The sequence below is a fragment of the Peromyscus maniculatus genome, chromosome 10 (assembly GCF_049852395.1).
Source record: "Peromyscus maniculatus bairdii isolate BWxNUB_F1_BW_parent chromosome 10, HU_Pman_BW_mat_3.1, whole genome shotgun sequence".
Taxonomy (NCBI): Eukaryota; Metazoa; Chordata; class Mammalia; order Rodentia; family Cricetidae; genus Peromyscus; species Peromyscus maniculatus.
Genome location: NC_134861.1, coordinates 97,610,746 through 97,725,621, shown reverse-complemented (window position 1 = coordinate 97,725,621; position 114,876 = coordinate 97,610,746). Strand labels below are relative to the sequence as shown.

Genomic DNA, 114,876 nt, shown 5'->3' with positions numbered 1-114,876 from the left:
ACAAACAAACTGAGAAAGAAATCAAGGAGACAATATCAACCGAGCAGCCTCAAAAGAAATAAATACCTTGTAGGAAACCTAATCAAGGAAATAAATGATCCCCACAATAAAAACTTTAAAATACTAAGAAAGGAATGGAGGAAGATCCCAGAATAAAGACCTCCCATGCACACTGAATGGAAAAATTGCTATTGTGAAAATGCCTGTTCAACAAACACACAAAAAAGCAAAACCAAAAAAACTTATCAATGTAATCTTCATTAAAATTCCATCATTTTTCACAGAAATTAAAAAAAAAACATGGTAAAATTAGTATATTGAAGCATAAAGACCCAGGGACTCCAGAGCCAACTGTGAATAAGGAAAAACTAATTCTGGAGACATCATCATGCTATATTTCAAGATACACAACAGAGCCACAGTACTAAAAACAGTACAGCAGTGGCACAGATAGAGAGTGTAAACCAATGGAATGGAACTGGGGACCTGTAACACGAATCTTAAAAGGTCTTACTAATGAAAATAAACCTGGAGCTAGGTATTGGGGTGAACGCTGAAAGATCAGAGAAACAGAACCAACCACAGCCACCTCACCTTATCAATTCCTCAGCTGATCTCCTTTCCTCAAACTGGAAGCCTCTGAGTCCTTGTCCAAATGGATCTCAGCTGAACTGCTGCTCCAAAGCCTAAAATCTTAACCAGCTCTAGTTTCTGATCTTCTGATCTTCATGCCTTATTTCTGCTTCTTGCCATCACTTCTTGGGATTAAAGGTGTGTGTCACCATGCCTGGCTGTTTCCAGTGTGGCTTTGAATTCACAGAGATCCAGGTGGATTTCTGCCTCCAGAATGCTGGGATTAAAGGTGTATGTGTGCCACCATTTTCTGGCCTCTATGTCTGTCTAGTGGCTGTTCCATTCTCTGACCCCAGATAAGTTTATTAAAGTGCACAATATATTGGGGGATACAATATCTCCACAGGGACCAGGATATACTAAATTATAAGGTGGTTCTATTTTGGTCCCTGAGGAATTTCTACACTGATTTCAACAGCATCCATATTGGTTTATACTCCTACCACCAGAGAAAAAGGGCTTCCCCTCCCCTACACCCGCACCATAGTTTGTTGCCATGTGTTTTTTCAATGATATCTATTTTTATTGGGGTAAAATAGACCTCAAATCATTTAATTTACAAGTACCCACTGAGTAAGAATTTGAGTAGGTTTGAAAATATTTATTATCCATGTTTTTTCTTTGTGTGTGTGTGTATGTGTATGTCTATGTGTCTGTGTCTGTGAGCATTTCTTCTGTTGAGAACTCTGTTTATTTCCATGGCCAATTTTTTTTTATTGTGTTATCTGGTTTCTTGATCTTTTCAGGTTTTTCTATATTCTGGCTATTATTCCTCTGTCAAGGGTGTAACTGATGAGGATTTGCTCCCCCAACATATATCCAAAGGACTCTGTCTCCTATAACAGAGATTCTTGCACATCTGTGTCCATTGCTTCTCTAGTCATAATAGAGGAAATGAAAATTGCTAGATGTTCAGTGCTAAGATGGCACTGGTGATGAACTTAATGGAAATGTGGCACTATGGTAATCTATGCTAGGGAGATATTGACCACCACACTAATGTAGACCATTTAGCGTACATTAGTTTTGGCCATTGACTAAGAGCAGGTTCATACTTCAAAGTCTCCTGTGCAGAAGAACAGAGGTACAGCATTTTAAAGTCAAAACCTACAATTTTATTGATGTTGGATGAGAGGCAAACTTACCTTGCATCATTTGTTTTGACAGAGCATTGTTATTTCAACACAACATGACAATTAATTTTGACTTATACCTTCTTCAGTTATTTTAGTTTAGGTTCACGTATCACTAATTATTTTGGTTAATACGTGTGGTGGTATTCTCATTGTACTGAAATGTGATTTTAATTGTATGTTAATAAATAAAGTTGCCCGGGGGTCAGAGCTATTAGAGCCATTGACAGAGTGTGGTGGTGGTGATGGTGGTGGTGGTGGTGGTGGTGGTGGTGGTGGTGGTGGTGGTGGTGGTGGTGCACGCCTTTAATCCCATAGATCTCTGTGTGTTCAGGGATACAGCCAGCATTGGAGACATATGCCTTTAAGACCTGGGGGGGCTGTACATACACAGTGACGAGGCAGTCACATGTTTGGGTTTACAACCAATGAGAAGGCAGAATGACTATGAAACAACTTACACACAGGGAAATAGCTCTCTTTCGGGAAGCTAAGACCACCACAGGAGGAAGGGTGAGATTTTAGCTCTGAGCTCTGATCTCTTGGCTTTCTCTTTTACATTGGTTCTGTGTTTCTTATTTAATAAGATGGTTGGTTACATCTACAAATACGTCTGGATCATGGTCATGGAAATCCCAAATGTGTTGCCAAGGCAGACATCTCTGTTGGGGGTAAAGGGCTGAGAAGTATCTGAGGAGACCCAAATGGAGTCAGGACAGGATGCCTTTTATCAGTTCAGTACATGTATGCAATACACTTTTATTGAGTATAAAGAAAATGAAATTGGAAAATGAATGGAACTGGAAAATATTATGCCAAGTGAGGTAATCCAGGCCTGGGAAGACAAATGTTCTCTCTCAAATGTTGATATTACATTGAAATTTCTTAGGTCTGTGTGTTTAAGTCACATGCCTGTAGAGGCTGGGAAGTGTGAAAGGGGCCATTGCTGGGGAGGACAGTAAATGTGTGTTATATGAAAATAGAGAGGGAACACTGGAGAATAAAGGTTTACTTGGGGCTAAGGGAGGAGGAAAGAGGTGAGGGGGTGCAGTAAAGTTCATCTGAAACAAGATCAATGTGAAAAAGCCATGAGGAAATGTACAATTTTGCAATCCAATTAAACAAAAATAATTTTAAAAATGAGTTTGAAAGGTGGTGACTTGTATGAGTGGATAACGCTGCTCCCAGAGTCATAGGTTCTTGAAGAAAAATTCTAGCACAGATATGGGATCCCTCCTTATTAGTTGTTGGCCCTGGAATCTCCAGGTGTCACCGAAGTGTAAGGCAGGTAGTTCAAACCCACGTGGGTTTAGAGTAAGGCCAGGTTAGGATTGGGAGTGAACAGAATCACTCAGAAAGTTGATTACACAGTTATCAAATCCTCGGAGTTGGGGATGTGACTCTGGCACACCTGGGGCAGGCCTGGAGCCCTGGGTTAGGTACCAGCACTACTACACAACAGAAGTAAAAACTAACTAGAAGTAGACAACAAACGCACAGAAGGAAGAACACGGTGACCTTTGGAAAGGCCGGCCATGATGGAGCTTGAGGGAAGCCCTGTGGTCCTCTGTCTTTCCTGTGTGTCTCACTGCTGCTCTCTCCCCCCCCTCCCCTCCCCCACCTCTGTCCTTCTCCATTCCTCCCTCTTCTCTTTTCTTTCTGCTCCTTTGTTTTTCAAGGTAGAGAGCCGAAGCAGTTTCACTTTGTAGCCCAGGCTCGCCAACAACCTCTATGTAGCACAGGCTGTTCTTCAACTTGCAAACCTTGGGCCTCAGGCTGAGTCCTGAGATTATAGGTGTGTGCTCCTATTACTCCTTCTGAAGTACTTGAAATGTTCTATAAAATATCTGAGTTTCACAAATACAAATATATTACATTGTAAATATATATCAAGCTGTCTAGTCAGATATTCTATAATTTTGTATGTATGTGCATGTGTGGCTGTATATGTGCATCATAGATGTGGAGGTCAACAATAGTGTTATCCTCACTCTCACACTGAACCTGAAGAATGAACCAGGACTTTCTGATTCAGCCAGAATGAGTGGTCAGCAAGGCCCTGGGATCTCCCTGGCTCTCCATCCTGATGGGGGAATGTCTTTTAGTGTGCTACAAATATATGTTGCTCTGATTGGTTGATAAATAAAGCCGTTTGGCCTATGACAAGGCAGCTTAGAGGCAGGCGGAAAATTTAGAGAGTGAGATGGGAAGAAGGCAGGGAGAGACACCAGCAAGCTGCCCAAGGAGCAACATGTAATGGGACACAGGTAAAGCCACAGAACATGTGGCAATACATAGATTAATAGTTATGGGCTAATTTAAGATGTAAGAGCTAGCTAGCAAAAAGCTTGAGCCATGGCCATGAACTTATAATTAATATAAGTCTCTATGTGTTTATGTGGGGGACATGAGTGGGAGAGATTTGTCACAACTACCAGCAGGCCGGGACACAGGAAATCCTCTGACTACACCATCCCACGATCAGGCTTTTTACCTGGTGCTGGGCATCTGAACTCAGGTCCTCAGGCTTACAGAGTCCGGCCACTGCCCAGCCTGCACTTTCTCTGTATGTACCTCATACCTTAATAAAAGTTAACTTTGTCATAAACTTTTACAATTTGTGTTCTTTGAGCATTTTGAGAACTTCATACATAGGATGTATTTTAATCATACTCAGCCTCACTCACCCTCCACTGCTACCTTACAACAGAATTCACCCAGAAGTCCCCCTCCCAACAACTTCTTCCCCCATCCTCTCTTACCCTCCCTCCCTCTCTCCCTCCCTCCCTCCTCCCCTCCCCATTCCTCTCTCTCCCCTTCTTCAGTGACCACTGAGTCCAGTCAGTGCTACCCATGTACACATGGAGTAGAATCATCCCCTGGATAGTCAACACACCAAGGACCACACTCCTGAAGAAAACCGACTTTCCCTCTCCTGGCAGTCATCAACTGTCCATAGCTCCTCAGCTGGAGGGGGAGGCTCATGTGACCCTCCCCCTTCATGCTGGAATGTTACAGAGACTATTAGAGTATGAAACTGACTTGTTTTCAACATTGAACTTTTGGTCTAGGAAGTGTCCTGTACTGCACACACTGCACCATCTGACTGCAGGGTCACAGTCTACACTTAGTCCCCCTCCCCTCTTCCTGTTCTTTAGGAATGGAGATCCATATTTAGCTCAGGCACCCAAACCCCAAATCCTCCTGCCTCAACCTCTTGGTTATAGGGATTACAATCATGAACAGTGAACTATTTCTCAATTGGTCTCTGCAGATACAGAATGAAACTATAAATCAATTTACATTGACAACCTGGGCGCTTAACAAGCCATATCCTGGGCTGTCCTGACCCCGCGTTTGTCCCTTTCTGTGTTAAGCAGATATTCACCTCCTGCTTCTTTCCCCCACATCTGTTAACACCCCTCAACACACACACACACACACACACACACACCGTTACTTTCCTTTTGTCTCTTCCAGGATGCTGGTTTCTCATCCTCCAGCCCTGGTGTGGGCCTGACCTAGTGAGCAGTGCAGACTGCCCAGCTCGCTGGAAGCTCACCCTGAGCCTGGGCACACCAACCCCAGTGCCCCACAGTGCCCTGACCCCATGGTGAACCAATTCCAGGGCCCCCTCCCCCATTGTAGTGAGCCCCTTCCTCATCCCCTGCCCTGACCCCAGGCATCCTCCCACACCCCATGGCATCCTGGCCTGCTCCCTCCTCTCTTATCTTTGCAAGCCACCCAGGTTGCCGCCCTTGGGGGAGGGCAGCAATGGTGGCCCAGGATGCAGAGGCTCCAGGACGCTGAGGGGCAGAAGCCAGAGCCTAGGGCAGAAGTTGCAGCTCTCCTCCCTCCTGTGCACAAGCAGACTGGGCCCCTGCACCTGACCCTGGTGAGTGTGGGCAGGTGGGGCTGGGAAATCCTTTGCAGCTTCATTTGCAAGCATGAAATGCAGACTACTGGCCATGTCACCTGTCTGCAGAGGGTATGGTGTTTAGGGTGGGTTGAAGATGTAGAACCTCTGATCTCCAAATATGTGAAGGTAAATAAAGTTGATGCTGGGTGGGCAAAAGTTATGAAGCACAGCAAGTGCAAAAGGAATTTGTTAACACTGCTATTTTAAGGGACTTGGACAATTTATTCTTTTTTCTTTGTCTCATGATTTAAAATTTGTCCAAAAATCTCTAGTTTGCTATACAGATGTTCACCAACCTCTTACAACTCTTATAGCTGTGGAAAAAGTTTGAATAGACAAAAAAATTAAAGGCCAACATAAATAGGTTATAAACCTTTCAGTGACTGTGTATCTATAATGCCATATTCTTTCTTTTCCTGTGTAATACTAGAAATGTCATTGCTCGTCTAGTTTTACACACACAGAATGTTTGATAGTAACACATGTTTATTCAGCACCATGTGTCCAGGCCTAGGTATTTGCACAGAAGAGTCCTTCCTATGGTATTAACTTATGCCTCTTGAACAGTGTGTTCTCTTCAATCAACCTGTGTTAAAATGCACACACATGCGGAAACTTTTCTGCAGGTAACTGTGTCTAAGGATCTGTGGAGCATTTGGAAGGAGGATAAATATGATGAGTGGACAACGTTAGGGTCCACGAGAAGTCCCATGAAAGACCACCAGTTACATATGCAATCAACAAGAGAGTTAATTAAAAATTATCAACATTTTGGGGTCTGACCATCCCAGAAAATCTCCTTTTAAGCAAGGTTAGGAGAATTCCAGGGAGGAGAGAATAGACTAGGGTCTGATTGGTAGGTTTAAACAAAAAGTTTCTTAGGATTGGTAGGAGGCTCTAGTGATTAGGGACTTTCCAGAGGCAGAGTTAGGGAAAGCTATCTTTAGCTATCAGAAGGCTGTGGGGCCTGCTGATTAGTTGCCCCAGAGTTGTGGTTTTCCAGATAACTTCTTGCTAAGCTCCAGCCAGTTCCAAAAATGGAAACGAAGGCCTGGTCTCTGGCAGGCCTCTAAGAGAGCCTGTCATAGCCCTTGTCTGGCTGCCTGACTCTCTCATAAAATAAAATACAAACTAGAATGGAAAATTGTGAGAAAGAACATCAGAAGAGACATAAATACACTTAGGGGCCTCAAAGCTGAATTGAGTTACATTTTAAGTGATTTATTAATTTTTATTTACTGTGTATGAGTGCTTTGCTTGCTTGTATGTAAGGGCACTGCTTGCATACCTGGTGCCCCTGGAGGCCAGAGAGGGCACTGGATCCCCTGGAACTGGAGTGGCAGACAGTTGAAGTCCCCTGTGTGGGAACTGGGAATGGAACCTAGGAACTCTGCAGGAACAGTATGTGCTCCTAACTGCTGAGCCATCTCTCCAGCCCCTTAGGATACATTCTTGAGACCATATCAAGAAGGAGTCCATCAGTCTCAAAGCTCAGGGATGAGAAAGGGAAACAGTGGCTTTTCAGAGAAGCTTCTCCTGGCCTTTGCTTTTGAGGGACCATCTCTTGTGTGTGTTAATCTGAGATGCTGAGGAGACTCAAGCAGGGCTATGCCTAGAAACATCCCATAATTCCAGCAGCAGAGCCTATGCTAAGATGAACTGTAGTTGTTATTTTCCTTAACCTGTCACAGACACCCTTGATGAACAGGTCTTACTTAAAGACAAACCAAAATTTTATATTCGTCATGTGAATTTCATGTTCTTCAAGTATTTGGTAAATACTTACCTTATAGCCACATCACATATATTTAGGGAGCACCATGTGTCATTTCAGTGCATTTGAACACAATGTATGATCAGCTCAGGGAAGTTTTCCGGACACCCAGGACATTCTGTTGACTGTTTTTCATTTTAGTTTGGTTTTATATGAAAACAATATGAAGTAGGAGGTCTCAGAATCAGCTGCTTGAAGAAATTAATTAGGATTAAGATGTATTATGTAAATTAGAGAACTGGAAAGTCTATTTTGCACACACACACACACACACACACACACACACACACACACACACACGCTAGGTGGGTACATAGAAAATTAAAATCTCTTCTTCAGGAAGATTATTGCCCAGCTCACTCCAGGATGTGAAACAAACAAAAAATGATAATAATAGTCTAGATGACTTTGGCTTCACACTTTTTCTCTTCAGGAATGGCTTTATTGTAGCATGATTTACATCATACTCCTCACCGACTTACAGTGCACACTTCTGTGGCTATGGCTATATTCAGAGGATACAAGCAGATTTTCATAATGTAACCTGCTTATTTAAATCCAGAGATGCTTTCCCACAGCGTTTCTGGGACTTTTCAGTGTGTGTGTGTGTGTGTGTGTGTGTGTGTGTGTGTGTGTGTGTGTGTGTGTGTGAGTTTATTTTACACTGTGTGTGGATATCACAGGATAACTTTTCAGAGTCAGTTCTTTCTTCCAATTTGTTGAGGAGATCTCCCCTGTACTTTCTTCTATGTTGAGTACTCCAGGTTAGCTGGCTAGGTGATTCTTCTGTGTTGGGATTTCAAAGGCATGTCACTGTATTCCCTATTTCATGGTGTTCTTGGATTGACTTCAGATCTCCAAAATTGTGCCGCCAGCACATTTACCTGCAGAGCCACCTTTCTGGACTCTGGATGGTTTTCAGAGCCATTTCAGAGTGCTCCCCTGGCTCCACATCCTCTCCAACATAAGCTGTCTTCAGTGTTTTTGATCTTAGCCATTCTGACAGGTATAAGATGGTATCTCAGAGTCGTTTTGATTTGCATTTCCCTGATGACTAAGGATGTCGAGCAATTCCTAAAATGTCTTTCAGCCATTTGAGATTCTTCTGTTGAGAATTCTCTGTTAAGCTTTGTAGTCCATTTTTTTAATTGGATTGTTTAGTATTTTGAAGTCTAGTTTTTTGAGTGCTTTATCTATTTTGGAGATGAGCCCTCTGTTAGATGTGGGGTTGGTGAAGATCTTTTCCCTTTCTGTAGGTTGTAGTTTTTTTCTTATTTACCGTGTCCTTTGCTATGTTACAAAAGATTGACCTTTCTACTAGGTTAATCCTACCTATCCATGAGCATGAGAGATCTTTCCATTTTATGATACCATCTTTGATTTCTTTCTTCAGAGACTTAAAGTTCTTATCATACAGGTCTTTCACTTGCTTAGTTAGAGTTACCCCAGGGTATTTTATATTATTTGTCGCTATTGTAAAGGGTGATGTTTCTCTGATTTCTTTCTCAGCCCATTTATCATTTGTATGTGGGAGGGCTACTGATTTTTTTTGAGTTAATCTTGTATCCTGCCACTTTACTGAAGAAGTTTATCAACTCTAGGAGTTCCATGGTAGAATTTTTGGGGTCACTTATGTATATTACCATATTGTCTGCAAATAGTGGAAGTTTGACTTCTTCTTTTCCAAATTGTATTCCTTTGATCTCCTTTTGTTGTCTTATTGCTCTAGCCAGAACTATATTGAATAAATATGGGGAGAGTGGACATCCTTGTCTTGTTCCTGATTTTAGTGGAATCACTTTGAGTTTCTCTCCCTTTAATTTGATGTTGGCTGTCGGCTTGCTGTAAATTGCTCTTATTATGTTTAGGTATGTTCCTTGTATTTCTGATCTCTCTAGAACCTTTATCATGAAGGGGTGTTGGATTTTGTCAAAGGCTTTTTCAGCATTTAATGAGATGATCATGTGGTATTTTTTCTTTCAGTTTCTTTATATGGTGTATTACATTGACAGATTTTCTTATGTTGAACCATCCTTGCATCCCTGGCATGAAGTCTACTTGGTCATGGTGGATAATTTTTTTCATGTATTCCTGGATTTGGTTTGCCAGTATTTTACTGAGTATTTTTGCATCAATGTTCATGATGGAGATTAGTCTGTAATTCTCTTTCTTTGTTGCATCTTTGTGTGGTTTGGGCATCAGTGTAACTATAACCTCACAAAAAGAGTTTGGTAACGTTCTTTCTATTTCTATTGTTTGGAACAATTTGAAGAGTATTGGTATTAGCTCTTCTTTGAAAATCTGGTAGAGGGGTTGGGGATTTAGCTCAGTGGTAGAGTGCTTGCCTAGCAAGTGCAAGGCCCTGGGTTCAGTCCTCAGCTCTGAAAAAAAAAAAAAGAAAATCTGGTAGAATTCTGCCCTGAAACCATCTGGTTCTGGGCTTTTTTTGGTTGGGAGACTTTAAGTGACTGCTTCTATTTCCTTAGGGGTTATTGGTCTATTTAAATAGTTTATATGGTCTTGTTTTGACTTTGGTATGTGGTATCTATCCAGAAAATTGTCCATTTCTTTCAGATTTTCCAATTTTGTGGAATAAAGGTTTTGAGTGTATGACCTGATAATTCTCTGGATTTTCTCATTGTTCTTATGTCTCCCTTTTCATATCTGATTTTGTTAATTTAGATGCTGTCTCTCTTTGCTTTTTGGTTAATTTGTATAAGGGCTTGTCTATCTTGTTGATTTTCTCAAAGAACCAACTCTTTGTTTCACTGATTCTTTGTATTATTCTCTTTGTTTCTATTTTATTGATTTCAGCCCTCAATTTGATTATTTCCTGGCATCTGTTTCTCCTGGGTGAGTTTGCTTCTTCTAGGTCTAGAGCTTTCAGTTGTGCTGTTAAGTCACTAGTGTGAGATTTCTCCAACTTCTTTATGTGGGCATTTAGTGCTATGAATTTTCCTCTTAGCACTGCTTTCATAGTGTCCCAAAAGTTTGGGTATGTTGTACATTTGTTTTCATTGAATTGTAGGAAATCTTTAATTTCTTTCTTTATTTCTTCCTTGACCCATTGGTGATTCAATTGGGCATTATTCAGTTTCCATAGATTGTAGGCTTTCTGTATTTTTTGTTGTTGTTGAAATCTAAATTTAAGCCATATTGTCTGATAAGATACAGGAGGTTATTTCAATTTTTTTTTAATCTGTTGAGATTTGCTTTGTGGCCAAGCATGTTGTTGATTCTGGAGAAGGTTTCATGGGGTGCTGAGAAGAAGGTATATTCTTTTATGTTATGGTGGAATATTCTGTAGTTATCTATTAAGTCCATTTGAGTTATAATGTCTGTTAGTTCTCTTATTTCTCTGTTAAGTTTCTGTCTGGCAGACCTGTCCATTGGTGAGAGTGGGGTGTTGAAGTCTCCCACTACTAGTGTATGGGGTGTGATGTGCAATTTAAGCTTTAGTAATGTTTCCTTTTCAAATGTGGGTGCCCTTGTATTTGGAGCATACATATTCAGAATTGAAACTTCATCTTGTCAGATTTTCCCTGTGATAAATATGTAATGTCCTTCCCGATCTCTTTTGATTGATTTTAGTTTGAAGTCTATTTTATTAGATATTAGGATAGCTATCCCAGCTTGCTTCTTAAATCCATTTGATTGGAAAGTCATTTCCCAGCCTTTTATTCTGAGGTAGTGTTTGTCTTTGAAGTTGAGGTGTGTTTCTTGTAAGCACCAGAGGATGGATCTTGTTTTCATATCCGTTCTGTTAGCCTATGTCTTTTTATAGGTGAATTGAGAACATTGATATTAATGGATACTAATGACCAGTGATTGTTAACTCCTGTTAATTTTTTGATGGTAGTGTCATGTTTCCCTTCTTTCGTATTTGTTGGTGTGGAACTATCTATTGCCTATATTTTCATGGGTGTATCTAACTTCCTTAGGTTGGATTTTTCTTTCTAGTGCTTTCTACAGGGCTGGATTTGTAGAAAGATATTATTTAAATCTGGTTTTATCATGGAATATTTTGTTTTCTTCGTCTGTTTTGATTATGACCTTTGATGGGTATGATAGTCTGGGTTGGCATCCATGGTCTCTTAGTGTCTGCACAACATCTGTCTAGGACCTTCTGGCTTTTAGAGTCTCCATTGAGAAGTCAGGAGCTATTCTTGTAGGTCTGCCTTTATATGTCACTTGGCCTTTTCCTTTGCAGCTCTTAATATTTTTTCTTTATTATGTATGTTTAGTGGTTTGATTATTATGTGGTGAGGGGACTTTTTTTTGGACCCAGTCTATTTGGTGTTCTGTAACCTTCTTGTATCTTCATAGGCATTTCCTTCTTTAGGTTGGGAAAGTTTTCTTCTTTGATTTTGTTGAATATATTGTCTGTGCCTTTGAGTTTCTATCCCTATTATTCTTAGGTTTGGTCTTTTCATGGTGTCCCAAATTTCCTGGACATTTTGGATTATGACTTTGTTGGCTTTAGTGTTTTCTTTGACTGGTGAATCTATTTCCTCTATCATATCTTCAATGCCAGAGATCTGATCTTCCATCTCTTGCATTCTGTTGGTTATGCTTGTTTCTGTAGTTCCTGTTCGTTTACTTAGATTTTCCACTTCCAGCATTCCCTCAGTTTGTGTCTTCTTTATTGTCTTGATTTCAGTTTTCAAATGTTGAACTGTTTCCCTCACTTGTTTAATTGCTGCTCTTGACTTTCTTTAAGGGATTTACTAATTTCTTCCAATAAATTGATTTTTCCTTGAATTCTTTAAGGGAATTTTTCATTTCCCCTTTAAAGATCTCTATCATCATCTTAAGTTCAATTTCAAGGTTGATTTCTTCTGTGTTAGGATGTTCAGGTCTTGCTGATGTAGGTTCTAATGGAGCCATATTGGTTTTTATGTTGTTGACTGTATTTTTGCACTGACATCTACCCATCTCTTTCTCCACTTGGTGCAAGCGGTGTCTGTGTCTGAGGGAACCTCTCTTGGTCTGATCAATACTCTTGGTCCAGTGGGAGCTCTTGGTCTAATTGGTGCTGATGGACTTTTTGTCTCAGGGAGCAGCTCTTAGTCCAATTGGCACTTGTGGGTTCTGTCTCAGGGAGTGGCTGGAATCTTGGCTTGTGGGTGGTTTGGGAGGGGTGCAGCTTGAGGGTTACAGGGTCTGGTGGGGGATGATGGTAGTCTGACCCCTTTGCAGTAGGTCTGCCTGCCAAATGGCCTGAAACTGGGACTGCAATGGGTGGTGGTGTAGGGGTGCAGGGCTGTGCCCCTGGCCCAAAGCCTAGGGGCTGGGGTGTTCGGGTATGAGGATAAAGACTCACCTCTTAGTCCAATGGGGTGCTGGTGAGCTCTGTCTCAGGGAACAGTTGCAGTCTTGGAGGGTGGTGGGATTTGGGGGAGGTGGTCCTTGTGGGTTACAGGGTCTGATGTGGGATGGTGGTAGTCTGACCTGTCTGCAGGAGATATGCCTGCCAACTGGCCTGAAACTGGGACTGCAATGGGTGGTGGTGAATGGGTACAAGTTTGTGACCCTGGGCTCCACCTAGACAAAGACTCACCTCTTAGTCCAATCTGGCACTGGCAGGCTCTGTCTCAGGGAACATTTGCAGTCTTGGAGGGTGGGTGGGATTTGGGGCAGGTGGGGCTTGTGGGCTACAGGGTCTGATGGAGGATGGTGGTAACCTGTCTGCAGGAGGTCTGCCTGTAACTGGGACTGTGGTATGGGGGCACATGGTTGTGCCCTGGGCCCAAAGCCTAGGGGTTGGGGTGTTCAGGTATGAGGATAAAGACTCACCTCTTAGTCCAATCGGGTGCTGGTGGGCTCTCTATTGATACACATTTAAGGTTATTTTTGCTATATCATACTGTATATATGTTTCTACTCTTGTTTAAGCTATTGTACCTATGCAGCTTATTTAAAAATATGATGTAATATTCTAGTTTTTGAACATTATTATTATAAACTATTTAGGATAATTAAGAAATGCAGGTTAGTAGTCAGTCACCCATAAGAATCAAACTTTTAATTGTGTTAGGTATGTTTTGGGGATTAAACAGAAGTATATTTTCGGTAGGTACATGGTCTTAAAACTGCCATTGACTCGAGTACTCATAGTTTGCTGTCCAAATTGGGCAAGCAGGGAACCAAAGAAGGTTACTGCTGAATTTTGCCAAGACAAGGTAGGACAGTCCTTCAAAAACTTCTGCCTCGTAGAGAAGCCTGTTAGATATTTTAGGCCTGTAGGCTGAAGATGGATGCCCAAACTTTGCAGGGGAACCTTGGGCGGCTGTCCAGGCTGCCAGCTGTTTCTGTCATTTCTACAGCTTTGGAAGTTGCTTGCTTTGCACTTCAGTGTTTACTCAGGTAATATTAAATCCTTCTCAGCTCTCTTATGGGATCGAAGACTATATAGTTATAGTTAGTTTTCCTTGTTACAAAATTCAGAAAAGTATAAGGTTGAGAGACATAGAAGCTTACATTGTATATCAAAGAAAATGTTTTAAGGCCAAAAAAAGATATTTTTAGGCTGGTAATACTATTTATGATAGAAAATAGTTTAAGTATAAAACTTTGAACTCACAAAGATAGGATAGATAACAGAGTATTTTCTCCAAATTTTCTAATGACAAATGAATTGGACATTGGGAATGTAATCCATACCTGATAATTGTTCTTATTGTATACAGTTTTACTGTTTTAGAGTTAAAGCCCTTTCTTTTTTATTCAGGCAAAAAAGGGGAAATATTGGGCGCCATTTGATTACATAGCATGAAATGTGCCTTCTGATTGGTTTAATAAAGAGCTGAGTAGCCAACATCTAGGCAGGAGAGCATAGGCTGGATTTCCCAGCAGTGAGAGGATGTCATGGTTATGAATCTAGGTTTGAGGGATGGCAGTAAGACACTGAGCAAGTCAGACATACAGAATAGAAGAGAGGAAAAAGTCGTGTGGCAGATCATAGATTAACAGAAACAGGATTAATTTAAATTATAAGAGCTAATTGGGAACAAGCCTAAGCTAATAGTCAAGCTTTCATAATTAATAATAAGTCTCCAGTGAAGTAAAAACCCATGGATATAACATGAATCTTAAAGGTCTTATAATAAAAAACCCAGAGCCAGATATCAGGGTGAAAGCACAAAAATCTGAGAAGCAGAGCAGCCAGCCACTGGTTCTTACTTCTATGAAATCCTCAGTCTAAAGAGAGTTAGTTCCTGTTTCCTCACTCCTTATATACTTTTCTCTGCCCAGACACCACTTCCTGGGATTAAAGGCATGTGTGCTTCCCAAGCAAATGCATAACATCTCAAGTGCTGGGATTAAAGGTGTGTGCCACCACTTCCTCTCTCTGTTTCCAGTGTGGCCTTGAACTCCCAGAGATCCAGATGGACCTCTGCCTCCCGAGTGATATGATTAAAGGTGTGTGCCACCACAGTCTGGCCTCTATGTCTAATCTAATGCCTGGCTCTGTCCTCTGGTCCTCAGGCAAGTTTATTTGGGTACACAGTATATCACCACATTTCCCCTTTTTTGTTTAAAACAATAAAAGAAGTTTATAAATAATATAAGAAAAACCATATGTAATAAGTAAATATAATATGTGAAGAATTGCATTAACAATGTTCAGGCCATTAACATTTGACAAATTCACAGAAAATACTCCATTGTTTATCATATTTGTTGAGTCCAAAATGTACCTAATTCACTTTCTATCCTAATGTGTATTATCAGGTGAAAACTATCTTTTGATGTCTTTCAAACTTAAATACTTTATGTCGCCTTAGTGAGTTTCTTTTCTGAATTTGTTAACAAGGAAAACTATAACTATCAAGTCTTCAAATCCCACAGAGATCTGAGAAGGAAATAATATTACTGAGTAAGCAGAAAGTATAAGCAAGCTACTTACAAATATGTGAGAAATGACAGAAACATTTGTTTACCTGTATAGAAACAAGTGGATACCTGTATAGTCACCCCAGGTTTCTCTGCAATGTTGGGGCATCCATCTTCAGCTTACAGGCTTAGCATATCTGACAGACTCATGTGTGAAGATTTTCTAAAGGGCCTTCTTACCTTGCTTGGCAAGGTTCTGCAGTCCTTTCTTTTGTGTCCTGCTTGTCTATTTGGACAGCAGCTGAGGCAAGAGCATTTTCTTGCCCAGTGACTAATTTGCCACAAAGAAGGTAAATTCTACGTGGAATTTCTTTGATGTCCATCATCTTCTCTGAAGTAGATTGGTGCTGCCAGGAGCAGACATGTCTCATAGTTACAAAATAGAATCTATGCTATTAAAATATAGTTCTGTTTGACTTTGAAAATGTACATAATATGACTACAAGTTTGATTGCAATAATTATTAACTTGCATTTCTTATATCCTAATTGGTTGATAATAATAACTTGCATGGCTTAACAATTTGCATTACATTGTTAAATGAGCTATATAGGTACAATATCTTGAACAAGATTAGAAATATATATATATTTTATATATATATATAAAAATATAAATATATATACAGTATTTTCTAACAAAATAAGTCTCAAATTTGTATCAATATACATAATTTGTATACAATATATAAAAATCCAATCCAATGTAAAATATTTGCTTTTTAAAAGTAGATTCAATAATCTACCCTTTTATCTTATCATAGCTGTATTCTCCCTTTTTTCTTTTCAGAGTAGATTCAATAATCTACCTTTTTTTTTTTTACTATCATTTCTATATCCTTTTAGAGTAGTTTCAATAACCTACCTATCATGTATATCCTCTTTTTTCTTTTTCAAACAAGAACCCTGAATCTAATTTTCTTTGTTTAGCTTTTTTCCTGACCATTATCAATTAACAATTTGTAACCAACCATCCTAAACATTGACAATTATCTATAAGTCATTGAATGACCAAAAACCACCCATCCCACCTCTTGGGAATGTGGGTGTAATGCTCTTAAAATTATTTCCTGCTGTATGGGGGCAAAGTAATCTTTAGGGGATATTAAAAAAAACTTTTTGGATTAACTGTCAAGTCCTGGAAGAGGTAGCTATATTATTTGTTTTTCAGTCTCTTATTAATGGAGAAAAAACAGGGCTTATCTCAAGTCCTTGCTCCAGTAGGATGTGAGGCTGGATCATCTCAGCCAGCACCTTGAAATTGTCCTGAGCAATTTGTCATCCAAATCCAACTTTTGGGTGGTATTTGTCAGCTTGATGGCTTTAACACAGTCCAGGTAGAACCATCATTGTTGAATCCCATCATCTTTTTGGAGACTTCAGAGATCACATTAGGTCAGATTATTCCTTTTCTTGATAATTTTTTTCTGGGTTATTCTTCCTTCTTCTTTGGATGCTTATTTGTCCCAAGGTGTTTAAATTCCTCAAGATGGTTGTTTTTATTTTCCTGAAAAGACAAAATAAATCCCTTCCCCTATCCTAACTTTGTGGAGTTTCCAAATCAAATCTTTATGATTTTGATTTATGGCTTCTCCTTAAATTTTTGTTTTATTTTCTAAAGCAGTTCTATCTTCCAAAACAGTATGGTTTGTTTTGTTTTTGTTTTTTCAATAGGCATTAGATCCTTTAATTGCTCTGGGAAGGTGTTTCTTCCACAATGACAGGAAAGGACTGAACTGAAATGGTCATGGGGGCCTGCTAGAGGCCCCTTAGGGAGTTTCCTGACTTCAAAGGCAAAGGATTCCCTTGTCTGTCCCTTGTTGATCTACATTTATTAGTCCAATGTTTGTTTTTACCACAACTTCTGCATAATCCAGAAGGGAGGGGCATTCTGTTGGGATTATTCCTTGAGAAAACATTATTTCTAGGAACAACTTGTTTATAATCCCTCTTTAGGTGACCTTTTTCCTACAATTGAAATATCTGACATTACTATTTTTCTCCAAACCTCTGGAAACCACCTCTCCTTTCTAAGTATGATCTTGGCCATGAGATTCCACATTCACTGTATATCAGATCCATTCCTCCAAGGATGCTGATCTTGCCTTTAATGGCCTAATTACCCTTTTGCCTTGTGCATTAGCATTTTCCAAGCCAGAGATTCAATTATTATCTGTTTAGCTTCTGAATTCGGTATCATTGCATTTATCTCCTGAAGACAGCCTTTGTACGAAATCAGTGAAGGTTTCTTTGGGTGCTGAATAACTTTTACAAATGACTCCATTTTCTTTCCTATTTCTTCAATTCTGTCCCAAGCATTCAAGGCTACCATTAGGCATAAAGCAAGGGTGTGGTCATAAGTTAAAGATTACCTTTCTACAGCATAATCTCCCTGTTGATCTTGGGAGAAGTTGATCTTGGGAGATTTCCATACCCTATTTTGTTGTTCAATGGTCTTAACCTCCTCTTTCTACCATGTCCTCCATTCTAATTGTGGACCAGCTTCTATGAGAGCTGTAACCAAATCTCTCCAGTCTTGAGGGAAATTTCTATTACATGTTGACCACGAGTTTAACATCTGCTTCACAAATGGGGAATGCATACCACAGGACACTATAGCTTCTTTAAATCTAATCAAATATAACATTTGCACAGGAGTCCAGTCAGCTCTTACACAACCTTGAGCATTTGGCAGTTCCTGTAAGGTTACTGCATAGATTAATGTTGGTTGTTTGAAAGACTTAGGCTGTTTTTTGGTTACCCTATAATGCATTACTGAGATTGGTTTACCTTCAAATTCTTTTGTCTGGATCTCAATATCTCTATGATCTGCTTTAACAAGTTTTTCTAAAACTTTTATCTTGGCACATTTTATTTTAACCAACTTTATAAATGATCTAACAAAAATGATCAAACAAGCCGGGCGGTGGTGGCGCACGCCTTTAATCCCAGCACTCGGGAGGCAGAGGCAGGCGGATCTCTGTGAGTTCGAGGCCAGCCTGGTCTCCAAAGCGAGTTCCAGGAAAGGCGCAAAGCTACACAGAGAAACCCTGTCTCGTAAAACCAAAAAAAAAAAAAAAAAAAAAAAATGATCAAACAAATAATATTTATAATTGACATTACATCTATCCCATCTACATTAATTATCCTCTTATTTAATTGTGCCATTTTCAAACCATCAATTGTATTATCACACAGAGACAAAATTCTCTCCATTGTAAAAATGTTGTTTCCCATTTTTAAAATGTGGGGGAAAAAACTTCTTTTAACTAATTCTTCCTATTAAAAAATCTTAATTGACTCACCAAAGATGCTGACAACAATTATGATTATGGTGTTGCAGCAGCCAGAAGAGGAAGCCCAGAGAAAGTAAAAAAGAAGAAACTAGAGAGGCAGATATTTGTATGTGAGAATGTGAAGAAGCAGCTAATTCTGGTGCTTTGGAGCCTGGGCCTGTGGAGTTTGCTGCAGAGAGGTTACAAAAGAAACTTAGCCAGGTGGTTAGGCACTCCAGCTGTGTGTAGCTCAGGTCTACAAGGCCACAGGCAAGTGGCTTTGTCATGAACTCATGCCCCACAAGTTGGATGCCAAAAGGAACAAGAATATTAAAAAGTCTTATAATAAAAAACAAACAAACAAACCCAGAGCTAGATATTGGGGTGGAAGCTGAACAATCAGAGAAGCAGATCAACCAGCCACTAGATTACCTCTACAAAATTCTCAGTCTAAAGAGAGTGAGTTCCTGTTTCCTCACACCTTATATACCTTTCTGTGCCCAGATATCACTTCCTAGGATTAAAGGTGTGTGTGCCTCCCAGGAAAAGGCATGAGATCTCAAGTGCTGGGATTAAAGATGTGTCCTACCACTGCCTGGTTCTGTCTCTATCTTATACTGGATTAATCTCATGTAGCCCAGTGTGGCCTTGAACTCCCAGAGATCTAGACAGATATCTGCCTCCCAAGTCATAGGGTGTGTGCCATCACTGCCTGGCCTCTATGTCTAGTCTAGTGTCTGGCTCTGTTCTCAGATCCCCAGGCAAGCTTTACTGAGGTACACAATAAACCATCACACATGGAAGTCTGATCAATAATTTACTAATGGGTGAAATGGGAATAACACACTCACAATACATAATGAGGTGGTGCTGCTGCCTCCTGGTCCACCAGGGAAGGATGAAGAAAGCTCCACACCAGCTCACTGATCTGTGGTGTCAGGAAAACTTCCATGTCAGAGAGAGAGAGAGAGAGAGAGAGAGAGAGAGAGAGAGAGAGAGAGAGAGAGAGCACAACCCTCTTGCTCAGTTATTATCCAGTCAAGAAACCAGAAACCAGGCCTGACCATATCCTAGGTCTTGTCACCCCAATACCATTGGCTGAGTGGATTGAATTCCCACAACATTCCATGTCATTATTTGGGGGCTGGAGTTCCAAGAAAATCTGACAAGAAATTCTTACTAACTACACCCCTAAAATCTCATCAACACAACTGTCCAAACATGGGCAAAGAGGACAGCCATGAACATGGCAGCTGCATGGAGAAAAGTCCCTACACAAAGAACTACAGGCATGTGAGGAAAGCTGGGAGTGGGAGACGTGTTCTTCCCAGGGAAGAGCACAACATCTGATCGTCCAGGACCAAGTGGTCAGCCCTGAAAACATACATACAAGTATCATTATATGTACTCAACAGGTTGCATAGACTTTCAATAATAATTTAGGAAAAAAGAACCTATGCATTTAAAGGAGAGTGGAAGAGCAGGGAGGGCTATATGCAACTGTTTGGAGGGAGGAAAGGGAAGGAGAAATGTTGTAATTAAAATACAATTTCAAAAATGAACAACAACAAAATAAGTCAGCAAAGTGATAGTTGGTAAAGTTTAAAGACAAACATCTAATAGCATTTCTTAATAAAATGCTGAGGCATCTGCTGTGGATATTGCTCTGTATAAATAAAACACTGATTGGTCTGTAGCCAGGCAGGAAGTATAGGTGGGACTAACAGAGAGGAAAATTGAGGGAACAGGAAGGAAGAGAGAGACTGCAGCCATCGCTAGGACAAAGAAGATGTAAGGTACCAGTAAGCCATGAGCCACAAGGCAAAGCATTAATAGAAATGGGCTGAATATAAGAGTAAGAGCTAGACAAAGATAGGCCTGAGCTAATGGCCAAGCAGTTTAAATAATATAAACATCTGTATGTTTATTTTATAAGTGGGCTAAGGGATTGCCAGGGCTTGGCAGGACCTGAAAGGAAAACTCTCAGCTACAGGCATCAAATCTTAATGCATAAAAATATCAATATAGATATCACTGGATTTCAATATGTTCCTTTTAACTATGAGAATCTGAAAGTTCTAGAAGATTTTATGGCAAAACTGTCAGGGGTGGGGACACAAGGCACAAACAGAAAAAAGGAGACAGTAAGCTTCACTACAACCATTCCCTTTCCATGAGCTCCAAGTTTGTGCTGCTTCATGGGACCTCAGGGTCAGAGTCCTCAGCCTGATATCCTTAGTCTTTCTAATCCCACACAAGCCTGGAAGTGTAGGAAGCATGCTTTGTTCATTTCAACAGCCACTCAGACTAATAGTAGAACCCAGGGTGTGCATGGTCCCCAAAGCTTCCAGAAGTTTTCTCTCACTGAAGGGGGAGCGTACTCAAGCAGTGTCGTATGTGCTGAACAACTCTAAAGGAATAGTTCACACATCACATGCACAGCCAGGATTCCCACACTAGGGTACAAAGTAAAATGTGGAAATTTTATCACTCAACTATCATGAGTCAGTCAGAGTAACTTCATAAGCAACTACCTGCCTCCTAAATTTACTAAGTACTGTGTTCCAAAACCACAGATTGCAGAATATATACATTACTAACAAGAAGAAAGAAACTCCAGGAGCTAGAGAGATGGTTCAGTGTCTGGCTGCATTTCCAGAGGACCAAGGTTCAATTCTCAGCACCCACATGGCAGCTCACAACTGTTGTGACTCTGGTTCCAGGGGACCCAACACCCTTTCTTTGGCCTCCACAAGCACCAGAGACACATGTGATATGCAGACATATATGGAGGCAAAGACTTATACACATAAAATAATAAAAGAAATTTAAAAAGCAATAAACTCCAACACTGTAGCACCACTATTGAAATAACTTCACTAGAGACAACCGCTCTTATTATAAGTAAATAAGAGTGAAAAGGAAAGAGAATGAAAAAGCAAAGCAAATTATAACACATACATACACACACTCATACACAGACACACAGACATAAACACATACACACACAGACACACACACAGACACACACAGAGACACACACACAGACACACACACAGATACACACATAGACACACACAAACATACAGAATCACACACACTCACACACATATACACTCATAGATATATACAGTCACATACTCACACACAAATCAAATACACATTGACACTCACACACAGACACAAATACACACACACACACGGATACACACTCACACACATATACTCACACAGATACATTTACACACAGACACACTCACATACAGATACATTCATACAGACACACACTCACAGTCACACACATACTGACACAGATACACACACATTTACAGACACACACTCACATACACACACACTCACTCACTCTACCATGGCAAATCAGAGTCTAGGCCAAGGGCCCTGGGTCAGAGGCAGAGTACCAAGGACACTTCACATACTGCAGAGAAAGCATCAGCACTACGGCACAGAACAGCAAATATTCATCCACAGATATGACTTCCCTGATTAACAATATACCATTAAAGAATATTAAACAACAAATAAAAAAACAAAGTCATCCACCATTATATTATCCAGCTGCATTTGTCTAGTACAGTTTGATTTATGGAGTCTGCTATACTGATTTTCATTACATATACATATATAGTCATTTGTGGTGGATTGCTCCAATTATTAAAATGTAGTTATCTTTATTTTTCTTAACTTTGGCTGGATATCTGCTTTGTCAGGTAGGAGCATAGCTTTTGGAGTCTGTTTGCTTAAATGCCGTTTTCCATCCTTGCACTTCAGTCTCCATATCCATTGCCAGCTGGTTGAGTTTCCTGCTACAGTAAACAGTTGGTTATTATTTTCTGCTTTTCAATTCAGCCTGCCAGGTGCATCTTTTACTCCAGAATTGAGACCATTTATATTTAGGTTAGTGTTAAAATGTTTGTATTGGATAAAATCCTATAATTTGGTGGACTTCTCTTCATCTTTTGATTTTTCATTTTGGCTTAAATTGCTATGTGTTCATTTCTTTCCCTCTCATCTTAGAAGTTTGCTGATTCACTGGCAGTTTTCTTTCTACTAATGTGATAAAACATCATGATCTAAAGCTACTTGGGGGGGGAAAAGTTTATTTGACTTAAACTTCCACATCACAGTCACCATTGAAAGAAGCCAGGTGGGAACTCAGGCAAGAACTGAATCAGAGACACTGGAGGAACACATCTTACTAGTTGCTCCTCATGGCTTGCTCAGCCTGCTTTCTTAAACATCCCAGGACCCCAAAGTGGGATGGTCCCTCCCACATCAATCATCAATCAAGAAAATGCCCCACAGACTTGTTAATCCAAGGGAGGCAATTCCTCAGCTGAGGATTCTTCCAAGATGACTCCAGCGTGGGTCAAGTTGACAAAAAGCTAACCAGCACACTTACTCAGTCAGCACTGTTGATTCATTAGAACCACATGAGTTATTTTCTCCTGAGCTCTTGGGATTATAGCTTTCTGTCTTCTTCCTTTGTGTTTTTATTTTCCTGTGAGTGTCTTCATCACTGCAGCCTCAGTGGTCAGCAGTGCTTTAGTTATGTTCATTCTGAAGGTCTTTATAAAGGACAAATTTGCTGTAGACACATTGGTTGTCAGTTCTTTTCTTTGAGTGCTCAAAATACATAGTTCCACACTCTGGCCCTTAGCATTTCTATCAAGGAATGTGCTGCTGTTCTGACTGGTTTGTCAAACTGGCACTTTGTTAGTAACTTGGCTCTTCTCTTAGTGGCTTCCAGCAGTCTTTTCCTGCTCTGTACTCTCTGCATTTTATCATGAGTGTGATATGACAGAATATTTTCTCGTCATATCTGTGTGGTGGTCTCAATTATCTCTGTATCTGGACGACATCCTAGTCTTTCAGTAGATACAGGACATTTTCCAATGTTGCTTCAATGAATAGGTTTTCTGTGTCTTTAGTTTCTATTTCAGCATTCTGTTCTAATAAAAACATTCCTGTTTCATCTGTCTTGTCCTGGAGGTCATCATAAATTTTTCTTTATTCCTCTGTGAATGTGGTAATTCATTAACCTTGTCTTTGAAGCCCTGTTATTTTTATCTTTCAGTTAATTTAGTCTGTTGTTGATTCTGTCTCCTGAATTTTAAAAAATATTTCTGTAAACTTTTCCAAAATTTCCATTTAAAAATTCTCATTACTCATAATCTATATTGTTTATCCTTTTTTAATTAAGAAAAAATTTTTATTCGTTTTACATACAAAAGATCCCCCTCTTCTCTCCTCCTGCCCCTCCAGTATCCCCCTCCCAACCCACACCTAGTCCCTCCTACAAGAAGGCAAGGCCTCCCATGGGGAGTCAGCAGAGCCTGGTATATTTAGTACAGGCAGTTCTCAGCCCCTCCCCCTGCCCCAAGGCTGTGAGAGGTGTCCCATCACAGAAGTGGGCTCCAAAAGGCCTGCTCATGCGCCAGGGATGGAATCTGATCCTAACAAAACTGACAAACTCTTAAGGAAGAAACATAAAAGAGGAGCCACCGATCCGCGTGAGGGAAAAGATGGAAAGCTGTGAGGCTATGGGAGAAATACATTGGAGGATGTGTCCTTTCTTGAGTGGAAACTTCATTTTATAAATCCCCAATCTGTCCAAGGATGCCAGTCATCAGTAAATTAATATTTAAAATTGATACAATCGGAATAAAATGTCCAGCTTATCATAATAAAATATCAAGTGTGTCATGAAGAATAAATATATGATGAATGCCAAAATGAAAAATAGTAAGAAGAATTTATTTTTAATAGAACTTACTATATCTAAAGCCATTTGAATCAAATGGATGTAGCATCTGGATAGGTACTGACAATAGACTGTCATCAAAGCACACACACACACACACACACACACACACACACACACACACCACAAGAAATTAGAGAGAGAGCCAAGTAATTATTAATGGGGAAATTCATTTTGATTAAGGAAATGATTCATATAGTAACTGATACTGAGAATGTTGTTGTCCACTTGAAATGAAAAAAAAAATCCATTTTGCAAAGAGTACCAAGCTAAAATTTGATCTTTAATTCTTTATTATAAGACAGGAAAATACCCAAAACTTTAAAATTTAGGAACAAATCTGTAATAGTTCAATGTCACAGAGCTTTTTCCACGCCAAATAAGAAACCAAGGATACATAAAAAGTTTGCTTTGGAAAAAAAGTCAATGTATACAGTGAAAAACCACTAAATAACAAAGTGGGAGAGTGCTTCCCTCCTCTCTTTCTTTCTGTGTGGCGTGTACATGAATGCAGGTGTGAATCACCCAAAGACCTAGTATCCTAATATACTAAAAGTTGTTTCTCCTTATTTTCTTCAGTTGTCTCTTTTTGAAGTTGCAGTCTTTTTTAGTTAACCTCCTGAATGGTTTCTTCAACATTCTACCTAATCATGTTTAGATCCAGTTGCTGACTTGATATGATTTATTTTTATTTTTATTTTTTAAAAGATTTATTTATTTATCTATTATGTATGCAGTGTTCTGTGTGCATGCATGCCTGCATGTCAGAAAGAGAGCACCAGATCTCATTATAGATGGTTGTGCGCCACCATGTGGTTGCTGGGAATTGAACCCAGGACCCCTGGAAGAGCAGTCCAGTCAGTGCTCTTAACCTCTGAGCTATCTCTCTAACCACATTATGATCATTTGATGAAGTAGTGTAATCTTGTTTCCTCACATTCTTGTGTTTCGTTGTTGTGGGTTGTGCACCTGTGGAGTGAATATGTTTTACACATTGATGTGAGGACATGCACAGTCAACATTCATCTGCCAAGAGCTTAATCCTCAGCACTGGTCAGGATGGAGAAAATGAACCTCAGTAACCAGACCAGAACCAACTTCCCCACAGTTATTGTAATGGGTATAATAAAAGTAATGGGCAAAACTAATTCATAATAAAACATGAAGTTAGAAACTGATAAAGGTGAAAAGAACAATTAAAATCATTGAATAAAGGATGTGTAGAAAGAAAGGTTAGAAAAAAGAAAAGGAGCAGAAAAGAAAAGAGCAAGAGATTAAAAACAATATAGTTACTACGTTTAAAATGTGTGAATAAAATTAATAAACTGCAGGCCTACCATCTTGACCCATGGAAGGTGAGGTAGGAGCATCACAAATTTGTGGTAAGTCTGAGTCATCCAATGAAAGCCTGCCTCATAGTCAACAACAGTAAAATTAAAGAAACACAAGACAAGGATTTTTTAAAGATTAAAAAAACTTTTTTAAAACTTAGAAGTAATGTACTATATGAAAAGAACACATAATATTTTAATATCTGGAAGACAGAGACTTGGAAGAGCCTCTCTCTTGATGTTCTCATAGAATTTGCCAGGACAAATTACAGGTCTGGGGCATTGGGGTCATAATTGGTGTGTACTGTCCTTCTCTGTTGCAGCTTTCCCGGCTGGTGCTGTACACAGGACACAGGTGCCTTAAGCACAGAGCATCATTCACTCTAAGACCGACTGTCTTTGTATGTTCTTTGCCACTGCAAGTCCCAGAGGTCATGTGGCCTGTAGTCCAGGTAGACACTTCCATCTGTGGGTTTGTCTAAACAAAGCCTTGTCTACAGGATGCTTTGGGGGAAGTTGGTGTGAAGTCCAGTGTGGAGTTCCACAATGAAGAGAAGTCCCGGGAGCCAAACTTTGTGCTTAACCATTTTCAGATCCTATCCAGCAGCAAACCACCATGCAATAAGGAAGAATCTGTGGAAACTGAATAATCCTTTCAATCAAGTTCTGAATTCTCAGCCCCTGTCTGTTGCACACAAATTGCAGCATGAGGCAGTTTCACAAACCAAAAGATCTTCCAGCCACCTGCTCAGAACTCTCAGGCTCAGCAGTCATCCACAAGAGCCATGTCATTCCCAGTAAAGGAGGCAGGGCTGCCTGTCCTCAGGCCTCCAAAGCCTAAGCTAGGAATGTGTCTGTCAGACACTCCCACCTGCACTCATTTCTCTCATGGATGCCCACCACCCAGTGCATCCCAGGGCACCATTACATGTGCTTGATGGTTTTGGATCCCCATCACAGTTCAAACTCAGAGAACAGAAGCTCCTGGTTCTAGCATGGTGAGAGATGTAGTGTGCAGAGTATGGGCTGTGCCTGTCTGTGTTCCTTTGTATTATATAGGACAGTAGTTTTCAGAGTGTGCCTTACCCTAGGTGATTCCGTTTTGTTCCGCCATGGTTTGCTTCATTTTGAAAGCAAATACTGAGCCAAAATAACTCAGTATTGTGTGTGCAAGTGTCCAGCACAGATAGTAAAACATAGATTGATAAATGACATTAATACAAATAAATTATCCTACCTATAAGCATATCAAGCCAGGAACATCTAGACCCATGGATGTTTGAAGATCTTGTCCAAGAAACCAAGCTTGTGTCCTTGTCCAAAACACCAGAGCAATGAGCACTGTCTTGCCCTCACTTGGATCACACCCACTGAGCCATCGTAAGGCCACCTGATGTGTGCATCACTAGACACAAGGCAACAGACTCTCAACTCTGTCTTAGGACTTCTGCTCACCTCACCATGATCAGCTGTAAGTGAAGTGGCCTACTTGAGCTCCCCTTACACGGGGGGAGGGGTGTAAGCTCTGTGCTTTGAACCAATCTTGCCCCTTGAACAATTTCTGCACTTTGAACTGACACTGTGCCTTGAACCAACTGAGTGTTTTGGCCACCCTGTGCCAGAAGAGCTCTCTCTGCATGTGTATCTGCTTTGTGATTTTGCCTTCCACAAATTCACACATCTGCACACCTGTGTATGTGCCCACACCCACACACAGAGATGTGGTAATGGTGGTCATGTATTCTCCCTCTGAACATATATAATATCATAATATGCTTTTGAAATAAGACAAATCTACCACCTCATCTGTCCCCTTCTTCCTTTATGAATTATGAATAACATTTATACTCTGCTGATTAAGGCTCATTTGTTTACTAGGAATTTGGTGTCTAAGGGGAGTCTATGTACTCAGTTATGTCCGCTTCTCATTGGGTCCTTAGGTAATCACAGCCATATGGACTGTTAATCAGAAAGGAATCTGCCTATGACTGCACAATTTAGAACAATACTGAAGTGTGCTATTCCATGTAATAATGATGTGTGTGTGGACCATCAACTTACTATTGCTGTTCCTTCTACAGGACAGAAGAACCTCTGGAGATGTCTTCCAATGATGACCCTGTTGCAATCCCAATGATAGAAAGAAATCCCAGTGACCTTCCTGGAATGGACATCAGTGACCCAAACACATTGACTGGAGAGGCTGTGTTGAGTTTTCATAACATCAGCTATCAAGAGACAGTGCAGAGTGGCTTTCCATTTCGTAAAAAAAGAGAGGAGAAAGATAGACTATCTAATGTCAAGTATGTGCATGAACTAAAGATATCAGTATATTTTATAACTTTTTCAATAAGTTGTCTATTATCAATAAGCTGTGTGTGTATGTGTGTGTGTTTGTGTGTGTTCAGTGTATATATCTGTTTAGTGTGTGTTTAAGTATATGTGTGTACATGTATATATATATATATATATATATGTTTATATGTGTGTATAAGTGTATGTATTTCTATCTGTTTACATGTGTTTAAGTGTATGTGTGTGTATGTGTTCACAGTGCAGATGTGAGGACACTATGACACACCCGTGGCACAAAGCCATCACAGGACAACCTTGAGCACTGGTCTTTGCCTTCTACCATGTTGCAGACAGAGTCTCTCACTGTTGACTACTGGGTGTGCCAGGCTAGCAGCCTGCAAGTGTCCTGGGATTCTCCTGTCTCTGTCTCCATCTCTCCATAGAACATGGAGTTACAGGTGCCCACTATTGCACCCAATGTCATGTGAATTCTGGATGTTTAACTTAGGTCCTCCCCCTCACACAGCAAGCGTTTCATCCAATAAACGCCCCCCCCCCCGCCCAGCCTCACCTTGTCATACATACAGATAGACTCATTATCACAGTGAAATTAATGAGATGGAGACTAAAATAACAGCTTAATGGATTAATGGCACAAAAAGTTGGTTCTTTGAAAACACAAACAAGCTGGACAAACCATTAGACATATTGCATACACAGAAAAACCAATCCTGAGAAATGTTTTTAATTCAATAAAATTAAGGATGAAAAAGTAATATAAAAGGCATACTGTTAAAATCAAGGGATATGAGATAGTATTGAAAATTTAATACCTAGAAATTTGAATATATTAATGAATTGTATATATCTGTACGCGCATGCACTCTCATAACTGAACTAAGAGTTTCTGACAGGCTGTCTGGGTCAGTTACAAGTGATGAGATGGAAGTAATGAGGAAGTCCCAACAGCAGAAAGTCTGAGTCTTCATGTATTTGCTCAAAATTCATTAAGAGCTAAGAAGAGCTAAAACCAACATTCCACACATTGTTCTATAACATGGAGAAGACATGCTTCCAACCAAACTCTGAAGACAGAGCACACACACGAAGATTTTTCCGCTCAGTCTGTATAGACTCTTCTTCCCAACCCCAACCATGGCCTCCATGGCCTCTGTTCTATGGCACCGGTCATTTCTGCTCCTCCACCAGAACTTCCATCATTTTCTTACTAAGATGGGAATGGGCAGGGCAAAGGATTGACACATTGTCTGGATTGAAATAAGAAGTGAGGATGTACCTGGGTTTTTCTATAAGAATATGCCTTTTTCAATCTGGATATTCACTACTCTGAATCAATCAGTTTTCTGAAATACCTTGCGTTTCTGCTGTATCTATACATCAATGAAGAATGTCCTCTTGAGGGATGTCTCCCAATTCTAAACTGAGCATATGGTAATCTCTTTATCAGGGAAGGAAATCAACATTTTATGTGTATATATTTAGCTTTTCTATTTTGATTAAGGTGGTTTTGTTTTGATGTGTTTGAGTATTAAACTTAGCAAAGCTCTCCAGTCCTCTGGAGTGCTTCTTTTTAGTCTTTGGATTTCTACTCAAGATATATTAATTTTGGTTTGATTCTATTTTTTTTTTGTGATATATATTTTTTATTTTACAATACCATTCAGTTCTACATATCAGCCATGGGTTCCCCTATTCTCCCCCCTCCCACGCCCTCCCCTTACCCCCAGCCCACCCTCCATTCCCACCTCCTCCAGGACAAGTCCTCCCCCGAGGACTGTGATCAACTTGGTAGACTCAGTCCAGGGAGGTCCAGTCCCTTCCTCCCAGACTAAGCCAAGTGTCCCTGCATAAGTTCCTGGTTTCAAACAGCCAACTCATGGAATGAGCACAGGACTTGGTCCCACTGCCTAGATGCCTCCCAAACTGATCAAGCCAATCAACTGTCTCACCTATTCAGAGGGCCTGGGAGCCCCTCAGCCTTTGGTTCATAGTTCATGTGTTTCCATTCATTTGGCTATTTTTTTTCAATAATTGAGTAAAACTGAAATTGATTATATGCCACAGTCATCCTAGGGACCTCCATGCTATATATATAGCCTCTATGGTTCTATGGGTTGTGGTCTGATTGTTCATTTTATATCTAGAATCCACCAATGAGTGAGTACATACCATAACTGTCTTTCTGGGTTTGGGTTACCTCACTCAGGATGATTTTTTCTAGTTCCATCCATTTGCCTGCAAATTTCATGCTTTCATTGTTTTTCTCTGCTGAGTAGTACTCCATTGTGTATATGTACCACATTTTTTTCATCCATTCTTCCGTTGATGGGCATCTAGGTTGTTTCCAGGTTCTGGCTATTACAAATAGTGCTGCTATGAACATAGCTGAGCATGTATCTTTATGGTATGTATCAGCATTCTTTGGGTATATGCCCAAGAGTGGGATGGCTGGGTCTTGAGGTAGTTCGATTCCTAATTTTCTGAGAAACCGCCATACTGATTTCCACAGTGGTTGTACAAGTTTACATTCCCACCAACAGTGGAGGAGTGTTCCCTTTGCTCCACATCCTCTCCAACATTGGTTGTCATTGGTGTTTTTGATCTTAGCCATTCTAACAGGTGTAAGGTGGTATCTCAGAGTCGTTTTGATTTGCATTTCTCTGATGATTAAGGATGTTGAGCATTTCTTTAAATGTCTTTCAGCCATTTGTAGTTCTTGTTTTGTGAATTCTCTGTTTAGCTCTTTTTTTTTTTTTTAAATTTCACATGAAAAGATTTATTTTGATTCACATAAAATACACTTAGCATAAATGTAAACTGCAGCACTATAGTACTCAAAACAGAGAAGCTTGGAAAGGGCACGTCTCCTCTGTCCACAGCAGTCAAAGGAAAGGCTAAGTTACAGTCACTCATCGTCCCCTCGCTGTCTCAGATTCCGAGATCTCCCATTTTCAATTCTTCTCTTTTTGAAGACTGGAGCCACCCCATCTGCTGCAACTCCCAGAGAAGAGACTGTTTTTTCTTTAAATACCACTTTGATTTCTCCAGCAGCGGCTTCTGAAGTTGACAGATATTCGCTCTCAGTGCTTGGAAGTTCCAAATCGACCTCTTCCTGAGACTCGGCCTCTTGTTTAATTTCTTGCCATTCCCCATAAGGGTTCGTTGATTTCTTAGGAGTTTTGTTAGGAGTTTTGGATTTTTCTTCGTTTGTATTTGATGGGTTCTGTTTTGGGGTACTTTTTTCTTTTTGTATTTCTGGCTCAGTTTTTTTCTCAGTACTTTTATTTTTTTCCTTAAACTTGATTATTAGTTTCTTCGTTTCCACAGAGGCCTCTCCTGCTTTCTTCTGTTCGCCATCAGAATCACTGTGAGAATCTGATGATTTGGAGTCTTCTAGGGTGTCAGGTGACTTTTCATTCTCCTTACTTGACGGCACATCACCAGTGTGTGGAATGAAATCATCAGGTTTTTCCCATTTGGATTCTCCTGTTTCTGTATTATAATAATAGGTGTAACCGTCTTCACTTAAGCCCTCTACCCAAATGGCCTTTGCTGCTGTCTTTTTTAAGTTCCCTTGAAATCCTTCTGGCTTCTCCCACTGAGATGCTCCTGTGATGAGATCGTAATAGTAACAGTGACCATCGGACGTTACTCCTTCTACCCATCTACCCTTCGAAGCGTCTTTCTTTTTCTTTTCCTTTTCCTTTTTCTTCTTCTTCTCTTTCTGTTGAGTTGATGTAGACGTGGGCTGGACAGTGCTGGTCACTGGTGATATACTTGGCTCTGAAATGTCTGACTCTAAGCCAAGCCGTCGTTTCAGATCCTCTTGGTATGCCTTCAGGGCAGCTGCCTCCATCGCGGCAAACTCCTTGGACGCCTTTTCTTCTTCCTTTGCCTTATCCAGGCTTTTCTGTTTAATCTCACTGATCCTCTTGGCCACATTTTCCTTGTGATTCTTTCCTCTTTCATGAAATTCAACACTCTTTCAACATCAAATGTCCAAACTGGCTAAGCCTCTAATTTCATTTTCTGCTTTGAGGCCTGTTGTCTGCTATCCAGCACTTGCAGTAATCACAGAATTTCTTTGGTTGCGACTTCCAGTAGTCGGCCATGACCGCGCCGGCTCCGCGCGTAGCCCCGCGATCCCGCTCCCTGTCTGCTCGGCCGGCAGCGGCGGCGGCGGCGGCGAGAGCCGGGACCTCCCGGGCCTCCGCGTCTCCCCGGCCCCCGGCGTGTTCCCGCGGCCCGGCTACAGCAGCCGCGAGGGCCCGGTCCCAGAGCGCGCGCGCGCCCCCGCGCGCTCGGCTTCGCCGCCGCCTCCTCTCTCTGTTTAGCTCTTTAGCCCATTTTTTAATTGGACTGTTCAGTGCTTTGATGTCTAGTTTCTTGAGTTCTTTATATATTGTGGAGATCAATCCTCTGTCAGATGTGGGGTTGGTGAAGATTTTTTCCCAATCTGTTGGGTGTCTTTTTGTCTTATTGACTGTGTCTTTTGCCCTGCAAAAGCTTCTCAGTTTTGAGAGGTCCCATTTATTAATGGTTGTGCTCAGGGTTTGTGCTGTCGGTGTTTTATTTAGGAAATGGTCTCCAGTGCCAATGCGTTCAAGAGTGCTTCCTATCTTCTTTTCTATTAAGTTTAGTGTAACTGGATTTATGTTTAGGTCTTTGATCCACTTGGACTTGAGTTTTGTGCATGGTGACAGATATGGATCTATTTGTAATCTTTTACATATTGACATCCAGTTATGCCAGCACCATTTGTTGAAGATACTTTCTTTGTTCCATTGTATAGTTTTGGCTCCTTTGTCAAAAACCAGGTGTTCATATGTGCATGGATTAATGTCAGGGTCTTCAATTTGATTCCATTGGTCCATATGTCGGTTTTTATACCAGTACCAAGCTGTTTTTATTACTATAGCTCTATAGTAGAGTTTGAGGTCCGGGATGGTGATGCCTCCAAGGGTTGCTTTATCGTATAGGATTCTTTTAGCTATCCTGGGTCTTTTGTTTTTCCATATAAAGTTGAGTATTTTTCTTTCCAAGTCTGTGAAGAATTGTGTTGGGATTTTGATGGGGATTGCATTGAATCTGTAGATTGCTTTTGGTAAGATTGCCATTTTTACTATGTTAATCCTGCCTATCCATGAGCATGGGAGATCCTTCCATTTTCTGATATCTTCTTCAATTTCTTTCTTTAGAGATTTAAAGTTCTTATCAAAAAGGTCTTTCACTTGTTTAGTTAGTGTTATCCCAAGGTATTTTATATTATTTGTGGCTATTGTAAAGGGTGATGTTTCTCTGACTTCTTTCTCAGCCCTTTTATCATTTGTGTATAGGAGGGCTACTGATTTTTTTGAGTTGATCTTGTATCCTGCCACTTTACTGAAGGAGTTTATCAGCTGTAGAAGTTCCCTGGTAGAGTTTTTGGGGTCACTTATGTATACTATCATATCATCTGCAAATAGTGAAAGTTTGACTTCTTCCTTGCCAATTTGTATCCCTTTGATCTCCTTTTGTTGTCTTATTGCTCTAGCTAGAACTTCTAGTACTATATTGAATAAATATGGGGAGAGTGGACAGCCTTGTCTTGTTCCTGAATTTAGTGGTATCGCTTTGAGTTTCTCTCCATTTAATTTGATGTTTGCTGTTGGCTTGCTATAAATTGCTTTTATTATGTTTAGAAATGTTCCTTGTATTCCTATTCTTTCTAAGACCTTTATCATGAAGGGGTGTTGGATTTTGTCAAAGGCTTTTTTCAGCATCTAGGGAGATGATCATGTGGTTTTTTTCTTTCAGTTTGTTTATATGGTGTATTACATTGACTGATTTCCGTATGTTGAACCATCCTTGCATCCCTGGGATGAATCCTACTTGGTCGTGATGGATGATTGTTTTGATGTATTCTTGGATTCGGTTTGCCAATATTTTGTTGAGTATTTTTGCATCAATGTTCATGAGGGAGATTGGTCTGTAGTTCTCTTTCTTTGTTGCATCTTTGTGTGGTTTGGGTATCAGGGTAATTGTAGCCTCATAAAAAGAGTTTGGTAGTGTTCCTTCTGTTTCTATTGTGTGGAACACTTTGAAGAGGATTGGTATTAGTTCTTCTTTGAAAGTCTGGTAGAATTCTGCACTAAAACCATCTGGTCCTGGGCTTTTTTTAGTTGGGAGACTTTTGATGACTGTTTCTATTTCTTTAGGGGTTATTGGTCTATTTAAATGGTTTATCTGGTCTTGATTTAATTTTGGTATGTGGTATTTATCCAGAAAATTGTCCATTTCTTCCTGGTTTTCCATTTTTGTGGAGTACAGGTTTTTGAAGTATGATCTGATAATTCTCTGGATTTCCTCATTGTCTGTTGTTATGTCTCCCTTTTCATTTCTGATTTTGTGAATTTGGGTGTTCTCTCTTTGCTTTTTGATTAATTTGGCTAGTGGTTTGTCTATCTTGTTGATTTTTTCAAAGAACCAACTCTTTGTTTCATTGATTTTTTGTATTGTTCTCTTGTTTTCTATTTCGTTGATTTCAGCCCTCAATTTGATTATTTCCTGGCGTCTATTTCTCCTGGGTGAGTTTGTTTCTTTTTGTTCTAGAGCTTTCAGTTGTGCTGTTAATTCATTGGTATGAGATTGCTCCATCTTCTTTATGTGTGCATTTAGAGCTATGAATTTTCCTCTTAGCACTGCTTTCATAGTGTCCCATAAGTTTGGGTATGTTGTACTTTCATTTTCATTGAATTCTAGGAACTCTTTAATTTCTGTCTTTATTTCTTCCTTGACCCATTGATGTTTCAGGTGGGTATTATTCAGTTTCCATGAGTTTGTGGGTTTTCTATAATTTTTGTTGTTATTGAGTTCTAACTTTAAGGCATGGTGGTCTGATAAGATACAGGAGGTTATTCCAATTTTTTTGTATCTGTTGAGATTTGTTTTGTGTCCAAGCATGTGGTCAATTTTTGAGAAGGTTCCATGGGGTGCTGAGAAGAAGGTATATTCTTTTGTGTTAGGATGGAATATTCTGTAGATATCTGTTAGGTCCATTTGAGTCATAACATCTGTTAGGTCCTTTATTTCTTTGTTAAGTTTCAGTCTGGTAGATCTATCTTTTGGTGAGAGTGGTGTGTTAAAGTCTCCCACTACTAATGTGTGGGGTTTGATGTGCGTTTTAAACTTTAGTAGTGTTTCTTTTATGAATGTGGGTGCTTTTGTATTTGGAGCATAAATGTTTAGAATCGAGACTTCATCTTGGTGGATTTTTCCTGTGATGAATATGTAATGTCCATCCTGGTCTCTTTTGATTGATTTTAGTTTGAAGTCTATTTTATTAGATATTAGGATAGCTACACCAGCTTGTTTCTTAGGTCCATTTGCTTGGAAAACCTTTTCCCAGCCCTTTACTCAGAGGTAGTGTCTGTCTTTGGAGTTAAGGTGTGTTTCTTGTATGCAGCATATGGATGGGTCCTGTTTTCTAATCCATTCTGTTAGCCTGTGTCTTTTTATAGGTGAGTTGAGACCATTGATATTGATGGATATTAATGACCAGTGATTGTTAATTCCTGTTATTTTTTTGGTTGTGTTGTGTTGTCCTTCTGTGGTGTATGTTGGTGTAGGATTATCTATTGCTTGATTTTTCATGGATGTGTTTAGCTTCTTTGGGTTGAATTTTCCCTTCTAGTGCTTTCTGTAGGGCTGGGTTTGTGGACAGGTATTGATTAAATCTGGTTCTATCCTGGAATATTTTGTTTACTCCGCCTATGGTGATTAAGAGTTTTGCTGGGTATAATAGTCTGGGTTGGCATCCATGGTCTCTTAGTGTCTGCATGAGGTTTGTCCATGATCTTCTATCTTTCATAGTCTCTATTGAGTAGTCTGGTGTTATTCTGATGGGTTTGCCTTTATATGTTACTTGATCCTTTTCCTTTGCAGCTCTTAATATTTTTTCTTTATTCTGTGTGTTTAGTGTTTTGATTATTATGTGGCGAGGGGACTTTTTTTTTGGATCCAGCCTATTCGGTGTTCTGTAAGCTTCTTGTATCTTCATAGGTATTTCTTTCTTTAGGTTAGGAAAGTTTTCTTCTATGATTTTGTTGAATATATTTTCTGTGCCTTTGAGTTGGTATTCTTCTCCTTCTTCTATCCCTATTATTCTTAGGTTTGGTCTTTTCATGGTGTCCCAAATTTCCTGGACGTTTTGTGTTAGGACTTTTTTGTCTTTATTGTTTTCTTTGACTGACGAATCTATTTTCTCTATCGTGTCTTCAGTGTCAGAGATTCTCTGTTCCATCTCTTGCAATCGGTTGGTTATGCTTGTTTCTGTAGTTCCTGTTCGTTTTGTCAGGATTTCTATTTCCAGCATTCCCTCAGCATGTGTTTTCTTTATTGTCTCAAATTCATTTTTCAGATCTTGGAATGTTTCTTTCATCTGTTTAATTGCTTTTTCTTGGCTTTCTTTGATTTCTTCCCATTTTTTGTTCGTTTTTTCTTCCATTTCTTTAAGGGAGTTTTTTATTTCCTCTTTAATGGAGTTTTTCATTTCCTCTTTAAGGGAAGTTTTTATTTCCTCTTTAAGGGAGTTTTTTATTTCCTCTTTAAGGAAAGTTTTTATTTCCTCTTTAAGGTAGTTTTTCAATTCCTCTTTAAGGAAAGTTTTTATTTCCTCATTGAGGGAATGTTTTATTTCTTCTTTAAGGGCCTCTATCATCTTCTTAATGTCATTTTTAGGGTTGATTTCTTCTGCTTCTTCTGTCATGGTATGTTTAGGTCTTGCAGGTGTAGAATCACTAGGTTCTGATGTTGCCATATAGGTCTTTATGTTGTTGCCTGTATTTTTGCACTGGCGTCTGCTCATCTCTTCCTCTGTGAGGTGCAGGTGGTGTCTGTGTCTGAGAGTGCCTCTCTTGTTCTAATTTTTAGTCTTGGTGTAGTAGTGGTTCTTGGTTAAATTGGTGCTATTGGGCTATTTCTTCAGGGGCAGCTGATTTCGATCGGTGAATTATATACTTATGATTCTGGTGATCTGGTTTGGTGTCTGGGTAGCGCCTTCTTCTGTGTTCTCAGGTCACTTTTTGTTCATTTGTCAACTCCTCAGCTGATCTTGTTTCTTCAGACTTTAAACTGTAGGCATCTGAATCCTCTCCCAGATGGGTTTCAGCTGAGCAGGGTAGTCTCACCAACACCTCCAAGTTGTTGGGTTTCACAGGATCAGCAGCTGGGCCCTGGGTTGTCCTCAGATGGAGTGTTCAGATTCGTTCTGGTTCTGACCCACGGAGATAGCTTCTTCCCCAGTTGTTGGGGTTAGGGGCGTCCCTGTTCCAAGCTGCGTCTGCTTGTCTCCGTCCCTGGGCCTGTTTACCTCTGCGGTCCTCCGCCGGGCCTGTGGTCCCTGTCAGCTGCCGCTGGTTCTGTCTGCCTCTGGGGGCCGCCACCGGGCCTGAATGTCTCTGTCGGCCGCTGCCGCCGGGCACGTCTACCTCAGCGGGCTGCCGCTGGGTCCATCTACCTCCACAGGCCGCCGCCACAGGCCTACCTGCGTCTGCTTGTCTCCGCCGCCGGGCCTGTCTACCTCTGTGGACCGCCGCTGGGCCTGAATGTCTCTGCCGGCTGCCGCCGGGTCTGAATATCCCTGTCGGCTGCCGCCGCTGGGCCCGTCTACCTCCACGGGCCCCCGCCACAGGCCTACCTGCGTCTGCTTGTCTCTGCCGCCGGGCCTGTCTACCTCTATGGGCCACCGCTGGGCCTGAATGTCTCTGCCGGCTGCCTCCGGGCCTGAATATCCCTGTCGGCTGCCGCCGCTGGGCACATCTACCTCAGCGGGCTGTTGCTGGGCCCGTCTACCTCCGCGGGCCGCTGCCGCAGGCCTACCTGCGTCTGCTTGTCTCTGCCGCCGGGCCTGTCTACCTCTGTGGGCCGCTGCTGGGCCTGAATGTCCGGTTTGATTCTATTTTAATAGTAATGACACTGCTATTAAAATCCCATGATAGTGGTTTCTTGTGACAAGGTTTACAGGGCAGCAAGCAGGGCTATATGAAGATACTCATCATCAATCTTTAGAAAGTAGCTGATATATACTTGACACATAAAGGCTGGAAGTGTAACAGAGTCTTCATGAGAACCTGCTACTTGCTTCAAGGAACACTGCACTTAGATGTACCATGTTTCAAAACAGACAAGTTCTATAATAAATAAAAGGTGTTTTGTGATATCTGAGGCATTTTTCTGATGAGTCCCCACTAACATTCAACATCTTACATAAATAATAGATCTTTATTTGTAATACGAATCATAAAAGGTCTTATGATAAAAAAAAAAAAATACCCAGAGCCAGATATTGGAGTAAAAACTGAAAGACCAGAGAAACAGAACAAGCCATAGTCAACCTCATCTCACCAACTCCCAGCTGATCCTGTTTCCATGAATCCTCAGACTGAAAGCCTCTGAGTCCTCACCCCTGAGGGTCTCAGTTGAACTGCTTAAAAGCCACTAGTTCCTGGTCCTCATGTTTTATATACCTTTCTGCTTCCTGCCATCACTTCCTGGGATTAAAGGTGTGTGGCCTTCCCAAACAAAGACATTAGATCTCAAGTGCTGGGATAAAGGTGTGTGTCACCACACCTGGCTCTGTTCCCAGTGTGGCCATGAACTCACAGAGGTCCAGGTGGATCTCTGCCTCCCAAGTGATAGGATTAAAGGTGTGTGCCACCACTGTCTGGCCTCTATGTCTAATCTAGTGGCTGGCTCTGTTCTCGGATCCCCAGGTAAGTTTTATTAGTTAGAGCACAAATAAAATATTACCACATTTTCCCTTCTTTCTCTAAAATAAAAAAGTTATAACTAATATAAGAAAAACTATATACAATAAGTACAATAAGTATATACAATATGTACAGTGAAGAATTATATTAACAATGTCTAACCATTAACATTTGAAAAATTCAGACAAAAATTTCATTATTTATCCTATTTTGGTGAGTCCAATAAAAAATTTGTATACAATATACAAAGATCGAATCTAATGTAAAATATTTAAAACTAGTAGTTGCATTTTAAAAGTTGATTCAATAATTTACCTTTTTATCTTATATCGATATCCCCTCTTTTTTCTTTTCAGAGTAGATTCAATAATTTACCTTTTATCATAATTATATTCTCTTTTTTTCCAGAGTAGATTCCATAATCTAATCTTTATCCATCATTTCTATATCTTTTTTAGTAGATTCAATAATCTTCCCTTATTTATCATTTCTATATCTTTTTTCAGAATAGATTCAATAATCTACTTCTTATCTATATCCTCTTCTTTTCTTTTCTCTTTTTTTCCAAACAAGAACCCTGAATCTTATCTCCTTTGTTTAGCCTTTTTTTGACCATTAACAATGAATAACTTGTAATCAACCATCCTAAACAATGACAATTACCATAACCCATCAAAAGACCAAAAATCAACCACTCCACCTTTTGGGAATGTGTGCGTTGCTTTCTTAAAATTACTTCCTGCTGTCTGGGGATGAAGATAACTTTAGGGGATTCTGAAAAGAAAAATTTTGGATCTAGGAAAGTTATCTGTATCATTTGTTGTCTAGTCTCTGAATAATTCGAAAACGCAGTGCTTGTCTCAAGTCCTTGCTCAAGCAGTCTGTGAGGCTGGATCATCTGATCAGCTAGGCATCTCAAAATTGTCTTGAGCAGTTTGTAGTCCAAAGTCGATCTTTGGGTGGTATTTGTCAGCTTAGTGGTATTATCATCATTCTGATGGAATCATTGTTGTGGGGCCCCATAATCTTTTTGGAGACTTCAAATTTGCTGTTAGGCATCGTCATGATTCCCTGCAGAAAAGATACTCAAACACAAACACATGTATAGGCAGCTACATGAACCCTTTTTTTCTAGGCTTAGTTAGTACTCTATATGACCATTAATATCATGACAAAAGTTTAAAATATATATATAATAAATTTTGTTATAAAATTAATACCTGAAGAAAAGTTTTAAAGAGTCAAAATAGAACCAAAGAATTATGAGTATAGTGGCAATAGAATAGTCCCTTAATTTTGGTTTTTCTTCTGTCCCATATCAGGTGGCTTTTTTTTAACATGATATAGAGATTTTGCATTTTCTTTTAACAAGCATGCTTAGGTTTAGAGAAGAAGAGAGCCACACTCTAACTCCAACGCCAGCTTTAATTTTTAATTGAACTGAGACTACTCAAAGACCATTTGTCCTCAGAGGCTTTCAGTCTGAGGATTTGTGGAAAAAGGATCAGCTGAGGAGTTGGTGAGGTGAGGTTCTCTGTGCTTTGTTCTGCTTCTTTGATCTTTCAGTTTTCACCCCTATATCTGGCTATGTTTTTTTGTATTAATAAGATTGTTTAGCAATTTATGTTATATCAATTAGTAATTAAATTTTTCCTATGACTTTGTGCTTATTTTCTATGTACAATTTCATTCAATTTCAACAGAATATTCAGTATAGACACTAACCTAATGTAACGACTTTTAAATAGACAAATCAACCAGTATGATTTGTGTTTACAGTGGGATCATGAGACCTGGCCTCAATGCCATCATGGGACCTGAAGATGGGAGCAGATCTTTGTGAGTATAATGGAAAGCACATGCGAGCCCTTTGTATTCAGTTTCTGTGCTGTAAAAATCACTTCCACAGGGGTTATTTATGTATTGTATGAGTGTATCTGTGTGAGTCTGTAAGTATTGTGTGAGTATACCTGTGAGTATATATGTGTGAGTCTGTAAGTATTGTGTGAGTGTATATGTGAGTATATATGTGTGAGTTCAGACCCATGTGCTGTGGATAATGTGCAGGAGGGTGCATTCAATTTTCTACCAAGAACAGAAAGTCTTACTAGGTCCACTTTACTGATAGGAAATGATACAGTGATTGTATATGGTGTTGGGTCATATTATTATCTAATATGGGGGAGATAGTATTAAAATTAGAAAGATGGAGCAAAGTTTTCTGGGAACAAGAAATCATCACTAGGCCCAATTCTCAAAATACAGCAGCTCATTATGAGTTTGAGTCCCCAGGTCAGATTGCAGGGAGGGACAGTCATGTGGATAATGTCTTGCATTCATAATTTTGGGCTGTGTTAGAACACACAATGAGCAGAAAGCAGTGTGTGTGTGTGTGTGTGTGTGTGTGTGTGTGTGTGTGTGTGTGAGAGAGAGAGAGAGAGAGAGAGAGAGAGAGAGAGAGAGAGAGAGAGAGAGAGATTTCAGTTCACCTTATGATATGCAGAATATTTATTCTGAGTAGCAAAAGGTGATAGCATTTACTAAAGATACAAGTTAACTACATAACATATATTATCTGTTGTAGGTTATTGGATGTCTTAGCTGCAAGGAAAGATCCACGTGGACTGTCAGGAGATATTTTGATAAATGGAAAACCTCGACCTGCTAATTTCAAATGTATTTCTGGTTATGTACCACAAGTAAGTGTTGGTGGGTTTTATAATATAATTTTATATTATTATAATATAATTTATAAATATAATTTTATATTTCCCCTGCCTCTGTATGGGTAGATGCCCAGCTTATACATTTGTGTGTTTCCAATTAATTATATGACACAATACAGTCCCAACATTCTCTACACCAGCTTTTCCTAGTGACTCATCAGCCTCAGGCTGACATTATTAAATAGGAAGAAGGGGAGGGATTGGAGGATGACATCTGTGGTACAGCATTAGTAACTGCAGCTGTGATTTAATTCTACAAGGGACAGCTGCTGTCCAATTTTGCCATCCATTCTTCTTTCTCCACTGCTTAGAAGATGATTGTAGGTATTAGTTACCAAAATCCCTGTGCTCTACTTAGAAGGCAAGTGGGAGGGAGGTGAAAATGATTGCATCAGGCTCTGTACTTGAGATTAGTAACACTTAAAGCTTATTTTTCAGTAGCGTATTACAATGGGTATGGTTTCTATGAGGATTAGGTCACATTTGTTGGAATGTTGTCTTAGTGATAACTATATTTAATTGAAATACTATTTAACCTTAAGAATGACGTGGTGAGGCACATGGTGACTGTGAGAGAAAATATAGAGTTCTCAGCAGCTCTTCGACTTCCAATGACTGTAACGAGAGATGAAAGAAGAAGGCGAATTGATGAGGTCCTTGAACTTCTGCATCTGGATAAAGTGGCAAATGTCAAGGTAATGTGAAGAAAAATCTTGAAAGACTTAGAGCCAAGAAGAGAGCAAGACAGAGACAGAGACAGAAGGACAGATAGACCTGTGTTGGCAACATGATCCTCAGTCATCAGTTTCCTGTAATGTGTGTGGTCCAGGTGGCTGCTCTCTGTATTAATGAGTAAGTGACTGGTTACATGAGGTAAAGTGGAGATTGAGCTGGGAAGCCTTCTTAGCAATGGTTAAACCTGGGAATGGAGTGTGATCCAGGAGGGAAACGTGTTCCTCACATGGCCATTTCCAAGTTTCCTCACAAGAGCCTCCTCCTCCTCAGCCTTAAACTCTTGACTCATGGAGAATCTGACAAGTGCTTTGAAGATGTAACCAACCATCTTATTAAATAAGAAACACAGAACCAATGCAAAAGAGAAAGCCCAGTGGTCAGAGCTCAGAGCTAAAACCTTACCCTTGCTCCTGCGGTGCTCCTACCTCTCCGAAAGAGAGCTACTTCCTGTGTGTTTGTCTTTAATACAGTCTTTCTGTTCTGCCTTCTCATTGGTTGTAAACCCAAACACATGACTGCCTCATCACTGCCTGTAAGTACAGCCCTCCAGGACTTAAAGGCATGTGTCTCCAATGCTGGCTGTATCTCTGAACACACAGAGATCTACCTAGCTCTTCTACCAAGTGCTGGGATTAAAGGCATGCGCCACCACCACCATGCTCTTGCTATGGCTCTAATAGCTCTGATCCCCCTGGCAACTTTATTTATTAGCATACAATTAAAATCACATTTCAGTACAAATAAAATACCACCATATTTCCCCTTTTCTATTTTAATAAAAAGAAAAAAAAAGCAAAAGGTTATAACTAACATAAGAAAAACTACATACAAAAGTATATAACTATATACAATATGTACAAGTAATAAATACCTAAACAATGTCTAGTCCATTTGTATTTGACAAATTTAGAGCCAATAATTTCATTATCTATCCTATTTGGTAAGTCCAAAATGTATCTAATTCACTTTTTATCCTAATTAATCTTCAACTATAACTAACTAATCTTCAACTATAACTAACTAATCTTCAAATATAACTAACTAATCTTCAACTCCCTCAGAGACCCAAGAAGGAAATAATATTAGCTAACAAAAATAAAAACAGGAAGTGCATGCAAGCAGCTTCCAAAAAATTTGTGAGTTGACAGAAACAGCCAGCTGCCTGGACAGTCACCTGAGTTTTCTCCGCAGTATTGGGGCATCAACTTCAGCCTATAGGCTTAGAGTATCTGACAGACTCATTTGTGAAGTAGGATGTACACAAAGTCAACAGTTCAACCTCACATTGGGTGAGAGCAGTCCATGTACCAGAAACACCTGAATTCCACTAGTGTCATGCCATCATTCAGGATTTTAAATTCTGAAAATTGATGACAGTTTTTGAATTCAGCTGTCCATTCTTCTTGGCTGTGTATATATGGCTCCATCTCAACATCCCCTTCTTCTCCACACCCTCTATTAAATGCCAATCTACTATTAAGAGGCATGAGCTTTCAGTTGCTGTTCAATTGCACAACAGAAGCCATCGGCCCACTGCCTGTTAAGCTGCCTTCAAAGAAAAAGGCACTGTACCATTTCCAGATTACAAAGGCCACTTCAGGGTTGGTGCCATATTGTCCTGGCCTCAGAAGATGCCTTTTGATAAAGCCATAACCACACTTGTTTTGGTAAGAATCAGTAGTCCTTTGTTTCATGTTCTGTCTGTCCATTTTGTCCTGTTGATTCAAGGATACTTTGTTGTCCAGTGGCTAACTTTTGCCACAATGAAAGTTAACTCCATATGCAGTTTCTTCAATGCCCATATTTTCTCTGAAGTGGATTGGTAATGCCAGGAGCCAACATATCTCAAAAAAGAAAAATTTCTAAGTTATTAAAACATTTTAAATGCCATATTCTGTAGATCTCTGAAGGGTTTGAAGATGACCTGTCTAAAATATATCTGCTCAATTTTTAAAACATATCTAATATGAATACAAGTTCTATTGTAATGTCGAACTACTAACTTTCATTTCTTTATATCCTAATAGTTGGTAATAATAACGTTCAAAGATCAGAAAATTGTATTACATTGTTAAATGAATGGCATAAATAAAAGATCAGAAAATTGCATTACATTGTTAAATGAATTATATAAATACAATTAGAAATATAAATATAGCATTTTCTAACAATATCAATTTTTAATTTGTATACAATATAAAACAATCCAATCCAATGTAAAGTATTTAAAACTAGTAATTGTCTTTTTCTTTTCTTTTTTTTAAACAAGAACCTTAATCTAATCTCCTTTGCTTAGCCTTTTCCTAACCCTTGACAACAACTTGTAACCAAACCCCCTAAACAATGAATATTATCCCAGACCCCAAACCCATTAAAAGGACCAAAAAACCACCCGCCCCACACCACCTCTTTCGGAATGTGGGCTTTGTATTCTTAAAATTGCTTCCTGCTGGGTGTGGGTGAAGTTATCTTTATCCTGAAAGAAAAATTTTAGGTTAATTGTCAAATTCTAGGAAAGGTAACTTTAGCCTTCATTATCCAGTCTGTGTATAATGCCAAAGTTCAGGGTTTATCTCAAGTCCTTATTCAAGTAGTCTTTGAGACTGGATCATCTCAGCTAGTCATCTCAAAATTGCTCTGAGCACCTTGTAGTTCAAAGTTAATCTTAGATGATGTTTGTCAGCTTAATGATATTATTATTGTCCACGTGGAATTGTTGTTGGTGTGGGGCCCCATCTTCTTTCTGGATACTTCAGTTGATGTTAGGCCTGGCCGTGATTTCCTACAGAAAACTGATAAGAGACTCAAACACAAAGACATATATATGCAGCTAATTGAAGCCTTTTTTCTAGAATTAGTTAGTACTCTATATGACCATTCATATCTTAACAAAGTTTAAAATGTATATCTACCTATACATATATTAATCTTGTAAATTTTGATATAAAATTCATACTTTAAGAAAAGTGTAAAGAATCAGAATAGAATCAAAGAGTTGAGATTAGTAATAGAATAGTCCCTTAATCAATTTGGCTTTTGTCCTGTCCCATAGCAGAAGATGGCTCTTTTATTCTGGCATGATACAGGGGGTTTACATTTTCCTTTTAACAACATGCTTGAGTTTAAAGGAGAGAGCCATTCTCCAACTCCAAAGTCAGCTTTAAATTTTAATTGAACTGGGACAATTAGAAGACCAATAGTGTTAAATCTTTATAGAAAAGCAGAAACAAACATTTAGGAAGACATAAAATTTTTTAGATAATATATACCCATATGCCGTTTCACTCTGTTTCCTGGGATAGATGATTTGTCCCTTTTCTTCAGTTGTCTCATTTGTCCAGTGTTCTTCAGATTCCTTAACCTTCATTCTCCTAAAAGACAAAAACAAAAACCTTTCCCCAAAACTAATTTTGGGGATGTTCCTTTTTGGCAAGTTATTATGTGAGTAAATGAAAAGGCATGTGTTACTGATACAAGTTAGTTTAAATTGGATGTTCATGCTGGTTGATGAACTATCACCTCCTCTAATTAAGAGGTTTCTCTTGTTCAAATCGAACCGTTATCAATTTTGATGGTACCCACAGCTTATCTTCTCCTATAGAAACAAAAGCAAAACCTCGTCCCCAACATAATACACACCCTGGTTTCCATTCTGAGGTCAGCACATCCTTAAAATATATAGGCTGATTTAATTCTGTCATTTTTTTCAATTATCCAATGTCTGTCTGCAGCTGTTGTTCCTTTCTCATTGGCATTAAGAAAATTCAAATTTAATAGAGCATTATGCAGTCTATGTCTGGGGTTTTTTGTTACCCATTTCTGTTTATTTAGCATATCCTTTAGAGTTCTGTTTGATCTTTCTATAACTGCTTGACCTGTAGGATTATGCGGTATGCTTGTAATATACTTTATATTATAATAAGCAAAAAACTGTTTCATTTTAACAGAAACATATGATGGAGCATTGTCAGTTTTGATTTATGCAGGTATACACATGATGGCCATAACTTGTAGGAAATGAGTGATTACAGAATCAGCTTTTTCAGAACTCAAAACAGTTGCCCATTGAAATCCTGAATAGGTATCCATGGTGTGGTGTATATATTTCAATTTTCCAAATTCTGCAAAATGAAACACATCCATCTGCCAGATTTCATTCCTCTGAGTACCCTTTGGGTTATATCCTGCTGGTAATGGCATTTGATTGTAGAAGAAACAAGTAGGACATTTCTTTACTATTTCCTTGGCTTGTAGCCAGGTTATGGAAAAATCCTTTTTTAAACCTTTACTATTGACATGATGTTTTTTTATGAAATTCTGAGGCCTCCAGCACATTTCCTATCAATAATTTATTGATTATTAATCTCATCATTGCCTTGTGCTAGAGGGCCTGGCAGATCATTATGGGATTGAATGTGAGTTATATATAAAGGATGACTCCTTTTCCTGATTGTGTCTTGTAAATGAATAAATAGTGAAGTTAATTCTGATGCATCAGGAATAAATTCTGCAGTCTCAATATGTAATACCACTCTTTCAGCATACTGAGAGTCAGTTACTATGTTGAGAGGTTCTGAAAAATCCATTAATACCAACAGGATAGCATACAATTCTGATTTTTGAACTGAATAATAAGGACTTTGAACCACTTTACTTAAATTTTCTGATTTGTAACCTGCCTTTCCTTGTTTTTTGGCATCTGTATAAAATGTACGAACTCCAGATATGGGTTTTTGCCATACAATTCGAGGCAAGATCCAAACAGCTCTCTTTATAAGATCAATTCTATCGTTTTTGGGATATTTGCTGTTAATTTCTCCCAAACATTACTGCAAGCTCTTTGCCAATGTTCACTTTCTGTCCATAATTTTTCAATGTCCTCCTTAGTTATAGGTATGACAATTTCTGCTGGGTCTATTCCTGCTAATTGACAAAGTCTCAATTTTCCTTTCCAAATCAAGTCAGAGATTTTTCCACATAAGTTTTTAATTTTTTATTTGGTTTATTTAGTAAAAATATCCATTCCAATATAATATCTTCCCTCTGCATTAATATTCAAGTAGGAGAATGCCTAGAAGGTAAAATAACTAAAATGCAATCCAGCTTTGGATCAATATGATCCATATGCCCTTCATGTACTCTTTTCTAACAAGGCCAATTCTTTCTCAGGTTCAGGTGATAATTCTCTTGGATTATTTAAGTCCTTGTCACCTTCTAAGGTTTTGAACAAATTAGTCAGTTCATCATTTTTTACCCCAACAATAGTTCGTAGATGAGAAATATCTCCAAATAATCTTTGAAAGTTATTAAGAGTCTGTAGTCTATCTCTCCTAATTTTCACCTTTTGGGGTCTAATTTTTTGTAGCTCTATTTTATATCCTAAATAATTAATAGAATCCCCTCTTTGTATCTTTTCAGGAGCAATTTGTAATCACCAGCAAGGCAAATTTTTCTTTACTTCTTCAAACATTCTTTCTAAAGTATCTGCATTTGAGTCAGCTAGTAAAATATCATCCATATAATGATAAATTATAGATTTAGGAAATTTTTTACATACCACTTCTAATGGCTGTTGTACAAAATATTGGCACAGAGTTGGGCTATTCAACATTCCCTGTGGGACGACCCTCCATTGAAAAATTTTAACCGGTTGAGAATTATTATAAGTAGGCACTATGGAAGCAAATCTTTCTCTGTCTTTTTCTTGTAAGGGTATTGAAAAGAAACAGTCTTTTTAAATCAATAACTATGAGAGGCCATCCTTTTGGTAACAGAGTAGGCAAAGGCATCCCAGATTGTAGAGAGCCCATTGGCTGAATTACTTTGTTAATTGATCTAAGGTCTGTTACCATTCTCCATTTACCAGATTTCTTTTTTAATAACAAATACAGGAGAATTACAAGGGCTGGTTGATTCTTCAATATGATGAGCATTTAACTGTTCTTCTACCAGCTCTTCTAAAGCCTGGAGTTTCTCTGTTGTTAAAGGCCATTGCTGGACCCATACAGGCTTGTCTGTTAACCATTTTAAAGGTAGAGCTGTTGGTGTCTTTGGAAGATCATCAGTTGTTGTGCCCTGTTATTGTATAATATGGATGGCTGGTGACCACTCATTAGAACAATATCTTCTAATATTTCTTTCAGAAACATGTGCTAGTTTATGATTTGTTTCTGAGATTGGATGGATGTTAATCTGAGTATTCCATTGTTGCAACAGGTCTCGACCCCACAGGTTCATAGCTATGTTAGCCACATATGGTTTTAATTTTCCTCTCTGTCCTTCTGGACCTATACATTTGAGCCATCTTGCACTCCGTTTCACCTGAGATAATGTCCCAATTCCTAACAGTTGAACGTTTACCTCCTGAAGAGGCCAAGTTGGATGCCAAAATTCTGGTGCAATTATGGTAACGTCTGCACCTGTGTCTACCAGACCAGACAACAAAACACCATTTATTTTTATCGTTAATTTTGGTCTTTGTTCATAATAGAAGTTTGCCAAAAAATTTCTTTATGTTTTCTCCTGAATTTTCTATTCTCTCTGTTTCATCATCCTGACCAGCATGATTTATTCCAATAGGCATTTGGTTATTTAATCGCTCTGAGCAGGGATTTCCTCTACAACTGCAGGAAAGGTTTGAACTGGATTTGCTATGGGGGCCTGCATGAGGCCCCTCTGGGAGTTTCCCGAAGACTGAGGCAAAGGATTACCCTGTCTGTCCTTTGTTGATCTACATTTGTTGGTCCAGTGTTTTCCCTTACCACATTTTCTTCATACTCCAGAAGGAAGGGGCATTCTGTTGCCATTGTTCCTTGAAGAAACATTGTTTCTAGGAATGACCTGTTTACAGTTCCTTTTCAAATGTCCTTGCTTTCCACATCCCAAAACATCTAACATTCCTCAAACGTTTTGAAATTGCTTCTCCTACCCACATAGCATCATGGTCATGAGCCTCAACATTAAACGTATCTCTAATCCAGTCTTCCAAAGGTGCTGATCTTGCCTTTAATGGGCTGATTATTCTTTTGCATGCTGTATTCGTATTCTCAAAGCCAAAGATTCAATTATTATCTTACTAGCTTCTGAATCTGAGACCATTCTCTTTACTGCTGAAGCCAGTTTTCGTAAAAAATCTGTGAAACATTCTTTTGGGTCTTGCATAAACTTTGTAAATGACTCAGTTTTTTTTTTCCTGGTTCCTCAACTCTGTCCCATGCATTCAAGGCTGCCGTTTGACATAAAATTAGGGTTTGGACATCATATAAACATTGTGTTTGAACTGAAGCATATTGGCCTTCTCCAATAAGCTGATCATGGAAAACTTGTATTCCTTTATTCCTCCATTGTTTTTTCTATGTTTTTAGCCTCATCCTTGAACCAAGTTAAAAACTGAAGCCTCTGGCTGGGTTTAAGAACAGCTTGTGCCAGCTCCCACCAGTCCCGTGGTACAATCCTATTATATGTTGACCAAGAGCTTAACATTTGCTTTACATATGGGGAATGCATGCCATAAGATACTATTGCCTCCTTAAACCTTCGTAAACCCAACATTTCAATTGGAGCCCAAATATTTTGTGTAGTCATTTGATCAGGCAACTGCTGTACGGTTACAGGATATATTAAGGGTGACTGTGTGAAAACAGGCTTTCTTTCTGTAACCTTATGATCCAAACTTGAAACAACTTCACTGTTAATTTCTTCTGTCTGAATTTTTACAGGTTTAACAAGTTTTTCTAAAGCTGTCATCCTGGCACTTAAATTGACTATCTTTTTAAATAGTAAAATGAGGATAAGCATAGTAATAAACTGCATAATTTGATCAATATTAATCTTCTCGTATAGTTGTTCCATTTTCAGACTGCCTAAAATTTCAAACAAAACTCATTCTTCCAATGTACACATAAACCCATTTTTTTAAAATGTGGAAAAAAATTTCTTTTTTAAATAGTTTCCTTCAAAATATCTGATATGTTGTGATTTACCAAATCTGTGTAGAACAGTAGAAATCTGAGGGAATTTCAAAACAGCCACCTAGTATCTGAGGTGTGAATCTAGAGAGAGAGAGAGAGAGAGAGAGAGAGAGAGAGAGAGAGAGAGAGAACACAAGATAGTTTAGCCAGTTAAAGCTTAAATCCAGCCACATGTTCACGTGTTTCCTCTTGAGCCAAGTCAAGGCTTGGCTCTGGCTTCCTTAAGCTCCAACCACGTGCATTGGCTTTACAGGCAGGGGCCCTGTTCGGCAGGGCAGGCCTGAGTTGTTTGTAGCACTGGCTTTAAGGAAGTAGCTCATGGTTAGTCTGGCCTGAGGCCAAGTCGACCTGGGCCCGGGCTAGGGAGCCAGTCGCCTGGGCTAGGGAGCCAACCGCCCTTGCGGGAAATTGGACCTGCAGCCAAGCCAAGCGGTTTTTAATGGATTCTTGTCACATTGGGCGCCAGATGTAGATGTAACCAACCATCTTATTAAATAAGAAACACAGAATCAATGCAAAAGAGAAAGCCCAGTGGTCAGAGCTCAGAGCTAAAACCTTACCCTTGCTCCTGCGGTGCTCCTACCTCTCCGAAAGAGAGCTACTTCCTGTGTGTTTGTCTTTAATACAGTCTTTCTGTTCTGCCTTCTCATTGGTTGTAAACCCAAACACATGACTGCCTCATCACTGCCTGTAAGTACAGCCCTCCAGGTCTTAAAGGCGTATGTCTCCAATGTTGGCTATATCCCTGAATACACAGAGATCTACCTAGCTCTTCTACCAAGTGCTGGGATTAAAGGCATGTACCACCACCACCACGCTCTTGCTATGGCTCTAATAGCTCTGACCCCCGGGCAACTTTATTTATTAACATACAATGAAAATCACTTTTCAGTACAAATAAAATACCACCATAGTGCTTTCTTCTGTTTATTGTCTCTTCCCCAGGGACTTGTCCCTTTGCTGTTTCAGAATGTTTTCTGGACTGACACATGACGTGGGATTGAGCACTCTTTCTCTGTGTTTCACTCTGCACTTATTTCTTCCAGGTTGTACTTGGTCTCTTTAGCATTTCCTTCTGACTTGTTCAGTGCTTGTTATTTTCTGTAGCCTTTTTGTGTTTTTATCTCATCCTGTCTGTGGAGGCTGGTATTAACTGTCAAGTTTACACAGCCTATAATCACCTGGAATCATCTAGAAGAGAGTCTCAATGAGGAATTGTTTTCAGTTGGCTTGTGGGCATTTCTGTAGGTGACTGTCTTGATTGGGTTAAGCAATGTGGAAAGATCCAGCCCACTCAGGCAGCTCCATTCTGGGTGTTACAGGAATGAAAAAAGTGAGTTGAACACTGACAGGCTTGCATGCATTCATCCTCTCTGTGCTCTTGACTGGATGTAACCAGCTGCATCAGCTTCCTGCCTGGACTTCCCTGCAATAGTTGACTGTACTTCTAAACTGTATGCCAAAATAAAACCTTTTTAAAAAACTTGTAAGACAATTTTATCTTAGTAACTAGATGGAAATCTAGGATAGCCTTTTGCCTTCACTCCCTATTTCTGTGACCCCCCTCGACCTTTTAACCCCTCTCACTTTTCACAATGACATTGACTGGTGCAAAGACCAGAACAGTTTGGCCTGTAGACTATACCACCCTTTGGATTTGTCTACAAGCATGAGTCATGAATTCTGTGATGCTGTACAGTGTAAATAATGTCAATTTGCTAAGTCTTAAGAAAGTTAAAAAATGTCTTAATAAGTCAATGTGGAACTTTTGATAAAAAGCAGTGTGTATGTGTGTGTGTGTGTGTTGTATTGTGTAATATGTGTATTTGGGTGTGTGCGTTGTATAGAGTGCCTTTCTTGTGTGTGTCTTCCCTGTGTGTGTTAGGAGTGTGTTAAATGATGACTAAATTACTAGAGATACTGCATCTTCTCCTGTCCCATCTTCCTCCTTCCTTAGACAGAGATCTCACTGAACCAGTCTTGGAGTGTGATAATTTATCACCCTAGAAGATGTGACTTGGTAAAGAACAAACAGTAACTGTCATTAGCATGGGCTTCATGTCAAGTCTGAGCTGAGCCTCTTTCTATTCACTTGGAAAAGAGAAACTGTGATTGATATATTGTGTAACCTAATAAACTTATCTGGGGGACAGAGAACAGAACAGCCACTTGATTAGACACAGAGGCCAGAAAATGGTGACACACACACCTTTAATCCTATCCCTTGGGAGGATGAGATCTGTATGGATCTCTGTGAGTTCAAGGCCACACAGGAAACAGAGCCAGGTAGTGGTGGCACACACCTTTAATCCCAGGACTTGAGATCTCATGTCTTTGCTTGGGAAAGACACATGCCTTTAATCCCAGGAAGTAATATAACAGAACACAGAAAGGTATATAAGGTGTGAGGAAATAGGAACTTGCTCTCTTCAGGCTGAGGACTAGAGGCTTTGAGCAGCAGTTCAGTTGAGATCCATTTGGGTGAGGATTCAGAGGCTTTCTGTCTGAAGAAAAAATAAGTTGAGGAGTTGGCAAGGTGAGGCTGGCTAAGGATTGCTCTGTCTCTCTGATCTTCCAATATTCACCCCAATACCTGGTTTTTCTATTAATAAGACTGTGTAGAAATTCGTGCTACAAGAAACCTCCTTCTTCTCCCAGCCATAGTTTTGCTCCTCAGGATAATGATATAAAAAAACCTTTTCTTGCTGAAACAAGCAAGTTCACTAAATGACAATGAATGTGGTTGTTCTTGTTGATAATGGTGGTCATTGGTGCTCTAGCCTAGATCTAAAGAGCTTAAGAAAAGGACCAGTATAGCAATGGAGCTGGTCGCCAAGCATTCCATTCTGTTCTTGGATGATCCCACCACTGGCTTAGACTTGAGGACTACAATAGATGTCATCTCAGTCCTGAGAAGGTAAGTGTTGAAGGAACATTAAGTTTTATTCACTTAATACCTGGTCAGTTGTATGTATTTTTAGTGCAGGAGATTCAGAAGTAAGCAACAGAATTTCTTCCTTGTTTATTGGAGGGAAACTTCAATTAACAAGGAACACACAGCAAGAACAATGAGACAAGAGCATAGGGAAAGATGGCTGTGGTGAAGGCGGAGCACTGCTTTACATAAATGTCCCCATAACCCTCAAGCAAGTGTCAAGTGAGCTGGGGATGAGTGCATGAGATCTGAACAGAGTGCTGTACAGAGGGAAAATGCATTTGTTCTGAAGCAAAGCAAAGCAGGTTTGATGTGTCTGGAACATTAAATAGCCCAACTTGACCAGATCCGGTGGCCTGAGGGGATGGAAAGTTGCTAGTTCACTACTAAAAACACCACAGACTGGGTGACTTGACAGAAGTTAAATTTATTACAGTTCTGGATCCTGGAAGACAGATATTAATGTATCCACAGGCTGTGTCTTCTGAGGCCTCAGTTACTGAACTGTGGATGGTGTTTCCTTCTTCTTCATGTATCTATGCCCTGATCTCTTTAATGGACACCAGTTACATTAGGACACACTAATAATTTCATTTAAACCATTTTAAAGACTCTTGTCTCCAATTATAGCCACATTCTAAGTTCTTAGATGTGAGTCTTCCACAAATGAGTTTTTGGGAGGACGTAATTCAGCCCTCCTCATTCACAGTTGAAGTGAGGGGGCTGTTGTTTGGGTTGGTGTAGAATTCTTGGGCCACCTGGGCCACTGTAAGGACTAAGGTTTCCATGGGAGGGGATGTGGGAAGGCTTCTGAGTTTAGATCAGAGCATGCATCATGGAGAAGGTTGTGCAGTTCCACCAAGGTGATATAAAGATGTCAGCAGGAGGTGGAGCTGTGGGGGTTCCTTAGTTAGGAAATGGTGTGTTCTGGGGTGCTTTGAAGATAGAATAAATAGGTTATCTCAGGGACTGGCCCAGGATGTGGTGGCTGAGAGAATGGTTCCTAAGGTCTGGGTCCTGAGCCTGGGGTAGAATGAGTAAAATAAATGGCATTTTATTTTACTCTCAAGAAATAAGTCTTTGGCTGAAATATTTATAGAAAAAAGTGTAAGGATTAGGTTTTTACATTTTAAAAATTAATAAGAGTTTCACACTGACCGAATAACCCCAAGAACCGTACAAGGACTGTCCCATTCTCATGACCTGGGGCTCTTGGCTGTTGAACTCGACTGCACTCTCTGTCTGTCCTTCCTTCCCCTTGTTCTTTGTTTTGTTCTGACATCATGGTCCATCATCCTAAACACTCCTGCCTGTCCGTCCAAGAACCACATCATCCACCATTGCACCTTCCCAGAGAGGAAGTCAACACCTGGGGCCTTGTTACCTTCTAAACTGTAGACTCCTCAGGTGTCACACCTTCCCTGTCTGTCCCCTCTCCTGTCTGCTTCAGGACACTCTAAGATCAGTTCTTGTCATCTTCAGTATGGAACGCTTCTCTCTGTCCCTGTGTCTCATGCCATGGCTAGTCTTAGTGCATTGCATGGGGCCATCCTAAGTGTGGTTCCTCCCAGTGTTCTGGAGCAGACTCAGTACCCGATATGCTGTGTTCTCCTTGGTCCCCAACACTTCTGGAAGTGAATCTTCTATGATAGAAATACTTAAATTATTTCTATCTATCTATCTATCTATCTATCTATCTATCTATCTATCTATCTATCTATCTATTATCTATCATCTATCTATCTATCTATCTATCTATCTATCTATCTATCTATCTATCTATTATCTATCATCTATCTATCTATCTATCTATCTATCTATCTATCTATCTATCTATCTATCTATCTATCTATCTATCTATCTATCGTGTGTGTGTGTGTGTGTGTGTGTGTGTGTGTGTGTGTGTGTGTGTGTGTGTATCTGTATAGCATGCATGTAGAGGTTAGAGTAAAACTTCAGGGACTTGGCTTTCTCCTTCCACCAAGTGGGTTTGGGGAATTAAACTCTTTAGACTTGGCATCAAGTGTCTTTACCATTGATCCATCTCACTTCCCTGGCTTGAATCTTGATAATCTAATCATGCTGGTGGTTCTGGGTTATATCATAAAATTACAGTTTTTCTTTTTGTGATTATTAATAGTCTGATGAGGAAAACTTTTTATGCCATCATTCTGCTCCTTATCTCGTCCCCACCAACCAGCTGTCCTGTGAATTGCTATCTTCTGCTCTTGTTTTAATCACTTCACCAGTTGACATGACACTGTGTGGAAAGGTTTCCCTCCTCAGTTCCTATGTTGTACAATGGGCTGTAATATGTTAATCTTCATTATTCTAAGTATTAAACCAACCCCAGTTTGACTAGTGGAAGCCCCTTCACTGTGAGGTTTTTTTATGTTTTTATTTATTTTTTTAGAAATTTTGTACAGTATATTTCAATCTTATTCTTTATTTCATGAGGATTTATATATTTAAAATAAATATCTTAAAATTTAATTATTTTATAAGAGCTGGAGAGATGAATTAACAGTTAAGAGCACTTGCTGCTCTTCCAGAGGACTCAGGTTAAATTCCCAGCATCCACATGGCAGCTCACAACCATCTGCACCTACAGTTCTAGGGGATCTAATACAGTCTTCTCAACTCCACATGTACCAGAGACATGTGGAGACTCTAGGGCAAACACCCTGTACAATAAATAAATATTTTTAAAAGAAATTATTGACAAGGATACATACTTTTAAAATAAAAATTTACTTTCATGTAAAAAAAAACCTATTTCTGTAGGTGTGATCCTGTAGGTGTGATTCTGTAGGTATGATTCTGTAGGTGTGATCCTGTAGGTGTGATCCTGTAAGTGTGACTACTCTAGGTGTGATTCTGTAGGTGTGAGACACTGCTCAGGATTCCAAACTAAATGCTGTGGGAGGAGAGACTGAGGCCACAGATCCTAGACCTTACTTGAGGAAGGCTCTTGTCATGTCTACTCTGAGTCTGCAAGCTCTCTACTACCCTCCACCTGATGTCCCAGCTTACGACAGAGGGGATTTCCTGAGCCTAAGCTGCTCTTCCTACAACTTCTTTTAACATTTTAATTCCACACCAGTTATTTATCTCTCCCTGTGTCCTTTTTTATCTACCTCTCTCTTCCTCACATTCAGGCACACACAATCCTTGCTGTGTAGCAGTGAGCTCCCATAGTTTCTTGGACAGGCATTTTAGTTCACATTGTGTATAGCTCCTTCTTTCTCTTCTTACCTGGTGGTACTCTGTTTTACTGGCAAATGGGTTGCACGTCTGTTTTATTCCTAAGGAATCCTTGTCCATTTCTGTCCAACCTGCATTGATATTACTATCTGGCCTGGCTGTCTTTGAGTCTGTCTATCTTTGGATACAGTGACACCTCATAGTATATGCTTATGAGGTGCTTTCCTTGAAGTTTCATAGTTTTTAATTTTCTCTGTAGTCCAGGCCAACATCACTTTCTTGCCTCTGGCTTCTAAATGCTGGAATTCAAGGTGTGCACTACACTTTATAGCTTTCTCATACTCTTTTCCTTTTCTCCCTCCCTCCCTCCCTCCCTTCCTTCCTTCCTTTCATTTTTAATCTCTCCTTCCCTCCCTCCAACCTCTCTCTTTCCTTCATTCTTTCTGTTTGTCTTTTTGAAACAGGGTCACATGTACCCTAGGTGGGCCTTGAACTCCTGATCCTCCCAAGTGCTGGGATATTACAGATATGCCACCATACCCAGCTTTTATAGAAATATTTTCATAGCAGGTTTAAACACTGTTTTTGGTTATTGTTTTTCCTAACAGAAGATATGACTCCCTGAAATGGTAGTTCAGCTTATTTTTTCCTATCATGGAATTAAACCAATGATCAAATCCCAGCTTTATAACTCACTAACTGACTCTTTGGCCTGTTGCTTGACCTTTTAAGCCTTATCAACAGAAAGGGGGGGAATTGTATTAGAATTTCCTTATGCTGATATTGTGAAATTTGAGATGAGGTTCTTGCTGAAGGGTTTAGCAGGGAGAACAAGTGGTTAGTAATGTGAATCACAGTTTCAGAACAATGAAAACCAATTCCTGAAGAGGCAGAAAGTGAAAGTGATTGAAGGGAATTGAGCATACAATCATAGCTGTAATGTTTGCTCTGTCATTGGTTCTCAAGCTTGAGAAAATCTGCCCATCACCTGGGCTGCCTGTTCTTGATAGAAATTCTTTACACTGACTCCCAGATATTCTGATTTAGTGTCTTAAAGACTGCCCAGGGATCTACATTGTCAGTAACACTCTAGTGGACCCTGAACTACTGACATTCCACACTTTAGAGGTCCTAGTCTTTTAAATAAAAGCTTGGAGCTTGTTTTCTCTGTACTGTACAGGTGCATAGTACAAGTGAGGCAGGATTTTTTTTAAGGAAAATTTAAAATGAAATGGGAACAAAGAGTGTAACTTCAGGAATAAAATATTTTGTGGAGAGTCTCAAGGTTTCACTGTCCAGTGACTTATGACTTTTCCCTCTTTAAACTTAGGATGTCTATGAGTGGAAAGACAATCGTCTTCTCCATTAACCAGGCTCAATACTCCATCTTCCGAATTTTTGATAGCCTCACCTTAGTGGCCTCAGGAAAAGTCATGTATCACGGCCCTGCACAAGAGGCACTGGAGTACTTCACATCGGCAGGTATGGCTGGCTTTTGCTGTGAGAGCTTCTTCATTCAAGGGATCTGGGAAGAGAACAGGGCTTCTCAGGAGTACTGCTTGACCTTGGTGCAGACTTACTGTGTGTGGTTTCTCCATTTTACAGGATTCTGTTAGTTGTGCAGCACAGGTTGTTGTTCAGGTCTCTCTTCTTTCTGCTGTCCTGTGTCACACCTATGCTATAGTATTTTTCCTGAGCTTTTTGTTCTGCTTCCCAGTTGTGGTGACCCTCTTAATTAACTAGCTGGCCTCAGGCCTAGTTTACTGTCACTGGAACAGCTTTGGGAAGCCCAGCATCATCCTGTTCTTGCTCAGGAAGCAGATGGTGGTTTTTAATTTTCCCCTAGTGTGATCTGACTCTGAGGAGCTGTGGAGACCTTACTTAACTTAGCAATAACTTTGTGTTTCAGGTGTAGGCAATGTTTGGGGGCTAGAGTGGCTTAAGTCTCTGGCTTCTGTGGACTCATGTTTTTGTTCTGTCTGATTTTTTTAGAGTCAGATTAGATGATGAAGTATTTTCTAATGGTTCATGCTGTCAGTTTCATTTTAGTGAAATATGAATATACTTATAGATGATTCTCCAAGTATAGGATTAAATACTTACTTTCCATCACTACTTTTTGTTTTTGTTTTTCGATACAAGGTTTCTCTGTGTAGCTTTGTGCCTTTACTGGAACTCACTCTGTAGCCCAGGCTGGCCTCGAACTCACAGAGATCCGCCTGCCTCTGCCTCCCGAGTGCTGGGATTAAAGGTGTGTGCCACCACCGCCCAGCAACTACTTGTTTTTGATTAATCTTTGTCATTTAAAAATGTGTAAGCATTTATGAGACTTTGGAGTCCAATAAAAATGTAGGCCAAATTCAAATGATTGTTTCATAGGAAGAATTAATATATATGTATAACATACACATATACATATGTATATATTCATAAATGTATACATATATATATATATATTAGACTAGGAAGTAGATATTGTTGAAATACTATATATATATATATATATATATATATATATGAAGAAAGAATAAATTAGTGGGGGAGGGGCAAGAAGAGGAAGAAGTTCTTAGATTCTGTTTCCCCTCCCTATTCCACTCTCTGAAAGAGGGTCCTCAGGTTTGTGTTTTTGCCTGCTTTTGTAGATTACAAATATGATTCCCACAACAACCCTGCAGATTTCTTCCTGGACATCATTAATGGAGGTTTCTCTGCTATATTAGACACAGAGGAAGAAGGCTATGATGGTATGTGAATCTTCTAGAGTCCCAGATTTTTGACGAACTGATTTCATTAAAACACAACCATGAGTCTCATTAAACTATAACTTGTAATGTTAAATAACTGTCCTAAAATTATCTAATAGACATTGCCATCAGTTAGTGCTGTGTTTCTTATTTAATTTATAAAAGACCATTTATATGATACTGTCAGTTGTAAAGGAAATTTCTGTTAGAAAGTAAATGTACTTACTGTTTGTCATATTATTCTTGTTATTGTTTTAGATGTGGTTTGCTTATGTAGCCAGACTGGCCTTAAATGTGTGCTCTTACTACCTCATCTCCCAAGTGTAGGTATTACAGGGTATATTGGTTAGTTTTATGTCAGTTTGTTACAAGCTGAAGTCCTGAGAGGAAGGAACCTCTGTTAAGGAAATGCTTCTATGAGACTGGGCTGTAGGCAAGCCTGTAGGGCATTTTCTTGATTGGGGAGGGCCCAGCCCATGTGTGGGGCCATTCCTGGGCCGATGGTCCTGGTTCTATAAGAAAGCAGGCAGAGCAGGCCACAGGAAGCAAGCCAGTAAGCAGCACCCCTCCATGGCCTCTGCATCAGCTCCTGCCTCCAGATTCTTGTCCTGTTTGAGTTCCTGTCCTGACTTCCATCAGTGATGGACCACCATGTTGAAGTGTAAGCCAACCTCCCCTCCCCCCACCACATGTTTTTTTGGTCATGGTGTTTCATCACAGCAATAGAAACCATAACTAAGACACAGAGATATGTCATCATGCCTGGCTTTGTTTATAACATTTTAAAAACATGATACTTGGCAGTTTATACATTTGCATACACATTCACATGTGGCAGATAGCAGGGACCAGACTCTTACGTTGCAAAGTCTAGATCCATAAGACAAGGAAGACTTTGTTAAGACTTGGGGTCCAGATGAGAAGAGGTCATTCAGCTTGCTGTATCCATGGGATAATGAGAATAGTCAGGTCAGCTAGGGACACTTTTCTAATCTGTTAAGTAATTACACAGGAGTAATTTTATTATGCTCAAAATGTGGTGGGCTGAAGATGTAAGTCACCTGGTAGAGTCTTTGCCTCACTGGCAAAAAGCCTTGAGTTTGGTTGTAGCACCACATAACTGAGTGTGAAGTCCATGCCTGTCATCGCAGCACCTGAGACAGACACAGGAGGACCTGCAGAAGTTAAGGTCACCCTTGGCTTCATAGCAAATTTGAGGCCAGTCTAGGGTACATGAGACTGTTTCAAAACAAAACAAAACAAAAACAAACAACAACAACAATAAAAAGAAACCTGACACATAATTTATGTTATTCATGAAAAGTATCTCAGGAAAATTAGTTAAATTATTCTGTTTTTTGTCTTTCTCCATTTTTATCCCAAAGCCGACAAATACACGGAGCTTTCTGAGAGACAGCACCAAGTCACAGAAAAATTAGCCAATATGTATGCCCAGTCCTCCTTATACAGTGAAATGAGAACTGAACTGGATCCACTCTTGGGGGAACAGAAGACAGAGGGGTGCTCAGTCTTGGAGGAGATCACATGTGTCACCCCTTTCTGGAATCAGCTTTGGTGGATTATCTGTCGTTCACTGAAAAGTTTCTGGAATTTTGCACGGATAATTCGGGTAATCTGATAAACTATTTGAATTGTATTGTGAAAAACTCTAGTGGTGTTTTTTTCCCCCCAGGGTACTCTTGAGCAGGGAGAAGTGAGAAGTAGGTAGATAGAAGTATACAGGAGAGAGACAGAAACCCAGGATAGCTCCAGAGGGCCTGGGTCAAAACCCAGCAGCCCCTTCTGTCTCTACTAAAGGCTTTTAAAGGAACGCCAAGGGGTGGAGCAAAAGACCTCCCCCCAGCACAGCCAAGTGTAGAGCATCCCAGACACCTGGTAACCGTGCCTGTAGCCAAGCCATCCCCTAATGCAGGCTTGCTGTGTAAAACAAGCACAGATCTCATTAGGAAGCTTTTGTGGGCTACCACAAAGTGGGAACAATTTGTTTCTGAGTCAGTCTACTTTAAGGTCACATTTATCTTCTATTTCCTTCCATGTACTTGTCATTCCCACTCAGCATATAGAAATAATCAATAAAGCAAGTAGAATGTGATTAGCTTTTTATCTACAGAGAATATATTTAGTCATTGTTTTTTATTTAAAGGAACTCTAATAACTAATCCCAGTAGGAAATTTAATTCAGGAAAGTCAACATTAAGTTCAGCATACCTGGGAGTTCCTCACACCTGTCTACTTTAATTCACCAGTGCATCCTACAAGTTCAAAGTCCAGGAATGAGTAAGGGAGTCAAAGGCTTTTGTCCTGCTGTAACTTTTCATGTGGGTGGATGGATGGTAACTGAATAAACAGATAAACTGTAGCATGTCAGATGACAGAATGGACTTTGGAGAAAGTTTAAGTAGGAAGGGTGGATGTGAGGGGAAGGGGGTTGATCTGTAGTTGAAATCATGGGATGAGGAAACAGGGCCATTGATCCCCTCTGAGGGAGCCTGTGCATGCACTGCCTGAGAGATGATCCCATTGCAGAGTGCTGTTCCTTATTGGAGTCCAGTGTGAAAGCAGAAGCCACTCAGAGTGCATTCACACACAGATAGTGACTGAACTGAACAGTGCTCTTCCCTGTCAGCTGACTGGGAACTGGGAGGAAGTGAGGTTCCACTTTTCTTTAAACCTGCTCTGTAACAAGGATCATCATGCCTTAAGAATTTCTATTATTTTAACATGAATGTCACACAGAAATGTGGTTCTTCCAGCTCACTGGGCCATCACTTATTCATTTATATTTATTTCATGATGTTGAGGATTCTGCTGTGTTAGTGTTTGATCCTGGGGTCTCAGCCATGAGAGGACAATCACTCTACCATGGACCTACATCCCTGTCCCTGTAAACCAGAACTTATAGTCAATTCTGCTGTTAGTGTGTTGTTATTTACTCTCAGGAATTTAGTTTCTGCTGAATACTGAGAGTTCCTGTTGTTGGCTGCAATGAAACCACTTACTTCCTAACATGTGTGCTGCCCTTTTCATATTTCAATGTTGCTTCCTTCCCTGTGTGATGTGAATATTCTTATCATTTGAATTATACTGTCAGTTGTTCCAAGCTGGAGCAACTGGTATTTGCTTATTTTCTTGGGATTTTACGTCATAAATGTGGCATTTTTAAGTCCATTGTTTTTGGAAAAAAAAGATTTAATAGGACTGGATAAAAGTGAGTTACATTCATCAAATGGGATTCCTCATTGTTCAACAGTGTGGCAATATCATGAGGTAAGTGTGTGTGTGTGTGTGTGTGTGTGTGTGTGTGTGTGTGTGTGTTAACCATGCTAGGAATTGAGGACTAATTTTTAAATTTTTTAATTTATTTTTTATGTATGGGTGTTTTGCCTGCATGTATATTTGTGCATCATAGACATTCCTATCAGGCCAGATAAAGGCACCAGATCTTCTGAAACTGGAGTTACAGAAGTTTGTTAGGGCCATTTGGGTGCTGGGAACTGAATCCCAGGTCCTCTGCAAGAGCAGCAAGTGCTCTTAACTGCTGAGCCTTATCTCCAAGCCCTGGGAATTTGGTTTCTAATTTATCAAGTTACGTGGGAGGATGCTTTCTTTTATATCATAATATTTTACTTTTAAAACATCAGTAGAAGAAGAATAGATTCGTTCATATAAGTTAAAGCATTATGTATGTAGCCTTACTCCTTTCCTAAGTGAAGCACCTTTTAAAGCCATTTTAACCCCAAACCAAAGCAGTGCAGGTCCTTGTGACTGTGTGCACGTACTGAGTGGATGGAGGTAGATGACGGTCTGGAGGAGTTGGCAGCTTAGATGAGACTTGAGCACAGGCCGCCCTGGCTGAGGTTGATGGAGCAGCAGTGACAGAGATGAGGGGCAATGGGGCATCAGGTGACCAGAGGACACTGTCTGAACACTGTGGTGACAGCAATAGTGCTCCTTCCCACACAGGCACAGACTTCCCAGAGGTGACACAGGTGAGGACCAGCTCACCCCTTCTTAGCACACAAGATCCCACTGCCAGGAACTGGGTTGTGAGTCATTTTTAGTTTTGTTATTTGGTTTGCCCTTGAGGGGATCAGGGCTAGGTCTAGTGTCTGTTGTGCAGGGCTCTGCCACTGAGCTGTCCCCTGGCCTGGGGTGAACTTGTTTCTAACTAGAGTAAAGAAAGACGAAGTTCTTTAAACCCCTTGAAGTAGAAACTGTACATGTTCGCTGCACCAGAGTTGAGGTCTCAGTTTAGGTGAACGCTGTTTGTCTCTTACTTTGGTTTGTCCCCTAACCTCCCCAGGTGCCTGCATTCTCTCCACCCTGTGTCATCCATGTTTCAGAACCTGAACTGAGCCCTTCACTGGCTGTTCCTGGTGGAGCACTGGGAGAAGTCTTAGCTTTTCCAAGGTCTGTGCTATCAGAGCCTCAGAGCAGAGACCTTAGTTTTCAGTTTAACACACAAGCAGTCTATTAACATGTGTATTTTATATTATTCTATGGATTGTGGCCAAAATATAGTGTTTACCTCACTGGAGAGATCTGAATATGAAGCTACATATCTTAAAATAATTGACAGTGTATAGAATACTTTAGACTCCTAATGGAAATTTTTTGCTATTCCTCATTTTCTTTTTGAAAGCTAATTATCACAACCATACTGTCTGTGATTGTGGGTACCACTTTCCGTGTCCTAAGAAGTGATTGTACAGAAGTCCAGTCCAGGTAAGCCAATATGAGTCCCTATTTTGAGAAAATGATCTCACTTTGTTCAAGTTTATCTAAATCCATTAAGAATTGGAAACTGTGACAAGAACAGAGTAAACATTTTATCGTGTGATGGAGTGTGTTGGTACATTGAAGGCTGAGTGGAAGAACTCACTTTCACATGTGTTTGTGTGTAGACAGCATGAAGCTATATACATGTATTCACATTTTACCAGTTTTAGGGTATGGAGTAGATTCATGTTATGTGACCATCATCGCACTCTAAATGTAAGGCATTTAAAAAAAATCTTCCTGAAGGGAATCCTGTAGCTCTGAAAGAAAATTCCCATACTACTGTGGAATCAACCATTCTACTTTCTGTCACTGAATATGACTAATGTGGGAACCCTGAATTGGAGTCACACTAGTGTCTGTGTTTTCGTGTTTTGTTCTTGTTTGTTTTGGCTGGCTTGTTTCCATTGGTGTGATGTCCTCAGGTTCATCAAAGTGTGGCATGTGTGTGGATTTCTTGGGCTCTGTAAGGCAGAATAATTGTCCAGGGTGTGTGTGCTGTGTTGCTTCCCATTCATCTGTGGATGGAAATGTGGTTTGCTTTCACCTTTGGTTGCTATGAACCATGCTGCTGAGTGTGCAAGTACATTAGTTTGAGCCCTGGACTTTTGTACTTCAAGGTAGAAAGCTTGAGTTGCAAAATCATAGGTCATTGGGTTAATTGTTTGAGGAACTGCTATCCTGTTTCCAACTCCACTATACTATTTTATATCCTTACCAGCACAACCCAAAGGCTCCAGTATATCCACATCCTCACCCAGACTTATGTTATCTCTTGTTTTTAATAAGTTATTTAAGAAAAAATAAATCACAATTCATTGGATATTTTTATGAAGTGACTGCAATTTCTCATTTTAAATTGGAATGTTTTCTTTTCACTCCAAAATTATTCATTTCTTTACTTAATGTGTGAGGACATGTGTGACCTACAGCATGCATGTGGAGGCCAGAGGACAGTTTACAAGAGCTGACCCCTCCACCACATGGGTTTCAGGATTGTACTCAAGGTCATCAAGCTTGGTGGCAGTCATCTTACCTGCTGAACCATCCCACTGGCCCCTTAAGTTTTCCTTGTTGTTGAGTTACAGTGATTTTTGTTTCTGAGATGAGAATCCCAAACCAGATACATGATACATAGACATTTCATCTCTTCTGTGTGTTGCCTTTTTATTCTGTTTATAATGCCTTGGTACATAAATGTTTTTAGTTTACCTAGTTATTCATATTTTGTTGCTCTGGTGCTAATTTTCTTGAACATATTTGCTTTGTTTGAATGTGACCGTGGGGTAATAGGATGGGACTCAATTTTTCTTGATTCGTCTTATAGATGTCACTGTTGTGGTCCTTGTCTAATTTGAGCTATAATGTGGCTTTTAAAATATCCTTTCATGTTAAATCTTTTTAATGGCTATAGCATGTTCCAAACATAGTGTCTTATCAGGATCACAATTTTCAGAGTTTTCATTGCAATTTATGAGTTGCATACCAGTGTTTCTAAACTGGGTTCTCTGCTTGACACCCACAGCCTCAGGGCTCCTCCTATTGGCCAGAGAGACTTGACCATGAAGTTCTGTTGGCTTAGTGTTTGTGTGAATGTATGTGTGTGTGCATGTGTGTAAGTGAGTGTATATATATGTGTGTGTTGTTTGTTAAATGTCCAGGTTTGTGTGGGGTGCTCTCATGTGTATGTGAGTGTGTACATGTGCATGTTGGTGAGCATACATGTGTCTCCACATGGAGGTCAGAAGTTGATGCCAGGTTTTCCTTGATGACCCTCCACTTTGTTTTTCAAGGCAGGTCCCTCACTAAATCTAGAGCTCATTGACTTGGCCAGACTGGCTGGCTAATGAGCTCCAAGCATCTACCTCTGTACCCTTTATCACAGGATTTACAGATGAGAAGTACTGTGCCTGGGCACTTTTATATGTGTTCTAGGCATTTGAACTCAGATCCTCACAGCTGCATGGCAGACACGTTGCTGAATGGGCCAGCTCCATAGCCGCACAAATCTGTTTTGATGTGTGGAAAACAGCGATTAATTTTGAAGAAAAGAATAAACATAAAAATTACTTCTGTGAATTGCCTTCTGTGTGGATCAGAAGTTAGTCTGCAGTGAGATGACTGGTCCATCTGTTTCCATCTGTCCTCTTTTCACCTTCCTGAAGGCCAAGGTCTGAATGCTTTCCAAATCTGCTTGTTTGTGCCCTGTGTAGACGGCATATCTTAACCCAGCAGAGCACAGACCAGATAGACAGTATAAACACTGTCACAGGAAGCATTCAGACATAAACTCTGAAAAACCTGATGTGCAAATGTTTTGGAAAATGCAGACATAAAAAAAGATGTATTAGCCGTTTCTTCCTATTATTTTTATAACTTGTGAAATGCCCTTAATTTGTATTTTTCACTTCCTCTGCTACCAATACTTTATAAGAAGTTGGGCTTGTGACAATGGCCTTTATGTGTGGTTTATTTCTGTTGCCCTGATTAGTGGTTGATTCTTTTGGTTAGTGTGCTGGTTAGTTTTTGTCAGCTTGGCACTAGCCAGAGTCCTGTGGGAAGAAGGAACCACAATTAAGGCAATTCATCTATCAGGTTGGCTTGTAGGCATATCTGTGGGACATTTCCTCGATTAGTGATGGGTGTTGGAAGGGCCAGCTTGCTCCCCAAGGCTGGCTTATCCTGCTTTCTTATAAAAATTAGGACTACCAGCTCAGGGATGTACCACCTACAGTGGCTGGGCCTTCCCTCATCCATCATTAATTAAGAAAATGCCTTACAACTGGATCTTATGGAGGCATTTTCTCAATTGAGGTTCCTTCCTTTCAGATAACCTTAGCTTGTGTCAAGTTGACATAAAACTAGCTAGTACAGCCTCCCCTTGAACTCAACTGACAGATGGTTGTGATCCACCATGTGGGTGCTGCCAACCAAACTTGAGTCCTTTGCAAGAGCAACAAACACTCTTTACTGCTGAGCCATATATCTAATACTGCTATTTTTTTTAAGAATAGATATGTGTAATGTTATTTAATCTACGAAACAAGGTGTATTGGAAAAACAAAAACCATCATAATGTTGAGTTTACTGTTGTTTTTGCCTCATTCTCTCCTGGCAGAGCTGGCCTGCTCTTCATGGTCACCACCTTCCAGTGTATCTCAAGTGTGTCTTCCGGGGAGCTCTTCATGGTCAACAGGGATTGCTTTCTGTGAGTAAGCCCTGCTCTAGAAGCAGGCATCAGGTTGTGGGTGATCTAATTAATTATATTCATAGATGGGCCTAGAATGTTATCTCATGAATTACCAGTAATTCTCCTTTTTCTTGTTTATTTACTTGAAATAAGCAAATTATGAAATTTTGTGTTTATCATGTAGTATCATGATTTCTGAAGCATGTAAAGAGATTATTAATATTAACTGAAAATGGATGGGAAATCAAGAACACAGGTGTCTACTGCTTAGAGAAAGTTTCAAAATTGGGATGAGATCCTCAGCTCTCAGTGCTGCAGACAATGCAGTAGTAGTAGGACTGAATGTAACAGGAAATTCATGACCCCCAAAGAAGGATGTCAGGGGTTCCACAGAGCTTAAGTGTGGTGGGTTCAGCAGCACATTGGGCTTGGAGAGGCACAACTGCACAAGAATGAGAGTCTCCTCTAGATGGGGGCTGGAAAGAGCCAGACAGCAGCTGAATATAAAAGGGCTATTTATCTCCTGTGCTTTGTAAACAGGGAAGAACCTTTTCCCTGTTGGCCTATATTTCAGAGTCACTGCTCTCAAAGATCACCAAGATTTGCCTCCAAGTACATGCCAAGGAGAGGAGTCCTCAGAGATGAGCTGAGGGCCTCGCTTAGTAGTCAGAGTGCTTGATTTGTGTGCCTGAAACCCCGTGTTAGATTCACGGTCCCACAAACCCTGAGCATGGCTGTTTTTCTGTAATCCCAGCATTTGGGGCCAGGGTAGAGGCAGGAGGATGGTCATTCTTAGCTACATATGGAATTTAAGGTCCCTTGCACTGGTGACATTGTATCAAAAAAAGGTCAGAGATACAATGAAGACACTGGAGGGGAAGAGCTTGGGATCTTGAAGGCCAGGAAGGGAAAGGATCAGGTTTGGTATCTGGTGAAGATTAGCAGTTGTAAAGAGAGATTATTGAAGAAGTACATCTGTATGTAGATATAACAGACTTATTAAATAAGATACACAGAGCCAAATGCAGAGTTAAAAGTCCAAGAGGTCAGAGCAGTAGCTAAGAGCTGAGACTAAAACCCTTTCTTACTCCTCGCTGCCAATGTCGTCCTTCCCCTCAGAAAGAGACCTACTTCCTATGTGTCTGTCTTTTTATTGACTTTATGTTCTGCCTTCTCATTGGTTGTAAAACCAACCACATGACCTCCTCATCACTGCCTGTCTGTATAGACCTCCAGGTCTTCTATGGTTGGTATTGAGATTAAAGGCGTGTGTCTCCATGCTGGTAGTATCCTTGAACACACAGAGATCTATCTGTCATGTGGTCAGGATTAAAGGTATGCACCACCACTGCCTGGCTCTTGCTATGGCTTGCTATTAGCTCTGACACCCAGGCAACTTTATTTATTAACATACAAATAAAATCACATTTCAGTACAAATAAAATTTCACCATATTTCCCCTTTTCTATTTTAATAAAAAGAAAAAAAAGGAAAAAAATTGTAACTAATATAAGAAAAACTATACACAAAAGTACAATAACTATATACCATATAAACAAGCAATAAATACTTAAACAATGTCTAGTCCATTTGCATTTGACAAATTCAGAGAAAATAATTCCATTATCTATCCTATTTTGCTAAGTCCAAATTGTACCTGATTCACTTTCTATTCTAACTTATATTACTAACAGAACTATCTTATAATGTCTTTCAAATTTATACACTTACACCTCTTTAGTGAGTGTCTTTTCTAAAATTCTTAACAAGAAAAACTACAACTATCTAAACTTTAACTATAACTAACTAATCTCCAACTCCCTCAGAGACCCAAGAAGAAAATATTACCTAACAAAAATAAAAACAGGAAGTGCATGCAAGCAGCTTCCAAAAAAAAAAAAAAGAAAAAAGAAAAGAAAAAGAAAAAAAATGTGAGTTGACAGAAACAGCCAGCTGCCTGGACAGTCACCTGAGGTTTCTCCACAGTGTTGGGGCATCATCTTCAACCTATAGTCTTAGAGTATCTGACAGACTCATTTGTGAAGTAGGATGTACACAAGGTCAACAGTTTGACCTCATATTGGGTGAGAGCAGTCCATGTACCAGAAACACCTGAATTCCACTGGTGTCATGTCATGATTCAGGATTTTAAATTCTGGAAATTGTTGATGTTTTTTTAATTCAGCTGTCCATTCTTCTTGGCTGTGTGTGTGTGTGTTTGTGTTTGTGTGTGTGTGTGTGTGTGTGTGTGTGTGTGTGTGTGTGTGTGTCTTCATCTCAGCATCCCGTTCTTCTCCATATCCCTCTATTAAATGCCAGTCTACTATTGAGACGTTAGACTCTGTCATCTTAGTTATTCTTCAAAAACAACTGTTTCAGCTGCTGTTCTACTGCACATCAGAAGCCATTGGCCCACTTCCTGTTCAGCTGCCTTCAAAGAAAAGGGCACTGTACCTTTTCTGCATGGCAAAGGCCACTTCAGGGATGGTGCCATATTGTCCTAGCCTCAGAAGATGCTTTTTGATAAAGCCACAATCACACTTGTTTTGGCAAGAATCAGTAGTCCTTTGTTTCATGTCCCGTCTGTCCATTTTGTCCTGTTTGTCAGCAGTTGATTCTAGGATACTTTGTTGTCCAGTGGCTAACTTTTGCCACAATGAAAGAAACTCCACATGCAGTTTCTTCAATGCTACATTTTCTCTGAAGTAGATTGGTACTGCCAGGAGACAACATGTCTCACAGTCATAACAGAAAAGAAAAATTTCTAACTTATTAAAACATTTTAAATGCCGTATTCTGTAGATCTCTGAAGGGTTTGAAGATGACCCATCTATCTAAAATATATCTGTTCGATCTTGAAAACATACCTAATATGACTACAAGTTCTATTGTCATGTCTATCTACTAACTTTCATTTCTTTATATCCTAATAGTTGGTAATAATAACATTCAAGGATCAGCAAATTTCATTACATTGTTAAATGAACAGTATAAGTACAATATCTTGAACAAGATTAGAAATATATGTATGGCATTTTCTAACAATATCAATCTCAATATAATTTGTATACAATATAAAAAATCCAATCCAATGTAAAGTATTTAAAACTAGTAATTGTCTTTTTTAAAAAAAACATGAACCTTAAATCTAATCTTCTTTGCTTATCCCTTTTCCTAACCCTTGACAACAACTTGTAACCAACTCCCCTAAACAATGAAAATTATCCCAGACCCCAAACCCATTAAAAGGCAAAAAAAGGACCCGCCCCATACCACCTCTTTGGGAATGTGGACTTTGTATTTTTAAAATTGCTTCCTGCTGGGGATGGGCGAAGGTATCTTTATTCTGAAATTTTTTTGGGGGGTTAATTGTCAAATTGTAGGAAAGGTAGCTATATCATTTGTTATCCAGTCTGTGCATAATGCCAAAGCTCAGGGTTTACCCCAAGTCCTTATTCAAGTAGTCTTTGAAATTGGATCATCTCAGCTAGCCATCTCAAAATTGATCTGAGCACTTTGTAGTCCAAAGCTGAGCTGTAGATGATGGTTGTCAGCTTAGTGGTATTATTATTGTCCATGTGGAATTATTGTTGTTGTAGGGCCCCATCTTCTTTCTTGAGACTTCAGTTGATGTTTGGACTGGCTGTGATTTCCTGCAGAAAACTGATAAGAGACTCAAACACAAAGACATGTATAGACAGCTAATTGAAGCATTTTTTTAGAATTAGTTAGTATTCTATATGACCATTATTATTTTAACAAAGTTTAAAATGTATATATATATATATATATATATATATATATATATATATATATATCATGTAAATTTTGATATAAATTCATACTTTAAGAAAACTTTAAAGAATCAGAATAGAATCAAAAAATTGATTTTAGTAGTAATAGAATAGTCCCTTAATTAATTTGGTTTCTCTCCTGTCCCATATCAGAAGATGGCTCTTCCTAATTGCATGATACAACATGTTGGAGTTTAAAGGAGAGAGCCATTCTCCAACTTTAAAGCCAGCTTTAAATTTTAATTGAACTTGGACTACAAGAAGACCAATAGTGTTAAATTTCTTTGGAGAAGAGCAAAAACAAACATTTAGGAAGACTTATGAAATTTTGTAGATGATATACCAATAGACCATTTTACTCTTTTTCTTGGGATAGATGATTTGTCCCTTTTCTTCAGTTGTCTCATTTGTCTTGTGTTCTTCAGATTCCTTAACCTTCATTCTCCTAAAAGACAAAAAAAAAAAATCTTTTCCCCAAACTAATTTTGGGGAGGTTCCCTTTTGGCAAGTTATATCTGATTAAATGAAAAGGCATGTTAATTTAAATTGGATGGTCATGCTGGTTGATGAACTATCACCTCCTCTAATTAAGAGGTCTCTCTTGTTCAAATCAAACCTTTATCAATTTTGATGGTATCCACAGCTTATTTTCTACTGTAGAAACAAAAGCAAAACCTCGTCCCCAACATAACACATATCCTGGTTTCCATTCTGAGGTCATCACATCCTTATAGTATATAGGCTGATTTAATGCTGTTTTTTTTTCTATTATCCAATGTCTGTCTGCAGCTGTTGTTCCTTTCTCATTAGCATTGAGAAAATTCAAAGTTAATAGAGCATTATGCAGTCTCTTTCTGGGGGCTTTTGTCACCCCTTTCTGTTTATTTACCATATCCTTTAGAGTTTGATTTGATCTTTCTATAACTGCTTGGCCTGTAGGATTATGTGGTATACCTGTACTATGCTTTATATTGTAATAAGCAAAAAACTGTTTCATTTAAACACAGACATATGCTTGAACATTGTCAGTTTTAATTTGTGCAGATATACCCATGATGGCCATAACTTCTAGCAAAAGAGTGATTACAGAATCAGCTTTTTCAGAACTCAACGCAGCTGACCATTGAAATCCTGAATAAGTATCAATGGTATGGTGTATATATTTCAGTTTTCCAAATTCTGAAAAGTGAAACACATCCATCTGCCAGATTTCATTCCTCCGAGTACCCTTTGGGTTACATCCTGCTGGCAATGGTATCTGATTGTAAAAGGAAGAAGTAGGACATTTCCTTCCAATTTCCTTGGCTTGTTGCCAGGTTTGGAAAAATCCTTTTGTAAACCTTTACTATTGACATGATGTTCTTTATGAAATTCTGAGGCCTCTAGCACATTTCCTATCAACAATTTATCAATCTCATCATTACCTTGTGCTAGAGGGCCTGGCAGACCAGTATGGGATCGAATGTGAGTTATATATAAAGGATGACTCCTTTTCCTGATTGTGTCTTGTAACTGAATAAATAGTGAAGTTAATTCTGATGCATCAGGGATAAATTCTGTAGTCTCAAAATGTATAACCACTCTTTCAGTATACTGAGAGTCAGTAACTATGTTGAGAAGTTCTGAAAAATCCATTAATACCAACAGAATAGCATACAATTCTGATTTTTGCACTGAATTATAAGGACTTTGAACCACTTTACTTAAATTTTCTGATTTGTAACCTGCCTTTCCTTTTTTGTTGTCATCTGCATAAAATTTATGAACTCCAGATATAGGTTTTTCCCATACAATACGAGGCAAGATCCAATCAGCTCTCTTTATAAGATCAATTCTATTGCTTTTGGAATATTTACTGTTAATTTCTTCAAAAAAATTACTGCCAGCTCCTTGCCAAGGTTCACTTTCTGTCCATAATTTTTCAATGTCCTCCTTAGTTAAAGGTATGACAATTTCTGCTGGGTCTATTCCTGCTAATTGATGAAGTCTCAATTTTCCTTTCCAAATCAAGTCAGAGATTTTTTCCTCATAAGTTTTTAATTTTTATTTGGTTTATTTAGTAAAAATATCCATTCCAATATCATATCTTCCCTCTGCATTAATATTCCTGTAGGAGAATGGCTAGAGGGTAGAATAACCAAAATGCCATCAAGCTTTGGATCGATACAATCCTTGTGTCCTTCGTGTACTTTCTTTTCTACCAAGGCCAATTCTTTCTCAGCTGCAGGTGATAATTCCCTTGGACTATTTAAGTCCTTGTAATCTTCTAAGTAAGGTTTTAAACAAATCATTCAGTTCATCATTTTTTACCCCAACAATAGTTTGTGGATGAGAAATGTCTCCAAATAATCATTGAAAGTCATTAAGAGTCTGTAGTCTATCTCTCCTAATTTGCACCTTTTGGAGTGTAATTTTTGTAGCTCTATTTTATATCCTAAATAATTAATAGAATCTCCTCTTTGTATCTTTTCAGGAGCAATTTGTAATCCCCAGCAAGGCAAATTTTTCTTTACTTCTTCAAACATTCTTTCTAAAGTATCTGCATTTGAGTCAGCTAGTAAAATATCATCCATATAATGATAAATTATAGATTCAGGAAAATTTTTAAGTATCACTTCCAATGGCTGTTGTACAAAATGTTGATGCAAGGTTCAACATTCCCTATGGGAGGACCCTCCATTGATATCTCTTAACTGGTTGAGAATTATTATAAGTAGGCACTGTGAAAGCAAATCTTTCTGTCTTTCTTGTAAGGGTATTGAAAAGAAACAGTCTTTTAAATCAATAACTATGAGAGGCCATTCTTTTGGTAACAGAGTAGGCAAAGGAATTCCAGATTGTAGAAAGCCAGTTTGTAGTAATTAGCTGAATTACTTTGTTAATTGCTCTAAGGTCTCTATTCTTCATTTACTGGATTTCTTTTTAATAACAAATACAGGAGAATTCCAAGGGCTGGTTGATTCTTCAATATGATGAGCATTTAACTGTTCTTCTACCAACTTTTCTAAAGCCTGGAGTTTCTCTGTTGTTAAATGCCATTGATGAACCCATACAGGCTTGTCTGTTAACCATTTTAAATGTAGAGCTGTCGGTGTCTTTGGAAGATCATCAGTTGTTGTGCCCTGTTATTGTATAATATGGATGGATGCTGACCACTCATTAGAATAATATCTTCTAATATTTCTCTCAGAAACGTGCTAGTTTATGATTTGTTTCTGAGGTTGGAGGGATGTTAATCTGAGTATTCCATTGTTGAAAAAGGTCTCTACCCCACAGGTTCATAGCTATGTTAGCCACATATGATTTTAATTTTCCTCTCTGTCTGTCTGGACCTATACATTTGAGCCATCTTGCACTGTGTTTTACTTGAGATAATGTTCTAATTCCTAACAGTTGAACATTTACCTCTTGAAGAGGCCAAGTTGGATGCCAAAATTCTGGTGCAATTATGGTCATGTCAGCACCTGTGTCTACCAGACCAGACAACAAAACACCATTTATTCTTATTGTTAATTTTGGTCTTTGTTCATTAATAGAAGTTTGCCAAAAATTTTTCTTTATGTTTTCTCCTGAATTTTCTGTTCTCTCTGTTTCATCATCACAAGCAATCTGGTTTATTCCAGTGGGAATTTGGTTATTTAATTGCTCTGAGTAGGGGTTTCCTCTATGACTGCAGGAAAGATCTGCACTGGATTTTCCGTGGGGGTCTGCCTGCCTGGGAGTTTCCCAAAGACTGAGGCAAAGTATTACCTTGCCTGTTCCTTGTTGATCTACATTCATTGGTCCAGTGTTTTCCCTTACCACACCTTCTACATACTCCAGAAGGAAGGGGCATTCTGTTGCCAGTGTTCCTTGAAGAAATATTGTTTCAAGGAATGCTCTGTTTATAGTCCCTTTTCAAATGTCCTTGCTTTCCACATCCAAAACATCTGACATTCCTCAAACCTCTTGAAATTGCTTCTTCTATCCACATATCATCATGGTCATGAGCCTCAACATTAAACGTGTCTCTAATCTAATCTTCCAAGGGTGCAGATCTTGCCTTTAATGGCCTGATTATTCTCTTCCTTGCTACATTCATGTTCTCAAAAGAAAAAGATTCAATTATTATCTGAGTAGCTTCTGAATTCAGGGCCATTTTCTTTACTGCTGAAGTCAGTCTTTATAAGAAATCTATGAAGGATTCTTTTGGGCCCTGTATAACCTTTGTAAATGACTCAGTTTTGTTTCCTGGTTCCTCAACTCTGTCCCATGGATTCAAGTCTGCCATTCAACATAGAATTAGGGTTTAGATATTGGCCTTCTCCAACAAGCTGATCCTGGGAGATTTGTATACCTTTAGCCCTCCATTGATTTTCTATGTTTTTAGCCTCCTCTTTGAATCACATATGCCACTGCAGCTGTGCCCTGGTTTCCAGAACAGCATTTACCAGCTCTAGCCAGTCCTGTGGTATAATCTTATTATTAGTTGACCAGGAGTTTAATATTTGCTTTACAAATCGGGAATGCATGCTATAAGATACTATTGCCTCCTTAAATCTTCGTAAATCTAACATTTCAATTGGAGTCCAAATATTTTGTGCATTCACTTGACCAGGTAGCTGATGTATGGTTCCTGGATAAATTAAGGGTGATTGTGTGAAAACTGGCTTTCTTTCTGTAACCTTATAATCCAATCCTAAAACAATTTCACTGTTAATTTCTTCTCTCTGAATCTGAATTTCTCTACAATTTATTTTAACAGGTTTAACAGGTTTTTCTAAAGCTTTTATCCTGGCACTTAAATTGACTATCTTTTTAAATAGTAAAATAAGGAGAAGGAAAGTAATAATGTGCATAACCCCATCAACATTAATCTTCTCATGTAGTTGTTCCACTTTCAGACTGCCTAATATTTTATCCAACAAAGCCCAATTTTCTTCCAATGTACACATAATAACCATTTTTTAATGTGGAAAATTTTTTTCTTTTAAATAGTTTTTACCTTTAAAATATCTGATATCTTAATTGACTTACCAAGTCTGCTTAGAGCAGTAGAAATCTGAGGGAATTTCAAAAGAGCTACCTAGCATCCGAGGTGGGGATCCAGAGAGAGAGAGAGAGAGAGAGAGAGAGAGAGAGAGAGAGAGAGAGAGAGAGAGAGAGAGAAGCCACAAGTTCTGGCTAAAAGCTTAAATCTAGCCACATGTTTCCAATTGAGCCAAGCTGAGTCTGGGCTCTGCCTTCCTTAAGCTCTGACCACGTACATTGGCATTTTGGCCGAAAGCAGCTCTATCTGCAGTTGCAGTCGAGTACACCTGACTGGTATCTCTGGCAGGCCTGAGTTGTTTATAGCATCAGTATTTTGTTAATCTGGCTGCAAGTAGCTCTAGCTGCAGGCAACCGCTTGTAGCTATATCTCAGTTGGGTCTGGGGCCTAGGCCGAACTAGGCCCAGGCAAGGAGCTGGGCCCACCGGTTTTTAATCAATTCTTGCCACGTGGGCACCAAATGTAGATGAACAGTCTTATTAAATAAGAAACACAGAGCCAAATGCAAAGTTAAAAGCCCAAGAGGTCAGAGCAGTAGCTGAGAGCTGAGACTAAAAACCCTTTCTTACCCTTTGTTGCCGCTGTCGTCCTTCCCCTCAGCAAGAGACCTACTTCCTGTGTGTCTGTCTTTTTATTGACTTTCTGTTCTGCCTTCTCATTGGTTGTAAAACCAACCACATGACCGCCTCATCACTGCCTGTCTATAGAGACCTCCAGGTCTTCCATGGTTGGTATTGATATTAAAGGCATGTGTCTCCATGCTGGTGCTATCCTTGAACACACAGAGATCTGCTTGTCATGTGATTGGGATTAAAGGTATGTGCCACCACTGCCCGGCTCTTGCTATGGCTTGCTATTAGCTCTGACCCCCAGGCAACTTTATTTATTAACATACAAATAAAATTACATTTCAGTACAAATAAAATATTACCATATCTGTCCTAAAGTGAGAGTAGCTGGAGAGAAGGATGTAGTGTCCTGAAGCTGCACTGTGACCTCAGAGTGACAGTGTCACCTTCTTCATGAGAACTGGAGGAGAGAAATCTCTATGACCACTGTCTGAGGTGAGGTAGGAATGAGCTGCTCCTCAGGGAGCCAGCTTCAGAGTAGCAGAGACTCTGAGGAGAGAGGGCACACTGGGCTGTTTTCCTGGAGGGGCTGCTGTGTGACCACAGTGGACAAAACAAGGTAGAGTTCTCTAATGGGGAGAATCCTAGTGAGAATGTCATCAGGATGCTGACCTGGGGATGCTGGTACCTAAGATGGGGACCTGTATGGGAGTCAGCCTGGAGCACAGGGGACACTGTCCTGTTAGGCTCCCTGTGGTGGCAGAAGTCAGTGTAGCCAGCATCTCACCTGTGTCTTCTGAACTAATCTAATGATGTATAATGTCATCTTTGTCTCTGTAGACATGAGCATACCAGTGGATACTACAGAGTGTCACCATATTTCCTTGGGAAATTGCTGGGTGATCTGGTACCCAGGAGGTTATTGACAAGTACTGTATTTACTGTTATAGTATTCAGCATAGCAGGTAAGTGACAAAGCAAGAGAGTGCGTCTTTACTCTTGGGGGAGTGTGTTTTGGTTTGTACAACTGTGGCAAGTCTAAAGTAGAAAAGCATAAGTAGAAAAGCACATCTCCAGTGTCTGCCATCTAAAACAGGTGTTCAGTGTGAGGAAAGTCTCCAAGACTTGTTCACAAAATACTGCAAAAGCTGTTTGTGAAACTGTGTTTTTACTAGAGACTCTGTGATTTATAATGAATGTAGACATAATGTACCCATTTGAGACAGTGCCAACGGAGCAAGATCAATTATTAGATGCCTATCCATAGGTATTGTGAAAGATTTATTTTTTTCTTTATGTTTCTGCCTTTGTGTGTGTGTGTGTGTGTGTGTGTGTGTGTGTGTGTGTGTGTGCACGCGCACTAAGTGAATGCAGTGCCTGGGATGGTCCAAAGAGGACATCAGATCCTCTTGAACTGGAGTTACAGAATGTGAGCCACCATGTGGGTGCTGGGAATGGAATCCAGGGCTTTTACAATAACAGCACATGCTTTTAATCAGTGAGCCATGTCTCTAGCCCAGCTATGCTGGGGGATGTTCTGTATGGCAAATGTGTTGCTCTGATTGGTTAGTAAATAAAACACTGATTGGCCAGTAGTCAGGCAGTTAGGTGGGACAAGGAGGAGAAGAATTGTGGGAAGTGGAAGGCTAAGTCAGAGACACTGCCAGCCGCCACCATGACAAGCATCATGTGAAGATGCTGGTAAGCCACGAGCCATGTGCCATGTGGCAAGGTATAGATTTATAGAAATGGATTAATTTAAGCTATAAGAAGTTAGCAAGAAGCCTGCCATGGCCATACAGTTTGAAGCAATATAAGTCTCTGTGTTTACTTGGTTGGGTCTGAGCTGCTATGGGACTGGTGGGTGAGAGAGATTTGTCCTGACTGTGGGCCAGGCAAGAAAACTCTAGCTACACAGCTATATATTTTTCTTTGTGTTTCTGTATAAGTGACTCTATATGTAAATAAGATATAGAAATGTGGATAATACGTTATACATATGTATGTAGGCAAAACAACTTAAATGCATACAGTGTCTTGTGGTACCTACTCTGACAAAGAGAGATGATACTGAATTTGAGGTTTTTTGAAATTATATAATTATTTGAAATATATGCATAGATTCATTTGTGTATTATGGTTAAGTTTCACCCTAGACTAATTGTTCAGAATTCCCATGCCTTTCACACACACACATACTTACACTCACACACACATTCACACATACTCACACAGACATGAACACACACGGACACACAAACACAGACACACACGCTCACATATATACACTCACACACACAGAGAAAGATAAGCATTGATAAAACTTAGACTTTTTTTTATAAGACAATTCATTCAGAACCAGTCATTCAGACCATGGGTTGGTTATGGGAAATGTACTTGTCTTGCAAGCCTGACAACCTGAATTTGATCCTCAGAATCCACAATGGAAGAGAGAATCACTGGAGAAATTTGTCCTTCAAATCCACATGTACATTATGATACATGTACATCATGGCACATGTACACCATGGCACATGTACACCATAGTACATTATGGTATATGCACACTATGGTACATAGACATTAGGATACATGCAGACCCATAATCACACATGCATTATACACACCATGATAATCATAACAATAACTTTTTAAATAATTAGGCATGGAACTCAGTTCCCAGACTCTGTGTCCTTGTAATATTATAAAAACACAATACTGTCTATGACTCATAGCATTAGGTCAAGAAAGATTACAAATCAGCTTATGGAACCCATTGCCTTACTGTATAGCAGTTACATGGTGATTTCCTAGGGAAAACTAAAGTTGGAGGCACCCTCCTGTGTTCTAGATATTAAAACCACTGCAAGGTTGTTTAATCCTTGCCTGAGGTTTTTGCCCCGTGATGAACATAACCAACTCGAGAGGAAAGGGTTTATTTCATCTTACAGTTCAATGTACTTCAAGAAGGGAAGTCAGGTCAGGAACTCAGGGCAGGAACCTGGAGGCAGGAAGTGAAGCAGGGGCCATGGAGGAGTGCTGCTTACTGGCTTGTTCCTAATGATTTGTTCAGCCTGCTTTCTTATAGAACCCAGGATCACTTGCATATGGATGGCATTATCCACATTTGTCTAAGACATAAATCATTCTTTGAGAAAATGCCCCTACTGGCCTGACAACAGGCCAGTCTAATGCAAGCAATTTCTTAGTTGAGCTTGCCTCTTCCCATATGACCCTAGTTTGTGTTAAATTGACAAAAACTAACCAGCATAGTCCTGATCCCAGTTTCATTACTAGTGCAATTATAATAAACACAGGGTAATGTGGATGTGAACCTGTTCTACTGCTGATTCTCCTGTGAGAGAATTTGGTAACATTTTTATTAGTTGTGTTGCCTGTGGCTCTCCATGTCAGGATCTCATAAATTGTCCATAATTATATATAGAAGATAACAGGTATTATATGGAAAGGTATTTTGTGGGAAATATAAAAATAAAGCCACATGATGGAGTTGGAGAGAAGCTCATTTGTTAAGAGTACTTGCTGCTTCTCTAAATCCCCAAATTTGTTTCCCAGCATCCACATGATCAGGTAGCACTTGAAAACCCAGGGAAACTGGGAGGCTCTGAAGCTGTTACTAGTCATTTTGATTACTAAAGTATTGTTGAAATATGTACAATTCTCTTGATTTATGTAGATGAACTGTCACCACTTCTTTCTTTCTAAGGAGTAAACACAAATGTGAAGGATTTCTTCGCGATGTCATTTACCATCATGATGTTGACTTATTCAGCCAGTTCCCTGTCACTGTCTATAGGGGCAGGGGACAGAGCAGTGGCTGTGCCAACACTGCTTATGACCATCTACTTTGTATGCATGCTGGTGAGTGTGAATTGTGTTTTTCTGAAAGGATAATTTTCCTTGTGTTCCTTCTTGTACATGTACATGCTTGACACATCAGCACTTGGGACATGAGTCCTTATGCTAAAGCTTATTATGGTCTGTAGGAGAGAAGGAGCCACCTTTCCACCTAGAATTTGTGGCTACTGCTCTGATGTCAGTACTATGATGTGGGTAACATCCTCTTTCTAGTGATCTCTTACCAGACATTTCTTGGAGTAATATTACAAACCATAATAACTTGGAACTTTAAGAAAGTGGTATGATTGGCTGATCTCCCCCCACAAGACAGATTGCAGCCTTCCTTTCATGCTGTTGTAAGAGACTTGCCTGCTGTTTTAATCACAGCAAGGTGATTTGGTTTATTCGGTCATCTCTAATGGAAAAGGAAGGGTCATGATCTGCAGTTGGTTGTTTCACTCTTTACTCTTTGCTCTGTTGGTGGCCCACCATGAAGCTCCCAAATAAATCACACTGAATCTTATTATTACTTATAAATTCCTGGCCTTAGTTTGGCTTATTTCTAGCCAGCTTTTCTTAACTTAAATGATCTCACCTACCTTTTCTTTTGCCTCTGGGCTTTTTTCTTCTCTTCTGTGTAGCTTACATTTACTCTTACTCTGTGACTGGCTGGATGCATGGCCCTTAGAGTCCCCCTCTTCTCCTTTTCTTGCTCCTCCGTCCTCTCAGTTTTCTCCTTTCATTTATTCTCTCTGTCTGCCAGCCCCATCTCTCCTTTCTCCTGCTGTTCAGCTCTTAATTAGACCCATCATGTGTTTTAGACAGGCAAAGTATTACAGCTTCACAGTTAAACAAATGTAACTTAAAAAATAAAATACATCTTTGTTCCACAGCATAAACAAGTATAACACACCTTAAAATAATATTCTACAACAATGGTCAATGTAAGTGCTCAGCAGGAGGAGCGTATCTCAGGACTCACTTGTATTCTGAAAAGTGTTAAAAATAGTGGAAGATGCTAGACTCCTATGTACTAATCAGTCTCCTGAATTATCATACTTCTGCTTCTCTTTCTGTAATTGATTACCCTATCTTAGTCTTTCATACTATAAAATATACACTAATGTAAATAAATCAACTGATAGATGGAGCCAGATCCTACACTTCCCCCCAAAAGCATATTAAGTAAATAGAACAATTGATTCAGTGTGTTAGTACTCCTATCCTTTCTGCTGGTACAAGAATATACTGTAGCTTGGTGATGGCAGATGCACGTCAGTGAGAAAGTGCTAAGCTTTGTTTTTATTTCCTATATATATGGCCATATATGTATAGCCATCTAGTAATATAAATCTTCAATAAATATGTTATTAATTAATTTTTGTTTGGGAGATTCTTAAATACACATAAAATGTTTCCATGCCATTTTCTCCCTCCAAAATCCTTCCCTGTGGACTTTTGAAGGAGAAATGTCCCCTAAGACTCAGGGACTTCAACACTTGGTTTGCAGTTTGTGGTGCTGTTGGAGATGTTCTGGAACCATTGGGAGGTAGAGATTTGATGGGGAAAGTCTGTCCCTGGGTGAGGGAGGGTCTTGGGTGTTTATAGTCCTGTCCTCTTCCTGTTCCTTCTCATCTTTGCACTGTCACGTGAGGATGTGAGCATTCAGCTTCCTCTCCCACTTCCTAGCCTGCTGCCTGCTGCCATACCTCCCTGCCAAGATGGCCTCTTGTCACTCTGGAAACCTGAGGCCAAAGGAACTCTCTCTTCTATAAGTCCCCTGACCATGGTGCTGTGTCACAGCAACAGGAAAGTAACAGCTGTGTTTCCTGTCACTCTCTCCACTCTCCCCTCCCTGACTCAGGCTTTGTTTGGCTTTTTGTAAATGACTGGGTCTACTAAGCACTGCCCATACGTACCTGTGTGTAGAGCCATCTACTGCAGCATGGGTAGGCTCTCAGGGGCCACATGCTTAAAGAAAACTGGCTCCCCCTCCCAGGAACAATCAACTGCCAGTAGCTCCTCAGGTAGGGGTAGGAGGTCATGTCCACCTCTCCACTCCATGCAGGGATCTTCTCTGACTTGATCTTGTACAGGTGTTCCCATGTTGTCACACTGCACTGCGTTCCCATGTGTCAATGTCCAATAGTGACAGGAGAACCCTGTTTTGTTGTAGGTGTCCACAGCCTCTGGCTCTTACAAACCTTCTAGCCTCTTTCATCCTGATCCTTGATCCTTGGGAGGAGGGGTGTGATATACAGATGTCCCATTCAGGGCTGGATCCTCTGTAGTCTCTTCTCTGTATGTTGACCTGTGGTGGGCCTGTGTTAACCACCATCTCCTGCAAAAGGAAGCTTCTTTGATAAAGGTCTGAGATGTACTAATCTATGGGTGTCACAACTCATTAGAAGTCAGTTTAATACCATATCCATTTAGAAGAATAACAGTAGATTCTCCTCTGGGCCCGGTGACCCCACAAGCCACAGCATCAGAAATGATTTCCATCTTGTAGAGCAGGCCATAAATACAATCAGAAATGAATGGTCTGTCACTGTCATTGTTGTAATCTGTCCAGTGTTCACCTTGTATTGCTTTGACCTCAAGAGAAAGAAAAACAGAAAACATCCAGGTAGGATGGTCAGTGTCCTTGATCATAGTTGTGTCTTCACCCCAGGTCTCCTGCAATCCCCTCCCACATATTTCAGCATTTCTAGCTCACTGCCCATAGTTAGAGCACCCAATCAAGTTGCAAGTCACTACATACAGGAGACAAAGAAAAACTGAAGGAAAGCTCTGCCTCATCATATTAAGGATTGGACTCACAGTACTGTGCAAGCTTGCTGGCCTGGGCTGTAGACTACAGACTTCCTTTTTGTAAAGGAAGCCTTGGCAGTCTAGTTCTTAGGCCTAAAAACCTGTAACATTCCTGGGTGCTCCTGTGGGGTATGGTGATGTGGTTTTCACCTCCCTCATTGCTGGGGTGCTGGACTCTCAGGGCATGGGGCAGTAGACAAACACGGTGCTGTGGACCAGTCCATCTGTAGGAGATGGGCTCTGCTGCCATCCTCAAGCAAGGACCCCACAGCACAGAGGAAAGAACAAGGGCAAGGAACCATGTCAAGGAGTTCTGCCCATTGGTCCTGGTCTTTCTATCCCAGAGTGTAGAAGGGAAGGCTAGTCACCTTCCAGAGCCCAGAACTGCCTGAGCATTGTTATAGAAGATTTTTAAAAAATGAAATGTGCTTCTACATTGACTCCAGTGCATTGGGTGGAGGGTTAAAGAGGATTGAATGTGTACATATAAATAAGATGGAAAGAGCCTGTGTGACCCCTCCACTTTCCCTTCTCATGAATGATCATATACTTAAGGGGAGAATGTGGGTGCACAACAGAGAAGTTTGAAGAGGTGGGACACTTTACACTGAAGTGCAAGGCTACTGACATCATTGCCCAGGGAAATATATAATCTCAACATGAGGAAAACCTTTAAAATTAGTATTTAAAAGTCTTGTTTGTTATTTTTAACATGTGCCTTTCTGACAATTCATTTTCATGTGTGTCTAATCTTACCCTTTCCTAAAAAAAACAAAACAAATAAACAGAACACGTACATGTGTCCCAAATTGTCTCCTTTGGTTCATCCAGGCATTCTTTAAAATTAATTCTCAAAAGTAACCTAACAATACTTCATTACCTAAAAGACATGTTGGTGGAGTTCACTTTGTTTTTACTTTTGATAATGTGCTTATAAAGCTGATGTAGAGAACTGAATACTTCGATAAACTGTGTTAACTGCACAGCACATGTGCCCAAGGAGGGATTGCTACACCTGAGTGGCAGGACATCCCCAGGCTCAAATATCCTTTTCCTTGGAATGGGACCATGGCCCTACCAGAGCAAATGGCATGTTGTCCTCTTTATGAGAGAGGGACACAAGGTGGCATAGTTTGCCAGAGTCTGTTGCTCTTGTTCCCAGATGTGCAGACAGGCCCACTGGAAGCCTCTTATCCATAGAGAAGATGAATTATTGCTCACACAAAAGGGGGATGGATTATTTCACCAATGGGTGGTGATACTTCTGTCAGTTTTATTGTTATTGTTCAAGATTGTTCTCCCAACCTCGCTCTTTTTTATTTCGATGTGTAACTTTATATTATTTTTTTCAGTTTCTGTGAATTGCATTAAAATTATTATGATGAGGATTACATTGACTCTATTGATTGCTTTTGGTAGGGTGGATACTATAATTTTTATCCTATGAATCTATAAACATGAGAGGTCTGTCTATCTTGTATTTTTCTCAATTTTTTCAGTGTCTTAAACTTTTTATTGTACAAGTATTTCACTTGTTTAGATTTATTCCAAGATTCCCCACCCATCCACTCACTCCCTTTTTCTGAGGATTTTGTGAATGAGACTATTTCCCTCATTTTTTTCCCATTATGTTTGTAATTTGTACTTAGAAAGCTCCTGACTTTTTTGTTTGTCATGGTGTTTTATTACAGCCATGGAGAGGAACTAAGACAACTGGTTATTGTATAAAGTTTCTATTTAGGACCTGAAAACTAGTTATGAAGCCCATTGTTGTATTTTCTCTAGAAGCATTTGGTCAGGTGCAGTCTGAATGCACACACAGTCACTGTTTTGCATATTCTAGTGTACATTAGACTAGGTAGGGCAAGTTTTATGTGAACTTCAGAGCTGTCTCTTGTTCATCCTTGTTCATCATTCATAATATCTACATAAATTAGATATTACAAGGAATCTAAAATAGATTTTAAATATGGGCTGAGGGTATTTAAAGTTTAAAGAATATTTATAGCTTGCAGACTATTTTAAAGGTGAAACAATATCTATAGGATTTGACTTCTGCAGAGATGGATGGCAAGTCCTTATTTAAATACCATGAAGAGCCTTGGCTTTGCAAAAAGTGAAGAATTCTGTTTAGAGTTAACTGAAAGAATGTTTTAAAGAGATGGTCTGATTAGAAATGGTCAGAAGGATGAAGGAGTCTTGAAGAGGGAGCATCTTGCCTAGAATTCTTAGTCAATAGAATGAATCTAATTCATGGTTCTGTCCTTTGTAGTATATCTCAGGTCTATCACTACAATACACTGACTTCATGCAAGACCTGGGATGGATTCAGTACTTCAACATTCCTCATTATGGATATACAGTAAGTTGTCTTGTCTGTCACTGTACTTGGGATCTCCAACTGCAGCAACTGAAATGAATCCCAACCAAGTCCTTTCCCCAGCTGTAATCTCTAACCAGCAGCTGCCCAGGATTTTCCTTCTAGGAGCAAAAGATGAGAATTTTCCTGTTAATTCTCGCCAAAGGTCAGTGAGTCATCTGGGGTTTTCTCCAGTCACATGATTTATTTTAAAGTACATTTTTGTTAATTCTTTGAGAATTTCACACACACATATCATGTATCTTTATCATAATGATTCCCATTCCTCGACTGCAACTCCTCCCAAATCTCCCCTACCTTCTACTCCCTCCCAACTTCATGTCTTCTTTGTTAGTGACCCCTAGAGTCCACTTGGTGCTACCCATATACTCATGGGCATTGGGCCATCCACAGGAAGGACAGTCAACCTACCAGGTCTGCATTCTTCCATAGTGTCTGCATCTCTTCTCAACTGCTCTTCTCAGACAACCAGATGCTCCCACCTTCTCAGGACATGTCTGCGTTAACTCTCCTGCAAAAGTCAACAATGCAGACCACTCCGTGTGCTTATACCTTCTCTCATCTCAGTTTTCATGACAACTTATATTTTCACTGTGGTGTGCCATTCCTATAAGTGAACTGTTTCTAAGCCAACCCCTCATCTTTGGTTGCTTTCTGATTTAATGTCACTTCCGTATTTTTAGGGGCTTTTCCCCAGGCCAACTCTCCCACTATCTGCTCCACCCCAGACTGGGAAACTCTGTATCAATAATCTTACTCCATGTTATTTGAACCATAACCTGAAGTATTGTGTCTACTTTTTTTTTTTTTTTTTGAGGATACTATCAAAGTCCAACCTAGTGAACCAGTGAGTTTTATTAGAGTTACTTACAGGAGCACTAATGACTCGCACACAGCTGCATTACCAAAAGCCCACCCCTAGCATGAGTCACAGCTCTCAAAAGCTGGAAACCTGGAGCACACTGCACAGCTTGCTAACCAACTAGAGACCATCTCTGCCAGGCAGCTCAGCTGACCAGAGCCTCTGACAGGCAGCTTGTCATGTTTGACAAAGTCTCTCAGCTGTCCTTATGATTTAGGCAGTCTTGGGACAGGAGAGGCCTGGTCAGTCTGCTCAGTTTCAGGGACTTCCTGCAGCTGTTTTGAGTTGTTTACTTTCAGAGTTTAAGGAGCTTCCCTGCAGGATGGTCTGTTTGGCTTCCCTTAGCCAGCCTGTTGTTCTACCTCCCTTAGACACCTTGGTGCAGAGGGGAGGGGCCTGGACCTGCCTCAACTGAATGTGCCAGACCCTGCTGACTCCCCATGGGAGACCTTGCCTTGGAGGAGGTGGGGATTGGGGGTGGGTTATGGGGGAAGACAGGGGGTGGGAGGAGGGAGGAGAGGGGAATCTGTGGTAGATACATAAAATGAGTAGAAAATCTCTTAATAATAAAAAAGGGAAAAAAAGAAAAATCAAGGACATTAAATTAAGACTGTTACCTGAAAGTCATGTATGTTCACAAGCTTAAAAATAAAAACAAAAGAAATGTGGTTAAAAACAAAAAGACACAGGTGTTACATGGGCCCCAGTCACATGTTATTTGAGAGAAATAAAGAGTGAGAAAAATCCCAGAGTAAAGAGGAAAGATAGATGATATGATGAAGAGCACGCGGTTGTGATTCTACCCAATAAGGAAATAATGAAAAGGCCAGGGACTAAGATATATAGTTTATACCAAGAAATTAAAAGAAATAGAAACCATGTGATATCGTAGCCATATTGGTTTGCCAAGCTTTCTCTGCAGTAAAGTGTGTCTTAACAGACTTTCTTACTCTCATAATCACAACTGGTTTTGATTAAAACAAGAAAAAAATATTGTTACTATGAATTAATAATATTGTTTCAATGACAGTGTTTACATGGTTATGGACTTTGCAGAGAAAGAGGTGCCTGAGGTAATCTAGTTGGAGAGTCCACCTCTTAGCAGTTGGGAAGCCCCATCATTTCAATCCTAAGCCTCCAGAGTGTGGGGGAGGGGCACTGCTTTGCTGGGCAGAGTGAACTTGATAGGGTTTTGTTTGTTTAAAAGTATTTTTGGAGATAGGCAGGTGGTGGTGGCACACACCTTTAATCCTAGCACTTGGGAGGCAGAGCCAGGAAGCTCTCTGTGAGTTTGAAGCGAGCCTGGTCTGCAGAGAGAGATCCAGGACAGGCACCAAAACTACACAGAGAAACCCTGTCTTGCAAACAACAACAACAATTTTTTTTTTTTTTTTTGAAATTACAGTCAAGATTGAACTTTAAGTTATAGCTGTGTTTAATCTTTGGAAACTTATATAAATTAAACTATTTCCCTCTCCCTATTCCTGTTTGTGTTACAGGCTTTGCAGCACAATGAATTCCTGGGACAAAACTTCTGTCCAGAACATAACACATCAGAAATCAGTAAATGTCGGAACTATATAATGTAAGCTTGAGTTCAGTGTCAAAATGGGGACACAGAATGCTCCTAGACTTGGAGGGGAAACCCATCCTTTCAGGATTAACACTGTCCTCTGCCAGTTACGCAGAGAGAATCATTGTACCCAGTGCACATGTGGATGTGTTTTGATCCTACTGCTCCTTGGTGTAGAGAATGCTTTAAAAATGATTTTTGTGTCTTGATTGTGGATTTGAGTTCCTTGTTTCAGAACATTTGAGTTTGACATAGTCTGCCCTGATTGTTTAGGAAGGACATAGGTTTCTACATGTATAGATCATGGTACCTGTGAGCAGAGCCCGAGAATGTCAGGGCAGCAAGGCTAAAGTGAGTGAGCTTTGCCTGCCAGATTTCAGGGTCTTTCCTCTGCCTCACATTCTGGAAGACTTTAGAAAGTCAAAGGATAGTAGGTGTGTGTGTGTGTGTGTGTGTGTGTGTGTGTGTGTGTGTGTGTATGTAGGGTGTAGGTAAAATCTCCTATCAGAAGACTTGTCCTGCAATGAAAAACACACATTTTACTATGTTGAGAAGGAAATATCATTTTTGTCTAATGCCAGGAAAATACCTTTGCTTTCTATGATTGTTCTCATTGATTTGATTTTGATATATAAATGGGAGAGTAATATGATGATACTTTAAATTTCTCATGGATGCTCAAAATAATAATGACTAACAGTAACACAAATTATGTTTGAATTACTGATAAGAAAACAAGTATGGGGGGATATCTTATTTCCCACATCTCCTTTCTCCTGGTTTGGTCTGGTATCTTTCTAATATAAATTCCTTACCAGTTAATGGTCAGGAGGACTTAGATGTATAAAGTGAAACCAGAAGAGGGCTGTCCACAGACCTCATGTTCACGAAAGGATTGTCTTCACAAGAGGAAGAAGAAATCTGTCCTGTTTGTAGATTTGGGAACTTTTAAATCCTAAGAGATACATAGAGATGGGGACACACAGGGATGGAGACACACAAGCAAGGAGATACACAGAGATGGAGACATAGAGATGGAGATACACAGGGATGGAGACACACAGAGATGGAGACACAGGGATGGAGATACACAGGGATAGAAACACACAGGGATGGAGACACACAGGGATGGAGACACACAGAGATGGAGACACACAGAGATGGAGACACACAGGTAGTAATTGTATATTCAGAACTTTTAGCAGCAGCAGCTTTTCTAACCTGTGCCAGGGCCCCTGCACCCTGCTGTGCTCCAACTGCTACCCAGGCTCTGTCTGTAGCCATGGGCTGCTGGGGATGTTTTATAGATGTGCATCTGTGATTGCCATTGTTGTCTTGGGACAGGAGCTGACAGGAATTGACTGACTCCTGTCAGGAACCCTTAGTCTCTCTGATCCTCAGCCTAGAATTTGATGCTGTGTTAATTGCATGACTGTGTACTGAGTCAGTAGAATTGCACAAAGCAATTAGGAAGCTGCGGTTTTCGACTTCAGGAGAAACAAGTCCTTCATCCATGCCTTTGCCCTTTGAGGAGGGGGCAGCATTGTAGATTTAGAAATCAATGACACCTTGAAGACTACAAAGTTCAATCTTAGTATGATTCTCTAATCTTGTCCAAGTTTACTGAGCCTACTTCCTTTATGCTTTTAAATAGATGTGATAGCTATGCCTCTTTGAATGGTTCTTGAAATTAACTAAGGGACCTGATTCGGGTAATTTATATTGATATAATATATAACAAACTTGTAAGTATAACATTACTACTACCAATTAAATATGAAGATGAAAATTTTAATGATGTGTTAAAACTATGAGTTCTTAAAAGGGAGGAACAGTGAATGTACTGAATACACTTTGACATTATTTTTATCTATGTTGAATTACAGATGTACTGGTGAAGAATTCTTGACAATCCAGGGCATTGATCTCTCATCATGGGGCTTCTGGAAGAATCATGTGGCCTTAGCTTGTATAATCATTATCTTCTTATCAATTACCTATGTGCAGCTATTATCTCTTGAGAAAAAGAGATGTTTTAAAATCACCCTTCCACTTTCTTTGAATTAAACTGACATTAAAATAAATTAAAGCTTTACCTGTCGGTGTCCATGTCAGTGGAGCAGCAGGTAGCACTTGGATTTCAGGAGTTCAGTCACCAGAGTGCAAGGCAATGGTAGGTGAATCCTGGCTAGGCAAGACCAGAGAACTTGAGTTTCAAATGTCTCTTGCTAGTGCTGTGCCATTACATGTTTGCTAATGCCACTTTTCTCTGTTATCTGGCCTGGTGTGAATGGGTGTGGGGATCCCCACTGCCTTTAATGTAGTATGTTTATCTCATAAAAATATGGTTTACTAGGCATATTTATCTGTGGATTATTATGAGGTTGATTTCCTATTAGCCTGTACTGTTTAATTGAAGTAATGATTTTACAATAATGGTGATAGTTTAAATAGGATTTTGATGATTAAGGGCTTTTAAGAAATGTAGTAAGGGATTGTGATAGAGGTTGGTTTGGTGGGAAAATTAATATAGGTAAAGTTAGGATATCATGTTGCCCCCACACCTGAGAAAGCAGGGGCTGCAGAGAGTAGAAAATAGGACCAAGGAAGCGTCATGCATTAGGACTTATGAGTTTCTCTTGAGAAGCTGTATAGACTGTGGTTTAGATTAATTATTAAGGAAAACAATCAAGTCCCAGGAAGTAGCTCAAGTTCTTTATGATGTTGGAAAATGTGTTCATAGGTTTCAGTGTGCAACCTAGCTTTAAACAATTGACTTCATGTAACTAGAAAGCAAAGAATTGGATGGTTAGTTAAGATATTAGACAGGACTTTAAAATATGAAAAGTGAAATCAGTAATCTGTTTTTCTGGCAATTATAAAGATGATTGCCTATGTAACTGATTATGACTAAAAGGCTCCAGATCTATGATAAGTCTAAAATATAAATTTTTAACTGCATGTGGGTGTTGAGGATAATTTGTGTTTTACCTGTAATATGTAAAATGTTTACTCTTGTAAGGGAAATGGGAAACATGTTTTTTTACTTGTATTCATTATAATCATTTACTTAAAAATAGAATGTAACAACATTGTGATTTTTATATTGTTTGAAAAATTCTCCTGGGGTATATAAGCTGTAAAGGAAAAATAAAGAAGTCAGATGTCCATCAGCTGATGAAAGGATACTGAAAATATGGTACATTTACACAATGGAACATTATTACATTATTCAGCTGTTGAATGCATCTAGAATCACTTATTCGGAGTGAGATAACCAAGAACCCAAAAGACAAATACTGCATGTTTTATCTTACATGTGGATGCTGGCTTTTAAGCTCTAGGCACGTGTACTTCAGTCTGAATACATAGAGTTTAGGCAGCTAGTAAGGGTCCAGGGAGGACAAGAGGATCCAAGGAAGAAGAAATAAGAGTACAATATTATAAAGAGATAAATGGAAAAATAGACTAGGATTCAATGGGAGGGTATGTGAGGGCAAGGTAGATGAGGGAATAAAAGGAAGGGCAATTACACAAAGGCCATTTGAAAACATATATAGAAACTTACTATTGTAGAAGCACCCTATAAATATGTATATATGAAAGGAATAATAGTGAAGTCACCATATAATAGACAAGACAACGCTCTAGAAAGACATCTTATGTCACCAAGTAAACCTTGAGTGCCAGGAATAGATGACATCATGTTCAGTCATTGGCCAAAGGAATTCCTATAGATCTCCCCCAACATCACAGACTATTGCCAAGGCTATTGTTTGCTATTCATAACCTGATAGTAGGATCCTATTGCTGAAGACCCCACTTACTTACTTCATTAACACAGAGAAATAAAGCAGGTACACATTGGAGGCTTCACCACTACTCTTAGCATTCATGGTGCTGGGAGGTTCTTTGATGCTCCTACAGGAGAATAGTAATCAACAGTATCCCCTAGCTATAAGCTCTGTGACCTCCAGCAGTAACAAGCCTGCAAGACATTTTGGCGTAATAGTGGCACAAATGTTATGGGAACAACCAATCAATTTTTAAATTTGGACTTAAGTTCCACAACCTGAAATGAAGCCCATACCTGACACTGTGAAGTGGCCACGAACCTGAGACTAGACAGGTCCTGAGCCTGGGGGAAACCTACTGCTATTATTTGTCCAAAGAAACACAGCATACAGTGATTTCTGATCACATATTGCTTTACCTATAGACCAGAACATTGCTCAACTCTCATTAGAGAAGTTTCTTCTTGGTAGTTTGGTAATTTACAAAGAGATCCACAACTGGACAATGTATAGAGACTGGGAAACTTTGTAGGACACAGTCCTACATGGGATGTCTTCATCAAACCTCCCATTGACACTGAGAGGTCTACACAGAAAAGGAGGTAAAAAGGTTTTAAGAGCTGGAGGTGGTGGATGCCTCCAAGGAAAGAGGATCTCTCAGAAACTATAGGACTAACACACACAGGAACGCACAGTGATTGTGGCAGCATGCACAAGACCTGCACATCTCAAGCCAGACAGAATCCCAAAACTGAAAAGGAGAAGTGAACACAAAATCCCACCCCTAACCCAGAGGCTGTGTGTGATTGGTATTTGCTGGGAAAAAGAAAATCAGTTTTCTCCAGTAAGGTGTCACTGGGAATATCAGCTCCACTCCAGGACAGGACCTGTGCCCCGGGTTAAGTGACCAGCATGAAACAGACTTCATGTAGGTTTTGTGCAGTTTTGTTTGTTATTTATTATCCTACTGGTTTTTTTTTTTTGTTCTTTAGTTTGTCTGTTTTGATTTTCTTTTGTTGTTGTTTTTATTTCTTTTCTTCAGCTCAGGGAGAGAGAGTAGGCTATCACAGAGTTAGGTGGGTCAGTAGGTGGGAAGGATCTGGGAGGAGTTGGGAAAAGGGAAAAATATGATCAAAATAAATTGCATGGAAATTTGTATAAATAAACATCTTTAAGTGCATTTGTAGATACATTACAAACAGCACTCTAGGTTAGGAAATGGATCATGACTAACACATGTAAGATAGCCACGCCTCTCTCCAATCAAGACTTCCTGTCTCCATGTGTTGCTTCTGAAACGACACAATGGACCCAACTCTGTTTACTATCAGAGCACTGTAATATCTCAGGTATGTCTTCTAGTATTTATAGGCATGGACTCAAGTTTTCCATCCACTTTTTAGCCAATTTATGTTTTCTTAATTTATTGAGACAAATTCTTATGCCCTCAGGACAAACTTGCTTGAAATCCATGTTCCTGTGATTCTGACTCCTGACCTGCAGCAGTTACATGAGTATCCCCCTACATTTGACTTATTACGCTTAATTTTCAAATACTTTTATGTATACAGAAATTTAGGAAGATAGTGTCGAGAGTTCTTGTGTGCCCTTTGCCCATAATTTGTTAACGTGAAAATTTTCTTTGCCAAGGTACTTTGATTAAAACTGACATTGACACTGGTACATGGCTGTTCATTTATCTGAACAGTATATCAAATTCCACCACTTTTGTATTAATATCCCGCCTTGTTTAGGGATCTAAACATGCATTGCATCAATCTTTCCTCATTAAAAAATATGCTGTTAGATGTGGTGGTATTATGTTCCCCAACTATTGTGCACGCTAATAAACTTATCTGGGGTCAGAGAATAAAACAGCCACAATATTAAACATAGAGGATAGGCAGTGGTAGCACAAACCTTTAATCCTAGCATTCCAGAGGCAGAAATCCATCTGTTCAAAGGATACAGCCAAGCATGGTGACTCACGCCTTTAATCCCAGGAAGTGATGGCAGAAAGCAGAAAGGTATATAAGGCATGAGGACCATGAACTAGCAGCATTTGGCTGGTTATGCTTTTAGGCTTTGAGCAGCCCAGTTCAGCTGAGATTCATTTAGATGAGGACACAGAGGCTTCCCGTCTGAGGAAACAGGATCAGCTGAGGAACTGGCAAGGTGAGGTAGCTGTGGCTTGTTCTGCTTCTCTGATCTTCCAGCATTCACCACAATAAGTGGCCTTACGTTTGATTTTATTAATAAGACTCTTTGAGATTGCAGCTACAGTTAGATATAATTGGGCCTAGAAGATCACTGAATTTAGACCCCTGTGACTGGATCCTGAGTATCATTTAGCACACAGTGGATGCTCTGAAGCATTGTTTTAACATCAATCTAGAAGACATTGCTATAATCTTTTATCTCTGAAATTTAAGGAAGAAGGTTATTCCATTATGACCTTGGGATTATTCTAATTTACTATATGTCTTAAATACTTTGTGAATATCAAGGCCTGTTAGTTAGGTTTTTATTTTGATAAAACTGTTTGACCAAAAGCCCCTGAAACTACATGGTAAGAATTGCCAATGTTTTGACTAAATGTGCCTCTTCTGATGCTTTCCAAACTAAGTAGATAGGTTAATCAGGACGTAGAGGTATTAGAACAATAGATAGATTCCTTCATAAAATTGGAGAGACATAGATTTCTTATGAGATTAAAGGACTATGTATGACTTTGGGAGCAACCTGTTGTTTCTATCAATCACTAATTTTAAATAAATATTGCCATTGTCAGAAAAAAATTAATACCAATCTCTGTTCTCTTAGTCCCCCTGGCTAACTACTCTATTATCAGCACTGGCTGGGCCTTTAGTTCTCATTCTGATTGGATTAACAGCAGTGCCTTACATTTTAAACTAAAACAGGGTGAGTCCATGATTTAACTCATTCACTAAAACCAGTGGAGAATGTAACAGGTCCCTAGGCCCTAGCACAGCTGACTCCATGATCAGAGTAACACATTCATGCTGTAGAAATCAGCATGTAGGCAGCACCACCTGCCAAGATTAAACAAAGGCCTAATATATCAAAGTCCACATGGTTCTGAGAAAGTCCCAAAGTGTACAACCTTGCTTTTTAGCTTCTACAATTCTGCTTCTGGAAAATTGTTCTTGTTAACTGAAGTATGCCAACCCACAACATGTCTATTGTGCTTAAAGGCTGATCCTGAGAATGTCTTAGTGCTGCTATACAGGGATTCTGAACACCCAGTGTAGTCACCCTCTGGCTAATACAGAGTTTCTATGGCTTAAATCCATGTGTGAGCAGTCTTCTCTGGTGAATATCCTACAAAAATGAGGGCATATCTTATAAATTTATGTTCTACCAAGTGGGAAACCCTAAAAGATATTAATGAATTTCTAGACATTATGACCTAACAAAGTTAAATACAGATGAGATAAAAATATAAGTGGGATAGAAGTGGTAATATACCAATCCCAAAAGCCCAGCCTCAGATAGGCTCAGTGTATAATTGAATTATTTTAAAACAATTTTGATACATTACAAACAGCACTCTAGGTTAGGAAATGGATCGTGACTAACACATGTAGACAGTCATGCCTCTCTCTAATCAGGACTTCCTGTCTCCATGTGTAGCTTCTGAAATGACACAATGGACCCATCTCTGTTTACCATCAGAGCACTGTAACATCTCGTTTGTCTTCTAGTATTTATAGGCATGGACTCAAGTTTCCCATCTGCTTTTTAGCCAATTTGTTTTCTTAATTTATTGAGACAAATTTCTTATGTCCTTAGGACAAACTTGCTTGAAATATATGTTCCTCTGATTCTGTCTCAGAACGTGCTGCAGTTACATGAGTATCCCCCTACATTTGGCTTATTAGGCTTAATTTTCAAATACTTTTATGTATACAGAAATTTAGGAAGATAGTGTAGAGAGTTCTTGTGTGCCCTTTGCCCATATTTTGTTAACGTGAAAATTTCCTTTGCCAAGGTACTTTGGTTAAATCTGACATTGACATTGGGACATTGCTGTTCATTAGACTCAACACTGTATCAAAGTCTACCATTTTCCTGACAATACTCTTGTCTTGTTTAGGGATCTAATTTGGGATCTACATTGCATCAAGTTCCCCTCATTAAAAAGTAAACTGTTAGACATAAAGAGGCCTAGAAGATCACTGAATTTAGACTCCTGTGACTGGATTCTGAGTATCATTTAGCAGACAGTGGATGCTCTGCAGCATTGTTTCAACATCAGTCTTGAAGACATTGCTATACTGTTTTATCTCTGAACTTTAAGGAAAAAGATTATTCCCTTATGACTTTGGTATGATTATAATTTACTGTATGTCCTGAATACTTTGTGATGAGCAAGGCATGTTAGAGTTTCTGTTTTGATAAAACTGTATGACCAAAAGCCCTGGAAGTACTTGGTGAGCAGTACCAATGTTTTGACTAATTGTGCTTCTTCTGATGCTTTCCAAACTAAGTAGACAGGTTGACCAGGACCTAGAGGTATTAAAACAATAGTTAGATTCCTTCACAAACTGGAGAGGCTTAGGCGTCTCATAAGATAAAAGAAAGCATATGTGGCTTTGGGAGAAACCTGTTGTTTCTATTGATCAGTAATTAAAATATCTTGCCATGGTTGGAAAAATAATTAGGTCCATCTCGGCTCCCTTAGTCCCTCTGGCTAACTACTCTACTATCATCTCTGGCTATGCCTTTAATCTCATTCTGACTAGATTGACAGCAGGGCCCTGCATCTTAAACTAATACAGGGTGAGTCCATGATTTGACTCATTCAGTAAGACCAGTGTGGAATGTAACAGGCCCCAGTCCTTAGCACAGCTGACTCCATGACAGAAGTACCATTCAGGCTGTAGAACTCAGCATGTAGACAGCACCACCTGCCAAAACTAAAACAAAGGCCTAATACATCAAAGTCCATAGTTCTGAGAAAGTCTCAAAATGTATTAACATTGCTTTTTAAGCTTCTATAGTTCTGTTTCTGGATAACTGTTCTTGTTACCTGAAGTATGCCAACCCAGAATATGTTTATTGTCTAAAAATCTCACCCTGAGAAAGTCTTAGTGCTACACTGGGATCCTAAATACCCAGTGTAGTCACATGCCGGCTAGTAAAGACTTTCTATGGCTTAAACCCATGTCTGAGCAGTTTTCTCTGGTGAATAACCTACAAAAATAAGGGCATAGCTTATAAACTTATAATCTGCCAAGTGCGAAACCCCAAAATATATTAATGAATTTCTAGACATTTATGATCTAAGGAAGTTAAATACAGATGAGATAAAACTATAAATGGGACAGAAGTAGTAATAAACCAACCCCAAAAGTCCAGGCTAAGATAGATTCAGTGTAGAAATCTACCAGGCCTCCAAAGTAGAACTATAAGTTTTCTCAATAGATTCCCTAAAGTAGAAAAGGAAGGAATTGTTCCCAAGTCATTTATGGAGTTAGTGTTACCCTGCTTCCAAATCAGACAAAGGCACAGCAATATAAAAAATTGGGGAACATAGACACAGACATTCTCCATAAAATATCTGTAAACTGATTTCAAGAACATATGAAAACAATTCTTCATCATGATTTAGCTGGCTTCATTCTAGAGATGCAGAGATGTTCAACATGCATAAATCAATAAATGTAATACACAGCATAAATAAACTCAAGGACAAAAATCACTTGATTATTTCAATAGGTGTGGGAAAGGACCTTGACATAATCAAACACCCTTTCATGAAAACATCAGTGAAGAGAATATGAATGGAGGAAACACATCTCAGCATGATACAGACTGAATGACCTGCAGCCAACATCATGATATGTGGACAAAAACTCAAGGCATTTCTACTAAGATCAAGGATAAGCCCAGGCAGTCTGCACTCTCCACTCCTGTTCAGTACAGTTGAGATCTTAGCTAAAGCAGCAAGACAAGAGAAAGACAGAGGCAAACAGGAAGGGAGAAGTCAAAGTGTCCTTATGTGCAGATAACAGGAACCCACACATAACAGACTAAAGACTCTACCCGAAAATTCTTAGAGCTAATAAACACCTTCAGTAAAGTGCTAGGATATAAAATTAACAAATAAAAATCAGTAGCTTTCCTATGCTGTGGATATCACTCTATATAAATAAAACATTGATTGGCCAGTGACCAGGCAGGAAGTATAGGCAGGACAAGGAGAGAGGATAATTGAGGGAATAGAAAGAAGGAGGAGGAGACACTGCCAGCCACCGCCAGGACAAGCAGCATGTAATTATGCTGGTAAGCCACGAGCCACGTGGCAAGGTATAGATTTATAGAAGTGGGTTAATTTAAGATATAAGAACGGTTAGCGCCGGGTGGTGGTGGCGCACACCTTTAATCCCAGCACTCAGGAGGCAGAGCCAGGTGGATCTCTGTGAGTTCGAGGCCAGCCTGGGCTACCAAGTGAGCTCCAGGAAAGGCACAAAGCTACACAGAGAAACCCTGTCTCGAAAAACCAAAAAAAAAAAAAAAAGAACAGTTAGCAAGAAGGCTGCCACAGCCATACAGTTTATAAAGTAATATAAGTGTCTGAATGATTATTTTATACGTGGGTTGTGGGACTGTGGGGCTTGGTGGGACCTGGAGAGAAGCCCTCCAGCAACAAATGGCACCCAACAGCTTGAGTTTCCACCTTAAACCTGAGAATATTTAATAACCAATTCTGAACAGAGCCAAAACCAGGTTCCTGCTTCATGTCTCACAAGGCAGCTAGACACTGCAAAACACAGGTTTCTGCTACTTGTGGGTTCCTGGCATGTGCATTTGACCAGTAGTATGGCGGGAATGAGGCTTCTGCCAACCACACATTATGCTGTGTGGTAGATTTAATCTTTACTAGTATATATTAAAAAAGGGGGGGGGAGTTCTGGGCTACACACTGCTTTGATAAAAGCGTAGAGCCACGATTTCTGAGACTTGATGACTCCCAGAGCTGGAGAAAACCTACCACTGCCATATTGGGAAGCTGAAGTGGGCGGAGCCAGCAGCCACAGCACCATTTCAGGCTTAGAAGGCTGCAGTTTAAAGCAATAGGTTCACAATAAGACTGTTCAGACAAAATAGTTTACAATGTGTGTAAAATGTACATATGCTTGAAATAATATGTGTGTGTATCATTATATAAACAGTTTTTAAAAAATAAAGGTAATAAACCACATAAAGATGGCTATCACACAGAGACTCTAGATTATGTTGCCTTTGACATTTGTAACAGAAGAAAAACATTTGATTGTAAAAGCTGTTGAGTTATGCCAAAATGTATATTTTAAAGGTGCCTTGACTTCAAAATTTGGATATAAAGATATGTTGCTTTGGAAAAGAGGTTCTGCTTTTGTTTCCACAGAAAGCCAGAGACTATGGATTTGTTCCAGATTAAGATACATCAGGTTTGACCATCCAAGACACCCTGAAAGGTCTCTGATGACACCATGGCCCAGATGATCTAACATACAGAATGGTTTCAGGCAACTGGCTCAGACGATACACCCTTACAGACTACTCCATAATCCTACAATTTTGTGTCCCCATAAGATACAGCACCCTCCTCCAGCAGGAAGTAGTAAGAGAAGCTACGCCCAAATTCCCAAATATACCAAGCTGGCTTTGGAGATGGAATGGGCTCACTCCCTCTCTAAACCCAGACATATTCCTAAAATAAAATGGTTAATAGATTCTTGTGTCCCAAATCAGAAGAGCCCTCTCATGTGGGACAGAGAAAAACCAATATTTTTATTTAAAACAGGTTGATTATAAATGCGATCTCTTTCTAAAAAAGAAAAGGGGATATGACATAGATATATAGGATATAGAGATGATAAGATAAAAGGGTAGATTAATGAACCTACCTTTAAAGAACACTTGTTTAAAATGTTTTACATTTGGTATAGATTTTAGTTTATGTTTAAAATGTTTTATATTGGTATAGATTTTAGTTTATTGATACAAGTTTAAACTTAATTTTGTTATACCGTATATATATTTCTATTCTTGTTTGAGATATTATGCTTATGTAACTCATTTAGATTAGAATGGATAATTAAGTAGATTAATAATTAGTCATCTATGATAATCATGGTTATGTTAGTTAAGTCTTCTAGGTATACATAGATATATTTCAGATAGATAAGAAATCTTCAAACACTTCAAAGACCTACAGAATATGGCATTTAAAATGTTTTAAAAATTTAGACTTTCTGGACAGTGAGACATGTCTGCTCCTGGCAGCACCGATTTACTTCAGAAAGGAGAATCGAAGACACTCTATATGGAGTTTATTTTCACCTCAGCAAAGATAGCCATTTGTGTTGATATAACCAACCGTCTTATTAAATAAGAAACACAGAACCAATGTAAAAGAGAAAGCCGAGAGGTCAGAGCTCAGAGCTAAAACCTTACCCTTCCTGCAGTGCTCCTACCTCCCCGAAGGAGACCTACTTCCTGTGTGTATGTCTTTTCATAGTCTTTTGTTCTGCCTTCTCATTGGTTGTAAACCCAAACACATGACTGCCTCGTCACTGTGTGTATGTACAGCCCTTCAGGTCTTAAAGGCATATGTCTCCAGTGCTGGCTGTATCCCTGAACACACAGAGATCTATCTAGCTCTTCTACCAAGTGCTGACATTAAAAGCGTGCACCACCACCACCACACTCTTGCTATGGCTCTAATAGCTCTGACCCCCAGGCAACTTTATTTATTAATATACAATTAAAATCACATTTCAGTACAAATAGAATACCACCATACATTTGGGCAAGAAATTGTTCTTGCCTGGACTGCTTGATCGACTGGACATGCAAGACCCATGGAAGGATGACTACTGAACTTCGCTTGACAAGATGGTCCTTCAAGTTCCTGCTTCACAGAGAAAACTGCCAGACATTCCACAGGACACTAAAAAAAAAAATGATAGAGAGACTCTAGCCCTGTGAGCTGAAGACAGTTGCCCCAACTTTACAAAGGAACATTAGGTGACTGTCCAGGCTGTCAGCTGTCTCCGTTAACCCTGCAAGACTCCTGAAAGTTGCTTACATCCTTCTCCCATTTCTCAGGTAATATTATATCCTTCTGAGGTCTTTGATGTTGTTGAAGACTAGATAGTTGTAATTTCCTCAGTTATAATAAAAGAGAAACTAGATATAAAACCTTAAACTCACATATATATGATAGATAGGATATCTTCTTTAATATTGTAACTGTAATTCTTGCTCAATAATTGTTTTGTTATATGTAATTTTACTATGCTAAAATGAAAACCTTCCTTTTTAAAAAAAGAAGAAAAGAGGAAATGCTGTGGATATCACTCTATATAAATAAAACACTGATTGGCCAGTGACCAGGCAGAAAGTATAGGCAGGACAAGGAGAGAGGAGAATTGAGAACAGGAAGAAGGAGGAGGAGATTCTGCCAGCCACTGCCAGGACAAGCAGCATGTAAATATGCTGGTAAGCCATGAGCCACATGGCAAGGTATAGATTTATAGAAGTGGGTTAATTTAAGATATAAAAACAGTTAGCAGACGCAGGTAGGCCTGCGGTGGCGGCCTGCAGAGGTAGACGGGCCAGGCGGCAGTGGCCGGCAGAGACATTCAGGCCCAGCGGCGGTTAACAGAGGTAGACAGGCCCAGCAGCGGAGACAAGCAGACGCAGGTAGGCTTGTGACAGTGGCCTGCAGAGGTAGATGGGCCCGGCAGCAGTGGCCGACAGGGACATTCAGGCCCGGCAGAGACATTCAGGCCCAGCAGTGGCTAACAGAGGTAGACACACCCGGCAGCAGAGACAAGCAGACACAGCTTGAAACAGGGACGCCCCTAGCCCCAACACCTGAGGAAGAAGCTATCTCCGAGGGGCGGAACCAGAACAAATCTGAACACTCCGTCTGAGGACAACCCAGGGCCCAGCTGCTGATCCTGTGAAACCCAACAACTTGGAGGTGTTGGTGAGACTACCCTGCTCAGCTGAAACCCATCTGGGAGAGGATTCAGATGCCTACAGTTTGAAGTCTGAAGAAACAAGATCAGCTGAGGAGTTGACAAATGAACAAGACGTGACCAGGGAACACAGAAGAAGGCACTACCCAGCCACCAAACCAGATCACCAGAATAATAAGTATATAATTCACTGACTGAAATCAGCTGCCACTGAAGAAATAGCCCAATAGCAACAATTTAACCAATAACCCCTACTAAACCAAGACTAAAAATTAGAACAAGAGAGGCACTCTCAGACACAGACACCACCTGCACCGCACAGAGGAAGAGATGAGTAGACACCAGTGCAAAAATACAGGCAACAACATAAAGACCTATATGGCAACATCAGAACCTAGTGATTCTACACCTGCAAGACATGAACATACCATGACAGATGAAACAGAAGAAATCAACCCTAAAAATGACTTTAAGAAGATGATAGAGGCCCTTAAAGAAGAAATAAAACATGCCCTCAAAGAGGAAATAAAAACTTCCCTTAAAGAGGAAATGAAAAACTCCCTTAAAGAGGAAATAAAAACTTCCCTTAAAGAGGAAATGAAAAACTCCATTAAAGAAGAAATAAAAAACTCCCTTAAAGAAATGGAAGAAAAAACGAACAAAAAATGGGAAGATATCAAATCAAGCCAAGAAAAAGCAATTAAACAGATGAAAGAAACATTCCAAGATCTGAAAAATGAATTTGAGACAATAAAGAAAACACATGCTGAGGGAATGCTGGAAATAGAAATCCTGACTAAACGAACAGGAACTACAGAAACAAGCATAACCAACCGATTGCAAGAGATGGAACAGAGAATCTCTGACACTGAAGACATGATAGAGAAAATAGATTCGTCAGTCAAAGAAAACACTAAAGACAAAAAAGTCGTAACACAAAACGTCCAGGAAATTTGGGACACCATGAAAAGACCAAACCTAAGAATAATAGGGATACAAGAAGGAGAAGAATACCAACTCAAAGGCACAGAAAATATATTCAACAAAATCATAGAAGAAAACTTTCCTAACCTAAAGAAAGAAATACCTATGAAGATACAAGAAGCTTACAGAACACTGAATAGGCTGGATCCAAAAAAAAGGTCCCCTCGCCACATAATAATCAAAACACTAAACACGCAGAACAAGGAAAAAATATTAAGAGCCGCAAAGGTAAAAGACCAAGTAACATATAAAGGCAAACCCATCAGAATAACACCAGACTACTCAATAGAGACTATGAAAGCTAGAAGATCATGGACAAATCTTATGTAGACACTAAGGGACCATGGATGCCAACCCAGACTATTATACCCAGCAAAACTCTCAACTGTGATAGGGGGAGTAAACACAATATTTCAGGATAAAACCAGATTTAATCAATACCTGTCCACAAACCCAGCCCTACAGAAAGCACTAGAAGGGAAAATCCAACCCAAAGAAGCTAAACACATCCATGAAAAATCAAGCAATAGATAATCCCACACCAACATACACCGCAGAAGGACAACACAACACCACCACAAAAAATAACAGGAATTAACAATCACTGGTCATTAATATCCATCAATATCAATGGTCTCAACTCACCTATAAAAAGACACAGGCTAACAGAATGGATAAGAAAACAGGACCCATCCATTTGTTGCATACAAGAAACACACCTTAACTCCAAAGACAGACACTACCTCCGAGTATAGGGCTGGGAAAAGGCTTTCCAAGCAAATGGACCTAAGAAACAAGCTGGTGTAGCTATCCTAATATCTAATAAAATAGACTTCAAACTAAAATCAATCAAAGAGACCAGGATGGACATTACATATTTATCACGGGAAAAATCCACCAAGATGAAGTCTTGATTCTAAACATTTATGCTCCAAATACAAAAGCACCCACATTCATAAAAGAAACACTACTAAAGTTTAAAATGCACATCAAACCCCACACATTAGTAGTGGGAGATTTTAACACACCACTCTCACCAAAAGATAGATCTACCAGACTGAAACTTAACAAAGAAATAAAGGACCAAACAGATATTATGACTCAAATGAACCTAATAGATATCTACAGAATATTCCATCCTAACACAAAAGAATATACCTTCTTCTCAGCACCCCATGGAACCTTCTCAAAAATTGACCACATGCTTGGACACAAAACAAATCTCAACAGATACAAAAAAATTGGAATAACCTCCTGTATCTTATCAGACCACCATGCCTTAAAGTTAGACCTCAATAACAACAAAAATTATAGAAAACCCACAAACTCATGGAAACTGAATAATGCCCACCTGAAACATCAATGGGTCAAAGAAGAAATAAAGAAATAAATAATAAAGAATAATAAAGAAATAAAGAACCATGGAGGCTATATATATAGCATGGAGGTCCCTAGGACGACTGTGGCTTATAATAAATTTCAGTTTTACTCAATTATTGAAAAAAAATAGTCAAATGAATGGAAACACATGAACTATGAACCAAAGGCTGAGGGGCCCCTAGCTGGATCAGGCCCTCTGAATAGGTGAGACAGTTGATTGGCTTGATCAGTTTGGGAGGCAACTAGGCAGTGGGACCAAGTCCTGTGCTCATTGCATGAGTTGGCTGTTTGAAACCTGGAGCTTATGCAGGGACACTTGGCTCAGTCTGGGAGGAAGGGACTGGACCTCCCTGGACTGAGTCTACCAGGTTGATCGCAGTCCTTGGGGGAGGACTTGTCCTGGAGAAGGTGGGAATGGAGGGTAGGCTGGGGGTAAGGGGAGGGGGTGGGAGGGGGAGAATAGGGGAACCCATGGCTGATATGTAGAACTGAATGGTATTGTAAAATAATATATATATATAAACATTTAGCAAGAAGCCTGCCATGGCCATACAGTTTATAAGTAATATAAGCGTCTGAGTGATTATTTTATACGTGGGTTGTGGGACTGTGGGGCTTGGTGGGACCTGGAGAGAAGCCCCCCAGCAACATTCCTATATCCAATGACAAATGGACTAAGAAAGAAATCAAGGAGATAATATTAACCACTGCAGCCTCAAAAGCAATGAAATACCTTGCAAGAAACCAAACCAAAGAAATAAATGATCCCCACAATATAAACTTCAAAACACTGCCAAAGGAATCAAGGAAGATCCCAGAAGAAAGGCCTCTCTTGCACACAGCATGGAAAAATGCCTGTTGTGAAAATGGCTGTTCTACAAAGAAACAAACAAAAACAAAAAAGTTAACAATGTAATCTCCATTAAAATTTCATCAGTATTCACACAAATTGAAGAAATATGCTAAAATTATTATATCAAAGCATAAAGACCCAAGGACTCCAAAGCAGCTGTGAGCAAGAAGAACTAATTCTGGAGACAGCATCATGCTATACTTCAAGATATACAACAGAGCCATAGTATTAAAAACAGTACAGTACTGGCACAGATATAGATATACAAATCAATGGAAAAGAATTGGGGACCAGGATATACTCACTTATAAGGTAGTTCTATTTTCAGTCCCTGAGAAATTTCCTCCCTGATTCCAACAGCACCTGTATTGGTTTACACTGCCACCAGCAGAGAGGAAGGGCTTCCCCTCCCTCACATCCCCACCATCATTTGTTGCCATTTGTTTTCTCAATGATATCCATTTTGATTGGAGTGAGATAGACCTCAAATCATTTAATTTACAAATCCCCAATGGGTAAAGATTTGAGCACTTTAAAAAATTACTATTCATTGGGTTTTGTTTCTTTTTTTTTTCTTTTCTTACTTTTGTGTGTGTGTGTGTGTTTCTTCCATTGAGAACTCTCTGTTTATTTCCATAGCCTATTTATCATTTGGTTTCTTGTTGTTTTCAGGTTTTTCTGTATTCTGGCTATTATTCCTCTGTCAAGGGTGTAGCTGTTGAGGATTTTCTCCCACCACATAATTCAAAGGACTCTGTCTCCCCTTACAGAGATACTTGCCCCTCTGTGTTCATTGCTGCTCTAGACACTAGAGGAAATGGAAATTGTCTAGATGTCCAGTGATAAGATGGCAGGGGTGATGAACTTAATGGAAATGTAGCACTGAAATAATCCATGTGAGGAAGATACAGACCACCACACTAATGTAGACAATTAGGTCTATAAAGTCCTTTAGTTTTGGCCATTGACCAAGAATGTGTTCATGACTCAAAGTCTCCTGGTGCAGGAGGTCAGAGGTACAGCATTTTAAAGGCAGCACCTACAATTTCATTGATGTTGAATGAGAGGGAAAATACACTTGCAACATTTGTTTTGACAGAACATGGATATTTCAGATACACTATAACAATTAATTTTGACTTATGCCTTCTTTGGTTATTTTAGTTTAAGTTCATATATCACTAATTATTTTGGTTAATAAACAAGGACCATGGTGGTCATGGGAATCCCAAATGTGTTTCCAAGGCAGTCATCACTGTTGGGGGTAGAGGGCTGAGAAGAGTCTGAGGAGACAAAAATGGAGTCAGTACAGGATGGCTTTGCCTTTTGACAATTTAGTACAAGTGTGTGAGAGATAGAATTGTATTCGTTGTAAAGAAAATGAAATTTGCTGAAAAATTGATGGAACTAGAAAATATTATGTAGAGTGATGTAATCCAGGCCTGGGAAAAAACATTTCATTCACATAAGTTGGTCTTACTTTGAAATTTTTAGATTTCTATGTTTAACTTGGATGCCTGTAGAAGCCAGGATGTGTGAAGAGGGTCATTACTAGGGAGGATACTAAAATGTGTGTTATATGAAAATAGAGAGGGAACTCTGGCATAGGAAAGTTTATTTGGGGGTAAGGGAGGAGGAAGGAGGTGGCAGGGGAGGAGGGAAGTTTATTTGAAACTGGATCTGTGTGAAAAAGTCATGTGGAAATCTACAATTTTGCAAGCCAATTAAACAAAAATAATTTTAAAACTGAGTTTGAAGGGTGGTGACCTGTATGAGTGGATAATGATGCTTCCAGAGTAATGTGTTTTTAAACAAAATTCTCACAACTCTTTATGAGTTGGTGCAGGTCACTCCAGGTGCCACAGAAGTATAGAGCAGGTGTCCCAGATCCACTTGGGTTTAGAGTAAGGCCAGGTTAGGATTAAGGGGTGAAGAGAACCAACTATAAAGCTGATTACACAGTTATCAAATCCTCGGAGTTGGGGATGTGACTCTCGCATACCTGAGGCAGGCCTGGAGCCCTGGGTTAGGTACCAGCACTACTACGCAACAGAAGTAAAATCTAACTAGAAGTAGACAACAAATGCACAGAAGGAAGAACATGGTGACCTTTGGAAAGGGTGGCCATGATGGAGCTTGAGGGAAGCCCTGTGGTCCTCTGTCTTTCCTGTGTGTCTCACTGCTGCTCTCTCCCCTCCTCTCCCCCTCCTCTGTCCTTCTCCATTCCTCCTACTTCTCTTTTATTTCTGCTCTTTTGTGTTGCTGGAGGGCTTCTCTCCAGGTTCCCCAAGCCCCACAGTCCCACAATCCACTTATAAAATAATCACTCAGATGCTTATATCACTTATAAACTGTATGGCCGTGGCAGGCTTCTTGTTAATTGTTCTTTTATCTTATATTAACCCATTTCTATAAATCTATACCTTGCCACGTGGCTGGTGGCTTACCGGCGTCTTCGCATGCTGCTTCTCCCGGCGGTGGCTGCAGTGTCTCTCCCCCGAGCCTTCTGTTTCCCAGAATTCTCCTCTCTCCTTGTCCCACCTACTTCCTGCCTGGCAACCTACTTCCTGCCTGGTCACTGGCCATCAGTGTTTTATTTATATAGAACAATATCCACAGCACTTCCCCTTTTTTTCTTTTTTTTAAAAAGTAAGGTTTTAACTTTAACATGGTAAAATTACATATAACAAAACAATTATTGAGCAAGAATAACAGTTACAATACTAAAGAAGACGTCCTATCTATCTTATATTTGTGAATTTAAGGTTTTATATCTAACTTATCTTTTATCATAACTGAGGAAATTACAACTATCTAGTTTTCAACCACATCAAAGACCTGAGAAGGAACATAATGGTACCTGAGAAATGGTAGATGGATGCAAGCAACTTTCGGGAATCTTGCAAGAGTAGACCAAGAGAGCTGGCAGCCTGGACAGTCACCTAATGTTTCTTAGCATTGTTGGTGCATTCAAATTGGCTGCAGGCCTAGAGTATCTGACAGATCATTTTCAGAAGAAGGAATTCTGAGAGACCATCTTACCCTGTCTTGGCAGAGTACAGTGGTCACTTTCCTTATGTCCCGCTTGTCCAGAAAGGACAGCATTATATTTGTACTGTCAGCCGTCAAGGCAAGGGCAGTTCTTTGCGCAGTAGGCCATTTTGTGCCAAAAAGACAAACTTCCAAATGGAAATGTCTTAGAAGCCCAACATTCTCTCGGGATCAATTGGTGCAGCCAGGAGCAATTGTGTCTCACGTCAACAGAATTCTAAGTTATTTAAATGCCATATTCTCTAGGTCTATGAAGTGTTTGAAGATTACCTATCTATCTGAAATATATCTATGTATACCTAGAAGACTTAACTAACATGGCTACAGATATGATTATCATAGATGACTAATTATTAACCTATTTTTTAATTATCCATTACAATTTTAAATGAGTTACATAAACATAATACCTCAAACAAGAATAGAAATATATATATACAGTATAACAAAATTAACTTTAAGTTTGTATCAATAATCTAAAATTTATACCAATGTAAAACATTTTAAACATAAACTAAAATCTATACCAATGTAAAACATTTTAAACAAGTTGTTCTTTAAACGTAGGTTCATTAATCTACCCTTTTATCTTATCATCTCTATATCCTCCTGTATATATCATATCCCCTTTTCTTTTTTAGAAAGAGATCACATTTATATTCAACCTGTTTTAAATAAAAATATTGGTTTTTCTCTGTCCCACACCAGAGGGCTCTTCTGATTTGGGACACAAGAATCTCTTAACCATTTTTTTTAAAGCAATATGTCTGGGTTTAGAGGGGGAGTGAGCCAATAACTTGTCAAAAGGAAACATCCCCAAAATTAGTCTTGGGGAAAGGTTTTTGTTTTTGTCTTTTAGGAGAATGAAGGTTAAGGAATTTGAAGAACACTGGATAAATGAGACAACTGAAGAAAAGGGACAAATCATCTATCCCAAGAAACAGAGTGAAACGGTGTATGGGTATATATTATCTGAAAAATTTTATGTCTTCCTAAATGTTTGTTTCTGCTTTTCTCTAAAGATTTAACACTATTGGTCTTCTAATAGTCCCAGTTCAATTAAAATTTAAAGCTGACTTTGGAGTTGGAGAATGGCTCTCTCCTTTTTAAAATCAAGCATGTTGTTAAAAGGAAAATGCAAACTCCCTGTATCATGCCAGAATAAAAGACCCATCTTCTGCTATGACAGGACAAAAGCAAAATTAATTAAGGGACTATTCTATTACTAATCTCAACCCTTTGATTCTATTCTGATTCTTTAACTTTTCTTAAAGTATAAATTTTATATCAAAATTTACAAGATTAATATATATATATATACATTTTAAACTTTGTTAAGATATGAATGGTCATATAGAGTACTAACTAATTCTAGAAAAAAGGCTAGCTGCATATATATGTTTTTGTGTTCGAGTCTCTTATCAGTTTTCTGCAGGAAATCACGGCCAGGCCTAACATCAACTGAAGTCTCCAGAAAGAAGATGGGGCCCCACAACAACAACAATTCCACGTGGACAATAATAATATCATTAAGCTGACAAACATCATCCACAGATCAGCTTTGAACTACAAGGTGCTCAGAGTGACTAGCTGAGATGATCCAGTCTCAAAGACTACTTGAATAAGGACTTGAAATAAACCCTGAACTTTGGCATTATACACAGACTGGATAATGAAGGATATAGTTACCTTTCCTAGAATTTGACAATTAACCTAAAATTTTTCTTTCAGGATAAAGAAAACTTCACCCATACCCAGCAGGAAGCAATTTTAAGAATACGACGCCCACATTCCCAAAGAGGTGGTGTGGGGCGGGTGGTTTTTTGGTCTTTTTAATGGGTTTTGGGTCTGGGATAATTTTCAGTATTTAGGGGGGTTGGTTACAAGTTGTTGTCAAGGGTTAGGAAAAAGGCTAAGCAAAGGAGATTAGATTTAAGGTTCTTATTTAAACAAAAAAAAGGAAGGAAAAAAAAGGAAGGAAAAGAAAGGAAGAAAAGAAAAAGACAATTACTAGTTTTAAATACTTTACATTGGATTGGATTATTTTATATTATATACAAATTTGAAACTGATATTGTTAGAAAATGCTATATGTATATTTCTAAATGTATTTATACCATTCATTTAACAATGTAATGCAAATTTCTGGTCCTTGAATGTTATTATTACCAACTATTAGGATATAAAGAAATGAAAGTTAGTAGTTAGACATTACAATAGAACTTGTAGTCATATTAGATATGTTTTAAAAATTGAGCAGAGATGTTTTAGACAGGTCATCTTCAAACCCTTCAGAGATCTACAGAATATGGCATTTAAAATGTTTTAATAACTTAGAAAATTTTTCTTTTTTGAGACATGTCGGCTCCTGGCAGTACCAATCTACTTCAGAGAAAATATGGGCATTGAAGAAACTGCATATGGAGTCAACTTTCATTGTGGCAAAAGTTAGCCACTGGACAACAGAGTATCCTCGAATCAACAGGACAAAATGGACAGACAGATCACGAAACAAGGGACTACTGATTCTTGCCAAAACAAGTGTGGTTATGGCTTTATCAAAAGGCATCTTCTGAGGCCAGGACAATATGGCCCCATCCCTGAAGTGGCCTTCGCATCCGGAAAAGGTACAGTGCCCTTTTCTTCGAAGGCAGCTTAACAGGCAGAGGGCCGATGGCTTCTGTTGTACAATGGAACAGCAGCTGAAAGCTCATGCCTCTCGAAAGTAGACTGGCATTTAATAGAGGGATGTGGAGAAGAAGGGGATGCTGAGATGAAGCCATATATACACAGTCAAGAAGAATGGACAGCTGAATTTAAAAACTGTCAACAATTTCCAGAATTTAAAATCCTGAATCATGACAGGACACTGGTGGAATTCAGGTGTTTCTGGTACGTGAACTGCTCTCACCCAATGTGAGGTTGAACTGTTGACCTTGTGTACATCCTACATCACAAATGAGTCTGTCAGATACACTAAGCCTATAGGCTGAAGATGATGCCCCAACACTGCGGAGAAACCTCAGGTGACTGCCCAGGCAGCTGGCTGTTTCTGTCAACTCACAAATTTTTTGGAAGTTGCTTGCATGCACTTCCTGTTTTTATTTTTGTTAGCTAATATTATTCCCTTCTTGGGTCTCTGAGGGAGTTGAAGATTAGTTAGTTATGGTTGAAGATTAGTTAGTTATAGTTGAAAATTAATTAGGATAGAAAGTACATTAGATACATCTTGGAATTACCAAAATAGGATAGATAATGGAATTATTTTCTCTGATTTGTCAAATACCTGTTTAGGTATTTATTACTTGTATATATTGTATATAGTTATTGTACTTTTGTATATAGTTTTTCTTTTGTTAGTTATAACCTTTTGCTTTTTTTCTTTTTATTAAAATAGAAAAGGGGAAATGTGATGGTAATCTAATTGTACTGAAATGTGATTTTGATTGTATGTTAATAAATAAAGTTGTCCGGGGGTCAGAGCTATTAGAGCCATAGACAGAGTGTGGCGGTGGTGGCACACGCCTTTAATCCCATAGATCTCTATGTGTTCAGGGATACAGCCAGCATTGGAGACATATGCCTTTAAGACCTAGGGGGCTGTACATTCAGACAGTGACGAGGCAGTCACGTGTTTGGGTTTACAACCAATGAGAAGGCAGAATGAATGGAAAATCGACTTACAGACAGGAAGTAGGTCTCTTCGCGAAGCTGGGACAGCAGGAGGAAGGGTGAGATTTTAGCTCTGAGCTCTGACCTCTCGGCTTTCTCCTTTACATTGTTTCTGTGTTTCTTATTTAATAAGACGGTTGATTACATCTATAATGTTCTATAAAAAATCTGAGTTTCACAAATACAAATATGTCACATTGTAAATATACATCAAGCTGTCTAGTCAGATTTTCTGTGATTTTGTATGTATGTGCATGTGTGGCTATAAATGGGTGTGCATTCCTGTGGAGGTCAACAATAGTGTTCTCCTCACTCTCACACTGAACCTGAGGAATGAACCAGGGATTTCTGATTTAGCCAGGATGACTGGTCAGCAAGCCCCAGGGATCCCCCTGGCTCCCCCTCCCACTATCAGGCTTTTCACCTGAGGCTGGGGATTTGAACTCAGGTCCTCATGCTTGGAGAGTCAGACTACTGCCCAGCCTGCACTTTCTCTGTGTATCTTGTACTCTGATAAAAGTTAACTTTATTAACAACTTTATTCTTTAACAATTGAGAACTTCATAAATCTGATGTATTTTAATCATACTCAGCCTCACTCACCCTCTACTGCTACCTTACAACAGAATTCCCTCCAAACTCCCCCTCCCAACAACTTCTTCCCCCATCCTCTCTTTCTCTTCCTCTTTCTCTCTCTCCCTCCCCACCCCTCCCTCCCTCCCCTGCTCCTTCCCTCCCTCCCCATTCCTCTTCCTCCCCTTCTTCAAAGACCACCGAGTCCAGTCAGTGCTGCCCATGTACACATGGAGTAGAATCATCCCCTGGATAGTCAACACACCAAGGACCACACTCCCAAAGAAAACCGACTTTCCCTCTCCTGGCAGTCATCAACTGTCCATACCTCCTCCGCTGGAGTGGGAGGCTCATGTCACCCTACCCCCTTCATGCTGGAATGTTACAGAGACTATTGGAGTATGAACCTGACTTGTTTTCAACATTGAACTTTGTGATTTTGGAAGTGTCCTGTACTGCACACACAGCACCATCTGACTGCAGGGTCACAGTCTACACTTAGTCCCCTCCCCTTCCTGTTCTTTAGGGATGGAGTGTGATATTTAGCTCAGGCACCCAAACCCCAAATCCTCCTGCCTCAACCTCTCGGTTATAGGGATTACAATCGTGAACAGTGAACTATTTCTCAATTGGTCTCTTCAGATATAGAATGAAACTATAAATCAATTTATATTGACAACCTGGGCACTTAACAAGCCATATCCTCCACTGTCTTGAATTCCGGGTTTGTCCCTTTCTGTGTTAAGCATATATTCGCCTCCTGTTTATTATCCCCACTGCCAATCTTTTAAAAAGGAAAAGAAGAAAGAAAGAGAGGGAGAAAGAGAGATTGAGAGAAGGGGAAGGAGGGGAGGAGGGAGGGAGAGGAAGGGAGAGAGAGAGAGAGAGAGAGAGAGAGAGAGAGAGAGAGAGAGAGAGAGAGAGAGAGAGAGATTGATTCAGACAGACAGTCAGACAGACACCTTTGCTTTCCTTTTTTTTTTTCTCTTTCCGGGGGCTAGCTCTCCAGCATCCAGCACTGATGTGGACTTGACCCAGGGATCAGTGCAGACTGCCCAGCTCTCCTGTTCTTGCCAGATCCAGGCTTCCCAAAAACATGGAACACAAGAATCCTGATAAATCACCAGGTGGCACTTCCTCTACTTCTCTCTTCAGGCGCCGCCCAGGCTCACCTTCCAGCCCTGAAGTGCAGACAGAGGCTGAGGACAAGCTGAGCAGCAGCCTGAGTGGCTCTTCTTACCCTGCATCTGACAGCAGTGAGTATGGGAGAGCTGGAAGGGCTTTATTGTAGTACAGTCAGAATCATACAACTCATCGACTTACAGTGAGGAATTCTGTGGCTATGGGTATAGTCAGAGGTGTGCAAGCTTATTTTCACAATCTGCCCTGCTTATTTAAATGCAGAGATGCTTTACCACAGCTTCTCTCGGTCTTTTTAGTGTGTGTGTGTGTGTGTGTGTGTGTGTGTGTGTGTGTGTATGTGTGTGTGTGTGTGTATTACACTGTGTGTGGAGATCACAGGATAACTTTTGAGAGTCAGTTCTTTTCTTCCAACTTATGAGGTGATCTCTCCTGTACTTTCTTCCATGCTGCGTCCTCCGGGTTAGCTGGTCCGTCAGCTTCCAGGTGATTCCCCTGTGTTGGGATTCCAAAGGCATGCCACTGTGTTCCCCTTTTCATGGTGTTCTTGGAATGAACCCAGATCTCCAGTCTGTGCAGCAAGCACGTTTACCTGCAGAGACATCTTGCTGGACTCTGGGTGGTTTTGGAGTCATTTTCTTAGATGTGGGTCAGAGGGCCAAATTCAGAGCCTTCCATATGCTAGACAAGTGCTCTGTCAGCCCTTGGGATTTTCATTATAAACACATTTCATCCACTAATAGGGTAATTTGACTTCTTCCTTTCCTGATTATATCTCTCTTTTTCTTCTCTTGTCTTATTTATCCAAGGATCCAAGCTCTGAATTAAATAATAGTTGAGGGAATGGTCATCCTTGGCTCTATCCTATATTTAAAGGAAGTAATTTGAGTTATTCCCTGTACAGTATAATGCTGTTGGTAGGAGTATCACAGTACCCTGTATTGTGTGCAGATGTGAGCTTTCTCTTCCTGGTTTGTTCAGGGCTGTAATCAAGATTGAATTTATTTTATTGTAGACTTCTTCCATGTCATTCTTATCGTTGATCATGTTATGTGCTGAATTTCTTTATTAATTTGCGTATGTTGAATCATGTTTGCATAAAACACATACTGTTCAATCACCATGTATTCTGTTGTTTCTCTTGCAGTAGAATTTTATTCTAATTTCACTATGATCTGATTAAATACAAAAATTACCCCTTGATTTTTTAAATTTGTGAATGAGTGTTCCAATTATTAATATGCAGTTATCTTTATTTTTCCTGACGTTGGCTTGATATCTGCTTTGTCAGGGAGGAGCATAGCTTTTGGAGTCTGTTTGCTTAAATGCCGTTTTCCATCCTTGCACTTCAGTCTCCATATACGTTGCCAGCTGGTTGAGTTTCCTGCTGCAATAAACAGTTAGTTTTTGTTTCCTGCTTTTCAATTCAGCCTGCCAGG

The 114,876-nt window shown here is 39.6% G+C and overlaps 2 protein-coding genes across 3 annotated transcripts; one reads left to right on the top strand and one right to left on the bottom strand.

Annotated features, from left to right (window-relative positions):
- Window positions 1-27,627: 27,627 nt before the first annotated feature.
- On the top strand, window positions 27,628-91,160 carry LOC143267678 (ATP-binding cassette sub-family G member 3-like). Of its 2 annotated transcripts, XM_076546857.1 has the most exons (15): window positions 27,628-28,045; window positions 40,586-40,645; window positions 41,391-41,505; window positions 42,075-42,227; window positions 53,018-53,154; window positions 57,707-57,858; window positions 59,019-59,120; window positions 60,506-60,750; window positions 63,784-63,866; window positions 67,039-67,128; window positions 77,343-77,467; window positions 80,230-80,384; window positions 85,450-85,539; window positions 87,919-88,004; window positions 89,879-91,160. In XM_076546857.1, the coding sequence occupies exons 1-15, from the start codon at window positions 27,843-27,845 to the stop codon at window positions 90,057-90,059; spliced, it is 1,977 nt and encodes a 658-aa protein (XP_076402972.1). In that variant the 5' UTR covers window positions 27,628-27,842; the 3' UTR covers window positions 90,060-91,160. The 2 variants fall into 2 exon arrangements, with proteins under 2 accessions (XP_076402972.1, XP_076402971.1); XM_076546856.1 differs by lacking the exon at window positions 89,879-91,160 and having other exon boundaries at window positions 27,629-28,045; window positions 87,919-88,205.
- Window positions 30,822-32,284, bottom strand: LOC143267675 (WW domain-binding protein 4-like). Its single transcript, XM_076546835.1, has 2 exons — window positions 32,097-32,284; window positions 30,822-32,041 (listed from the first exon to the last, which is right to left on the bottom strand). The coding sequence occupies exons 1-2, from the start codon at window positions 32,168-32,170 to the stop codon at window positions 30,964-30,966; spliced, it is 1,152 nt and encodes a 383-aa protein (XP_076402950.1). The 5' UTR covers window positions 32,171-32,284; the 3' UTR covers window positions 30,822-30,963.
- Window positions 91,161-114,876: the final 23,716 nt, after the last annotated feature.

Bases quoted from the DNA above. Each gene is read 5' to 3' on its own strand.
- LOC143267678 (XM_076546857.1), top strand. From the start codon at position 27,843: ATGTCTTCCAATGATGACCCTGTTGCAATCCCAATGATAGAAAGAAAT. The intron at 60,751-63,783 runs GTAATCTGATAA...TCTTTTTGAAAG, and splicing joins ATTTTGCACGGATAATTCGG to CTAATTATCACAACCATACT. The intron at 80,385-85,449 runs GTGAGTGTGAAT...TGTCCTTTGTAG, and splicing joins TCTACTTTGTATGCATGCTG to TATATCTCAGGTCTATCACT.
- LOC143267675 (XM_076546835.1), bottom strand. From the start codon at position 32,170: ATGGCCGACTACTGGAAGTCGCAACCAAAGAAATTCTGTGATTACTGC. The intron at 32,042-32,096 runs TCAAAGCAGAAA...TTGATGTTGAAA, and splicing joins TGGATAGCAGACAACAGGCC to GAGTGTTGAATTTCATGAAA.